Below are 116,487 nucleotides of genomic sequence, written 5' to 3' on the forward strand. Positions count from 1 at the left end.
ATGTAAACGGTCACTAACCATAAGGGATATGCGAGTCATTTTCTGGCAAAAATGACTCAATAATAGGGGACATTTTCTGGCAAAATGACTCGCATATTCCTTATGGTTAGTGACCGTTTACATTTCGAAAATGGTTTGCCAAAACAGATAAACCGTTTTCGACTGACCGTCGCTCTTTTTAGCACAATGCGCAGTCAAATGGTGTCACTTAGTAGGTAGGAGACCAACCGAAAGAAACGCTTTATTTCCCTCTGAGCAGAATTGGGATTAAGGGAAAAACCTCGAAGGTGCCAGCTCTCACTATACACTATCAGACGTGTTCCGTATGCACAACGCTGGACTACCTCACACCGCCACAGGCGTATACTTGCCGTATAGTCTTCTCAAGTAGCAGTGGAGACTTGAACACGACCTTCATCACACTCCCACTTCGCAATCTGATCACTGTTGTGCTGCGTTTGCCTTTACTCCATCGAAACTCAGTTTGAGCTCAGACTTTCTGTTAGGAGATAAAGGCATCACGTTCAAAAAAGCTTTCTAAGCTTCTTGAGCTGCTTAGAGTTGAGAGGTTTCGTTCAGATATCCACCACCATGCCCTCAGACGGGAGTACTCGATCGCAAGCTCTTGACGCTCAACATAGTTACAAATCTTGTGATACTTGAGGTCAACTAACCGAGCGCCGCCGCTACGCGGCAGTAGTTTTTATTAAATCACCCTTTATTTTTTTCCGCCTCCGCCTCCGCTTCGCTCCGGCGGGGTGGGGAGTAGGGGTGGGACAAACAATGATTTCTAAATCAAAAATACCTTTATAATTCGCTCCCAATCCGGTGCCTAATGTTTTACTTTTTAAATTAAATTGTTTTAATGATGTAACGAAGTAAAATGTAAAAAAAGGTGCTTACATGTCAAAAATTTGTCGGAAAACGATATTGCTTGTGTAGACTCCATCTTCCTCCTCCTGTTCCGGATATTCAATGAGGGCTCGAAAATTCGGGCGTGATGTAACCCTTGATAGGGCGACGTACAGCTGGCCATGTGAGAAACACGGTGTAGCAAGATATAGCCCTAGATTCATAAGGGTTTGACCTTGGGCCTGGTTGATAGTCATTGCAAACGCTGGCTGTACAGGGAGCTGCTTTCGACGTAGGCGAAACGGAAACTCTCGAGTATCATCGTCGCTGACAAAAAGAATTAGATCATGCTGACCCCGCCGCTCCCCCGTCATGATTGTTGCGTGAATGATGTGTGGCTTTAGGTCAACGATCCTCAGGCGCGTACCGCTACAAAGCCCCAAATCCGGGTTCAGATTTCTCATCATCATGACGGGAATGCCTTTCTTGAGTATGAGCCTGTGGGGCGGGATTCCGTTAATGTTGACGGAATGAAGAAACTCTTGATCGAAGACACTTCCGTCATCGTCTTCGACGGAGTCAGCAGATAGGTATTCATGCGCGGTCGTTTGAAGTCGACCCGAAACCGCCTCGTTGATGCGGTAAACCAATGCGTTAGTTGTCGTCAAGATTGTACGGTTGGCGAAGCACTCGTCTGTAGCGACATCAGGATCGTTCACATCAGCATACATGACATCAATCATTTTGGCCATTCCTTTTGGAATTGTACCAGGCGCAATGTCAGCATCTTCATCTGGCTCGTCCGGAGGGTTATCCAGTAGCATATCACGGGGTAGTTTCAAAAACCCTCCGCCCAGGACCCGGTCGATTTCGTGTCTCCCTTCTCCGACCCGTAGCAAGAACTCTGAAAATTGAGCAATATCGTCAGCGCTTGTCAGGTTATCCGCTGTTTGGACGCGCATGTTCTCCCAAAGCCGCACTTGTTGGAAATGAGGCCAAAGGTCGGATGACTTGAGACAGGCATCAATTGTTTCCGCAGGCGTGCCTCTCTTTACAGCCGGAAGAATTTGCCGGAAATCTCCAGAAAGAACAAACACCTTAATCCCAAAAGGCTCGCGGAGGTTGCTCAGGATGTCTCGTAGCGTCCGACCCACGGCTTCAAATGCATGCCGATGGGTCATCGGTGCTTCATCCCAGATAACCAAGCTCGCCTTCTCGATCAGTTTTCGCAAATGTGATCGTTTGGAAATAGAGCAAGTCGAGTCCTTGTCTAACTTCAGTGGTATCTTGATGGTGGAATGTGCTGTTCTCTTGCCCATAAGAAGTAGTGACGCGATCCCGCTGGACGCAACTGCTAGAGCAATTTTGCCGTCATGCCGCATCCTTGCCAGTATGTGTCGAAGTAAGGTAGATTTTCCTGTTCCCCCAGGTCCGTCAATGTAGAACAGCTTTTTGCCAACCGCCGGATCGCTTCCTGCGGCAGTGATTTGGCCATAGATTGCTTGTTGCCCAGCATTGAGCTGACTTCCAGCGCGCACAATTTCCTCCAACGTAGCCCGGTCGTATCCTGTTAACTCGCGGCGAATGAGTGAGTTTTCCTGAAGAGACTGGAGTACTAATCTTGGATGATCGCTGAGTTGAGGTAGATCAAAATCTTGAACGGAGTACCCGCTAACTCGCCAAAGGTCGTTAATACTTTTCAGCGTCTCGAACATAACAACGGAACCCCGAACTGGATCGAGCAGGTTGCGGTATCTGTGTAGAAAGTCCTCAGACAAATCCTTGTGGAACGTATTCCACAAACCGCGAACATCGGTTGGCATTGAGTACACCAAAAGCGTAGCAAACAACTGGCGAAGCTGGTAGGGCATTTGATATGCGGCAGCCTCGGTCATACACGCAACCCACTCCTCGTCGTTTTAAAGGTAGCCGGCATGCAGGGCGGCCGTCTCATAGTTCGGGTGAACAACGCCACCTACCGTCCTTAAATCTTCGAATGAAGTTGGACCTCTGCGATGACACAGCATCACGCGAAGAAAAAACCGCTCAGCATCCCGTATCGACACGTGGATCAGTCTTCCGAGCGATGCTTGAAATTTGGTACGACGGGTCCATTGCTTATCCTTCCAACTGAGTTTTTTCGGTACCTCCTGGTAAAGCATTGTTCTTGCGATTTGATTTTCCGGGGCCTCGCTGGCACACAAATTGAAGAAGCGAGTAAGCATCGTGTGCTCGCCATTCGCGAGAACGGTCTCAGGTCGGTCGCTAGTTTGAAAGGCAATCATCTGCCTCTGTTCCAGATGCACTGTGAGCTGCTCGACGGAATGACTTTTTCCTTGAACGGTAAAGTCAAGAAGCCGCATGCAAGCTTCAACAGGAGATATGTACCGTGCATTGAGATACCGCAACACCTCATATGGCTTGTCGCGTGGTCTGCCCATCTGCTCACCATCCCCCCTCACGGATTCAACCGTGAGTACTGCCTTATCGGAACCCTTGTACACATATTTGTATAGATACTTCACAGCCGTGATAGCCGTACAAATCTTCACGTTGATATGACAGTTGTACTTCTGCGAAAAGTACGGATTGTAAGGTACAACCCATTGGTTTGCCGTCGCGTTGTCATACTCCCGACCTCGAAATTTTAACACACCCTCCGACCGACGGCGACGCCTGTAGACCGGATACCCATCAACATTTGCTCGTGTAATCTCCGCCAAAGGTTTTGGAAATCCTTTGGAGCACTTGCCGTCCTTCATACAGGCGCACTGGGGATTTAAGTGTCCACATGGACCATGCATCATGCACGTCATCATTGTCTTATAAAGATCTGGGTTGCTGACTTCGTCGGGAATCTCTGCAGAGACCATTTTGTCGATGATATCTCGTGTCCGTGGTTTGTCTTCGTCCGCCAAAATGATCAAGATATGTAAAAAAAAAAGGTAGTCTCATCCAGATATGCGTCTGCTACGCCGGTGTAAAGCTCCGCCCGTAGTGTCTGTTGGTTATTGGAAATCCACCGCAAAAATTCCTGCTCCACTTTCGCTCGTTGGTCGACACACCACTGCTGAAAGAGCCGACCACCGTGGTGTAAAGCGGCCCCATCGTCCCCTTTCGGAAATAGTCGATACGCAACAAACTCTCGCAGAGACATCTTTGTTTTATCTCGATACCTTTGTCCGTTGGCGTAGGTATCAGTAAGTGTCCAACCGTGCTCTTCCATCGGGAATAGCAAGGGATACTGTAGCGGATCATACATTGGGTTGGTCTCGAAAATACGCAAGAGTCCGTGCGGCTTGGTGTACATCTGTAGATCCCGATACTTGTTAAAGTTTCCATCCTCGACCATTACAACACCAACCTCGCTCACAGTAGGTAGATTGGTAGTCCCCGTTCTGCGCTTGTCAGCATGTAGATGGTACACAACGTTGATGTAGTCGTTTCCCTCTGTCATATCTCTTCGGATTTTCTCTTCGTGGTTGAGGTATTGCTTGGCAAATGGGTTGTACGTGGCCATCATTAGCTCTAGAGTCGTCAGCTTCTCATGGTCGAGCTCCGCGAAAATACCCTTTCGTCGCAACGTTCTTTGCCTTAACTCCTTCAAACCGGGAGCCTGCATATGCAGCTTTTCAAAAATGCTTAACCTGCATGATGCAGGTTAAGCTCAAATATGACTTAAAGTTTGTATAGTTACTTTTTTCCAAATCCTCGGCTATACAAAATCTAAGTAAAAAAGAACCCTACAAGTGCAGGCTCTCTGTACGTGTGGTAGCATAGAAGATACACATAACAAGCGACGAGACAGATAATATTTCTCTAAATTTGAATATAAGATATAAAAGTTTATGTGGTAAACATGAGTTTTACATTATTTTCCACAAATAAATTTTTCGCTCCCTCTCCACCCACTCCTTCGAGAATTCGCGCTGGAAAAGAACGGAGCCAGGCTCTCTGCATGAAATGGTTGCTGTCCGAGGCAAGTACGTGAGCAGTCAAAACATCCCGTTTGGTGTGGCGTGGAAGGAGCTGAAGAACCAGGGATGGACATCTGTAAGACCGCGAGCGAAGGACTTAGATCCGAGATGGAAGTACGTTCGCCCTGGCGGACATGTTAACGGCACAAAAGGCATCGACTTTTTTCTTGGGGAAGAAGAGCTGTTGGAGTACTACAGTGGTGGTAAGCGAGATGGTGGCGATTGCTGGCTACACAGTCTAACCAATTGTTTGTATGATGTTACAGCTTCCAAAAAGCCTTCGTCTACCGGTTCTGGACCATTCCAGACGCCACCAGCACCTCCTGCTGATCCTGCTGTCACAGCAAGATCACCACCCGCTCAAGCGGCCACCACCCAGCCCACGTCTCCACTTCAACCTTCTTCAGGTACTCAGCAGCCTTTGACGCGACAAACGCAAGTGAAGCGCACTCGAAAAGTGCCGAAGCCGCCTGCCACGGACAAGCAGAAACGTCGCCGCTCATGTGAGTACCAGTTGCATATTCATAATATGATATGCAGGATATGCAGGATAACTAACTAGCATTATGCCTTAGCTCATGCAGTACATCCGCCCGAAGAAGCCCGTACGCTATCCTGAATATTTCATCGACCACATGCATATTGATGCCGTCTAACGCTTGTGAATGCACTATAGTTGACGACGCCATATCTGATGAAGAAAAAGCGCCAGTGCCAGTAGCTGAACCCGTTACTCAAGTCGTCGCTCGAACCCCCCATCGTGTTGCCAGGTCCTCATGGAGGTGACGAAGAAAATGTTGAATCGGGGGACGAAGGGTATTCCAGCGCTGAGTCTGTTGAAGAGAGCAACGAAACGGGTATGTCTTACAATGCGATTCAGTGCGTATGCTGCATATTCATGATACCTTATACTGATTATTCATGATAACGATTTCTTATGCTTGTGTTACGAAGATATACTTGCAGAAACAACTGACCGGTTGAATGTGGACGCCCCGGGCGGAAGAGACCCCAACTATGATGCACTTGAATCTGGCGATGAAGCGGCAAGGGACGACGTTGTCACAGATACCCAGTCTGATTGCAGTGGTTGGGTATCAAATGCCAGTGCGGCCGATGGATCGGAGCCGGACCCTGAACGAGACGAGATGGATATTGCGCTGGCAAAAGAATTTCTGGATGGATTTGGAGGCACCGACGCTGTGTTGGCGGGTAACTTGCTGGACAGAACACTGAGAGGGTTTTCGACTATTGGATGGGGCCCAATTCAAGAACCGAATGTGTATGAGGAGTTACAGACGCGTTACGTTCCTGTTGAAGGCGCTAGTAGCTACCCGTGACTTCACCAAGGCTATTCCGGACCCACTCCTGAAGTACTGCATCGTGGGGACTCGCCTATGGCGTTGTTCTTTCACTCCATGCCGGTTGCATTGTGGCAGCACGTTGCTGTCTGTTCAAACAAGTATCAAAGAGATATGCTCCACGCCTGTGTTGACGATGCCTACAAGCGCCACAAGCGACGCTGTCAAGCGAATCCTGCCACGAAGAAGAAGACACGGCGCGATGTGCTACAAGAGCTTCAAGCAGTTCCTCCAATCAAACCACACGAGCTGTGTCGCTTCGTGGGACTACTGATCGCGCGAACAATTTGCCCAAACCGAGAAAAGCTGGCAAACCACTGGAAAACCACCGACGAGGGGGCGATTCCAAGTGGAGCGTTCAGTTCTGTGATGGTACGAGATCGATTCATGGATATCTGCAGAAATCTACACTTCAATGATAACGACGACCCAAGAGCGACCACGGATCGAGCCTGGAAGATCCGCAAGGTTGTTGAAGTGCTGCAGCGGACGTTTCGCGAAGGATACGTGCCACCTGCAGAGCTTTCATTTGATGAAGCCATGCTTCCAAGCCGCAGCAGATTCAACAAGATGCGCGTCTACATGAAAGCAAAACCGCACAAGTGGGGAACGAAGGTCTTTATGTTGTGCAGTGCACACACGGCGTACTGCATCAGATGTTTTTTTTTGTTCTAAAATTTTCTTATCCTGTATTATTCACTTTACTAATGAAAGTATGTTCCTGTTTAAACTGCATTATGCAGGTTTGAAGTATACTGCGGCAAGAAACATCATGCAAGCGACGCTGCCCAACTCGACAAGAAGGAAGGCCCTGCCGCCGTCGTTCGAAACCTCCGCGAAGTGTTCGGTGACGCTCCGTTGCCCGCAAAGAGACTGGTTGTCATCGATCGCTTCTACACCTCGGTTGCTCTCCTGCTTCAGCTACTACTGATGGGGTACTATTGTGTGGGCACTTTAATGACAAATCGCGTTGGGTACTGCCAGGAGATCATTTGTAAGATGAAAACACGGCCACGAGATGTGGATCGGGGGACGTGTAAGATTGTGGAATCTTCTAAAGTACCTGGCCTACGCGCAATTTGCTGGGTGGATTCAAAACCTGTGCACTTCTTAGCTACGGGTGGAAGTGTGGATTTGGATAGCGTCGTTCGGAAAGACAAAGCTGGTGAACACCACGAGGTCGTCGCCCCCCGTGTTATCAAGGACTACCATCAGTTTATGGGGGGTGTCGACGTACATGACCAGCTCCGATTGCAAAGATACTCCCTCCAGCGGGCTGTGACTTTTCGGAAGTATTACAAGAGCCTCGTGCTGGGGCTTATTGATATCGCTATAGTGAACAGCTACATTGTACACAAGGCCTACCACAAGCACAAGACTTCAAAGCCGTTGACGCACGTTAAATTCATGAAGCGCCTCCACTTACAGCTCACCCAGCTCCAAGAAGTGGACATGTTCGACGGAAACACGATTTGTGAGAGGGAGCAGATCGCCGGTACGTCGGGTTCTGGTGTGGCGGGGCACGCTTCTACTCATGTAGCACAGTTGATGGATGAATGGAGGAACCGAGATACGCAGCCGAAGCGGCGTCAGCGTGCGTGTAAAGTTTGCTCTCTGATGCAGGGCGCGAAGCCCCACACGACGGCGTACTACTGCTCCGAGTGCGATGGTAATGCGCCTATCTACCTGTGTATGCGCCCGAGGCATGTGATTCGCGGAGTCTTGACAACCTGCTTTGACGTGTGGCACAAGGAATGGAGTGAAGGAAAGCTGTGACCTTCGAACCAAGATCGCCGCATCCGTATGCGCCCAGCAACTCCAACGAAAGGTGGTGGATCACGCAAAATACTGAGAGATGCTGCTGATTAAGTATCATGCATATGCAGGATACCAAAGGGTGAATATGCATTTTATTATCAGTATTTGTGTCTTTGCGAAGTAATGGCTGCAGTGAAAATTGTCTTTCTATATCTCTTGCAGGTTGAGAATAAAGTGCAGCCGTCGATTCATTTTGCTTACTATGCAGTCCGTGAGGCCAGAGCCGGAAGCTCATGCTCAGATTATATTATAGGCTTCATATTTGTATGAGCCATAAAAACTGAACTTTTGATTGCTCGCCACTTGGATGGGAAAACTTCAATATATGTACGCAATTGGACAGTTTCTAAAATTTGACATTCAAATATCTCTAAAATTGCAATAGTTTCTGCACCCGCCTATCGCTGTACTACAAGACGACCGGAAGTCAGCATCTATGTTACGGAAATGGAATGAATAATGCAGTTTAGAACCTAACCTTGCAGCCGTGTATCCACGTTAATATGCAGTTTGCACCGGTTATTTCAACGTTTGGTTCGTCGACCATCTCTGTAACAAGTAAAAGTATACAAACACCAAGTCAAACTATCTTGCATATGCAATTTAAGGAAAGGAAAAATCAGCCGGTTTGAAGAGGTTAAATCATCATCTACGATGTAGATCTGCGCAAACTTAGCAGGAAAAAACTGACCGGATCTGTGGTCCATGCGAGGTAACAGAGAACCCAAGTAATGGCCCATAGCCCCTTGGACTTTGTAGGTGTACATCCCTCGCTGTCCTTGCACCGAAGTATCTTCTCTAACGCCTTGAACCCCACGGCAATCACTGCGAGTAACCCCGATAGAGGTAAAAACAAAAACTTGATTGTACGCCCGAATATACTTCCTGAACTCGCGATCCCCATAGTACTGTAGAAGCACAGGAGGCACTCGCTTCAAAGCCCGTAGTCGTACTCTGCTTGCGAGGCAACACGACATTTGAGATTCACCTGGTCATTTCCAGGCTCCACACCAACCACACGGATAGATCCCAGGAAGCTGGTGTCGGCCATCTGAAACGTTCTTCCCTGAGACCCGAGATTTATCGAATACGTCGTGGTTACAAAGTGCATGCCCCCTGCGCACACATTTCCGTCGAATTCGTGCCGCCTCCTTCGCCGCCTCTTGCACTTCAATGGCTTGAGCCGAGCGGGTATCAGCGTGACGTTGACGATCGATTTCACGGAGATGACCTGCTTCGTCTTGCGTAATGTGCTCGCGGATTTCCCGACGGAGTTCTGAATTATGTTCCCTTGCCGCTGCTCGAGCTTCATCGGAAAGGCTGGCACGATGCGTGCGCTGCCGCTCGGTATTTGTAACTCTTTGAACAGCGACCGCAGCAAGTGAGCCAGTCTCTCCCTCAGCTTCGTGCGTACGCAGATCCGCCAAGGCCTTGTTGAGTCGAAGTCGCTGTTGGTTCAGTCTCGCCAAACGCCGGCGCTTAGACTCCGAATCTTCCACACCGTTTGGCGCCCTGTTTACATGCTCATTTACGCGCATAGATTCCTCAATCTCAGCCCTTGTTTGACGTCACCTGACCCGTCCGGTACCACCTGCCGGCTGGGGGATGTGTAGAGTTTCAGATGTCCCCACACCTACGGTGGTATTTGCAGCATTGTTGTGCAGCTGAAGTGGCTCGATTGTTAGACGGCCAATTCCAGTATCGAACGGATCAGGAGCCTCGGGGAGGAGAGCTTCCCGGTTCACATTAATGATGTTTAGCCGTTCCCTTCGATGTGCAGCAGCAACGTCGACGCGACGCTCAGCTCGAGAGCGGTTCTGCAAGCGGTGACGCCTGACAGGGCTCTCCTCCGAATTTAGGGGCGAAGCGTACCGGCGACCCAGCACAGCTCGCTCAGCTTGAGTAACAGATACGTCCGTAGCCGAATCAGCGGCAGCTTGAAGCGCACGGGCGACTTGACGGCGATTTAGCCGACTCCGCGCTTGCCTCCTATTGGTGACTCTGCGTACGCGGACCGGACGATCCTCTACGGCCGGCGGCGTAGCGTACCTCGCTTCCAAAGCTCTCCATTCCTCTTGGCTGACCATGGGGTCGAAGGCAAAATTAGAACTGGGAGTCGACACTGAGAACTCAAATGACCATTGTTGCCCCCTAACGTTAAACGTGACACACCGGCGTATGCGCAAGTGTTTCGATAGCTTGAAGAATCCGGCCGCTAAGAAAGGAACCCGCTCGATCCTTTAATAAAATAATAAAGATAAATAAATAATTAATTAATTAATAAAGTAGACAGTAAGATGAGAGCAAAGCTAATTTATTCCATTTAAGAGGAAAAGGGCAAATATTTATTTCATTTAAGAGGAAAAGGGCAAAGATTAGACCGAATTATTCGGTATCAGAAGTTAAATCTATGACACACTCGTCAACGTTTCTTTTGGGTTCGGCATAATCTTCGATGAACCATGGTTCAGGCTCATCGTCGTCGTCGGTATCGCTGTCTTCGTAGTCCTCGCTGTCCGAATCGAACAGCTTGAGAGCGTTAACTCTAGAGCGAAGATACGCAATCGTATGTCGAGCGCGGTCCAGCGTAGCGCGAAGGTCTGCAATTTCTTCGTGATAGCTGTACCGAGGACGTTGGACCGGACGTACGTCGAGGTAGCTGTTGCAGTCGAAATCACGTGTGCGGCGAAGAACCATAAAGGTAATTCAATTATGAGAGTATGAAATTATTAAATCGAGGTCCGACCTTTAATAAAACCTATATGTGTAAGTGCCAGATTTACGTTGACACACGATATGGTGGTCCGTTTGTAATCTCCAGCTGTTGCGTACGTAAAAATGCAAAGCGACGATAATGCTCTCTGTCGGTAATCGTGCTAGTATTAAGCATGGTCGTCCAAGAAACGGCGGACAGACTCGCACTGCTGTCTATTCGAAATGCATTAAACATGTACTCGCAATAATGTGTTTGTGGTGCGGTAAATAAATTGTGGGCTCGCAAAAATAAAATTGTGGTGCTTCTGAGAAAAATCTAGTGGCGAATAAACGAATTCAGATTTATAAAAACCGGCTGTTTCATGGTTGAGCAATCGTCATTAAATCCAGTTTATTTACCAATCATGTATGTTATTTTCCTTAATTTTGTCCGATGATTTGTCCGGAAAAGCGTGACAGGCACGACAATTTAGTGTGACGGACAGACAGGTTGCTGCAGTAGATGTTTAAGATGATTTTCACTTTTTAATTGCAGGTCTTCGTCGAGATAACTGCGATTGCAGCTTGATTGTCATCGTAAAGAATTGTCTTCTTATGGCGCAAACCAAGCTCGCTGCACAGATTGTGAGTTCACATTATCAAATTGGAACACTCCGATGCCGCAGCAAATTCAGAGGAGCACGTGGCAGCAGCTATCAGGTGCTACTTGTGACTCGCAAACGCAATCGTGCGACCTTCCATTTGAAGCACAAATCCAGTCACAGAACGACGGTTGTCTTTCTCGTTCCTTTAATCCGCGTCTGCGTAAGCCACACTCTGTATATCCTTTTTAGACGGTTTCCAAGCATCCACATACGCAGTAAATTGCAAGTCTGGTTAGACCGATGTAACGAGGTACGTAGCCCTAAGTGTACCCTGGTTACATAAAGTGTGACACTTCACACTTCAGGAGTATAACACGTCATACTCCGGGATATTTGGTACAAAGTACCAAGGTCGTTCAAAGCCAACCATTGGTCAACGACATTGAATTTCTATTGGTGACTTATAGTTTGTATTAAACCTAAACTTAATCTTCCTATAACTATACTCAGTTTACAATCTACCTTTCGAATAAAGAGGGGACCTGTGAACTGCCGTTCACTATGAGTTTGTATACCCTCGGAAGATAACTTCCTCTAGCGCAAGGTGCTGTGTGACCCCGTCACACTTGGTAGCACTCGTAGTCAATCCACGCCACCGCGGGTAGACTACCTGAACCTCTCCGAAGTTCGTTGCCATGGATAGGAACGATTTCTCCCATATGAACGACTCTCAGTTCGAGTCGGTTCAGGCATCTTCGGGATGGAGGCCCTGCAGAGCCTGGTGGTGTCAACACCGGCTGAGCAGCTCGAGCGCGTCAATGCGTTCGACGCGTACGAGCAGGGCCTCATCGCGCATGTGCGGGAGAACCTGCAGGCTCCGGCGGCGGAAGCAAATCCGCCTCACCCGAAGCCAATACGGCTGAAGGTTAAGCCGTATGAAGGGAAGGAAGACGAGAACCTTCACTTCTGGGTCCGAGAAGTAGAGCTCGCGATGGACGCGGATCTGATCTCGACCGAGCAACTGCGTGTTGCTTTTGCACTCTCCGACCTTAGCGGCCGTGCTAAGAGTTGGGTGTACACACGGGAAGCAACGTCCCCTGGATGTTTCACATCCTGGGCTCAGCTGTGCGAGCAGCTCCGAGCCGCGTTCCTCCCGGCGAACCACGAGTACCGCCAGCGTTCGCGCTTTCTCTCGTGTAAACAAGGGAGGCGCGAACTGCACGAGTATGTGCAAGAGATATGGAAGCTCACGGCGTCCCTAGTGGGAAACCCACTCAACGAACACATCAAGATGACTGTGTTCATGGACGGCCTTCGAGTGGGCCCCGCGTGCACTCAGCTGTTTCGGGTGCAGTCAAGCACCCTTTAAGAGGCGATTCAAGTGGCTCTTCAAGAAGGGTACAACCATCGCCAGGCGCGTACACCGGCCTCAGCATGGCCTGAGCGTTCCTTGTCGGCTCCCGGTCGAACAAGCCCCAACGGACCAGCTCCCATGCAACTCGGGTCCACCGAACAGCGTGACATCCGCTGCTTCGCTGCGGGAAGATGCGCCACTTTAAGCGCGGCTGTCCCGCGGAAAGACTCCGCAGACGGTCCTTCCCCAAGCCCGTCCTCAAAGGTCGCTGGCAGCTGAAGCCAGGATCCCGGGGACAGGGGAACGCCGGAAACCAGTAGGGGCGGGGCGCCCTACTGGGAAAGAAATAAGTCTTCGTGATGGGTACGCGGGTGGCACGTCCACGGGGACTTAGCCCCGGGGAGTCTTCGCACTCACGAATCGGCGAAGAGCAGCGGCGGGTTGCCCGTACTACACGGTCGTGTACGGGGATACGATCATCCCTTTAGAACCTTGATCGATTCTGGGGCGTCGAAGAACTTCGCACGCCGCCATATAGTTGCTCGTAACAGCAAGAAGTTGTCCGATGCTTTGAGAGAAAGCAAGGGCAACGGGATGATGTCAGTGCGACTGGCCGACGGGAAGGTCGCCACCGTCCCCAATGTTCAAGTGGATCTGGCCGTCAAGTTTGAAGACTTTGACAGCCTCGAACAGCTCACTGTTCTCGATATGGATCCATATGATATGATCCTGGGCATGCCCTGGCTTGAGAAGCACGAGCCCTGGATCGACTGGCGAGGCAAGGCAATCGGTGCCAGCCTCCCTGCGCAGTCCGACAGAGCATTGGTGAGTCATACTCCCACCTCTGTCAGGGCCCGGGGCGCCCGCAAGGGTTGCCAGGGTACGAAAGCGTTCGGCGGGTGCTTGGGAGTCGTCGACGTATATGACGGCTCCAAGGATGCTTTGATGGTGGCAGCGCCCAGAAGAGGCGCTGGCCAAGTGGGTAACTTAGGTCCACAGGCGGGTAGCTTAGTTCCGCAGACAGCTGCAGCTGTCACGAACACTGAGAACAGCGTGTTCAGGGTGGGTAACAGAGTTCCACTCACGGTCGCCCAGACCTTAACGGAAGAGGAAGACGTCAGATACGCTTCCTGTGTGGGTAACGAGTGCCACACGCGGTCGCCAAGACCTTAACTGAAGAGGAAGGCGTCGAACACGCTTCCTGTGTGGGTACCACGGTACCACACGAGGCCACGAGTGCCTCGGATGTCGTAGCGCCGACATCCCTAGGCGTGGGCAGCAAAGCTGGACGTCACGCCGCCGTCAACGACGCCGCCGCGCCTCAAGTCGGATACGAACTTCGTTCCGATTGACGTCGCTTCTAGCGACTCGAAGTCCAGGGCCCGGGCTCCTCCGACAAGGCCGGTGGAAAAGTGCTATCACATCTTCGATGGCGAGACCGGTTTACCCGTCAAGGCAGCGGGTGTTCACTTGGAACCGTTGCCAGAGGTTGCAGAGATACTGAACCTCGAGGAAATGACGGCTGAGTCTTTCCTGACCAACCTCAAGACTGGAGAGATTGCTGAGATGGTACTCATGAGACCTGAGACCACTCGGGAGGAGCTGAAATCTTCCTCTGTCTTGGACGAGAACGTCCTGTAAGACCTGAACAAGCAGTGTCAGCCGCGCTTGGATTCTGAGATCCTTAAGAACCCCAAGGATCCGGTGTATCCTTTGGTGACGGAGTATGCGGACGTGGTGAACAAACACCCACCGACCCAACTTCCACCGGATCGAGGCGTACGGCACGAGATTGATCTCGTGCACGGCACAAAGTATTGTGTCACGAGGCAATGGCCTCTCCCGCGCGAACAGTGCGATTTCATTGATGCCTTCTTCGCCGCGAAAGCGAAGGCAGGCATGGTGCGGGAGTTGAAATTCCTGCACTCGACGCCGACTTTCTGCGTTCGGAAGCCGAACGGAAAGTGGCGTCTGGTTCACGCTTATAACAAGCTGAACAACGCAACGGTGCCGGCCCAAACACCGATCCCACGAAAGGATGTGTTGTTGAACAACATGGCCGGGAGCGTACTGTACAGTGCGCTGGATTTGGTAGACGGATACTACCAAATCCTGATGCGAGAGAGTGACATCCCGCTCACCGCGGTAAGCACTCCAAGCGGCATGCTTTGGGAGTGGCTCGTCATGCCGCAGGGCTTGTCTAACGCCCTGGCGACGTTCAATCGCCTGGTGATGCAATTGTTCCGCCCTTTGCGTACCTTCGTACAGACGTTTTCGACGACATCTCCGTCCATAGTCGTGCCGAGGGGGGCAATACGGCCATGGAGGTGCATCTAGAACACCTCCGTCGAGTGTTGGACGTAATGCGAGCGAACAAGCTCTACGCCAACATCGACAAGTGCGTTTTTGCGTCACCAGAGATTAAAGTTCTCGGTTGCTTCGTAAGCAACGTGGGCGTTCGGGCTGACCCAGACAAGGTCAAGGCCATAGCAGCATGGCCGACGCCCCGATCCCAAAAGGATCTTCGTAAGTGGTTGGGCTTGGCCAACTACCTTCACAAGTACAGCGCAGGGTACGCGGGCTTCGCTAAGCCCTTGTCCGCCTCCTTCAGAAGGACGTCGACTGGCGCTGGGAGCAAGAGCACCAGGATGCTTTTGACAGCATCAAGGCCAGTCTCCAAGAGACCCCTGTCCTGGCCCTGCCGGACGAGACGAAGCCGTTTAGCGTCGTCTGCGATGCCTCCGATTACGCCATCGGATGTGCATTGCTGCAGGCCGACACGGCTGGACATGAACGAGTCGTCTCGTTCCAGTCCAGGCAGCTCAAAGCCGCCGAACGAAATTACCCTGTGCACGACAAGGAGCTCCTGGCAATGAAATATGCCCTTGTAAAGTTTCGTGTTCACCTTCTGGGCTCTAGGCCCTTTGTGATCTACACAGACCACGCGTCCTTGAGGACGGTGACTAACTCGCCTCACCTCTCCCAAAGGATGGCGAGGTGGCTGTTCTTCTTCGCGGAATACAACTTGCGCGTCGAATACAAGACGGGCAAGCTCAACGTGCTTGCGGACGCCCTCTCTCGGCGTCCTGACTATGAGCTGGCCCACATCACGCGGGTGACAACGGATCTATATGATCGAATACGCATGGCGTATCGGGACGATAAGGCTGTCGCGCCTATCGTCAAGTTCCTTATGGCAGGAACGAGTGCGAAGTCCGACTGGCTCTCGTCACGACAGCGCTCACGGCTCCACCGATATGAGTTGAAAGATGGACTTCTCTATTATCGGGTGGAGCTTACTGATCCTCCACGGGTGGTCGTACCCCACGACGAGGATCTGAAGTTCGATATCCTCGCAGAGGCGCACGACGCGCCCTCCAGCGACCACTTGGGCCGCGAGAAGACCTTTCTGTCGGTCCATCAGTCCTTCTGGTGGACCACATGTACAAGTGGGTCGCCTGGTACGTTAAGACATGCGAAACATGTCAGCGGGCCAAACCTGCAGGGCACTCTTCGGCTCCACTACAGAGCCTGTTCGTACCGACTGACTGTTGAAAGTCGATGAGTCTTGACTTCATCTTTGGGCTTCCCGCCGACGGACACGGCAACACCGAAATTTTGGTGCTCGTGTGTCGGCTGAGCAAGATGGTACATCTTGCTCCGGTTCCCGTCACGATTACGGGCGAACAAACCGCAAGGTTGTTTGTCGATGGCGTGTTCCGCTATCACAGTCTCCCGGAGACGATTGTCTCGGACCGAGACCCGCGGTTCACTGCTGCGTTTTAAAAACGCTTTTCCCTTTACTGGGAACTCGTCTGCAGATGTCCACTGCGGACCATCCGCAGACAGACGGCCAGACAGAGCGCGTCAATCGAGTGCTCGAGGACACTCTGCGCAGTGAGTGCGCGGCAGCACCACGTACGTGGTCGACGCAGCTTCCAGTTGCTGCGTTTGCGCTCAATAACGCGATGCACGCGTCCACGGGGTTCACGCCTTTCCACTTGAACAGCTTCCGGCACCCCAGAGTGCCTCTCACTCTTCGGGGAGATACTGACGCCTCTATTCTAAGTGGGGGAGAGGCTCGGAAAGCCCTTTCCTCCCAGGTCTCGGATGTGAGACCAGTTTCGCTGCGGAAACAGGTGGAATCCTTTATGGATACCAAGCTGAACATTGTCAGCAGGGTCCGCGATGCCATGGCAGCGGCCCAAGATAAACAAAAGGAGTACTTGGACAAACAAGGAAGAGGAAACTTAAGTATATTTGAGATTGGTGACTTAGTGTTGCTAGACACGAGGAGCCTACCTCTTGACACTGTCAGCTCTGTCGGCAGCAACAAGCTAAAGCACCGCTTCATCGGACCATTTGCAGTCCTGGTTAGACATGGTGCGTCGTACACCATCGACCTGCCAACGTCAATGACGACGCACCCGACGTTCTATGTTGGACGTCTTAAGCGGTACTTTAACCCGCAGGGGGTTGCTGACTCGCAGACCCCCCTTGACCCAGCTCCTCGAAGCGAGGGCCGGTCACAGACGTCGACGAGGGCGTCAGAGCAGGCACCCAAGCCTCGGTCGGAACGGCAAGGCTGCGGTCAAGTCCGTACGCCGGAGGGGCTCCGTACGAACGGACCCCGGACCCCGGAGCCATACGCCGAGTACGCTGAGTACGCCGGGTACGCACCATACGCGTACGTCTGGCAGTGTGCCGCAGGCGGCTCCGGACGTGGCAACAAAGCCTCGATCCGTCGGATCATGCAAAAGGCCTCGTCCAGATCGGAAGAAGAGGCCCGGCGATCCACCCGCAGATGCAGGCTCGCAACCTCTCGCTCCAACAGGTCCAGGCGGCCCGCAAGACGAGCGAGCTCGCCCTGATTCCCGACCTGGGCGGCAGCATCACCGCCAGTTCCAAGGGCAAGTGCAATCTCAAGCACGTTGACGGAGGCGGTCAACCTCAGGGCCCTGTGTCGGACCCGCACTTGGAGCGCTCGGACGAGAGTGGCTTTCGGAGGCGCCGAGTACTCGTACTTGTACGAGGGCACCTCCGCCCCTGCTTGACCGGAGCGGAGAAGTCCACTTCCACGTGGAGCGGATCCTCCAGGAGCAACGGCGTCGCGGTACGCAACAGCTCCTCGTAAAGTGGAGGGGTTATGCCCACTCCGAGAACTCGTGGGAGCCGATTGAACGGCTCCTGATTGACTGCCCGAAGGCTGTCCCAATCTGGGAACAGAAGCGGCGGTGGCTTCATAAGTAGTCCGGGGATTTTTGCCCGAACGGGGTACGGACGATGAATACATTCCGTACCCGTGTCATCGTGAGCGCTGGAAGCCGCGCGCTTCGGGATGTCCCTTGGCAGTATGCGCTTGCTGATCAAGTGGGTAAACCTCACACGAACATCACGCTGGTTCAGGATGCGGGACAGCAGCTGATCTTCATGGAGTTCCCGTAACTCCGTGGGTGAGTACTTTAGAGACTCCACCCATGCCCAGAGCATGTCCTCACAAAAACCCCACGTGGGACAGTTCTCGGGCATAACCCAGGGGTATTTCCAAAGAGGATAGAGACCACCTCGGGTCTTGGGCTTCTTACGACAAGTCGTGAAGTCCTTAAGAGGGATGCGGTGTGGCGCGAGAAGCACACACCGAGCAGCCTCCAAGTTGTCAACGAACAACTGTTCTTTCTGAACAAGGGCATCGTAGATGCCCCTAGAAGTGGGACCGCCCACAAGGCCACGAGGAGCGACGAGAAGCTCTAAGAAGAGGTCAGCCCCAGAGCTCTCCTCGGGAGACCAATACCCTCTTGAGTTGATGGCAGCTCCCTGGCTGACGGGTGCCACCACCTAACCCCCCACGCACACGCTGGGCAGCTTGGAACGTCTCCTGCTGCTGGTCGAGGTCATTCGAGACCTCTCGGGGCTCAGCGATAGCACCCTCCTCCTCCTCTTCTCCCATTTTCTCCTCCTCTTCATCCGAGGAGTCGAAGATGCTCTGATAGGAGTGTTGAGTCTCCTTCTCCTCGCGGAGTGGAGACTTAGAGGCTGTACGCTTCTTTGAGGGCTTGGCGCCTTCGGCTTTAGAGGCCTTAGCCCGCGCAAGACCCTCGGCAAGCGAGAGACGTTTGCGAGGATTCTCTTCGTCATCGCCACCGGCTTTGGGAGCGCCCTTATCCTTGACGGCCGGACTCTCAGAGCGCACAGACGTCCTGGGGCTGTGATCACCTTGATCACTAGCGAGTGACTGAGCGCTGTCATCCTTGTGCTCACTGGGCACTGGGCTGTGCCCTCCCACAGACCCCGCAGGAGCATCGTGCGTGCTTTCGGACTCGGCTTCGTCCTCACTGCCAGAGCTGAACTCACGTTCCACGAACCGAGGGTTCGGACGATTGTTTGAGGCTGAGAGCGACGGACTGCGGCGCTTGCTTGCTCGCTTGCCCACAGCCGCGTCATCCGAGGAACCGATCGCCTCGGAGGCCACCTGAGTAGCCTCCTTGAGTGCCGAGCCTTTGCCATGAGGCTTAGTGCTCTTGGCTTGCGCCTTACCGGCCGCAGCCTTGGAGCGTGTCTTAGCACCGCCCTTTGCTGTGCCACTAGGCATGGTAACGGTCGAATTGGAGACCTAGACGAAGAGCGCACAGGTTGCTGCTCGAGGCTCTAACTGTGAAGTGAGCCTCCGCCGCGCTCGCGCGGCCAAGTCGATGGTTTTCGATTTTGAGAATGAAAGTTTGTGACGAACACCTCTTCATTCTGATTGGTCGGTAAACCGTACCTAAGTGGGGGGATATAACGGGGTGCGTAGCCCTAAGAGTGCCCTGGTTACATGAAGTGTGACACTTCACACTTCAGGAGTATGACACGTCATACTCCGAGATATTTGGTACAAAGTACCAAGGTCGTTCAAAGCCAACCATTGGTCAACGACATTGCATTTCTATAGGTGACCTATAGTTTGTATTAAACCCAAACTTAATCTACCTATAAATATACTCAGTTTACAATCTACCTTATTTAGGTCACTTCGCTCTCTTTTGAATAGAGAGGGGACCTGTGAACCGCCGTTCACTGAGAGTTTGTATACTCTCGGAAGATAACTTCCTCTAGCGCAAGGTGCTGTGTGACCCCGTCACATACCACTACCCACGAGTACGTCACGGTCCCAGCCGAAGTGTAAGATTAAGTGGGTCGGGCTCGACGAGCCAACGTGGGAGCCACTGCCGAGCTTGTCGTGTGGAGGTCTCCTGTTTGACTATCTACGACAGAAGAAGAGTGAAAAGTGTCCGCAAATGATGTAAGTTGCAGATGAGGATTAACGGTTATCGCACCAAATGTTACACCAGCTTGGCGGACGACACATACGAGCTGAGATGAATTGCTACTGTGTCGAAATTGCATAGATTGAATAACTTACGAAATGGAGTCATGAGCGATACCTACGGTGACGCTTAGTCGAAAATCTACAAAGAAGGCGATCCAGATTCCAAAAAAGGTGAATTCGACGGAGCAATTGTGGGTAATTCGACGGGCTCGACGATTGGGGAAGTTGCGGCGGAATCGGTGCTGACATGGCTCCTTGCGAAACCGATGGAGGAGATGCAACATCTGCAGCCGTAGCGAGGAGTATCATCGCCAAGCTCGTCAAGGCGACTGACGGTGAGGTAGCCGGAGTTGGTACCTGTGCACGAGAACACGGCTCAGCTGACGTAGGGTGACGCAGATCTGCCCCACCTGGAAGAGGGGTGCCGAACAGAGACACACTCGGGGACACGCCGCGGAGGCTGGGAGGACGCAACCCATCGTCCGCCGAGTCGTCATCGGACGCGCCTTCGATCTCCAAACCGAGCTCACCCACGGAAGAGCCCGCGAAGATGTGAATGCCTTGGCGATTTAACCGAGGCGAAGCACCCTGGGAGAAGTGTGGAGGCGCTTGTTCAGCCAAGTCAAAGTCTTCTTCGATAGCATCATCAACAGCCTGGGGGTCCATACCGCGCGGAGCGAAAACCAAGAAGTCCGCATTCCGAGCACGAAAGCACGTATTGAACGGGTGAACAGCTAGATCCATCAGCCACCAAGCTCGCCAGGGCTCGGCTAGATCCACGTCGTGCGCACACTGAAACCAATCACTGCTGACCGGGACCCACGATAGGTTGGTCTCGTGCTGGCGCCATAATCACGGAGAAGTTTTCTGATGGAAGACACACCAGCGTATCCTTAGAATGGATATCGCCTCAATCAATGCAGTAGTCGCACAGGTATCAATGAAGTATACCTCAGCATCCACAAGAGGAGCAGGTTTGCCGCCGAGCTTCTGTGGAACCGCCGAGTAGGGCTGGTCGTAGACAGCGACAACCAATGACCGTGGCGTGTCACTACGGCGCTTGCGCTCGAGTTTGTACACCAGCCAAGGCTCGTACACTTCCGCGCGCTGAGCAGTTGTGGTCGCTGAATTCAAGTCAGGGTGGAGCCCCATCAACACGCTTCACTCGACGATCCAGTGGTGACGCTCGAAGAGGGCAAAGAAGAAACGTGTCCTTTGTTCATCCGTAGTGACAGACTGCCCCGCCGAGCCCACAGGACTGTCGCCACGAAGCTTCACCCACATATCTCCAAGAGCCTGCATCAAGGTACGAGGTCAATTCTGCGAAGCCAGGCACCGCCAATCTTCCTCCAGAACCGACGGAGAAAAGAAGAAGGGGAGCTCGGGAAGCATCCCCCGAAGACGCTAACAAGGATGCTTGGATCGAAGACCGCGATGATAGCTCGTATTTCTTCAAGAGAGCACGGTGTAGGCGGTACACGACTTCGACCACCGACGAGTTCCAACTGCTCAATGTGTCCAGTAGCGTGCATCAACAACGTGTGGAGCAGAAATGCATAAACTGCCCTTCGTGGAGTTGAACCATGTGAAGAGTCAAGCGGGAATCCTTAGGGACCGCTTGCGAAGCCCGGATCCGCAACATCGCCAATGGGAGAGTGAGAGCGCGTGGCAGCATAGCTGGAGCTAGTCGTAGGATGCGAGACACAGTCGAACTCGGCTGAGATGGAGCGGATACTACAAGGGCCGCACTCGGCGAAGAAGCATCCAACGGAGATTGAGCCAGAGCCACGTCGGGTGTTTGCACTGACTGTCGATGCTTGTGGTGTCGGTGCTTCTTGTGCTTCTTGTGATTTGTCTTGGACTTCTTCGACTAGCGACCAGTAGGACTCGATGAGGCACGACGCTTGCGGTGATGGCGTTTCCCCGAAGTTGACGCTGGGGTGGAAGATATCGCTCCGTCATCAGAGCCAATTATGAATGCCGCGTAGTGTGGCGATAACGCGGCGGCGAAGATGCATCACTCATCTCATCGTCGGAGCCAAAGATTTCTGCTAGAAGACTTCTCTTCTTGGCAGAAGGATGAACATCCTCTTCCGCCAACTCAGAACCTGAACGGCTACCCACTGAGTTATCCGACAGAGAATGGAATTCGAGAGTGACCTAGCTACAAGACTCGCCGAGCCGACGGACGGTGCAGAACCATCACCAGGTCCTAAGACCTCGTCGTCAGAAGCGTCAAGGTCTTAGAGCAGCTGGACCGTCACAGTGCGGGCGGTCGCAGCAGACCTTCGAATAGGACCTTCAGAAAGAGACGTCAGCGCGGCCGAGCTTGCAGGAGCATACGTTCTGGGAACACATGCAGCCGAAGTCACAAGGTCAGTCGGTGTGGCAGACACGCTAATACCTCGGGACGGAGCGACCTCAGCCGAAACGTGAGATGGCCGAGAACTAGAGGACAACCAGGTATTCACAGCCGCCGTTGATGCGACGCTGGAAGGAGCGCTCGACTGGAGTAGCTCGGCGGAGTTAGGAGACTTTGAGACATGCGTGCAACCCCTCGCAACCGTGACAGGTCGAACAGCCAATCCACCTAAGGTCGGGCTCGGCACTCGGTCCACCGCGGACTTGGCGGATCCGAAAGAAGATCGACCATTACGGAGTCGCAGTGAAGCCGTGACATTAAAAGAAGCTTTTGACGATGGTTGAGTAGCCGTGACTGACGACGTCAACAGATTACCAGAAGGCGGAGGCCCTGCGAGAGTCAACGAACTGGATGCAGGAACTGTGTTGTGGGAGGCTTAGGCATGTCAAACTCGTACTCAACCTCGATCGAAGCATTATGCTCGCCTTCCGAGCGAGTGGAATCGTCTAGCTGTGTAGGAGAGCTCAACTTAAGATGGCGAACCTTCTTCCGCCGATTTCAGCGTCGAGACTTACCGGAGCGGGGCCCCCCTTTGTTGGACACGGTCACCTGAAGAAAACTTGAGCGCAAGAGAGCACTGACGGCGTCGTGTCCGTATTCCCCTGGAAGTAGACAAGCGTACGGCTGAGACTGAGGCGGCGCCGGCGAACAGTGACGAGGGCCAGCAGCAGTGGGAGACGTTGGGTTCGCATAACGCCGAAGCCGTTGCGTAGGTGTCAAGTCGGCTATCGGAGAACGTCGAAGCTGAGCGAGCGTCGGCGTGAGTTGACTCACAGCCATCGCTGGGCTTGCAAGAACCGCAGCCGAGCTCACCGATGGAGTCATATAAGAAGCCGGAACCTCTAAAGACGCGGAGCTCTGTATTGGTACACTGGGAGCAACGTCCGGTACAGCAGCAGAAACCGGAAGCATTGCTGTGGCGCTCAGACGAGGATGGACTATCATATCTTCCTGTCGAGAGTCGCCATCAGAGATGCTGAGTAACTTGGTGAAGCGAGACTCCATGATACGACACAGCCGAGCGTTCAGACGAAGGTCGGACGTTCCGATTCTAGGAACGCCCAGCCCGGCGCCAGCGGCAGTAGCCATGTGAGGACATCACCAACTGAGCGTGCCGTAATGGTTGATTACCGGTCGAGCTGTACAGTTGCAGTGACTCCTGCAGCTGCTCAAAATGTTTAGAAGCAATGCCCTGAAGAGTCATATACGCTGCGTCCTTCTCGGTGATGGTCTGGAGGAGAGTCGCGATCTCAGCGTCTCGATTCACAGCGCGCTGATGGTGGAGCCGATCCTGACTCAGCGCATCCAACCTTGTCTTGCTTAGCTTTGACAGTCCGAGTGAGGTTTGCTTCACGCAGAGCTACAGCTTTTCGCAGTGAGGTGAGGTGATTCGCCGACTGTGTGGCAGCAGCCTCCAATCGAGACACATGCAGCTGTGCCGACGATAGCTGAGTTGTTGTCTAGAGCGAGGGTGTCCAACCGCCAAGTTAGTGCGCGATTATCGGCTCTGGAGTCCTGAAAGTCAGCTCTGAGGCCCCCGATGACCTCGAAGTAATCACGAGCAGCATAGTGACCACTCAAGATATCCAACAGTTCCTCCGCTGAAATAGTATGCAGGATCGTTCGCCGCTGGGCGGGATCGGAAGGCTCCACGGAGCAAGTGAACCCGTAGGCCATGATCCTCACTAAGAAGGTCAATTCCGCCCGGCGCTCGTATCCCTGCTGAGTAACCATGGTCATGAGGCAGTCAAGGCTCACTGGGGCAGCCGAGCTCGGCTGACTGTTGGCGCCCGAGGTGGTGTCGCCCGGCAAACTTGGTGGATCAGGAGGGCGCGCGAGAGGACTCCGCCGACTCCGCGTCAGACTTATGGGATGCTGTCAGGTCGACCAACCCAGCTTCATGCCGGTCGCTGACACCACGAGTGCCGACGGGTCGAGAAATCGACTTAGCGGACGCGCCTTCATCTCGCCGAGGAGAATGATGGCGCCGTGAATTATGCTGGAGAAACAGACGAGGAGCGTAAGGAGCTGCCAAGTGAGCAACAGCGAAACCAACAAACGTACTTAAGAAGGTGGTGAGGAATCGCGAGACGCCATCAGCCGAGTATGGACAAGCCGTGGCAGAGCCAAATGAAGGATTAAGACACTCACCAGCTCGGCTCGTATCATAACCGGGGCAGTTGTGGTGTAGGGATTCCCAGATTCGGCCATACGTCAGCCTACTTTAGATCAAGAATCGGCTCGGTCTGATAACCCAGAGCTTAGGAACAAAGACCCACGATAAGTACTTAGCGCCAAGCGATTAGGTATGTCCGGGTAGGACAAAAGTCTCGCTACGTGCGAAACAAAGCCCTGCGAACTAAGCGGGCCGGTACGTCGGATAGTCCGGGTGCCGTGACACTTCTAGATGAGCAGCCTCTGCGCTTGGAGACCTGTATAAGCGCTCGCGCGCCGTTGTCCATCTTTTGATGGAGGACACAGGGTTTTGTGAACGAGCTCTGCCGAGTCAAACTCGGCGGAGCCTCGGAAGTCCTCTGACTTGGTTTGTCGGAATTCAGTGGAAGCGAGCCACTCGTCTATCCCGGCTGGGCGTAACCGCGAGGGGTTCCCCTCTGCGCAGGCCATACAAGCGCCGACGTAACTCGGCGATTGGTTGTAGTTTGTGTAAGGAATCCACATCTGACGGTATTTTTGTGCTCCTCTACACCACATCTATCAGTGAGTTGTTTCCACTTTCGACAAAGTGTGTACTGCGCCACCCGAAAAAAGGAAGCCTTAACGACGTTGGGGACACCTGCGGTATGACTTGAATAGAAACTGGTTCTTGATGCGACGGTAGCTGATCGTTGAAAGTAGATACAGGGAAATTTACGGGCGGTAATGGATTAAGACCTGAGACGAACGAGTAAAAGTTTGCATGAACAGTTCAACAATCAGTGAAGATTGAGGATATCTAGTTTCCGACGGGATCTCCATAAACACGACGAACTTTCGCAAGTGCAACAGCGAACTCATTTTGCGTTTTGGCACCTTGAATTTTTCAAATAGCGTTTTTGATAGCTTGTCCATGTAAACTAAAATGTGTTTTATGTTTCGCAGTAAGTGAACTGTACAAAAGCGTAAATTCACCAGAACGCCATGTCGAGCTCGAATTATCTCTACAGCCCCAAACCGTTTGCCTCTATCACAAAAGGCTGGTGTCTGATCCAATCCATTACCACCCATAAGTTTATGTATCTACTCACAGCACTCCTGAATGTATCGTCAAACAAAACGATATTTATGAACCTAAGTACGAATCGCGATTTAAGCACTCTAAACGAAAGCGGGGTGTCGCTTCGATCTTGTGAGCACTTGTAAGGTACTGAATGTTTAAATCTGAAGAAACTGTGGTCGCCCATTATCTCCGGTTATGGGCCATCGAAATGACGATACATTTAGGAGTGCTGTGAGCTCAATGTTTTTTTTTTTTTCAATTTTGAAGATCCAAGATTTTTTTATAAGCCCTTGGTAAACGCAACTGAATAAGGGTAGTTTCACAGCTTCATAGAAACTTAACATAGAATGTCACCGCTCTGGTTAAGTGCGAAAATCAATTGGCCAACTTTGAACTCGATTATCTCAATAACTCTAAATGGTATGTATTTAAAAAAAGTGATATAATCGTAAAACCATTACGTATTGCAACCGGTTTACATACAGGTGTTTCTAACTCTTTGTTTAACATTATTGGTTAAGAAAATCAAAGTAGTTTTGATATCTATTTCTATTTAGCTAAGACGCGCTGGTATTCACTTAACATTGCTGCAATTCACAACATGTTTCTTTAATAATTAAGCAATTTAAAGTTTTTTATTTCAATTTGACGGAGATAAGCACTTAACAGGTACTTCGTAAGATTGTAAAGTATTGTACGCCGATATACCTCGGGTTTTTTTATACGATTCAATAAAAATGCTTACCAACACTATATAAGTACTGAAATTCTACCGGCTTTGTGTGACTTTCGTTTGCCCAACATTTTGAATTTCGGAATAAATATTCTATACCGGTACCATTGATGACCCTATTTACAAGGAGTTGCTATTGATATTAAGCTGCAGGCTTCATAGGACTGGTCTAAAGTTGCTGAATGTCAAAGGTTTTGCGGCACAGCTCTTCGAGCTGCGAATAATCATTGAAGTTTTAGGTCTGTTTTCCAGCACTGTACATGTACATTTGTGCGCCCAATTCAATCTCAAGATTGCCGACCCTTGATCGGCGATCAAAAAGCTGCGTTTTTCGACCACACAGTCGCAAAGCAAAGCAAACTTGCAAGCTCTGCGTCAGTATATACACTTACATCGGGCTCGCCTTTACCCTTATACGGATCCTCAAACCGACTGCGATTTTCTCAAATTTATAGTACTATCGCCAAACTAAGTAATGAAATACCTCCGGTAATTATAAACGTAGCTGAGCTTCTGCAACTGAAGGCATTCATAGTGCGTGGGCCCGAAGTGTACAATGGTGTATAATATGATTTCTGATTTGGTGCCAGCTTTTACACTGGTAATAAATATTTTCTTAGTTTAAATCATGTCCCCACCGCCTTTCCGCGGAGGACTTCTTTAATCAGCTTACAACAAACGTGTTCTTATTTATATAAATATACGGAGTGTTTATATGATAACATTACGCCAGCATTTTTGGCGGCTTGAGAGGTATTAATAACAGTAAACCTGTTGAAATTAGATTAATAAAAAAGTGAACAGACAATATTTAAATCTACCGTAATAGTGTAAACTATTCATGGAGTCAATCATCAGATTTACGCTTGGTCATCGTACAGGAGAGATGAACGGAATGGCAGCCAGAAAAACTGGAAATCTCTTCATATATTTTTTTTTACTCGGCTATGATAGCTAGCTCTTAGCCTTACCATCTCCGTCTCCCTAAAATCGACACATCCAGATTAAATGAGAGTGTATCCAATAGTTAAGGCTGAGAAGGGTATATACATAATATACATAGAATCAATACATAATAACTGAAGGGCACAATATTATAAATGCCTAATCTTTAAATTTGTGTTAGAATTTTTATATAAACCGATTCCACATCTTTTCCGCAATTGATTGAGACCGGATTTACGTCTAAGGGCGGCGTGCTATGCCAAAGATATAATTAATTAGAGGTCTCGACATACATGCATCGTGGCAGTTTTGGGCGGCGTCCATGGTGTGGGCTTTGCATACATACGGTGTATTGATACTATGTAAACTCCGTAAACAAATTGGTTATGATGGGAAATGACGAAAAAGGTGTACATAGGTAATTTCTAAATTGAAAAACTGCATCAGTATGCAGTTCTGTTGTGTTTTGTTTTTTAGTGATACTGTAGCACTGATCAAGTCAGCCAATAATTCAACTTATCTTGATATTTAGAGTAATGTATTAGGGTTTGAACTGATATTATACAATATGTGTATGGGCAGTGTTTGCCGGTCTCGGCTACGACAAATCGGAAAGCATTGACGCAGCGTCGCATTTGTCATTTGGAAACTTTCTCATCGGAGATCACTTGCCATACTTGTCGAGCCGCGAAGCGTTCAAGGACTTTCAGAATGGTATTCAAGCCGAATTCAGGAGTTTAATTCTCAATGGTAAAAGGGCTGGTCATACTCATTCGTTTAGCATGCTTTAACGCGGCCTCCGCGGATTCCTTGGTTAAAGGCAGCTCGCAGCAGCTCGCGGTGACTTTTGAACGGGATGGGCTTTCCTCTCGACGCTTTTTGAGAGCGCCTTTGAGCGAAGAGAGAAAGCTTGTTATAAACTTGGCGGGTTTTGGACAAGCTACAAGTGGTACGAAGTCCTGGGCAGCAAAAATCCTTCAGACGATGCAACACAAATGGTCACAGATGCGAAAGAAATCCGCGAACGATATGTTCATCAAGCTCAAACTCCACAAATCGGGCGACCAGCTGTTCAAGAGCCCAAGCTTTTCCAAGTGGCTCACTTACGTTCTAACAAGCAGTAAAACGAACTCCGACATAACAATCTTTTCCACGTTGGCATACTAACAAGAGGTTCGCTCCAGTTGTGGTATGACCAGTTGACGCATACGACGTGAGACTCAAATTTCTAGTTTTCCTTTCTCAGCTTGAAGTGTTGTTGTGGGCAGCCACACAGCATACATACTTAATATAACTTACTTCTTCTTTTGCCAAATAAGGCTCAGGTCCTCTGCAAGCCACGACCTACAGCTAACACCTTGCTGAGAGCCCCTCTGCGAGCCAAGGGTTGTCACTTTGAGATATCTCAAACCTTGTGGAGGCAAGGAAGGCAAGAAAGTAACAATGAGTGAAGAAGGTGCGGATGTGTCCAGAACAGTAACGTTCCAGGTTACGACACGAAAGAAGACTACGGGTCGCGAGCGTGAGTTTATCAAGATCAGTATTCCGCGTTTTAGTGGAGGCTCGGCTCAAGAGTGGCTGCGGTGGATACAGCAGTTCGAACATCTGAGTATCATGAAGAAGTGGACGTCTGAAAGAAGTCACAGCACTTGCATTTAGTGCTTGACGATGAAGCCTTGGATGCGTGGATTGACACAGCGGAAGATGTGGACATGACGGACAAGGATGCCTTTCAGAAGGCATACGAGTCGTGGGGTCACATGTTTGTACCTAATATGTACCACGAGCGGCTCGAAGAAGAGCTATTTCTATTTGCGAAGCGTCGCAATGAAACGGTCGCTGAATGCCATCAGCGAATGCGTCAGATTATTCGCATGCTTAAGAACCTACCAACCAATGCTCTGGAAATAGACGAGCAGTCAATGATCCGTACATTTAAGCGGGCCATGCCAAACGAGTGGAAGACCGCCTATGAGTTCAGCGGAGTTCACCTCACCACCATGCCAAAAGCCGTACAGTACTTCGAGAGACTCGAGCAGTCCGAGCGACGTCAAGGTAAAGAGCGCCATGCTGGAGGGTGGAAACAGCATGCCAAGCAGAATGGCAGTAAGCAGAATGGCGGTAAGCCGAATGGTGGGAAGGCCAATAGTGGGAAACACTTCGGGAAGAAGAACAAGAAGGAGTTTAACTCGTCCAAGCAGTTCCAGTCACGTGATAAGACCAACAGTGATAAGTGGTGTAGCTTACACAAGACAAGTTCGCATAGTGACAGCGAGTGTTTTACGCAGCAGAAGAATGCGTCGAGAGGTGGTACTAGTCAGTGGTCAGCAGCAAAGAAAACGGAGGAGGCGAAGATGACAAACGTCGAAGAAATGGCCTCGGATTACTCGTTCAGCGATGAAAGTGAGTGTAAGGTCATCAGCAGAATACTGAATGACAAAGAGCCAGGCAGGAAGCCGCCAATGCGTCTCCGTTTCCGACTGTGTAAGACATTGCAGGAGCGCGTGGCGTTAGTTGACACAGGTTGCGGAACAAGTTTCATCAATGCCGATCTATTAGCAGCTAATCAAGAACTTGGGTTCGAAATGACTCCCTTGGATCTGACTTATGAGCAAGTCGATGGGTATGTCAAAGCTTCAGGGTCTACGCCAGTTCAATTCCGGTTTATGGATTTGAATTATGGATCTCGCATTACGCACACATTTTCAGTCATTAACAACACCAGAGACGAGATGGTGATTGGACGGGATCTGTTGAGTGCACTCGGAGTAATTGTCAACTTCCGGGACGGAATGGTGGAGTGGAAAGGCAACACTGTGGCAGTGAACACTGGAGACAAGTCCAGGGTGAGCGATGAAAGAGGAGGCGAAGACGTGCAGGAGGAGGTGAAAGAAATCAACGACACGTCAGTGGAACCGAAGGATCTGGTGGGAACGGCAGATATTGACCAATCCACATACGAGCAGATTCTGGTGCTGTTAACGCAGTTTGAGCAGCTGTATAATGGACACTTAGGACGGATGACATTTCCAGATTATATTCTGCCTATGGCAGAACAGTACACGCCTGTCCAAGCTCGCCCATATTCGATTCCAAGGTCTGAAGAGAATGCAGCACGAAAAGAGATTCATCGACTCATGCAAGTCGACGTGTTGGAACAGATCTTTGGTAGCGAGTGGTCTTCCCCAGCGTTTTTCTTGAAGAAACCAGATGGACGTCTGAGATTGCTAACTGACTTCAGAGCTTTGAATAAGTTCCTGAAGCGTAACCCATATTACGTACCCCTAATTAGGGATGTTTTCGTTCGACTTGGTGGTGCAAAGTTCTTCTCAACACTGGATGCTAACATGGGATATTACGCTAGACAACTGGCTGAGGAGAGCAGGCCGTTTACTGCATTCTGTACTCCGTTTGGTAAATTTCAGTATAAGAGACTGCCGATGGGAATCTCAACGGCGCCAGACGAATACCAAGCGTGTATGTCAAGAATTTTAGGCGATTTGGACTTCGTTATCGTCTATCTAGATGATATTCTCATTTTCTCCAGAACGGCAGAAGACCATTTGGAACATCTACGAGTGGTGCTTTCACGTTTGCAGGAGTTCAACGTGACACTGAATGGTAAGAAATGCCGTATCTTCTGCTCTAGTGTGGAGTACTTGGGCTTTACCATTAATGCAGACGGGATCAAGCCCCAAGAGAAAAAGATTCAAGCCATTCTCCAAATCCAACGGCCAAAGAATAAGAAAGAGCTACGTCGGTTTATCGGTATGATAAACTATTACCGGGAAATGATACCGAGTAAGACAGCGATGTTGAAGCCGCTGACGAGATTAACGTCACCGAAGGTTGTATTTCAATGGACATCGAGCGAAGACGACGCTTTTGAAGGGATCAAGAAAGCTTTAGCAAGGGCCGTACTTCTGACCTTTCCCGATTTCTCGCAACCGTTCGAGATTTATGCAGATGCGAGTGGAAAGCAGTTGGGTGGATTGATCGAGCAACAAGGGAAGCTGATAGCGTCGTACTCTAGAAGCCTCACTACAGCACAACAGAATTATACAACGACGGAATTGGAGTTGTTGTCTGTGGTTGAGATCTTGAAAGAGTACAGATCAATGCTACTTGGATTCCCAATTGTGGTCCATACAGACCATAAGAACCTCATTTATCCAACGGAAAATTCCTTACGGGTCAAGCGCTGGAAATTACTTTTGTCGGAATACCATATCACGTGCAAGCACATTCCAGGGAGAGACAATATCGCTGCAGATGCGTTTTCTCGAATGACGTATGACACGAGTAAGAAGACAGGAAATGCTGAGCTAGAAGCCCTGTTAATCGATCCGGTTGAGTGTGTGCTTGACGGAAATTACATCAAGCAACACCAGGATGCAGACTCGACCACACAAAACATAGTGCAAACATGTATGAACGGCACCAACAATCCCGATTATCAGATCGAAAACATAATGGGTGCACGTCTTCTTAGTTGCCAGCATCGTGTTGTGATTCCAAAGGAATTACGTCAAGAATTGGTGGAATGGTATCACACTCAGTTGGTTCATCCAGGTGCGAAACGCCAATATCACACGATGAAGTCGTTTTACTATTGGTCCGGTATGGAGCGTACAATCGTAGATTTCGTGAAGAAGTGCTTAACATGTAAGCGTGCCAAGCTACACGGTGGGCCACAAGCGTATGGCAAACTACCACCGCGTCAAATGCATAACGTCGATCCATTTGATGTAGTGCATGTGGACACCATGGGACCGTATGGTAGTGACCGATACTACGCCTTAACCGTGATTGATGAAGCCACGAGATGGTTAGAAGTATCGATCCAAGAGAACAACAAAGGAAAAACCACTGCAGAGAACTTCGACGTGACGTGGTTATGTCGTTATCCAAGACCAAAGGAAGTTGTATTCGATCGAGGTAATGAGTTCAACACAACAGAGTTCCGTGAGATGCTTGCGAGCTATGCAGTCAAGCCGAAACCAATATCCTCGAAGAATCCTCAAGCCAATGCAATTTGTGAACGAGTACATTTGGTACTAAACAACTGTATTCGCTGTTATCCGGAGGCAGACTGGCGTCAAGTTATTCAATACGCTGCATTCGCAGTACGTGCAAGTTTTCACACGATTCTGGATACAACACCTGCACATCTGGTCTTTGGGCAGGACTTGATTACACGACAACTTCATGAGACGAATTGGAGTTATCTCACTAAGCGCCGATTTGAAGCCATATTGAGAGACAACGGGCACGAGAACACCAAGCGGCTGGAGCATTTCTATCACCCAGGAGATCAAGTAATGATTCGAGTAGCTGCAAAAGATCGCGGCAACAAACACCGTGAGGTGGCCAAAGGACCATACTCCATCGTGGAAGTGCACGGTAATGGCACCGTGACGCTGGATTATGGAGTGACGCAGGAGCGCGTCAACATTCGACGTCTCTTTCCGTGTTGAGCGGCAACTGGCATGGGGGTGAATAACAAGAGGTTCGCTCCAGTTGTGGTATGACCAGTTGACGCATACGACGTGAGACTCAAATTTCTAGTTTTCCTTTCTCAGCTTGAAGTGTTGTTGTGGGCAGCCACACAGCATACATACTTAATATAACTTACTTCTTCTTTTGCCAAATAAGGCTCAGGTCCTCTGCAAGCCACGACCTACAGCTAACACCTTGCTGAGAGCCCCTCTGCGAGCCAAGGGTTGTCACTTTGAGATATCTCAAACCTTGTGGAGGCAAGGAAGGCAAGAAAGTAACAATGAGTGAAGAAGGTGCGGATGTGTCCAGAACAGTAACGTTCCAGGTTACGACACGAAAGAAGACTACGGGTCGCGAGCGTGAGTTTATCAAGATCAGTATTCCGCGTTTTAGTGGAGGCTCGGCTCAAGAGTGGCTGCGGTGGATACAGCAGTTCGAACATCTGAGTATCATGAAGAAGTGGACGTCTGAAAGAAGTCACAGCACTTGCATTTAGTGCTTGACGATGAAGCCTTGGATGCGTGGATTGACACAGCGGAAGATGTGGACATGACGGACAAGGATGCCTTTCAGAAGGCATACGAGTCGTGGGGTCACATGTTTGTACCTAATATGTACCACGAGCGGCTCGAAGAAGAGCTATTTCTATTTGCGAAGCGTCGCAATGAAACGGTCGCTGAATGCCATCAGCGAATGCGTCAGATTATTCGCATGCTTAAGAACCTACCAACCAATGCTCTGGAAATAGACGAGCAGTCAATGATCCGTACATTTAAGCGGGCCATGCCAAACGAGTGGAAGACCGCCTATGAGTTCAGCGGAGTTCACCTCACCACCATGCCAAAAGCCGTACAGTACTTCGAGAGACTCGAGCAGTCCGAGCGACGTCAAGGTAAAGAGCGCCATGCTGGAGGGTGGAAACAGCATGCCAAGCAGAATGGCAGTAAGCAGAATGGCGGTAAGCCGAATGGTGGGAAGGCCAATAGTGGGAAACACTTCGGGAAGAAGAACAAGAAGGAGTTTAACTTGTCCAAGCAGTTCCAGTCACGTGATAAGACCAACAGTGATAAGTGGTGTAGCTTACACAAGACAAGTTCGCATAGTGACAGCGAGTGTTTTACGCAGCAGAAGAATGCGTCGAGAGGTGGTACTAGTCAGTGGTCAGCAGCAAAGAAAACGGAGGAGGCGAAGATGACAAACGTCGAAGAAATGGCCTCGGATTACTCGTTCAGCGATGAAAGTGAGTGTAAGGTCATCAGCAGAATACTGAATGACAAAGAGCCAGGCAGGAAGCCGCCAATGCGTCTCCGTTTCCGACTGTGTAAGACATTGCAGGAGCGCGTGGCGTTAGTTGACACAGGTTGCGGAACAAGTTTCATCAATGCCGATCTATTAGCAGCTAATCAAGAACTTGGGTTCGAAATGACTCCCTTGGATCTGACTTATGAGTAAGTCGATGGGTATGTCAAAGCTTCAGGGTCTACGCCAGTTCAATTCCGGTTTATGGATTTGAATTATGGATCTCACATTACGCACACATTTTCAGTCATTAACAACACCAGAGACGAGATGGTGATTGGACGGGATCTGTTGAGTGCACTCGGAGTAATTGTCAACTTCCGGGACGGAATGGTGGAGTGGAAAGGCAGCACTGTGGCAGTGAACACTGGAGACAAGTCCAGGGTGAGCGATGAAAGAGGAGGCGAAGACGTGCAGGAGGAGGTGAAAGAAATCAACGACACGTCAGTGGAACCGAAGGATCTGGTGGGAACGGCAGATATTGACCAATCCACATACGAGCAGATTCTGGTGCTGTTAACGCAGTTTGAGCAGCTGTATAATGGACACTTAGGACGGATGACATTTCCAGATTATATTCTGCCTATGGCAGAACAGTACACGCCTGTCCAAGCTCGCCCATATTCGATTCCAAGGTCTGAAGAGAATGCAGCACGAAAAGAGATTCATCGACTCATGCAAGTCGACGTGTTGGAACAGATCTTTGGTAGCGAGTGGTCTTCCCCAGCGTTTTTCTTGAAGAAACCAGATGGACGTCTGAGATTGCTAACTGACTTCAGAGCTTTGAATAAGTTCCTGAAGCGTAACCCATATTACGTACCCCTAATTAGGGATGTTTTCGTTCGACTTGGTGGTGCAAAGTTCTTCTCAACACTGGATGCTAACATGGGATATTACGCTAGACAACTGGCTGAGGAGAGCAGGCCGTTTACTGCATTCTGTACTCCGTTTGGTAAATTTCAGTATAAGAGACTGCCGATGGGAATCTCAACGGCGCCAGACGAATACCAAGCGTGTATGTCAAGAATTTTAGGCGATTTGGACTTCGTTATCGTCTATCTAGATGATATTCTCATTTTCTCCAGAACGGCAGAAGACCATTTGGAACATCTACGAGTGGTGCTTTCACGTTTGCAGGAGTTCAACGTGACACTGAATGGTAAGAAATGCCGTATCTTCTGCTCTAGTGTGGAGTACTTGGGCTTTACCATTAATGCAGACGGGATCAAGCCCCAAGAGAAAAAGATTCAAGCCATTCTCCAAATCCAACGGCCAAAGAATAAGAAAGAGCTACGTCGGTTTATCGGTATGATAAACTATTACCGGGAAATGATACCGAGTAAGACAGCGATGTTGAAGCCGCTGACGAGATTAACGTCACCGAAGGTTGTATTTCAATGGACATCGAGCGAAGACGACGCTTTTGAAGGGATCAAGAAAGCTTTAGCAAGGGCCGTACTTCTGACCTTTCCCGATTTCTCGCAACCGTTCGAGATTTATGCAGATGCGAGTGGAAAGCAGTTGGGTGGATTGATCGAGCAACAAGGGAAGCTGATAGCGTCGTACTCTAGAAGCCTCACTACAGCACAACAGAATTATACAACGACGGAATTGGAGTTGTTGTCTGTGGTTGAGATCTTGAAAGAGTACAGATCAATGCTACTTGGATTCCCAATTGTGGTCCATACAGACCATAAGAACCTCATTTATCCAACGGAAAATTCCTTACGGGTCAAGCGCTGGAAATTACTTTTGTCGGAATACCATATCACGTGCAAGCACATTCCAGGGAGAGACAATATCGCTGCAGATGCGTTTTCTCGAATGACGTATGACACGAGTAAGAAGACAGGAAATGCTGAGCTAGAAGCCCTGTTAATCGATCCGGTTGAGTGTGTGCTTGACGGAAATTACATCAAGCAACACCAGGATGCAGACTCGACCACACAAAACATAGTGCAAACATGTATGAACGGCACCAACAATCCCGATTATCAGATCGAAAACATAATGGGTGCACGTCTTCTTAGTTGCCAGCATCGTGTTGTGATTCCAAAGGAATTACGTCAAGAATTGGTGGAATGGTATCACACTCAGTTGGTTCATCCAGGTGCGAAACGCCAATATCACACGATGAAGTCGTTTTACTATTGGTCCGGTATGGAGCGTACAATCGTAGATTTCGTGAAGAAGTGCTTAACATGTAAGCGTGCCAAGCTACACGGTGGGCCACAAGCGTATGGCAAACTACCACCGCGTCAAATGCATAACGTCGATCCATTTGATGTAGTGCATGTGGACACCATGGGACCGTATGGTAGTGATCGATACTACGCCTTAACCGTGATTGATGAAGCCACGAGATGGTTAGAAGTATCGATCCAAGAGAACAACAAAGGAAAAACCACTGCAGAGAACTTCGACGTGACGTGGTTATGTCGTTATCCAAGACCAAAGGAAGTTGTATTCGATCGAGGTAATGAGTTCAACACAACAGAGTTCCGTGAGATGCTTGCGAGCTATGCAGTCAAGCCGAAACCAATATCCTCGAAGAATCCTCAAGCCAATGCAATTTGTGAACGAGTACATTTGGTACTAAACAACTGTATTCGCTGTTATCCGGAGGCAGACTGGCGTCAAGTTATTCAATACGCTGCATTCGCAGTACGTGCAAGTTTTCACACGATTCTGGATACAACACCTGCACATCTGGTCTTTGGGCAGGACTTGATTACACGACAACTTCATGAGACGAATTGGAGTTATCTCACTAAGCGCCGATTTGAAGCCATATTGAGAGACAACGGGCACGAGAACACCAAGCGGCTGGAGCATTTCTATCACCCAGGAGATCAAGTAATGATTCGAGTAGCTGCAAAAGATCGCGGCAACAAACACCGTGAGGTGGCCAAAGGACCATACTCCATCGTGGAAGTGCACGGTAATGGCACCGTGACGCTGGATTATGGAGTGACGCAGGAGCGCGTCAACATTCGACGTCTCTTTCCGTGTTGAGCGGCAACTGGCATGGGGGTGAATAACAAGAGGTTCGCTCCAGTTGTGGTATGACCAGTTGACGCATACGACGTGAGACTCAAATTTCTAGTTTTCCTTTCTCAGCTTGAAGTGTTGTTGTGGGCAGCCACACAGCATACATACTTAATATAACTTACTTCTTCTTTTGCCAAATAAGGCTCAGGTCCTCTGCAAGCCACGACCTACAGCTAACACCTTGCTGAGAGCCCCTCTGCGAGCCAAGGGTTGTCACTTTGAGATATCTCAAACCTTGTGGAGGCAAGGAAGGCAAGAAAGTAACAATGAGTGAAGAAGGTGCGGATGTGTCCAGAACAGTAACGTTCCAGGTTACGACACGAAAGAAGACTACGGGTCGCGAGCGTGAGTTTATCAAGATCAGTATTCCGCGTTTTAGTGGAGGCTCGGCTCAAGAGTGGCTGCGGTGGATACAGCAGTTCGAACATCTGAGTATCATGAAGAAGTGGACGTCTGAAAGAAGTCACAGCACTTGCATTTAGTGCTTGACGATGAAGCCTTGGATGCGTGGATTGACACAGCGGAAGATGTGGACATGACGGACAAGGATGCCTTTCAGATGGCATACGAGTCGTGGGGTCACATGTTTGTACCTAATATGTACCACGAGCGGCTCGAAGAGGAGCTATTTTCTATTTGCGAAGCGTCGCAATGAAACGGTCGCTGAATGCCATCAGCGAATGCGTCAGATTATTCGCATGTCTTAGAACCTACCCAACCATGCTCTGGAAATAGACAGCAGTCAATGATTCGTACACTTAAGCGGGCCATGCCCAAACAGTGGAAGACGCCTATGAGTTCAGCGGAGTTCACCTCACCACCATGCCAAAAGCCGTACAGTACTTCGAGAGACTCGAGCAGTCCGAGCGACGTCAAGGTAAAGAGCGCCATGCTGGAGGTGTAACAGCATGCCAAGCAAATGGCAGTAAGCAGAATGGCCGGTAAGCCGAATGGTGGGGAAGGCCAATAGTGGGAAACACTTCGGGAAGAAGAACAAGACGGTAGTTTAACTCGTCACGTGATAAGACCAACAGTGATAAGTGGTGTAGCTTACACAAGACAAGTTCGCATAGTGACAGCGAGTGTTTTACGCAGCAGAAGAATGCGTTGAGAGGTGGTACTAGTCAGTGGTCAGCAGCAAAGAAAACGGAGGAGGCGAAGATGACAAACGTCGAAGAAATGGCCTCGGATTACTCGTTCAGCGATGAAAGTGAGTGTAAGGTCATCAGTAGAATACTGAATGACAAAGAGCCAGGCAGGAAGCCGCCAATGCGTCTCCGTTTCCCACTGTGTAAGACATTGCAGGAGCGCGTGGCGTTAGTTGACACAGGTTGCGGAACAAGTTTCATCAATGCCGATCTATTAGCAGCTAATCAAGAGCTTGGGTTCGAAATGACTCCCTTGGATCTGACTTATGAGCAAGTCGATGGGTATGTCAAAGCTTCAGGGTCTACGCCAGTTCAATTTCGGTTTATGGATTTGAATTATGGATCTCGCATTACGCACACATTTTCAGTCATTAACAACACCAGAGACGAGATGGTGATTGGACGGGATCTGTTGAGTGCACTCGGAGTAATTGTCAACTTCCGGGACGGAATGGTGGAGTGGAAAGGCAACACTGTGGCAGTGGACACTGGAGACAAGTCCAGGGTGAGCGATGAAAGAGGAGGCGAAGACGTGCAGGAGGAGGTGAAAGAAATCAACGACACGTCAGTGGAACCGAAGGATCTGGTGGGAACGGCAGATATTGACCAATCCACATACGAGCAGATTCTGGTGCTGTTAACGCAGTTTGAGCAGCTGTATAATGGACACTTAGGGCCGTACTTCTGACCTTTCCAGATTTCTCGCAACCGTTCGAGATTTATGCAGATGCGAGTGGAAAGCAGTTGGGTGGATTGATCGAGCAACAAGGGAAGCTGATAGCGTCGTACTCTAGAAGCCTCACTACAGCACAACAGAATTATACAACGACGGAATTGGAGTTGTTGTCTGTGGTTGAGATCTTGAAAGAGTACAGATCAATGCTACTTGGATTCCCAATTGTGGTCCATACAGACCATAAGAACCTCATTTATCCAACGGAAAATTCCTTACGGGTCAAGCGCTGGAAATTACTTTTGTCGGAATACCATATCACGTGCAAGCACATTCCAGGGAGAGACAATATCGCTGCAGATGCGTTTTCTCGAATGACGTATGACACGAGTAAGAAGACAGGAAATGCTGAGCTAGAAGCCCTGTTAATCGATCCGGTTGAGTGTGTGCTTGACGGAAATTACATCAAGCAACACCAGGATGCAGACTCGACCACACAAAACATAGTGCAAACATGTATGAACGGCACCAACAATCCCGATTATCAGATCGAAAACATAATGGGTGCACGTCTTCTTAGTTGCCAGCATCGTGTTGTGATTCCAAAGGAATTACGTCAAGAATTGGTGGAATGGTATCACACTCAGTTGGTTCATCCAGGTGCGAAACGCCAATATCACACGATGAAGTCGTTTTACTATTGGTCCGGTATGGAGCGTACAATCGTAGATTTCGTGAAGAAGTGCTTAACATGTAAGCGTGCCAAGCTACACGGTGGGCCACAAGCGTATGGCAAACTACCACCGCGTCAAATGCATAACGTCGATCCATTTGATGTAGTGCATGTGGACACCATGGGACCGTATGGTAGTGATCGATACTACGCCTTAACCGTGATTGATGAAGCCACGAGATGGTTAGAAGTATCGATCCAAGAGAACAACAAAGGAAAAACCACTGCAGAGAACTTCGACGTGACGTGGTTATGTCGTTATCCAAGACCAAAGGAAGTTGTATTCGATCGAGGTAATGAGTTCAACACAACAGAGTTCCGTGAGATGCTTGCGAGCTATGCAGTCAAGCCGAAACCAATATCCTCGAAGAATCCTCAAGCCAATGCAATTTGTGAACGAGTACATTTGGTACTAAACAACTGTATTCGCTGTTATCCGGAGGCAGACTGGCGTCAAGTTATTCAATACGCTGCATTCGCAGTACGTGCAAGTTTTCACACGATTCTGGATACAACACCTGCACATCTGGTCTTTGGGCAGGACTTGATTACACGACAACTTCATGAGACGAATTGGAGTTATCTCACTAAGCGCCGATTTGAAGCCATATTGAGAGACAACGGGCACGAGAACACCAAGCGGCTGGAGCATTTCTATCACCCAGGAGATCAAGTAATGATTCGAGTAGCTGCAAAAGATCGCGGCAACAAACACCGTGAGGTGGCCAAAGGACCATACTCCATCGTGGAAGTGCACGGTAATGGCACCGTGACGCTGGATTATGGAGTGACGCAGGAGCGCGTCAACATTCGACGTCTCTTTCCGTGTTGAGCGGCAACTGGCATGGGGGTGAATAACAAGAGGTTCGCTCCAGTTGTGGTATGACCAGTTGACGCATACGACGTGAGACTCAAATTTCTAGTTTTCCTTTCTCAGCTTGAAGTGTTGTTGTGGGCAGCCACACAGCATACATACTTAATATAACTTACTTCTTCTTTTGCCAAATAAGGCTCAGGTCCTCTGCAAGCCACGACCTACAGCTAACACCTTGCTGAGAGCCCCTCTGCGAGCCAAGGGTTGTCAATACCATTACAGCGACGAAGTTTTGGTCAAGATGCTTGATGCGGCTAAGAAAGTCAGCAGTACGAAACATCTTGCTACTAAACTGGAAGGCCTTCAGTTCACGAATTGAGTCCACGCTAGAGAATCTCCCGACTACGTTTTCAAGGTGCTGGCGCTCGATCGGATGGGATCAAACACCTTTACCAGTCCTCAGTTCTCCAAGTGGTTGTCATTTATGAAAAAAGCCGAGACGAGCGACCCGGAGATGGCCGTTTTCAGAGTGTTGGGATCATAACATAACGATGACGTCCTGGTAAAGATGTTCGCTGCTGCAAAACAAGTTGAAAGCACACGAGCCCTTGGCTCAACACTGGAGAAAATTCAATTTAAAAATTGGGCTCGCGGTGGTGAATCTCCTAGCCACGTTTTCAAAGCTCTGGCGCTTGATCAGATGGATACACAAATATTTGCAAGCTCGCAGTTTTCCAAGTGGACTTCATTTGTTTCTAAAGCAAACACGAAGAACCCGGATGTAGCCATGTACACAACACTGGGAACTTTCTACAGCGACGATATTCTGGCGAAGATGTTTGCAGCAGGTAAACAAGTCGACAGCACGAAAGGTCTTGCCACTCGATTAGAAGGAATCCAGTTGACAAACAGGGATAACGCTGGAAAAACCGCTGAGAGCGTCTTTAAAACGCTGAAGCTCGACATGACTGGTAGTCGGCTATTCGACAGCCGGGTCATAAATACGTGGGCCTCTTTCGTGACCAGGACGCACAAGGATCCCGATACAATTATGTTTGCGCTGTTAAAAGAGAGATATGGGGATGAGACTCTCGCGAAGATGATTGCGACGGCCACCAAGACTGAAAGCACGGAGAAGCTAGCTGTGGGCTTACGCTCTGCGCAGTTTAAGACTTGGTTCAGCCAAGGCAAAACCCCCGAGAAGGTCAACACTATGTTTAAGGTATCCGCCAATTCTGACGACCTGATGAAGAAAATAGCGCGAGAATACGATATTTTCTATGGCAAAAGCAAGGTGGCCGAAACAGGAACTATCAACAGACCGGCAAACAGACCTGCGCGGAATGGAATTCATATCGGATAGTCTCTCGTCCAACGTGCGTCACGGAACTATTGTGCGCTCTACTCGATATTGCGTTCTTTGTTTAAACGCGCGCATATCTGTTATTGACTTGCTTTTAGTTTAAGGTCACTTAAGTACGATCTGGGTCGTCACTCATTGAATAAAACCAAAACGGCAAATTTGGTTGGAACTCAATCTCATGAAAAACATTTACCACGGGCCAAACTGGCGGTTTCAGACAAGACGTTATATTACCGCTCGGACAATACAATAAAAAAGTAATGTACCTTTGTGAAATCGGCCTTTTGCAACCATCGTTGTATATTCTTGCTTCTCATTGGCTGGCAAGTGATTTTTCCTGCGGTATCAGCAAGTTGTGGTGTAAGAACTACGGCAAGAAGCATGGTATCGTTTGCTAAATTGTTGCATAGAGCGTTTGTATTATCGCAAGCAAATGCAACCCCGCCAAAACAGAAATGAAATGACGTATTTTCCCTCACGGTTGCTCGCTGAACACAGAGAGATTTGGTGGCCGGCGCCCAATGCAAACATGACACCAAAATGCTACATAGCGATCCTAGTGGAGCTCATGAGCTTAATGATGGCTGGGCCTACACAACGGAGACGGTGTTCAGCAGCGAGGAGCTTCTTGGCATTAAGCCGGAGGATGTCTGCAGGTGGATGAACTTTCGTGCCTTCGGAGAAGCGTATCCAGGAGAAGATGCCAAGCCTGTTTGCGTTAGGTCCTCGACCCTTGCCTACGCAAAGAAAGCATTTTTAAGTTGTATGTCTCGTATTTCTGTTTCGTGGGACCCTATCTGAAAAGAAGGCAGCCCTACGTGCTCAGAGTTGGTAAACAAGGTCTTTAAGACAGTGAAACGCTTCGAGACTCGTCGAGAAGGGGTGCAGTCGGCGGCTCGTCGATAAGGGTGCGGTCGGCAGCTCGTCGTCCTACAGAGTACAAAGAGTTCCTCAACTTAATTGAGCTGGTACACGCTTCACAAGAAAACAACAAGCTAAAGTACGTCGTATGCCGTGTATTAACGCTACAGTGGCGATAACAAGAATCAACGACATAATGCAGCTCAAGTTTGACAGTTTCTCCCACAATGCTCAGCACCCTCGGACACTATTGTGTCAACTGCGGTGGTCGAAGAACATTTAGGAGGAGCGTGACGCTCCAGAGCAAATATTGTTGAGAGGCATGAAATCACGGGTGTGTGTCCTTATTAATCTAGCTATTCACGTCGAGATACTTGCTGATCGTGGCGATTCGCCTTTCCTTTTCGGGAATCCGCAGGATAAAGATCGAGTAGCTCGCCGCTTTCTACAAGAGATGTTTGACAAGGAGAAATTCTACAAGCTAAAGAAAGTGATTTAGGTACTCATAGTTTGCGTAAGGGAGCTGCGACGTATGATACGAGGCGTGGTTTACCAAATTACTTTATCAACCGACGCGGAAGGTGGCGCACGCAGAAAAGTGTTGTCGACGTGTATATCAACAATACACAGTCGTATCCGGGCGCTGCTGCAGCAGGTGTGTTGACGGAGCCCCAGGGACCATGCTTTTACGCCGCCAAGGATGGAATAGAAAGTACCACCGATGACCTACTCGTAAATTAGATTTGCCGTCATATCAAGATGAAAATGGGGAGAGTGATAGCGCGAGAGCTTGGTGTCGTGCTGTTGTGGGCTGCCCTGATCCCTGTTGGTACCTTCGACTACAATCTAGTTCCTGCACCACTTATCAGCGATCCGTCGCTGCTTACGCTAACGCTGGAGGCAACGTGGAAAAAAATCCGGTACAACGTGTACCTATTCAGGCTACTGGCAAAGGTGCCCAACTGCAGTTGATTGAGCTCCATGAAAGTAGCGCCAACATTTCTGTCGGCGAACCTTTTACACAACAGATCAGTCGCAGCGGTATGCCTATGGACAGCACTCGAAAAGTGTTTACAGCTCGTCACTCACAACTATTTAAACGCCAGATCGGCAGCGTGCTGAATGAAGTTCTCCGTCTGAGAACAGATATGCAGTGCGAGTATCCGAGAACACAGGCCGTGCTACGTCGAGTAGCACTGACGCCAGTGGCTCGCACAGTACAAACACCTGGTGCTACAACTCGTTCCTCTTGCGAAGAAATTATGGATTGTATTGTACGTCGCATATCTGCTACATTGCCAAAGTGACCACGAGATCTATTTGAGCGTTGGCACGAGTTTAAAAATGGATTAAATGGAGCAAAACCGGCAAAGGATTATACCAGAGCTGATCGAGGAGCCAATAAATTTGCGTTCTCTCGGCGTAAAGTGTTCTGGGACGTCGTTACGCATCTTATCCGAGCGGGGCTTACAATTGAAGCTGCAATTGATAAATTTACGACGTAGACGGGCACCAGCGTTCAGTAGCTGCAATCCTTGTTGCGCTTCGCTAGGACAAGAAGAAAGGTGGGCATTCATCGCTGTCTCTTTCCATGAAGGCAATCAGCACTGAACAAGCTGTCACGCTTAGCCCACGATCCGTCTCTATGTTTACATTTCAGTGCATGTGTATACGTGTTAGAGCCCTTGCAACATGAGTCGGTCTTCAGAGTACGGCGACAAGCTGGAACAGTCCTACAGCCACCCCGGTGCAACACGAACAAAGCTACTGATAGATTTCTTGCTGAATAGGCCGCTCTTCTCCGAGCTCACTGACATGTTTGAAAGCTTGACTAAGTCGCATTCATGTAGATTGTGTATAATCCCGTATAATCTGCCCCCTCCCAGCACGCACGCTCTTTATAATCTGCGTACAGCAGTCCAGCTAGTATCTCCACGGTGACAGGAGCTATATTTCCGTCTAGATGTGATCCGAAGCACTGGAGATCATGGTCCGAGGTTGTACGGTCCAAATTCGTCTGATCTAGTGTTGTGGTGGCCTCGTGTCCCCTCTTGCTTGCCCCGAGGTTTACTACACGTGTGCAGGATAAGATAGTTGTTTAACCCAATCAAATCACGGTTGCACTGTTGGTTGCACCCTTTGCCAGTATTATTGTAGTTTTGCACAGCAATAGTAAATAAATGAGCGAGGAGAAAGCAATAAAAATGAGCAATACGTATTGTATTGTGTTCCAAAATTGTAGGTGTCTTCATTACTACTTAGTAGTAGCATCTATTAATAATCCGTGCTCGAAAAAACTATATATAATAATAATATGCATTGATATTTTCTACCACATTCATTATTTTTGTAGGGTTGTCAACGGCGGGTTTTCGAATTTGTCCACGGTGTCGTCTGCCCCCCCCCCCAATCCCGGTTACCAAAGTGGGAATTACCGGCCTTGTGAACTTTCATTGCATACCGGTATCTACCGATAATGCTCGCAATGTTCAGCCAAAGATGACCTCCGAAGGCCAGAGTCCGAGGTATCTCGACGACTTCGTCGGCCTAGGCCTGCCAAAGAAAGATAAGCCGGCTCAAAGACAACTAGCTATAAGAACGTCACTGTGCAACAATTTGCTGAGATATATGGCGCGGTAGAAAGACAAACAATCGGAGCATTTCATCCGGGTCGATAAGACGCCTAAAAAGATGCTCTATAAAGTCAAGCGCAATCACTGCGTGGCCGCTGGCGTCGAAGCCAGAGTTATAACAGGAAGGCCTAAGAGCTACGAGAGTCATCTAAAGCTCTGTTCTTTCTTCAAGGCTACGCATATTGGTGCCTATTTACCTCCGACTACGCGTCCTGCTCGCTAGAAATCTTCCGAAGTTGCCAAGTTTGAGAACTTGCTCGTGGTATATCAGCAACTCCATCGCCTCCCCGACTTGTATATTGAGTTTGAGGAGACGACTCGGGACTTGTCTGAGCTCTTGTGTCCTGGTATTTTAGCTCGAATGTCATAACGTAGAAAACTTGGAGGACGAATTCGACGTCAACAAGCTTCATTGTACCGCCTGCAGTCTGACACGAATTTGAAGAAGACAGGTACTGACACTGGAGGAAGGGTGAACCTTGGCGCCGATGTCTGGAAGAATATTTGCAAGCAACATTTGCTGGGTGCACTACTCTCTTTATTTGGATTCGTGGAATTGTTTGCACTATCACATGTGGACGCCGAACATCACGGCACTGCCGTCGCTAAAGACTTGAAGAAGCTGATAGAGAAAGCGCAAGAGAGCGGGTGGACTGTTGGTGCCGTTATATCCGACGATGCTGGTCAGTGCGCGAGAGCACGACGCATTTAAGCGTACGCTGGCCACGGATTTCCTTTGTGCACTGCTTTGCACACGATGTCAACAACTTTGTCAAGCAAGTTTTGAAAGCAATTTTCCGGAGTACAACCTAATAGGCCGGTGCGGTAGTGAATTTACTAAACGCATCATCCGCCACATGGCTAAAGTACCTCTGTGACATTAATTTTCGACAATATGGCCAGCGACGTGCGCTGATTGCACTGTACTCCACCTGTTGGAACTCGATGCAGGGCTGCTTCGCATCGCTACTGCGTTCTAGAACTGCATTGAATATTTTGTGTTGTGAGCAGTCCAACTGTGCGGATTGGCCCTTGTCTCTAAATGTGGTAGCGGACCCTTGGTTTTGAAGCAAGTTCAAGGAAGTAGAGAAAGTTATTCGTCCGCTATCTGTGGCATCGTTTAAGCTACAACGGGATCAGAATACGCTTGCCGACGTTGTTGCGTCATTTAGTGGTATTTATTGTGAGTTCACAGCAAATGAGCGCTATGGTGATGCTCTCGTGGAATGTGTCCAATCCCGATGGAATAATTGCGAACAGCCTCTCGTCATGTTAGCGTATTATCTTCACCCACTCTACTACAAACGCACTATAGCGCTCCCCCGAACAGAGGTTTCTTTGGAAAGTCGAATTGGCCACTTTGCGGTTTACTACTACCGCCGGTTCGTTGACTTTAATATTTCGGGCTTGCGAGGCAGTTTGAGCCTTTGGTTCCAGGACGAGTATAATAGAGTTAGTCCTGAAGAGTACCAGACTCCTGTCCCGGCATTCTGAACAGATATGAAGCGAGAATATCCTTCGTTCAAGCTTTCGGAATTGGCTATTGCGGTGCTTTCTATCGCACCTATCGGCAACGTGCGAAATAATATTGAGTGAGCTGAGCTATATTCACACACCAATTCAAAATCGGATGGATGCCGACTATGCCCGTCGCGTGAGCGGCCTCCACTTACGCTTACGCTACAAGCGGCGATCAGGTAGATAAGATACCCGCCCGATATATTGAGTATTGATGGGTGTTGCTGTCATGTTAAAGCTAAATATGAAACAATTGTGAGGAGAATATTTTTGTCGTTGCCACCCGAGTTTAACATGATCTGCAAGATAAACGCCATCTTACCCTGGAAGGCGCTCTCGTAATTCTCATTTGAGCGCGTCGCGCTCGAGATGACATCATTCTGAGGCGCCTTTTTGCAAAATCAATATCTGCTGTTCAGACGACGGGTCACGGTCATTGGTACTTTAAACGTTAGTACAGCCTTAGTGAAAGTAAATATGTCTACTCAAACACATTGACATCTTCCTCACCACTGGGTGAATCGAGTGATAGGTGCTACTTCGTCTCACCGTGAAGCAGTCGACATCATATCATCGATTACGACGGTTTATTATAGCAAGGTGCTGAGAAGAATTTCCAGTTGTTGTGTTTTCCAGCGACTATTCACGTTTATTGACCGACAATCGTTTCGTCGGATGCACCCAACCGCCTAGCCATAGTAGATTCGGTCTTCGTCTTGAACATGTGAAGATGGGTGTCATCGCAACGTAGCTGTGCAGCTTCATGTGGTTGTAGATTTTTTCGGCCAGCTCCGTGTGCGTGTCGTGTAGGACCGGTATTATTTGGTAATCACAACAAACACCAGCACCGTGATTCAAAGTTTAGTCATTTCGCAGAGTTCTTCATGATATCACTGAAGGATCTGTCTATAGCGAATTCTTGATGATGGTGTCTCAATTAATCACTTCAGCATTGATAAACAACTACGCCTTACAATGCTTGCATGGTAGGCTGCACGTCATTGTCTTAGCTACCGACTTTGTTTCAAAGTTACTGACTTTCGTTGTGGCATTTGATGGTTTGGTATGTATGAAGTACATAAAAGTCACATGTCTGTACTGATTGGAGTGATGGTAAGACACAAATATATTAGTAGTCCATGCACATTTGGCGATATTCACCGTAGCTCGATGTGCTAATTGCACTTATATTGCCTGATAATCCGGATATATCCTTGCGTAATACACCTCTAAATCGTGCCATGAAGCATAGACTCAACGCTTTCGCGATAACTAAACTTATGCATGAGCCACTGTCGCTTTTACACTACTTTTGCATCATCGAGGTAGCCTACTGTGCTTACACCGGTGATGTAGCAGTCTATATGGCCAAGCCCTTTGATAACTGGGCACAGCTCACACCGTCGTACCACTCTGGCCCACTTAAGTATCGACAGTTTGATTTTCAGGCCATACTCTTTTTCAGCGTTTTTTTTTGTTTGGTAGCTGCCATACCTAAAAATAATCCTGCGATTATTCTGTTTCGCGTGATTTAACTGGCTATCAGTAGCAGCTTAAATTGTGTATTATGCAAAGGTTTAATTTTCGTCGACGATTTTGGGTAGCATTAGGTTTTTTACCGCAGCACCTTCAATTTTTAGCTGTAATAAATTTTAAAAAAAAAGGTATCCATATATTCCGAAGACATTTTCCCACACGTTTATATTCGCCATTTACGTCTAGCGTCCTTTGATTCTTAATTAGACTAGTCCAAGTATATAGGGTCGTCGGACTAATTTCGATGCCACGTGGAGAACCCAAAACGTTTGCCCAGTCGAATGATATAGACCAGTGTTTTGTCCAATTAAAGGGTCAAATGTGGACCACATTTAAAGAAGGTTATATTGAACTGTCGATTCTTAAGTGGGTCAGAGTGGTAACGCACAGGTAAGCTGACCAGGCGTTTGTGAGTAGTAGTCAGCGCGATAGCTACGCGCGGGACGGGTATCCATATACTCGACCTCGTTTCTATCTCGAACATTTCGGATAGAGCCCTTAAGTGCAGTATTGCGTAGGATTTCAACGTGCGTACAACTTCATCGACTTGCAGCGCCCAGCTGTATGGTCTGCACTACCGCACACGAACTCGCATCTATGTAGACTTGTAGTAATTCATCACGCGAAATCTGGGATAAGTGCTCGCTCAAACACTGTAGTTTCAATTATCAAGCGCACATTTGTAGAAAAGACGCTATGAGCGTCGACAGTACAGATAGTATAGGTTATATGGAGGTGAAGTGAGCGATTGTATATGCCGCCTATTTTGCGATTTGGACGTATTAGTTGTACGACCCACTCGGATCGGTAGAGGTCAATCATCAAAGCTCTACACTAGTGCTTAGACCGTGGTATGTAGCCGTGTGTCAGTACTGAGTGCAAATATATTAGCAGCGCCACTATTATTTTATAAAACGCGCGCTACACTAACCCTTATGTTATCCGTCGGTATACAAACTTCAAAGGTAGACAGGGTAGTGGAGGTCTATAAGGGTATACGTTTAAAAATACTTGCCCTGATGCGGATTCTGTTGCAGGGTGTACCTAATATTTCGGGTGGTCCACTTGCGAGGGCATCTGCTCTTCTTCTTAGGGGGTCATCGCATTATTAACACTCCTTAGGTTATTGTGCGGACCACCTCCGCCGGATGAGATGGTGCCCCTTTTCCTCCCAGAGCTCAGTCGCTTTTGGCCTGTGTAACGGGGCTACTTGGTGTGGAAAACACAGGGGTACGGAGTACCTGGAGAGCTAATAAACTCTCTGTACATAAGTCGGAGAGCTAACAAGGCCTCCTAGTACGTTGGCTGAAAGCCACACGTCATGCATTTGTTTAGGTTTAACTATGCTATATAGCTAAACAGATACATTTATCCCTACGCGGCTTGGCCGCAATAATAGTAAATAAAACACTTTCGGTCATAAAACATAAGTTACGGTATTAGCTTTGGGCCCTGGTGATGGACTGTAAGTTCCTTTGAATAAGGAACTTAGAATTAGTGACTCTTTGAGTCGAACTTCCTCTGACGCTAAAGCTACGGCAGCCCTTCTGCACTTGGTAGCACTTGCAGTCAGCCGTGTCGTCAGGCGTCGAGCGCTTCTTGCCGCTAGAATGCGGGGATGACAGGTCGGTAGCGGAGCTCAGGCTGTGACCAGTGGCTGTATATCAGCAGGCTAGTAAGAATGAGCGGTACTCGCAGCGTGAGCGGGAGGATGTGATGCCTCGTGGTGATGGGACGGAGCACTTGTAGTCAGCCGTTTCGTCAGGCGTCGAGCGCTTCTTGCCGCTAGAATGCGGGGGTGACAGGTCGGTAGCGGAGCTCAAGCTGTGACCAGTGGCTGTATATCAGCAGGCTAGTAAGAATGAGCGGTACTCGCAGCGTGAGCGGGAGGCTGTGATGCCTCGTGGTGATGGGACGGGGTCCGGAGCGTTAACGGCGTGCTTTCCACTTAGGGAAATCTAAGCGCAAACGCTTCTCAAGACGAATGTCGGTTTTAGAGAAACTTGCTCGAAGGGTATCATAGGAAGGGATCCGTCGAGCTCTCTCCAGGCAGCTTCGGAATTGTGCTTCGTAAGTGCCCCAGGGTCGAGAACAACCAGAATGGTTTGCATGGACGGAACTGGCTGGCGATTGAGCTGCGTATCCAGGCGCGCCTGATACTCCCGAGAAGTTGTGACTTGTGGAGTCAAGTATCGCCCTAGGAGCTGGCGCCGCTGCACATGCCCATCAGCAGTAGAGGCACATATACGTGTTCAGCGACTGCTGCACAGCGAGACGGGCTGCTTCTGAAGGGCTCGGCGTGACGTGAGAAAAAGTGCTCGGACAACAGGACAGAACGACTGTGAGTGTGGTGTAGTTATACACACAAGTACTATCAGACGTGGATTCCGTAATGGGGCTACTTTAAGCCCACTGCTTCGGGCTACACGTTAGCTCACATGTATGAAAAAGCATAAGCTGCGCTTCACTTAACTTAACTAAACTTTTGTCCGAAAGTAAAGATTTACTTAAATAGGAAAGCAAAGCCGATTTCCGGGTGAAAATGAGAACTGTTTTTTTGTTTGTGTGGGTTTTCCTCCTAATCTAATATTCTAAATAAAATGTATTTATCAGCAAATGGCTGACAGAATCCTAGTATTCTAATTGGTTGGAGTTATTGACTTTCAACCAAAGAATGCCCTAAATGCATGAAGACCAACAGTCTGTCAAGTGTAATCATCGGTATATCTCACACCATTGTGGAAACGTAACCAAGTATCTATGTGTAGCCACTTGCGCGTAGCCCCCGTTACACGCTGGGCATAAGGCAACTCTGCAGACGCACCCGCCGAACATGAGACTGGAAGGTGGCGAAGCAGATTTCGAGACACCTGAAGATAACTAAGCCACTCAAGATCGAGATAAGTGGAGCTAACGACGCAAAGGGTCGTAATTGGCATAGAAGCTGGAGTAATGCTGACTTTGCTGCAGAACAAGTCGGATTGCAAATTTGTTTTCGGCGGTGAAGTCATTATGGACGGCGCAGTGATCTTTTGGAATTGCACGAAAAAAAATGATGTTTCACTGAGAACGATGGAAGCTAAGTTTATTTTGGCCTCGCAAGCAGGACGAGAGCTGCTGGGACTGTCTGTATTGGTATACGAGCTGGGCATCATAGTCGATGAGCCGATGTCAATGTGGGTTATTAGACAGGTGATCAAATGAAATCCGAACACAGCTCTTCGAGCGCCATTCGTGGCATCACTTTCAAGTTCATATGTCACTTCACCAGCGTGAGCACGGTAAACCCTCAGTTCGCCGAGGCTCGGGCTATGCTGGTTGATTCACCGATGAAGGCTCTCCCAGCGCCGATGATTACCGTGCTACGTGAGTGGTTCAATTTTAAGAAAGTGAACGTTGCAGGCGAGAGGAGTGTTAGAACAAATTGAACTATTCTTGGCCTATTACGCCCGTGGTTTAATTTTAAGAAAGGTAACGTTGCAGGCGAGAGGAGTGTTAGAACAAATTAAACTATTATTGGGCTATTACGCCTGCAGCTCGCTGCACACGAGACGCTACAGGATCGAGGAGGCTTAAGAATGATTAATAGCTGAAGTTTGATGCTGTGCCGAAACTTATTTCATAATGCTAACTCACTTCCCTTCTTACCAAGTTCGTAGCAAGTGTTTTTATCCAGTCTAACATTAGTCGCATTATTTGGGGTAGTTTGCCGAGCTAGATTCACCTTTTTAACTGCACTAAATACAAGAACTGCAGTTATTTCGGTATTTTGGCAAAAAATCACGCCTCCAAGCTCGGCAAATTGGCCAATAAGCGCAGCTAATCAGGACAAATTTCATGGTGGTTGCCATTCTTAACGAACTGACGAAGCTGCTGAAACACCGCATGGTACAAAGTATAAGAGTTAAGGCGTACATTTGCGTTTTCAATTGGCAAAAGGCGCTCGTTCCTAGCTGTTGGTACGTAATGATCTTTAACACAGCTAGGAGTGTCTACCGATGCAGTTTAGCGCGAATTGGCGCTCTAAAAAGAAGTGTGAGCGCCTCATGTTCCTCATATTAAAGTTGGCTCGGAAACCCGGACTTCATGTAGTTCGCTTCGGAGGCGTAATCTACACACAAAAATTAGTTCTAGGTAAAATGACAAGTATAGTACCTACTGCTTGTAATGTCTGTTGGCAGTGACCTGCGAGTGGCTAAATGCGATGTTGTTTTACGATAGAATGATGTCAAACGGTAGTCAGACTCTAGTGACCGCATACTATCAACGTAGCTGCTTTCAAGTTACCTTAACGTTGTCAGGAAAGCCTTGGAAAGAGAGTCAATGTGCGTTTACGAGCTAACTTCTATATGAAGCGCTCAGGGCGCTCATTCTTCATCTAGTGCACCGAATTACGTTTAGCTGCATCGGTTAGTGCGCCTAGCTTTGAGCAAGACTTCTGCACGAGAACAGCTTGGAACAAACGTCTACAGCCGTTAAAAAACGTAAAATCGTATTTGTTCTTATAGTTAGTGCCATGTCGCGAAACCCGGGGTTTTCTTCCGATGAGGAAAGTTTATTAACGAAAGAAAAGCAAGCAAACAAACTCGCTGACCTGAACTAACTCTCCTTGTGTCTTCATCCAGGCTCAACGATTATGCAGTCGAGGACACGTGCCCGCGCGCACTCGTCATTCATGCAGCGTGCTCCAAGTCCAATGCAGCGCAGTGGCGTAAGCCTCCTCTTCATCGAAAGGCACTATGACGCGTGCCTTACAGCTTTCACTCTCGCCATTGGTTCATGCCAGCACGCTGTCGTGACCATAGCTTGATCAACGGCCGCAATCCGGCTGACAGTGCCTCTCAAAGCTTGGACACGATAGGAACATTTAACTAGTCGAGCTGTCCGCGGATTTCATCATCTTCAGGCGTAGTAGCGACGTAGTTGCGCACTTTAACAGGTACATCCTGAACAAGCGTAACGAGCGGCTTTCACGAGTTTTCAATCGCCTGAAGCCCGACCCAGGCCACCATCAGCTCCCATCGTCCGTATTCGTGATTGAAACGATGATCCACGATTCGTTCGACACCCAGCATCATACCTTGGCTCAAAACGATTTCTATTAGCTCCTCCGTAGTGTTTAGGGCCGAATCAGCATAAAACTTTAGTCTCGAAGCATGCACGTCATAGACACGTCCCGTCACTTAGAGTTTGACTTCGAACGAGCGAGGCAGCGCCTTCACAACCTCGAACGGGCCAACCCATTGGCCTAGAAGCTTGCGATTGGGGAGTCGTTGGTCGATTCTTGACCAAAGCACGAAGTCGCCCACATCAAAGTTCACCGACGTACCTTTGTGAGCGCTCATGTCCTGCAGCCGCTCGCGCTCTTTAGTGTCGTTCACCTCGCGATGTAGGTCATGTAGCGAAACACGTAGACTATCCAGTTTGTCGCTCATATCACCAAGTTCCACGACTCGCTCAACAGAGGTTTCAGTGGCTGGAACAGCCAATACATCCAACGCTGATGAGGCCGGGCAGTCCGGTGAACACTTCGACTGGCGAATGACCTGCAAGTGATCTCACAGGCGTATTATTTAAGTTGGCCTGAATCACCGGCAGTAAGTACGGTCACTCATGGCTATCCAGCGAGTATTCCATCAGGAGTGCTCGTACAACTAGGAGGACATCCTTGTTCAGTCTTTCCACTGCTCCGTTTAACCAGGGGGAGTACACAGGCGTAAAGTACAGCTCCATTTTCAATCGGGTGACCAAGTGCTGCACCATTTCATTACGGAAATGCGTGCCTTGATCTGATAGCAGCGTCTGAGGCAGGCCATACCGGGAATACCACATCAGCAGCGCCTCCGCAGCCACGTATGCCGACGGCGTAGCACACGGAAACAGCTCACAGAAATGCGAAAGTCCGTCCTTGACCACGAGAAGGTAGGTTGAGTCTCCATAGCCATCACCAAGGAAAAGGAAGATCCAGTGGAGCTCGTTTCGCTCCGTAGGTGGAAGTAGCGGTCCATACGGTCGTGGAATAAGTCGAGGTTCTTTAAAATGCTTGCACAGCAGGCACCCCCGGACGAGCTTCGCCACCTTATCCTCTAACTTCGTAATGTAGAATTGAGACTTCAGTACGATATCCATTGCTTCTTGACCACGATGCCCCTGCGCACCACAGAGGACAACCACGAGACTTCTGGCTAATAAATCTTGAGCTTCAGTTGGGATCCATGGACGTTCATCGACAAGCAGTACACCATTCTCTTTCGAGAAATCGACTCGCAGTCGATCTTTCTCTCGTCCATCTACAGACTGCGCAGCCGCGATGTCCGTCCAGGTAGGAAAAACAAAATCAACGTCCATCAGAGGGCGAAGCACCGATAGATCTTCAGGAACGTTCCGTCGATCTCGTGTTTGGACAGTCGCAACCAAAACTTGCTCTTCACCGCGGACGTGCCACCGATACACAATATCGGCCCACACATTAGCATCACCAGAAATGTGCTCAATGCGGTAGTGGAGATCACACAGCCGCATCGCCCACCGCTGCAAACGGTCTCGCACGTGTTTCTTCAAGTCGGCATGCGGAGCAAATATGTAGATCAAATTCGCGTGATCACAAAACAACCGGAAACCTCCCGGTCGCAGCAGTAAGTATTCAAGATCGTTACAGGCCTTCACGATCGGGTACGCCTCCTTTTCCACCACCGTCCAATTAAGTTGTGAGTGCTTGAACGTACCGCCTTTGCAAATGATCAACTGGTGGCTCTAGCGCTCAACTGGGATGCCTGGTTGCCACTGCATGACTTGTGTTACCACGATACCGAACCCGGAAAGCGACGCATCTGTGAAGACGCACAGTTCAGCGTACGGATCATGGTGCGCCATCAGCGCAGAGTCTCTCACCAACGAAAGTACATTCTCATAGGTAGCCTATCCCATGATGAAGCCACTTGTAATGCGTTTCGGTTCCGTCTTCTGATCCGCTTCTTTTCGGCCTCCAACTTGTCATGAAGCGGAGCCACAGTCGTCACTATCCCATGATGTAGCCACTTGTAATGCATTTCGGTTCCGTCTTCCGATCCGCTTCTTTTCGGCCTCCAATTTGCCATGAAGCGGAGCCACAGTGCGTGCGTAGTCCAGAAGTGAGTCATGCAACCAGTTCGTTGCAAATACAAACCGCTGCAGATCTGCCACAGTTGCAGGGAGCGGAAGTTCCACCAAAGCGTCCACGCGCGCATGATCATGGCGAATTCCGTCGCTTGAACATAGTTTGCCACACCACTTGATCTCTAGCTCGAACAGCGACGACTTGAGCATGTTGAGCTTGAAGTTGGCTGCACTGACGATCTCGAAGAACTTTCGAAGCGTCTGTAGGAAGTCATGTATTGTTGGTGCGAATAAAATTACGTCGTCGGCCCACACAAGGGCCGAATGTGGTATTAGCGGGGCTAGTTCGGTCTGGACTTGGCTCTGGAAATGCAAGGCGGAGTCTATCGCTCCTTGGTGGACTCGATCAGGTGTAAATACACCATCGGGCGTAATAAAAGAAAATATCTCTCGACTTTCTTCATGTGGAGGTAATTGCCAGAATCCCTTAGTGAAGTCAAAACGTCCGAAGAACTTCTTACCGTTGAAGGTGTCGGTCGTAGTGGCGACACTAGGCATCGTACCAGTAATGGGGACTGTCATACTGTTGATGACCCTATAGTCAATGGTCACCCGGAACTCGTCCTTGGTCCCCCGCTTGCGCACGGGCACTACAGCACTTGCCCAGCGAGATGGGTTATTCTGCTCTACCAGCCCATTATCAACCAAATATTGCACATAATCACGGATGAACTGGGCTTGCAAAGGCGCATACTTGCGTGGAGGGCTCCTGTAGGGCGTTGCGTCCACCTTCAGCGACACGCGTAGAGGCTCCACATTGGCAGGGGGATCAGGACCAACTGCATCACGCCAGACGTCTGAAAACTCATCCAGCAAGTCACTAACAGTACCGCCATGTTCACTCGGCAGCCCATTGGCCACCGCTCGGTCGAGAAGAGATTCCGGCGAGTCGATTGGTCTATTTAGGCCCGAAAACTCAGCACCTACAGGAAATTCGTCAGGTTGTGCCTCCGGCAGTGGGGATCCAGCCAGTTGAGCGAGCTGTTGCTCCACGTCGATGCCGAGCCCCTTCAGGACATTCCGGCCTAATAGAAACTCATCACCTTCACCAGATAGAACCCAGCACGGTACTGAGCGCAGTGAGACCAACCTGGCCACTGTAGTTAGCTCGAGATCCAATTTCACCTCTTGTTTGAACAATTGGACCCTGCCGTCAGCCATAACAGTTTCAATAGGCGTACTTAGTGAGGTAGTCTCTAGCGTAGATTGCACTGCCAGGAGTAAAGCCATTATTTTCTCCGGAACCACGCTCTTGTCAGCGCCGGTATCGGGTGTATAGGGAACATCTAGGAGCTCGTTGATTCGTACAGAGCCGGCAGGCGTCGCATAGCTGGCGGCCTTTGACCGCACCGGCCCCGAACGCCGCTCTTTAGCCGCGCGAAACTTCTTCACGGCCTCTTCGCGCTGTGCGTCCGTGCCTGTGGGGCAGTCATTAAGCCAGTGTTCTCCCTTGCAGAACAGACAGCCATCACGAGGAGGAGAGCGCGTAGGGCGAGGTCCCGTCGCAGTAGTGGTCGTCGTGGGCGCCGGCGAGAGTGCTGACGTGGGCTTGGTCGGAGCACCACGCTGTGGTTTCTTTTCTGGCTTGATAGTTTTAGAATCCTGCTTTCCCGCATAATCCTGTGAAATTCGATGAAACCGCTGTTGTACCTTTGCATGCTCCAGAATCAGGTCGAAAAGGGCGACATCATCAGATTTGCAGTCACGCCTCTCTAAATCGATACGGCGACCGATCTGAGCCTTGAGGACAGGGGGCTGCAAGTTTTCAACCACTAGTCGGCAACAGGCCTTCATTCTACTCTTGTAGCCTGCGTCCGCTTCATTCTCGTTCCCAATAAGCCCTTGTAGCCCATTGTCCTCCACAATCCCGTTAAAATCTTTATAGTAGCAGAAGATGAGTGCATCGCAGTCATCAATTGTCATGTTCATCCTTAGGCTCGCACGGAACAGCGACGAGACGTCAGGAACGAACTCGTTTTTGAGCTTACGACAGCGTGCTTCGACAACACTCATGATGTCCGCGTCGGTTACCAACGCAATAGGCTTCTTGAGCACGTACTTAGCCAGGTTATTAAGCGTCTGCCGTCTCACCGAGCCCCTGACAGTTGCAACAACATTGTCGTACGTCTCACCCGTGGTGGAGCATCGGTGGCGAATCTTTTCCACGTAACGCTCCCACTCACGATGGCACTCAATCAGAGCAGCGTGCTCCCAGCTGGTCAGCTCTGGAGCCTTAATGACCTCAAAGATCGGTTGAGGGATTGACATCTCTACGTCTCCGTCAGCGTCAACAGGGAAGCCCATCATATTGAAGTTGTTCAAACTTAACACATCAACCGAACTTAAGTCGAGCTTAAGTCAGTCGAAGCCGATCGCACTTGGGCGCGCAATATCCAGTAGCGCGTGGAGGAGATGACGATCTGGACGGTAGACTGCGTCCAGAAAGGTTGATCAACAAACTCACACTTCATAGAGCGCAAAGCTACTTTGTCGCGAGACCCGGGGTTTTCTTCCGATGAGGAAAGTTTATTAACGAAAGAAAAGCAAACAAACAAACTCGCTGACCTGAACTAACTCTCCTTGTGTCTTCATCCAGGCTCAGCGATTATGCAGTCGAGGACACGTGCCCGTGTCCACTCGTCATTCATGCAGCGTGCTCCAAGTCCAATGCAGCGCAGTAGCGTAAGCCTCCTCTTCATCGAAAGGCACTATGACGCGTGCCTTACAGCTTTCACTCTCGCCATTGGTTCATGCCAGCACGCTGTCGTGACCATAGCTTGATCAACGGCCGTAATCCGGCTGACATGCCACCACGCCAGGGCGGTATTTTTCGCCGACGCGTCGATTGGCCAATTTTGATCACATTTGAAGAATTGTGGTGGCCAAAATCTAATAAATGGTATAGTTCCTATACAGTAGCTGGTGCCAGCACTGTATCTAAGAACTTTCAGCGCCGTCGATTTGATACAGCTGTGAGGCTAAAAAAGAAAGTCTAAAAACTTTTGTCGTATTGGTTTGTACACCCACAGTGAGATGGATAAATAATTTCGATCTTAACTAATATCAGGTCAAACTAGTTGTACGACCCAAAACGTTAGCTTCAGAGCACTAGTACATATTATTATTAATGCTTGTAGCAGTAGTACTAACAGGCCTGCGCAAGTAAGAAATGCCCTCAATTTTTAATTAAAACGAGTAAGAGAATGTTGTACTTGCGCAGGCCACTTCTTAATAGCATAAGAAAACTTTCCCAACCAGGCGAAAAGAAGCAGTTTTCGGAGGTCAGACAAATTTAAGCTCGCTTAAAGTCGCTCGTTTCGCTAAGATTTTCTTAAGCGGATAACAGTATGAAAATCTATGCAACGTGGGGGGGTCTGGTACCTTATTATAGGCCTCAGTCGTTGTCGGGGTAGCTAGTCAAATGTTTTCTTGGTTTCAGTTTTTTTCACTGATTAACTTATCGAAATATTTGACCATCCAATGCCAAAAAAGGCTTAATTTACTACGTACCCATATTTCGGTACCATGATTTCTCGTCGTGTAGATTTCCCATGTTAAAGAATTAAGTTCTCAATTAAAACACTTAGTTTGAAACTTTTGGAGTTTATTCTGAAAGAGATTATCCTGCTATATAAATCCCATTCCGTGCAGGTCTGTTCGCCGGTCTATTGAAAGCCACCTTGCTTTTGCTAAAGAATATATCGTATTCTCGTGATATTTTCTTCGTCAGGTCGTCAGAATTAGCTGCTACCTTGAACAGAGTGTTGACATTCTCGGGGGTTTTGCCTTGGCTGAACCACGTCTTAAACTGTGCAGAGCGTAAATCCACAGCTAGCTTCTCCGTCCTTTCAGTCTTGGTGGCCGCCGCAATCATCTTCGCGAGAGTCTCATCACCATATCGATCTTTTAACAGCGCAACCATAATTGCATCTGGATCCTTGTGCGTCCTGGTCACAAAAGAGGCCCACGTATTGATGAACTGACTCTCGAATAGCTGGCTCCCAGGCAAAGTGTCGAGCTTCAGCGTTTTAAAGGCGCTCTCAGCTGATTTACCAGCGTTCTCCCAGTTTGCCAGCTGGATTCCTTCTAGTCTAGTGGCAAGACCTTTCGTGCTGTCGACTTGTTTACCTGCTGCAAACATCTTCGCCAGAATATCGTCGCTGTAGAAGGTTCCCAGTGTTGTGTACATGGCTACATCCGGGTTCTTCGTGTTTGCTTTAGAAACAAATGAAGTCCACTTAGAAAACTGCGGGCTTGCAAAAATTTGTGTATCCATCTGATCAAGCGCCAAAGCTTTGAAAACGTGGCTAGGAGATTCACCACCGCGAGCCCAGTTTTCAAATTGAACTTTTTCCAGTGATGAGGCAAGGGCTCGTGTACTTTCAGCTTGTTTTGCAGCAGCGAACATCTTTACCAGGACGTCATCGCTATGGTATGTTCCCAATACTCTGTAAATGGCCATCTCCGGGTCGCTCGTCTCGGCTTTATTCATATATGACAGCCATTTGGAAAACTGAGGACTGGTAAAGGTGTTTGACCCCATCCGATCGAGTGCCAGAACCTTGAAAACGTATTCAGGGGATTCCCTAGCGTGGACCCAATTTGTGAACTGAAGGCCCTCCAGTTTAGTAGCGAGAACTTTTGTGCTGTCGACCTTCTTGGCTGCATCAAGCAATTTAACTAAAGCTTCGTCGCTGTAATGATATGCCAATGTCGAAAAGATTGCCATGTCGGGGTTTGTCTTACTGTTTGTCCTGACGTAGCTGAGCCACTTGGAAAATCTTGGGCTGCTGAACAGTTGGTCGCCCGTATTGTCAAGTTTCAGCTTCTTGAACATATCATTCGGAGATTTCATTCTCATCTGTGACCACTTTTGTTGGAGTGTCTGAAGCAACGTCGCTGCCCAGGACTGTGTACCACTTACGGCTTGTCCAAGCCATGGAAAGCTTAAAGCAAGTTTTCTCTCTTCGGCAACGGACGTTCGCAAGAAGCGTCGATGAGAAACCTCGGTCAGGTCAGAATTGGCCGCAAAACTCCCTATTCTGACCAGCTTGGACGTCGAAGCTGTGGAGACCACGTTGATGCATGCCAGGATAATTACTGTAGCCAGTATTTTCGTGACGGAGGGCTGGGTCCTCGCAGTTGACATGACAAACTTCCTAGCGTAAAGCTACCGGTAGTCAGTACGTGCAAGAACGCTCGATGGGTGTATGGTGAGGAAATTGATAACTGGGTCGAAGCCATAGCTATGGATATGGCTGGTAACCAGCCATATCCATAACTATGGCTTCTACCAGCCTGGTATTATAGTGCCAAAGCCAGTGACACTGCTGTGAAGCCATGTCTGCTGGGAATACATGTGTTGCAGAAGCATCGTCATCATTGTACTCGTCCCGCAACGTTTTCTGAACACGTACAGTATTCAAAGTACATGCCTGTACCGGCTCATGTATTTTAAGTTTAAAAAAAAACAGTACAGTATAATATACCGTACTGTTTTTTTAGTAGCGTATTCAAAGAACATATTATGTTCTTTGAATACGCTCCTAAATTTACAGAGTTATGACCTTCTTAACTTCACGTTCATGTTTGGTACTACGCGAGTCCATTTAAAACTCTTTTGAGCAGCTCCGTAAACTTTCATAATGTGCTCTAGAGGATCCGCACCAATAGCCATTGCTTGGACTTAGTACTAATTTACATCTTCAATTTTCTTTTTAGCTGTCAAAATGCTAGTTAAGTGTTAAGCTCATAAAAGTTTGTAGCAAATATTGCAGTGGCTCTTCGATGCAGTGTTCTACTGTTGGGTAGCTGACATCTGGACTTCATCAGCACCTCCTACAAGGAAAGGAGCTAGCGCTATCTTCTTCGGCTTTCATTAAAATCTAATAATTTGCTCAGCTGAAAATAGGGTGGAGTTCAAGTTGTCGACCAAGCCTAAGTTCATTGACTCAGCCTTTCAGTGACTGAGACTCTCAGCCTCTCAGTGAGAGGCTGGGTCAGCTTGGACTGAGTCAGTGACTCAGTCTTATATCGTCCTAAAAGCTCAGTCTTATAGGCTCAGCCCGATCCCAGGCCTGTTTAAAATAGATACAGTACATCATGTACTTTAAGCATGTACTGTACAGCCTAATCCGACCAGCAATGTACCTTGAAGAAGTAATGCGTGCCTGCGGCAGCGATTTGTACTGTAAAGAAAGATGCGAGACAAGTGTCGTCTACTTGTAAACGCGCACAATCAGAATACAAGAGTTTAGATAACACAATTCATTTGAATCTACGTGAGACCTGAACGAATTTTTCAACGTCGCAGTCTTTATTGTTTCCACCTTACGAATTCGGCAGAAAAATGTACTGTATATTACAGAGGCTAAGAATCCTGCAAAGGTGCTCAATATCGAAGTAGATTCAAAGAAAATGATAAACATTCAAATCAAGTGCGTTTAAAAGTTAACAAGTTTGTCAAGGATTCCTCCGGTATGAAACAGCCGATCAAACTTCTGTTTCGAACTGTATGAGGAAATCCTTGAAAATGATTACTTGCCAAGCAATCTGCGAAGCCGAAAACATTGCACGATTCTACAAATTGTAGGCTACCGGTACTGTACGGCAGCCCAGCTGCCATGTTTGCGAGAGCCTTCCCCGACCACGTAAACACTTCATGTTCTTAAGTACCGGTACAGTGCTGCACCCCGCTTTCGCGCCCTTGGACCTTTGATAAACGTCTGGATGTGATGATCCTGAATCCAAATGAACGTAACTTTGTAAGCAAAAATCTGATTTATTTGCAAATCCTATATGGTCCACCCCCGCGAAAACGGGGTGCAGTACTGTACTGTGCCTACGATAGGATACCGGTAGGTTACTTACTGTATTGTGCTTTGCAGTCCATCCGTTTAAAACCTATGGTCGGAGCATAAAAAACCACGCGTAAAAATGAGATGGGAAGAGGCAGGCATCGATTTGTTTTATCTGTTACCGAATTACCATTTCAAAACGGCAAAAAGGGCCGATTTACAGGATATCGATGTAGATTTGGAGGTTGGTCCCGAGCGGTCAATAGGGCTCAAAATTACTTACTTGGAATATGACAGAATATTGTTCAATTTCTCAAATTCGTAGCAAATTCGTATTTTAGATTGGTATATCGCTAGATTCAAGGTAGTATTTGGCTTTGATCTGCACTTAGCGAATATGGTAGTCTATCGGAACGAATGCTCCAGTAATTACGCTGACTCGTACTAACTTCACAAATACAACTCCGTATCTTGCTTTTATAGGTGACAATATCACAACTGTGTATCGTCGTCGCTATAGTCTTCTTCAACTCCCATATAAATGGAGCACGAGAGACAAGTCCGCCGACGGTATGCCGTACGAAGCCTTGCCTGTCGATTGGCTTGATAGCGCTTCCGCTTTCGTGTTTGCTTCTCGAGTGTACTTGCTCCAATTTCGCGCAAACGAGTGTCGTACTTGGTGTTGTCATCTCCGTCATCGTTCCGAAGAGGCCTCAATCGAATATTGACATTTGTAAGAGCGACACAAGCCCGAAAGTATAGGTCGTAAGAGGTCTCGTCAAACTTCCACTTGTCGGAACAAATTCCCCACAGAGACTTCAATCTACCGAAGAAATTCTCAACAATGACACGGTCATGCGCGAGCTCGTCGTTAAAGCTGGCGTCCTCGAGCGAGAGCGGCTGCAGACGCCCGCTTTTAATGGGGTGAATTGCTCGGTACTCACGCGCCATACCCTGGTAGCCCTTATCGACTAACACCGCCCATTCTTTCGGATACTTGTCTTGTAGTCTCCCTTCGTCTCGCACATTGGCATCACTAGAGTGTTTGTGAAGAGCTCGCGAATGAAATGCTGCGTTCCTGCGAAAAATCTCAGCGTCATGCGTACTCCCACCGGTGTGCATTGTGCAATTAATCGCGACACCGTTCGGCAGCACCGACACCTCCACTTTGTAGCCATACAAGTGGTGTTTGCCACTGTAATAGCGTAAGCTCTCGCTCATGCTACCACTGGGTTTGTTAGCATGCTGAAAGGTAACGTCCGTAGCATATCGAGCATACGGGAAGTACTTCAACGCATGCCCTGATCGTACAATCTTCCCCAGTGTCCACTGGTCATTCGCATTCTCTACGTACATTTCGTAGAGAATAGAAGACAGTATATCCATAAACTTGCGGATCATTTTCTGAAAGGTGGATGGCGGGATTCTGAAAACTCGAGCAACGGTGTCCCATTTTCCAAGATGTTTGAGCGAACTCAGCGTCATAAAGAAAATGTCGCGCGCAGCGTAGCGGCATTTTTTACCGCGGCCCACGTTCCATTTCCCCTGCAAATGAGGGTACACAGCTGCCCAAACATGGTCGAACTCCTCTGGCGCAAACTTGGTGAGCTTGAGCACCCCATCGGGCCCTTCAGCTTGTAAGCAGAAGTCAAAGGCGGACGGCAAAGCTCCCACGCCGAAGTTGTCCCCTTCGTCATTGTCGTCTCTGCGGCTGTGTACGACGATTTGAGCGACCTTTGCCTTGCGACGTTCCTCCCGCTCAAATAACTCGGCAGTGGAGGCACGAAAGTCGGCCTCGTTGAGCGTCTCAGCGGCGCGGTCTTGGCGGTCTTGGGAGCGTACCATAGTGGCCTAATATTGTAGATAGAAAATTCGAAAATGACCGAGGAGCTGCATTTTACGTCTTGCATTATCTCAGCAAACAGATAGGGCGAATAATGGCTACTATCTCTTCGCATGCAAACTATGAAAATATATAGCGATCAAATCATCAGATGTTTTCTATCCACATGTGTAAACTCCATTCCAAAATTGTACTACAGCGTTCCAGAATTCTAGAATGGTACCGTTACACATACTCTGTATGTACGAATGAGCTCTAATAATTAGTCGATAAATCGACTCGATTTGACTGTCGTATCTCGATTTATCAGCCAGTCTAGCTAGATCGATTTGCATTTTTTTAAAGACCTCGATTTAATAAAACGACCTCTATTTATTAAATATCGAGCATCAGGCGAAGTGAAAAGGATAAAAACATTGAAATGCACAAAACATGTACCGGTTTTTCTCACTTAGGTGCTATTGTACTGACTTTGTGATAACCTCGCGAATTCTTACCCCACTCGAACAGTTGAATGCAGCGTAGAATACAAAAGCTATCCTGGTTGCAGCCACAGAAGCAATAGATTTGTGATCGATGAAGCAGAAACTACTACTGAAGCGGTAAGTTATTCTGTAAAGACGGGCAAAATCATTTTTTTCTTCATGATATCTTTGAGGGTAAGGCGCTGCATTTGCCGGATGAAACTACTTACATGTAGCTTTTCTCCAAATTGTAGAATAATGAGAAAATCGCTTAAAGCAGCTCCATTTTGCGCATATATTCATGATTTTCCGAAGGATAAAATGCAGTTGGTGCAATCAAAAACGTCAATTGTAAAATCAAGTATAAATCCGTGCAATTCCGTCAAGACATACATAATTGGAACGGATTGTCTCACTCTAATAGTTTTTAAAGACACGCAGTTTTTAATTTAATATAGAGATGTCATTTCTTCAAATTACACAGCCAAATTGCTGACTTAAAGAGAGGGCACAGAGCTTTTTGCTGGTGTCTACAACAAAAATGTAATTAAAGTACGACGCTATTGTATCAATTCGTCTCGCCAGTACAATACAAGTACTACTATCCGATTCGCGGCAGTGGCGCATGCATGTTAACTACTGTGGTATGCCTCCGCTCCGTTCCCCACGGGCTCGCTAGGCTACTCGAAGGGCTAGTTGCTACGCTGTGGCTGGGGCGGGTCCTTTGCGACCGCAAGTTGCCGTGATGGGCCACGTCGCTGCGCTCGGCAGCAGATTTTATAGCCAATGAGTGGACCGCCTTCGCAACGCTCGGCAGCATTTTGTCCAGTGAGATCTACGTAATTGTGCTACGGACGGAGTCATCGACAGACAGACATACAGACACGCTAGTAGAGTAGTGTTTTAAACAAACCGAGCGTTGCCGCTTCGTGGCGGTGGGTCAGTGGTGAGTCCCAGCTGTGTACGATGCCCGCCTCCGCTTCGCTCCGGCGGGCTGACGTTTGTGTGTTATATATCATAAAAAAAATTTAAGGAGAAATGTCACTGTAAAAACGTGTTGTATTTAGAGTAAAGGCCATATTTTCACCAAGGAAGGCCGCTGGCCTCCGCTTCGCTCTGGAGGGTCGAGGGTTTTCTTCGTTTCTTATCGAAATTACGTGGAAAACGCTAGAGCAATTGTTCCTGCCTACGCTCAAAGATCTGTCTGTACACTTTGTTTTTAGTGTAAACTCCGTCCTTCTCCTCCAATTCAGGGTATTCGATCAGCGCCTTAAATCTTGACCTTGCTGTGCTCTGGACATCGCGACGTAGAGCTGTCCGTGGAAGAAGCACGGTGTCGCCAAGTACAGCCCCAGATACTGGACAGTCTGTTCTTGGGCCTTGTTGATGGCCATTGCGAAAGCAGGTTGAATCGGAAACTGCTTGCGCCTCATCCGGAAAGGAAAATTGCCAACGTCGTCGTCACAGACGAACACAATTCTAGGAATGAATACATGCTGCCTTTGGCGATCGCCTGTCATGATGGTTGCGTGAATAACGTGGTCCTTCCTTGTCCCATAGGACCAAATTTGCCGTCTGTATCAGCTTTTTGACGTGGGATCGGATCTTGGAATTGCAAGTTGAGCTGGCCGTAAGCTTTAAAGGGATCTTGAACGTCGAATGTGCTGTTCGACCTCTCATAAGTAGCAACAACGCGATCCCGCTGGGGGCGACGGCAATAGCAATCTTTTCGTTCAGTGGGACGCTAGCGAGAATGTTTTTAAGCAGTGTAGACTTTCCGGTTCCTCTCGGGCCCTAAATGAAAACTAGGGTCTTGCCGACCACTGGGTTGTTGGCGGCCGCAATAACTTAGCTGTAAATGCGAAGCTGTCCCTCATCCAGCTGATCTTCCGTGCTCACAATCGTGCGTAGCCATGCCTCGTCGTACCCGGTGAGCTCGCGTCGAATCAAGTTGTTTTGATCTAGCGACTCTTGCAACAGGCCCGGATAATCTGCTAAACGGGGGAGGTCGAAGTTTTCAGCACCAAATCCGTTGATCAGGAATAGGTCGTTGATACTTTTCAAAGTTTTACACGTCACAACGGACGTTGTGACAGGGTCCATCAAGGCACGGTGTCTGCGCACAATATCCTCAGAAAGATGCGAGAAGAAACGGTCCCAAATCCCACGAAAATCCGTAGGAACCGAGTACTCTAAGATGGTAGCAAACAATTGGTGAAGCTGGTACGGCATCTGGAACTCAGCAGCTTCATACAAACACGATATTCATTAGTTGTCGTCCTTCACGTTTCCAGCCGCGCGAGCTGCATCTGGGTACGTACGGTGTTCAACCCCGTGGACAGTTTTCAAATCTGTAAAAGAAGTTAATCCTTTGCGATGACACAGCATCAACCGTAGGTGAAATCGCTCGCGATCACGAGGAGACACGTGGACCATACGCCCGATCACCGCTTGGTTTTTTTCTTCGCCGAGCTCAGTGCGGGGCTTCTCTTTCCAACAAAACTTCTTGGAGACATCCTGGCAAACCATAGTTTTGGCATCTGAGAAATCTATGGTTTGCCAGGATGTTTTCCGGTGCTTCACTCGCACATAGCTCGAAGAACCGTGGCAGCATCGTGTGGCTGGCGCGGTTCAAAATACGACTCACGGCCTCGGTCGCTTGGAAGAAGATCATCTGGTCCTCTTCCAATATGTACCATCAACTGCGTTACCGCGTGAGTCTTCCTTGAATCACACAATCGAGAAACCGTATGCATGCTTCGATGGGGGATATGTACCTGCCACTGACAAAGCGCAAGATCTCGTTGGTTTCTCGACAACTTGAATGTCCATCTTTCGGAGCCGCTTCAACAGTTAGCATCACTTTGTATGGGCCTTTGTGCTCGTTCTTGTAAAGATACTTCACCGCCGAAATGGCAGTACACACTCCACGTTGATATGGCAGTTGTATTTCTGGGGTAAGTATGGGCTGTATGGAACAACCCCCTGGCTGTTTTCGTACACTTTCCTGTCGAACTCTAGACGCCCGCTTGGGCGTCGGCGGCGTCTGTACACAGGATAGCAGCTCTCGTTCGCCCGAGTGACGTCGCAAAAAAGGTTTTGGAAACCCCTTTAAACACGTTTTCTCTTTCATGCAGGCATATGAATGGTTCGTGCTTCCTCACGGTCCATGCAGCATGCAGTTCATAACCGCCTCATATTGCTGGGGATTGACATATTTATCTGGAACCTCAGCATACTCAATCTTATCGATTAGCTCGCGTGAGCGAGGCTTGTCTTCAGCCGATACGATGGCGAGTACGTGCGTCCTCGCTTTTGGAGCTCCTCTACGTAAATACGTGCTTGACCGCGACCTAAAATGCCTTGGTTCAGGCCTTGGAGAAAAGTGTGTAATTTTTGCTGCCAAACTCGAGCAACAATATCTGGACGATCTTGAGCAGTGTATTCTTCTAACGAAACGGCTCCGACGATTTCAGGACTTGTGGGGCTGCACGTCTTCGTAAGGAATAGGTCTGGCTTACCGTATTCTCGAACGATTGCCATGGAGTCTTGGAAAGACTTGTACATCGCTCTAGGCCTGCCCATGTGCGACGACGGAAGAATGACACGCTTCTCCACCTGCTCCAGGAAGTGTCCAGTGTTTGCTGCATCCCTGTCCGGATGAACCATTCTGTTTTCGCTTCTACCGTACTCGGATAATTTGCCTTCCCCTTCACCAAGAGCGATTGTCTCTTCGTTGAGAAGCGCGTTCTGAAACCCTCGGTGCTGATCCCCCTGAATTGTATTTTGGTTGGAAGCTACCCACCGGAGCTGCTCCTGCTTATACTTTGGTCGTTAATCTTGATGCCACTGCTGAAACAGTCGCCCTTCTCGATGGAGAGCAGACTGGTCGTCCGCCTTTTGATACAGCCGATACGCAGCGCGCTCGCGAAGTGACATCCGGGTTTTGTTTTGCAATGAGCAGCTTCCTCGGCGTACGTGTCTGTGTTTGTCCAACCGTACTCTCCATGGGGAAGTAATAGTGGATACTGGAGGGGTCGTACATAGGCTTCGTTTCGAAAATCCTGAACAGTCTGTGGTTCCGGATAAGTAGGAGCATGTCCCGATGTTTGTCCAAGTTTTCGTCTTCACCATAGTTACTGCAACCTCCGAAGCCAGGGGGCGATTGTGCGCTCCAGGACGCCTCGTATCATCATGCAGTCAAAACACAAAATCAATCATTCTATCGGATGAAAGAGCCCTCTTTGTTTCCCCAGCGTTAGAACTTGCTGCGCCAGCGAATTGAACTCTTCCATCATATGTTCAATATCTAGCAACGTCACAGGATCCAAGCCCGCAAATATACTCTGGCAGCGCGCAGCACGAAGTTCCATGACCGGATCCACGATATAAATTTGCGCGAGCTTTGGTTCGGTCGTACGCCCCGTAATCGGATTGACGTAAGGCAGCAGAGAACCTAAGTAGTGCCACATTGCTTTCTGAATCCGAAAGCTGTACACACCCATTTGGCCTGCCACACTTGGGTCCTGTGCCACATCTCGGAATCTGCCGTTGGAATCGGACGCCTCTATGGACGTAAACGCGAATACCTGGTTGTACGCGCGAATGTTCTCGCGGAAGTGGGGATCGTCCTACAGCCGGAGCAGTGCACGTGGAGCCGGATTTAGAAGCGGTAGCTTAGCCTTGTCTTGAAGACAGCAGGCGTTTAACAAGTCCCCCGGCCACTTCCACGCATTACACAAAGGGAAAACTGTTGTCTGAGGCAGCACGTGCCGACCGCTTACAATGTTGGGCCCGGCAACTATCGACACGTCGAGCTATTCATGGTTTGCAAGGGCGTCTCCATGGCGAGCACGGCGACGCCTGGTGCGTAAAACCTCCCGAGTGTCTTGATGCTCTTCTTCACTTCGTTGCGCTCGCGCCTCCGCAAGCTGATGTCTGTCGATCTCGCGTAAGATGTCAAGAGCCTCTTGGGTAAGCCCATCTCTATGCCTTGCATAGTGCTCTCGGTCTGCAGCGTGTGTTGTCTCCCTCTCCTACTCGGTTTGATACAACCGGGCGTCTGCCCGTGCCAAAGCATCTCGTTGGCGGGATCGTTCCTGTTCTGTAGGTGTACGGCAACGCCGACCTTGACCACTCCATGCCTGTTGCGCTCATCGCATATCTGTTCTTCTCAGAGTTGTGATCTGCGAGCTCGTTTCCTTTGGACATCTTTCTGTCTGACACGATTGCGCTGTGAGGAGCTCATCCTTGTACGCCGATCTCTAGCTCTCTGTGTTTCTACTGATCTGGAAGATGATGCAAGAGCCGATGGGTCTCCAAAAGCAGCGCTTTCATGCTGAACAGACACCCTCACTATGGCGTCCGCTATCTCCTTTTCCTCAGCAGGCGCCCTGAGTGCCTCCGCCCCTGATGCACAGGCAACTCCTCTCTCGTTGGGGGTGGGGGGGGGCTCTTGAGGGCTCAGCTGCTCCAGCTCTCGCATCGCTTCAGCAAACCGCCTGCTTGTCGCGCGCCGCCTGTTGACTCGTATTTTCTTGACCGATGGTGACTTATGCTCCTGATGTCTCGCTGACAATCATGGCGCCTTCATGACGCCGTTCCAGCTCATGACGGTGTTCATCCCTTTAAAACAGCATTAGGGATAACGAAGCAGGATCAGATTAGTGTCGCAGACGCACCTGGATCGTTTTGTTCCTACGTCAACTCGAGCCATGTTCAGTGCGTAGGTCTATCCAGGACGTAAACATACAGGACAGGGTATAAGTCATAGTATAAGTGCCACTCTAACGCTACAATGCGCAGATAATGCACGGTATAAAAAAAGGCGACGGGCCCGAAAGCCGGGAGAGGGCGTCTGGCAGCTAACGAACCGCTAAGAATGATTTTTCAACAGCACGCACCGGGATATATTTGGCAAGCACAGGTCCAGTCTAGACGTAAACACAAACAACAGTTTCGAACAGCAGCTGAGCGTTTGATTAGTTCTTTCCGGTCCGTTAACCTTTTTTTTTCGCTTTCGTTTCGTTGTTATTCCCTCAATTCCACTGTTACCGCTATTGAAGCACCCCTGAATTGTTGCTAAACCTCCATTCCTCTGGTGTCAGAGCTTCAGGCTCGTAGTGCTGAAGCGCGAAACGGTACCACTTTTTTTTCTTTTGTTGGTCGCTTCCGTAGGCAACCGTGGTCTACCGCTCGCGCTCAATGCCACTGGGCCATTTTGGTCCAGGCAAATAACCTTTTTGGTTGTGGTGGAGTAATGAGACATGGAATTTTGTGCTCATGCTAACGGTTTGGTCAAAAACATCATAGACGCCGCAGGGGGCTGAACAAACCTCCCTTTGGCTCCCAAAATGTCCTGTACTCTACATCGTCCGCAGACAATCCAAATACGCGCCGTCGTCAAGCTATTCTCTGCTTTTCGCGACAGCGATTCATCAGTCCTCTTTGGATTGAAAAACATGCGGTAAGCGGTTCCCATTTTAGTTGCTAAGGTTGACCGTCGAGACCTCGAAGGTAAGCCATAAGCTCTCGTGTAACTGTCCGCAAGCGCTCCGCCACGGGCTCAGAAGCTCCAGGAGATGTTTCTACCCTAAAGGCCGGTCTCATACACGACAGCTGGTCTGAGACTAGGATAGACGACCCGGCAAGCCGGCATTTTTCGCCGTATGTACCCATTCTAGCACCCCAGGTTGGTATGAGACTTCCCATTATCAAAAATTGGCGCCTCAGTGCCGCGGCTCTAAAGAGCAGGCTGTGGCAGAGCTAGCCCTTAGTACGGCGGCGGGTGCCAGCTGCAGCCTTTCAAATAACAGAATTTGGGTACAAAAGCTACAATACCCAAATTTCAAAGATGACAAAAGTACGGGAAAGGGATCGCGATTTGCAAAATGGGTAATGTTGTAGATTCGGGGCAGACTGCCTGGCGTTTGTGCTCTCGGGGGCTCTCGACTATCGGTCGTGTCGTGACACCCACTACAACCACACCCCGAGCCCCGCAGAGGACCTGTCAGGGTTCCTCCGCAGGCACCAGCTCACCCGTAATTTTGTACCCCAAACCCTCGGCTGCCCTGAAGGTACCAATTATCCCAACGGCGTAACTCCCGAAACCGTAAAGTTTATAAATACATGTATTGGATTCTTACAAGTCGATACCTATGCTGGCTGCAGCTCCCGCTCGGTCCGTTGTCTGTCGCCACTGCTCCACTTTCCGTAATGGGGCGGAACAAAAAGAAGCGCAAATATATTAGCCAACCAGCAAGTGGCAGTAGTATCCATTAGTAATTATCGTAAGATTTGACTCAATATTATCCAGTTACCGGGTCCGCCTTCGCTTCGCTCGGCAGCATTTTGTCCAGTGAGAAGTGCGTATTTGTAATTCTCCAGGACTCGCAGCAACACCTTCACAGTAGAGCAGCGCAGCAGCAGAGCTCACAGCACCGCGATAAAGCCAAACACAGGACCACTCGCATTACCACCAACACAAAGAAACGGCTACAGCACTCACAACAGCAGCGCAGTACAATAACGTCTCCCAGAAAAATGAGCTACTTAAGGAATGCACAGGGCAAATTCAGTGAGCGTAAAATTTAGTAAACGTTACTGTACAGCTTAAGTAAGCAAATGCAGCGAATTCAGTAAAACATAAGGAAGTATTCATGAATGCAGTAGCGCTGAGAAGTTAAATTCGCAATTCAACAGCATACACTAAATTCAGCATTGGCGCTTTTCCTCAATGTAGCCCAAGCATAGGTTCAGGAAACGCAAGCGTAGGTACGGGACCAGCTAGTATAGTCATTTGTGCCACGACATGCCAGTTAGACTGAGCTCAAGAACAATGAGGCATTACAATTGACAGTTGTCGCTGTCATGTTGCAAGCACGACGTATGCTTACTTTAATATTGGTGAAGTTTGTGTCCTTCTGTAGCGGGTCGAGAGGTTTGCAGACCCGATCCCCCACGTCAATAAAGAGCGCGACCCAGTGCGCTCCACCATAGTTTAGAGCCCCAGTCAACTTTCTCTTGGTGGGTGAGAATGCCTTATTAGCATTTGCCACTATTCTCTTTCGGTCGGGCTCCTTCAGCTCGCGAGATGAGAAACTAACCACACCGACGTCAGCGTACTTCTCAGTCATCACTTTCATCGTTGTTACGATGGCTGTCGTGCTGAGCCATTGACTTTGTCTAAAGCAGAGCATACGGTATCCATCGATAGCCTCCTTTCCAGCGGTGAATGAGCGAAGGGGCTACTCTTTGATCTACTGTAGAACGTCATCCTGCGATTCGTACTAGCACAAACGTCAGCATTCTCGTATCCAACGTCGTATAATCTTTTTTAGCAGCAGCTGTATGCAACAAGCCAACGTATCCTTCGCTCCTGTAATGGCCCCCAAAACATGCCAGAAACATCTTCCACAGCGAGTACCGTCCACTTTACATCCTAAATCCATTCTAGTGTTTGTTCAACATCATCGATCTGATTATTTGCGTCTCAATATCGCTGTAGCACCATAAACTGCTCCAGGGTTACGGATCCGTATTCCTCTTAAGTCGCGACGCACTTCTCCACGTTCGCTAACGGCGGGATTGACAACGCGTGGGTAATTATCCGCAGGTAATCGCTGGGTCATATCGTCAATGCTTAACCGCTCTCTGCCTTCGAGAAGACGGATCGTGACATTGGTCTTTACTTAGCATACTGATAAATCCAATATGGCTCGGGAAACTCCGCTATGGAACATATACCAGAGAGTAGAGAGTCGAGCGTTATAGGAGCCACTGCCGGTTTGCGATTTTGGTCCTTGCACAATTTGGCTAAGGTGTGCACCCACGCCGGTGTAGGATAATGCGTCCTAAGACACGTCCTAAAGTGTCCTATTTGTCCTAAATTTTACAGGGAGATTTTGGAGATGTGTCCTAAAAAGCGACTAATCCTTCGCTACAGAATATTATAATTTGTGTCCTCCATATTGTCCTAAAACTCAAATATTAACTTTCTTCTGGACCTTCTACTTAAAATTACATAAGCGTTACTTACTGTCCTAAGGCACACTACCAACCATTTATCAATCTCCACCACGGCACCATGGACCATCGCGGCTACTTCTTCTGCATCAAGCGCTCGTGTCCTGAAACAAGCACGGTTATCTACGTCTGCAAGCGGTTCCGCAAAGGATGCAAGGCTAAGATAACTGTCCGATCAGGTGCAGTTGTAGCAGACGTGGTTCTACATACGTGCGACGAGGCGGTGCCACAAGTCATTAATGTGCGCAGCGAAATGCGCCTAGAGCTACAGCGACGCAGCGTCAGCAACATGGCTACCCCTCCACCAGTTGTCTGGCAAGAGGTGTACGACGGGATCAAGCGCCGCCATGCTGCCGACGACGCCACGCTCACTATCATTCCATGCGCACCTGCCGTCTCTATAGTGAAGCAGACACGCAAGGAGTGTACGGGCGGTGATGTGTACGAGGCCATACTTTCTCAATCAGTACGCTGTGTAAGCGACAAGGACCCCAGGTCCTTTCTACAGTTTAGTGTGGCGTACCCCACACAGACGACCACCGGAATCCATCGCATGATCGGTTTTGGGCACCCTGATTTGGGTCTGATACTGCGGTATCCGAAGATTACCCTTTTCATAGACGGCACCTTTTCGGTGGTACCCAAACCTTTCAACCAATGCTTGATTGTGATGGCGTTTGAGCCTGCCGTCAATCTCTACGTACCCATTTGCTACGTTTTGGCTCTGGAGATTCCTGAAGACTACAAAAGGTTTGAGTAGATGCAGATAGAACCTACTAATACAATATTCCCATGTGTAATTGCTCTTGTGAATTATAGATGAATAATTGAATTATATTGATAAGACAGTAGAAAACTAGTAACGTTGTCCTAATAGGACAGTGCATGTTGGGTTTGATGTTGTCCTAATAGGACAGTAGTCTGAGTTGCTGTGTGTCCTAATAGGACATAATAAGTGTCGAGTTGTTGAGTGTCCTATTAGGACACACGGAGCCTGGCTTGTTTCGTCCTAAAGCACATTGTGGTGTCCTAAATATTGGATCGTTTATGAACCGATTGCTAGTTTTTTATCCCAGGTTTTAGGACAATAGGACACTTTAGGACACCTAGTAGGACGCATTCTCTCCTACCGTGCACGCCAGTCTTTTGCTGAATACGCGTGATTTTTAGTTTGGGCCTTCCTCGACATTTGATTTGTTTTTAACGGCTTGGTGAATGCGTACTTCGGCTTGTCGAGCTTTCCGATCGATTGCTCTGTCGTTTTAGACACGGAACTTGGAGCCGCGAGCTTCTCGTCGACGTCTTCAGCTTTAGAGTTCTCTAACACACTTAGCCTCCCCGGAGCACGCACCATTCTTTTCTGCATGTAACGAATTGAAGCAAGATTTACACCAAAGAAATACTCCAATGTTCCGTTTCGAACGGCGTCCCGGAAAGGTGTAAGCCATTACATCCTCGCACTAAGCGTATGTGTAGGCTGGGGCGCTAGTAGCGTCACGACACCATCAGTCAGCATATTTGCTTTTGAAAACTTGGCGGTATTTTTTAGCGACGTCGACATGGGTTTTGCTTATTGTCGTTGCCCTTAGCCATCACGCTATGATACTCGAATTTGCCCCCTGGACGGGTCCATTCCTAAAGTTTATCGCTAGATGCGATCGCAACCGACGTGGACATTTCAGGGAGAGAGGGTAGATGCTCTCCTGCCGTTTAACTTCCTGTAATACATTGCGTCCTGACACGGGAGAAGAAGTGTTTGGTCAAACAAGCAGTTTCACTTGTAGCTCTACAGTAAGAACAGAACACCAGCGTAGTAGCTCGTACAGTCGTAGCTCGTACTTCAAGAATACATTTTGATATACCGGAATGTGTAAAGATCCCGAAAAATCAAAGAATTATAGCACGTTACCTGCAGGTCGAAGTCATATATTTGACCAGAGCGGCGACTCTGCACTCGGTCTTCAGTATGGGTGAGCACGTAATCAGCATCATCCGACGACGCGTACATGAATTCAGTTTCACGAGATCAAAAACCAAACGAGGTAACAACGATTCCAAGCTGTGAATGGCGAGTTTAATTCAAAAGGCTTAGCGAAGGTGGTTTCGAAATTCTATAGCAAGGTCTAGGTAGACGACAAAAACGCATGGTCGGCGAATTAGATCCAGTCTGGAAAGAAAAAGGAATTTGATCCGAAGGTAGCTCACAAGGGAAAGCGGTGACGCTGAGTGCAGCCACCAAGGGGCTCAAGGATGAGCTCGATCGGCAGCTTCGGGCACTAGCGGATCGAGAACAACGACAATTGCATTCAAATTTAGGGAGGTACAGCTTTGGTTCGGTTTGAAGCATTTAAGCCAAGACCCACGAGAGTCATCTCACCCAGGGAAGGGCAAACGGCAGCCACCGAGTCCCACAGGTACCGCGGCGTTGCTTAAGCAGCTCAATACAATTCAGACATCTTGTATTTCTAAGTAGTTAACAGACTAATATGACTCTCTCTCTCTCTTTTATATGAATTAAGTACTGGCGTTCGTGCTGTTTGGTGTCTTTGTTTCGTGCCTTTAAGTTGTTCAATGTCCCAACATATATTTTAAGGATTCTTGTTTGGTGCATCTATCCTTGACCTTAAAAATTAGAATACTTCGGTCTTGAAAAGAAAAGTTACAGGATAACCTCTCCTACCTGGCGGACGACTCGTCTATCATGTATTGCAGCACAATATGTTATTTAGGTCGAAATGAGCGACGCACAAGTCTTGATGTTTCAAAAAAACGAACGAGCTTTCCGAAAAAAGTAAAGTTTACGGCTTAAGATCGTGCAAACACGGCGTCGCGAGCAGTTTCAAATAGGGAGTAAAGAAGCTTGACGCCGCCAACTTTCTTTTTTTAGCTCGGTGTGCTATAATAATAAAACAAACAGTCTACTTCGTGGCAATTGGGGATAACCATCTTTACTCGACCAGAAAAATTACATCTACGGCAGAATATCAGGTTTTACAGGCTCATTAGGACAGGTTTCCACCAACCACAGCTCCAACATAACTTTCGAGGTTCGATTATGTGCCAACCAAGAGCTTTTCATTACCCACTGCGCACTGTATATTAAATTTAGGATGGATGTCATGTCGCGCAAATCCTGAAAGTCACCAGCAGCGGCGGCAACCTTATCATCAAAGTAGCACTCTGCATGATCAAGGGAGTACCAACACGGCTCTAAGTATAGCTAGTTAGGTCATGCTCAAGCCAACCTCTGAAACGCTTACACTAAAAAGCACCAGCACGGATTTATTCAATTCTGCTTCAGATGAACTGCATCACCGCTCCTTTTATACGGTATAAGGGCTAGGGTATAAATTATATCCTAGTCTTTTTTGGTGCCTTTATCAAGCTCCAAATTCTAAACTTTCAAATATAAAAGAAAACATCATACATGTTACTAGGGTTTAGAGCAGTATATACCGTACTCCCATTTGTGATTATTAAACGCAAAATCTCCAGTCCATGTTTTTCTAAGAATGTTTTTCGTAGGTATTAACTATGATTGGCCATGTTTGCAAAATAAAGTATATTTCGGATTATTAAATGTGGCCACTCAACCTTCTACCGCGCGTCGCGAGAAGCGTGCCGATCCGAACAGCGCACGTACCGGTAGCTACAATGTTGGGGAGAAGGGGGAGAGCGTATTAAAACTGTCGTGGGCAGGTCAGTGAGCTTAGTTGCGTTGAGAGAGCGACATGTCGAAGGGGGAGCTATATCGCATGTAACGTATTACTATCACCCAACTGGCTGATAGTAATGTGAATTTGGAATCGGGAATCCAGGCTGTCTGTGAGCAGCCGACTGCAAGCTATAGTGGGGTCGAGAAGTGTAGTGATGATGGCTCGAGTGGAAGTCGCAAGCGGAGTGTGGTGATGAATTGTACTTTAGCGATAATTTGATCACCGCGTACGGATAAATGGTAGAAGACATCTACATCAACAACACAACCATTTTGTTGCCACCCATGAAAACGCCGGGTCCAAAGGCCCCCAAGAAAGGAATGCGTATTCCACCCACGACACTGAGCTTGATCTCCGCAGCCAGTTCGGAACGAGTTTTCTTGCCGCTGAATATTAACAGAACTCACTGGACCTGCCTCGTGGTGGACGGATCTAGGCAGACTGTGTGCTGTTACGGTAGCATAGACAAGCGCGCTAGCCACAACTTGCTTGCAGAGCTGACAGATGAGATCGTGAAGAAAGACTTTTAGCATCACGGCCGTGCATAGCCCCATCCAGAAAGACGGTAATAACTGCGGGATATGCATCTGTTTGTACTTCTGGCGCCGGTTCTGGAAGAGAGCAGGTGGTAATTACACGGCCAATGGATTGTTACGCCGTCGACAGGATATCCTGCGTACCATCATAGAGCTCAGCGACAAAAGCAACGGCAAAAAAGAAGCTAGCCGAGTAGACACAGTTTCTAAATCCAAAAACATGATTCCTGTACTTTCATAAGTAATATATTGAGTTTCGCGTCAATTCGTAAGCGCTGACCACTTACCTTTTATCAAAAAGAAATATTCTTACTCGTATTTTGACAAAGGCTCACTATACAACGCCTTGCCATCCCGAGTTTCCAACAAATCGTAAGTGGAATCGTCTTACGATTATACGCTGTTCCAATTGGCCAAAACTTGATTTAAAACTACCCAGAAGCCACTGTAAAATGAGTGAAGGAAGCGCGCAACAGACCAGCGAAAGCGCGGCCTGCGGTATGGCTGTAGCTGACGTGGAGGCAATCCGAGATGCCTGCGTTACCAAGGAAACACGAGGGAAGTACAAGAGTAGCTTGAACGGCATTGCAAAGTGGATTCGCAAGGAGCTTGCTAAAGTCGACCACAACACGGATCGATTCTTCGACAGCAATGGTGAACTTAATCTATTGGAGTTCACGCCTCCGTATTTTGAGCAGTTTCTTGTTTACAAAAGCCGTGATGTGAAAGCTGGGACACTAAGTGGTTATCGGAGTGCAATTAAGGACCTGTATAGAGTGAGGCGTCTAGCTTTGCCGCCTGAATATGGAGATGGAATGAAACAGCTTTTCTCGGGAATGAAGCGCATGGAGGCTGATAGTGACCAGATTAGTAACCCGAAGACGTCCGGGAAGCAGCCATTGACCTACTCGCTTTACCAGAAGCTCTGTATAGAAACTTTGGAACTTGGTGATGGAGGTTTTTCTCATCTCTTCCTAATATCCCAATGGAATTTAATGTGCAGATCAATATCTGTTCAAACCGTACAAACTCAGCATTTTGTGGCTAAAGACGATGGCATTGGTGTAATATTTGTCAAGACAAAAACGAATCAGGAAGGCACTGGGCCGCGTGATCCTCGTCACGTTTACGCGAATCCGCTAAGTCCTTCTACGTGCTGGGTAACAGCGCTCGCAATTTACTTGGCGTGCCACCCGAGATTGCAACAGGGGCCACTATTCCCAGGGTCCAACCAGAAGCTTCGATTTAGTAAGACTTTGGGTAGTCTTCTAAAACTCGATGGCTCCGCAAAAACCTATGGTACTCACTCGGTACGAAAAGGTGTCGCGACATTTGCGTGCGGTGGAAGTACTGGGGGTCCTTCAATTGTGAGTGTTTGTTTACGCTGTGGTTGGTCACTTGGTGGAGTTCAGGATCGCTATTTCCGCTACGAAGCAGCAGGAGACCAATTTTTAGGTCGCGTCGTTGCTGGGCTGCCTATAAACGATTCAAAATTTGCTACACTACCGCCACATTTTAACTCCACCGGTGATAGCGCAACAACATCAGTGATAAGAACGGTTTTTCCGAGTCTTGCGGATGAACCTAATTTAAACGGCATTTTACAGTTATGTCTGGCGTCGCTGGTTTTTCACAGGAAATATTTACAGCAGAATTTACCAACAAACCACCCTCTGCTCTCGACAATAGTCTTTACGAATGTGAGCGTTTTTCACAGCCTACAAGAACAACTTCAACTTGGCGATTCGAGCTGGATGCACCCGACAGGTATTCCGCCCTACATTGAGCTCTACAAAAAACTTGATAAGCAGCAGCAGTCTATCGACTTACTTCCTGATAAACTTGAGCAAAGAATGGAAGCGATATTGGAAAAGAAAGGTGTGGCAGCGGGTAATATAACGAGGGACCTTTTGCATGAGGAATTAAGAGCGTTATTAGAAGAGGTTGGGCTTCAAAAAGAGAAATCAGCGGCCTTATCAACTTTATCGACAGCACAAACTCGCTATTATCATACATGGGGTGGGAAATTTCACGTGCTTCCAAAAGACTTCGCCTTTCCAAGTATCGATCCGCTGGGGGCGTGGATACTGTGGTGGTTCGGCAATCCGGAGCTTAACTATCCACCATACAAGGGTATACCATCGGACGATCTGGACACGCCACAAAAGAAAGCAACACTGTCAGAGTGGTCAGTTATGATGCGGCATATCATAAACGGGATTGAAAAAGACCTTGGAAAACCGATGCCGGCCATCCGTGACGAAGTTCATGCCATCGAGCTGTTTAAGATTGGGTACAACACACTGGAGTTAAGGCCAAGCAAACGAAAACGGAGAAATGCCCAAATCAAGCTCACCACAGTACTAAGACTCATCAGGGAAGCCGGCCAGGAGCAGAGAAGTCCGGATGGCATATGTGGGCGGCCACTTAGGCGCCGGAAGCGGCGCACGCGCCACAGCAATAGTACCTGTGCTACAGGGAACTCGTCAGTGCGTGATGAAGAGTAAACTTTCTAGTGCACGACTCAGCGTTAAAATAACTGTTTTCATCCAATCAAAAGTCTCCCCCATAACGTCGGCGATTGCATCTTACGTTTTCTCAACTCAATTGATTTCAGAACTTCATCATGCTTTGAGATGAGTACAGCAAAATCTCTCATTACAAAAGGTAGTTTGGCCATGCAATACAGTAGTTGAGAATGTCCGACAAAGCCAAAGCGCACTCATTCTTCAATTTTCACACCCTACTGCGGATATGGTTGCCCATGTCACGCCATATCACAAGCATATTCAGCCTAAATTTCACGCTCCTCGTAATTTATGTCGTAACGTTAGAATCATGTGATAAAAGTACATGCTTTAGCCACCTAACCTTTTTCGAAAACATGGCTGAATCACAAATAGGAGTACGGTATTAAAAAAAAAAATAGCGTACGCACAAAAGGATACGAAAGATATCTTTCTGAAACGTCACTACCGGATCAGCCACGACGAAGCAATGCGTAAGCGGCCAAACAAGTACAATACTGCAGTCACTGCTGTCAGCCATAACGATGTAGCTCAACCCAACAAAAATACATCGAGTGGCCAGTCGAAGCAGGCAAACAACACATCAAGTATCTCCATCTTCGCCTTCATCCTGATAGTTGGTGCTCTATTGACCCAAACGTCACGGTTCGCCAACTTGAACGCTGTCCCTGATCAATTATCAGAGCAGGAAAAGGTTGCAGCCTTCGTAAATTGGTTTCGCGCGGAAGGTGGCAACGTCAGCGACAAGATCGCGATAAATAAATTCCCCGAAATGGGCAGAGGTATTATGGCTTTGCAGTCTGTAAAGGAGAACGACAACCTGCTTTTCGTGCCAAAGAGCATCATCATGTAAGCAATTTATCATCTTGTTTTTTAGCTACATAAATTAATCGATGTACAGTTGTTACGATACGATAGCCACAGAGTGGAGCTCACACGCCAGCCTGAAAAAAACATTATCGAAGTTAAAAAGTGATCAAGAAGAGTTGTTAACGGCATTTTTAATGCTGGAACAAGCAAAGGGCCACGCGTCTCGATGGGCTCCGTATTTTCAAGTGCTACCGTCATTTATTTCGAAAAATACCGTCCCATCGCCACTTTTCAGCAACGAAGAGGATGTCGATGCCTTACAGGACGAACGTATGATACAAACTGCACGAACTGAGAGGCAGAGAGCCAAGAAAGCGTATGGTCGGTTTAAACGACTTTTTCGCTCTTTTCTGGATGATAAAACTATGAGTTTATCACGATATCTCTGGACTCGTTTTCTAGTTAACTCGAGAGCATTTTCGATCCGAGGTCAGCGTGTGTTAGTGCCATTTGGAGATATTTTCAATGGAGAACCAGACGATGAAGCTCGGCAACAAGACAACGGACAGCGGTTCCTTTTGTTCCATGATCTTCAGCCTCAGGGCATGACTATCCGAGCAGATCGCGACACGTTGAGTGGCCAGCATCTCTTTGAAGATTACGGAGACAACAGCAACTATGTGTATTTCCTGCATCATGGGTTTCTTATGAGCGATAAAGGTTTCGACTGTGCAGTTTTTCGACTTCCAAGACTGGCAGAAGCTTCTCTAGAAGATAGTGGAATCTTAGCGTCGAAGTTGCATATTTTATCACGGATTCGAGTCGACGATGCGCCGCAGGTGTGTATTTCTCGAGCTGGAAATGTGGAAGACTCTGATCTGGTGCGTGTTTACACAGCTCTGTACAATATGAATGCTGAACAAGTCCGAGCTTGTGATAATGCTAGAGCATTTAGTGAATGTTTCCCGTCTGAATTGATGCCAGATCTAGACACTGAACTTGGATATCACGAATTATCGCTGTTGCTGAAGTCTATCAAGCTGCAATTGGAGAAATATGCTACTACTCTTGAAGAGGATCAAACAATACTTCAGCATCTTACGGATGTTACGGTATCTGGTAACAAACACGCTGTAACTTTCCGATTAAGTCGAAAGCAGATTTTACGTGAAGCTCAAAGAAATTTGGCAACACAGTTGAAAAATAGCGAAAGGAAAGCCAAAAATGACGTTAGCGAACCTCAATTATCCCCTTCTAAAGAGCTTGAGCTTGAGGAGGTTGGCAACAAGCTCGAACGATTCCAACAATGGATCGCTCGTCATCATTTCCCAGTGAATTCTTTGGAGTTGCGATACGTCAGTGAAGCCGTCGGGTACGGCACGTTTGCTGTCAAACGTCTAGCTATTGGAGACGTGTACCTGAAAGTACCCGTCCAAGTCGTTATGAATGTCTGGTCAGCTGTGAAGTCTCGTTGGGTAAGTCAAACGATGCAGGAGCTTCAGAAGCAACGTGTGAGTGTTGACAGAGAAGAAATGCTGCTACTTCTTCACCTTTTAGAGGAGAAATTTGGTCCGAATCATCGTCACTCATTCTGGAAACCGTATCTGGAAATGCTACCAGATTTAGAAGACTCCTTAAACTCACCTCTGTTCTATGAAGAAGTAGAGCTAAAGACACTTGAAGGCACCGATCTGTTAACTCTTGTGGTTAACTATCGCAAGCGAGTGGCTCGATCCTATGTTACTATCGCGAGCTACTTGAAGCAATCGGGTCATGATGAAACACTACAATGGCTCACTGAAAGACGCTTCCGATGGGCCAACGCTGTGCTTGACTCTCGTAGTATTTGGTGGAGCGGCCAGCGCCACCTCGTGCCGCTACTTGACATGGTTAACTGCCAAGAACTCAACGTAAATCACAAACCGCATCACACGATTCTCGACTCATCTGGTCGTCACGCGGTCACGAAATCGTCCTGGGAGTTCCAAGCTGGTCAAGAAGTTGTCGAGAACTACGCTCAGACAAACTACATTTACTTACTCTACCACGGCTTCGTCTTGGACTCCAACAGCCACGACTGTGCTCATTTCCATCTCGAGATGCCAGTTGCAGCACGTCACCGTAGATTTTCCGTCCTGCTTCGAAGTCTCGAGATTTTCTCCTGGACTCCCGATTTGTGCGTGTTTCCCTCGGATAGCGAAAGTATCATGAGGTTCTCGAAAATTGCCCTGTTCGTATCAGATCCCGAGAAAGCGTTGCGACTTGCTGGAAATGCAGCAACTGCGCCATCGCAAGCTACTGCGGCAGCGTTGAAGCTTGTGGAAGATCGCTTGACCCGCTTAGAGTCCACAACTGCTGACATGTCGACAACAGATTTTAGAACGCAATCGATTCTAAAATTTCGCCTGCAACAGTTGCACCAGTTGGCAACTCTTCGCAACAAATTGTTGCCAAAAAAAATCAAATGAAAATAAAAAGTTGCAAAAGAATTTTCAAATTCGAAAAACTCCCATCTTTCGACTGCAATTAACCTTCGAGTTGTAAATTCGCTACTTTGGCAAAAGCCGCAACAGTAAATTACCAAGCCCTGAAGCTGTGGCAAGAGCTCAAGCTGCTTAACCACGGAAGGTGCAGGGGCGCGAGGCCTTGAAGACCGAGTTGTGGTGCTTCTCGGCGGCACGCGGCAGGCGGTGCGACAGCGGGAAGGCGATCTTCGAGTCGTGGAACTGCTGCACGTTCGTCTTCTGCGTGTCCTTGGCGGCCACAATGGCAGTGCGCATGATCTGGATTGAGCGCGGGCGAGCACGGTGACGGCCAGCCAGCTCAGCGTACATCTGCTCCACAGCGCTGCAGAGAGTCAAGTCACGGTACTCCTTGTACATGTTGTGGGTGCCGCTGCGCGAGTTGTAGCGGATCCAGATGCCGTAGTTGTTGACGACGCGGCGGTTCTTCTCCGTCAGCTGGAAGTGGCAACATATTACAACATAGAGGTCAGTTTTATAATTTTCGAAAGGATTGTCATGAAGCGAGGAGCTTCCTCGTCCTGCAGTAGTGGGTTGTTCAGAGTCCGGGCTTACAGTCAAGTACCCCTCATTTTGGTCCAATCCAAGAGAGCTAAACAACGGATCACACCGCGATCTCTCTAGCGACAAAGCGGTTTGCAAGCTGGAGTGGAGAGTGGCATGAGGGAAAGCCGACGTTCTCTCCACTCTCGTGGCAGGCAAGCGCTTATAACTAGGTCGCTAGGAGGAATGTACAACACACCAGTCACGGCTGTGCGTACGTGGGACGAGGTTGGCACCTCCACCTCTCAATAGTCATTGGTAATAACTACTGCGAGGATTTTCACTTGACTGGCTGCAGACGCACCTCGTTGATGTCCAGGATCTCGCCCGTGGTCTTCTTCATCTTCTTCATCTGATGCAGGAAGTACCAGAAGCGCGACTGAGCCAGCACCGGGTTGGGGGCGAACAGCTTCATGCGGTAAGCCGGCGGGTTCGGCTCCTTCTCAGTGGGGGCCTTGCGGCCAACGACTTGGAACTGACGGATCTGTTCGTTTTGGCAACAAGAAAGTGGCAAAAGAATCGGTGAGTTACGAGTAACATTTCGCATGTTGCCATGAGTTTGCCACTTTTAGCCACTTTGACATACCGGCATGGTTCTGCTTAAGGGAGTCTTCCGGGGAATGAGCGAGAAAGCGGCGATGAAAAGGCAAACGATTTTACTGGCGGAGGACAGCCCGATAGTTTTAGCCAATAAATATCGAATAGTGCCCACAGCCCGGGTCACGAGGCCCAAACCCGCACTTTAATAGCTTCTGATTGAATGAAATTTTGTTCCTGCGAGAGGCGATAGTGAAAGGTCGCAAAGAAGTAAAGAAGTACAAATTGATAGAATATAATAGTTTTGTTGAATATTGAATAACTCTTCTCAATTGACTACAGGGCGAACAGTCTTCGCGCTGCACTCCCACCACACGGACTGTTCGTTCTGATGGGCCACCCGCAGTCTGATCTCACGACACCATTCGTTGAAACGCCAATCACTCCGTTCAACCTCGAATTCGTATCCATGAAGATTGTCGATGTAGCTCGCGATCAGCCACTGCATTAGTTCCAACGGAAGTCGAATAATAGAATTCCGATGCAGCACAAAGCCCTCTGAGCGATGAGTCTTCAGAAACATGGCCACTTCAAAATGAGCGCCAAGAATCGCTCGGGTCATTGCAGCAACTGTGCAACCTTCTTCACGATTTTCATGTAGGAATTTCACAATAGCCAAGTAGCCATTGGCGGCTGATGTGTTCATGGCGTCGGCGGTGCAACCCTCATCTCGGTTCGCATGTAGCCATTTGACGACCTCGAAGTGTCCGTTCTCAGCTGCCATGTCCATAGCTTTTGTCGTGCAACCCTCACTCCGATTCTCGTGTAGCCACTTCACCACATCAAGATGTCCTTTGCTTGCCGCCGCGTCCATTGCTGCCGGTGTACACCCTTCTTTTCTGTTTTTCTGAAGCCATTGCACGATGTGTAGATGGCCATTCTCCGCCGCTGCATCCATTGCCACATGGGTGCATCCCTCACGTCGATGGCTATGTAGCCACTTTACGACGTCTAAGTGCCCTTTACTAGCAGCGCCATTCATTGCTGCGTTGGAGCAACCTTCACTTCGGTTTTCATGTAGCCATTTCACGACCTCGAGATGACCTTCTGTCGCTGCACCGTCCATCGCTTGCTCCGTGCATCCTTCCTCCCGATTATCATGTAGCCACTTGACGACGTCAAGTTGACCGAACGTCGCGGCACGGTCCATTATCGCAGCGCCACCGTGTTTGTATCCATTGTCGTGCATCCATTTGATCACGTTTAGATGACCGTTGTCTGCAGCATGCCACACTGTGGGTGAAAAGGGGACGCGTAGTTCATCATGGAGCCATTCGACTACCTCGAGGTGTCCATTCAATGCTGCGACTTGCAGCGTGTAGAATCCTGGCCCACCGATTGATCGTGAGCGCAAGTAGTGCAAAAATGATATGGCTCCGTCTTTAGCTGGTAGATCCCAGTCGATCCAGGGTCCGATGATACCGCAGTTGTCAAGAATCCACCTTGCCATCTCCCACTGCTTGTTAGATTGTGCACTCCATAGGGCGTCCTCAGCACTTGCACGGCAGCTTTTAAACAGCCATTCCACGATTTCTACGTTACCAGCTGCTGCTGCGGCTTCCATCACTTTCTTCAGACTATCTTTACGAGGTACTGCGTTCTCACGAAGCCACTCGATCACCTTTGATTGGTTGTTGTGAAGTGCTCCACACATCTCAGTAGCGCCCCAGTAGCCGATTTCGCGATGGTTATCGTATAGCCATTGCAGGATGTCAAGATGTCCATTAGCTGCTGCTGCAGCTACCGCCGTCGTGAGGTATTTGGGTTTGTAGCTCTCTATCAGCCACTTAATGGTCTTTAAATCCCCGTTAACAGCGGCAATCTCTACCGTTCGATTGAACAGATATCGGTTGTAGAACGGGTCTAATTCTTCCTTCAGCTCTCGTGCAGCGACGTACTGCATCAAGCGCAAGCTACCCGTTCGTTCATAGACGTCATGTGCTGTCGTACCAGTCGAGAAATCGTCGAGCAGCGCGTTGATAGTCAGCAGAACGTGGGGCAGCTCGCCATGGAGACAGTGGTGACCCAGCACTCGAACTTTCGTGAGTAGAGGCGATTGGCACGCGGCGTTTGTATAGGAGACCATCGTGTCGATCTTGTTGAGTGTCTAGAAGCTGGAGAATTGCGTTATGACGGAGGCATTGTCCGTCCAGGATAAGCACCCACCTTAAAGTTCAGCGGGACGTTACGCCGTGATGGGACGCTATCATTCATGAAAGATGATTGGTCAATTCACTTCAACGTGTATCTATGTCTCTTTAAAAAAGAGTCTTTATCAACTTCGAGATGATGCAGTTTAACATCATATCCACGATGATGCTGATTAAGACGAGCGATTATCCTCTAAAAGCAATTTTTTTAAACTTTAAAGTTTTTGTGATTGTGACAAAAACGACTTGTCGCCGAGTCTCAGCACCCAGTATTTCACTGTGGAAAACTACCAAATTTTACTTATTCTGCAACGTTCCCGATGCGAAGTGAGGACCCACCACGTAGATGCATCGTTGTCTTGCATGCGCTGCAATTTAACTCTCGCGCACCACTCGTTGAAGCGCCAGTCGGAGTTTGGCACCTCGAATTCCCAGCCATCCACTTCATCCGCGTAGTTAAGCAGAATCCATTCAGTGAGTTCCATACACAAATGACACATGAAATGTGTTGCTAAGAAGGAGAAATCTTCAGACCGAAGAGCATGCAGGAACAGTACTACGTCCACGTGATTTCGCATCAGAGCTCTTGCCAATGCAACAGACGTTGAGCCTTCACAGCGATGGCTTACAAGCCACCGTATAACGTGCAAATGACCGTTACTTGCGGCGTCGCGCATTGCATTGGAGGTGCAACCCTCGGTGCGGTTGACATGTAGCCATTTGACGACATGAAGATGGCCGTTCTTGGCGGCGTTATCCATAGCGGTGTCGAGACAACCCTCGCTTCGATTCTCATGTAGCCACTTGATGACATCAAGATGGCCACCAAACGCAGCCCAATCCATGGCCCATGTAGTGCAGCCTTCTGTTCTGTTGGCATGTAGCCATTTCACAATTTCTAGATTGCCATTATGAGCAGCCCAATCCATCGCGGACGTCGAACAGCCGACATTTCGGTGTTCGTGGAGCCATTTGACCACTTCAAGGTGTCCTTCACGAGCAGCTCCATCCATTGCAGACGTTGTGCTGTTAGCGTTTAATTGTTCATGCAGGTACTGCACTATATCGAGTCTACCGTTAGTTGCTGCGTCGTCGAGTAGAACGTCAAAGCAGCGGTCGCTTTGGTGTTTATGTAGCCACTTAACGACATCCAGATGACCACTTCAAGCTGCGCTGCTTATCGCTGCTGAACACGTCGGATGAATGTTGTGCTTATGTAGCCACTTCACAACGTCAAGATGTCCACTACTAGCAGCGGTGATCAACGTGTTAACGTCACAACCAGTGCATCCTTGCTCATGAAACCATTTCATGGTATCCAGATGGCCATTTTCGGCTGCCTTCTTCATGGCATCACATGTCAACATTGCACCAAGATCAAAATGTAGCCATTTCACAATGTCTAAGTGGCCATTGCTTGCGGCTGCTTGAAGCGTAAAGTAGCCAAGATGGCCGATGGAGTGAGAATGAAGGAGCTTAAGAAACTCAAGTGCACCGTCCTTTGCCGGTTGGTCCCAACTGATCCATGGTAAGACCAGGTGACGTTGTTCCAAGATCCACCGACTCGTTTCCCACTGGCAATTGCTCATAGCGTTCGACAAGGCGCTACAAATGGAAACATTGTGTTCTTCATGGAGCCATTTGACAGTATCAAGGTTGCCAACTACCGCAGCAGCATCCATCACCTTCGACATGCATTCAGGTCTCGGTACTGCATGTGTCTGAAGCCATTTTATCACTTCGACATGGCCATTCGTCAGCGCCCCACACATCTCCGTGTGGTTCCAGTAACCTCTGTCACGGTACTTCTCGTACAACCACCGCAAGAGATTCAAGTGTCCATTTGCAGCTGCTGTTGCCACAACCTTGGGCGAGAATTCGTCGGGGAGGTAGATTTCCATCAACCATTGAAGCGATTCCAAGTCTCCTCTTAGTGCTGCCATCTCCGTTACCGTATTGAACAGCCAGCGACGGTAGAAGGTGTTTATCTCGTCGGGATCTTCACGAGCGGCGAGGTATTTCATCAATCGCACACTACCCGTCCGCTTGTAGGCCTCAGCAATGGTGCAGTCGGCAGAGAAGTCGTCGAGGAGCTCATTGAGGCGATACACAACGTGTGGTAGCTCCCCGTCGGCCAGACAGGATCTCGCCACGACGCGAGCACTCGTAAGCATAGGCAAGTCAGTTCTCATGTTGCGTTCTTCAGAGTAAGATCCTCGAATGATTATTGGCTATCTACTTCAACTGCGTGGCTCTGTTGCATCAATTTTGTTGCTTACATTTTTTTTCTTCATTTTTTACATGTAGTGTATCCGCAACTACGGATGGTGTATCATACTTAAACACAAGTTGTCTAGGCTTGCGCAAGTGGGTTTACCTCGCCTATGAAAGCTTCGCGTTCACTCGTTCCCGCTTCCATTTTGAGCCAATGAAGGATGTAGAATTTGCCAAGTGCGTAAATTCGAAGCCGATCACGACCGAGCTGGTGGCGGTGGTGGGCAAAGAGCCACATGAGAATCTCCAGTTCTCCTGCTGCTGTGGCATTGACGAAAGCCTTTGCTGAACAGCCCTCTACACGTTCGTGATGAAGGAAGTATATAACATCGAAATGGCCACCACTTGCGGCACGATCGATTGCTGCAACAGTGCAACCTTCTTTGCGATTTTCATGTAGCCATTTCACCAAGTCAAGATGGCCATTGGCAGCCGCATTATCCATAGCTGCAGCTGTGCAACCTTCTTTGCAATTTCCATGTAGCCATCGTATAACGTCGAGATGGCCACCAGCGGCTGCGTTATCTATTGCACTAGCGGTACATCCTTCACCTCTGTTTGTGTGGAGCCATTGGACAATGTCCAAATGCCCATCAGCCGCAGCAAGGTCCATAGCGTCGGTAGAGCAACCCTCAGTTCGATGTTCATGTAGCCACTCTACAACTGGCAAGTGTCCATTTTTCGCTGCCAAGTTCATTGCCGCAATCGTGCAACCCTCGTTGCGATTTTCACTCAGCCACAGTAAAGTTTCCAAGTGATTGGATCTTGCTGCTGCGTCCATTGCTGCTGTTGTGCAGCCTTCGTTTCTGTTGCTATGCAGCCATTGTACCATTTCAAGCTGGCCTTTTGCTGCCGCTCCGTCCATCGCACGTTCAGTACACCCCTCTGTCCTATTTGCATGAAGCCAGTGCACAATTGCCAAGTGGCCGTGTTTGGCCGCTCCATCCATAGCGTCAATTGTGCACCCTTCTTCTCGATAAGAGTGTAGCCATTTCACTACATCCAAGTGTCCTGCTGTTGCTGCGAGGTTCATAGCGTCGCTAGTGCATCCTTCTCGTCGATACTCATGTAGCCACTGTACGACGTCGAGATGGCCATTTGCTGCGGCTTTATTCATTGCGCCTTGAGTTGCATAACCCGAGTGGTTCTGTAGCCATTGCAACACGTTCAAATGTCCTCCTGCTGCCGCGTCATCCATCGAAATGGAGGACGAGCTGGAGCTAAACAAGTTTGAGCGTAGCCATCTTAGCACCTCCAAGTGGCCGCCGCTAGCTGCAAGTACAGCTGCATAGGGAGACCATTCTCCTCTCACCTCACACAACCATTGGACCATTTCCAAGTCTCCGTTCCTTGCTGCCTCTTCCAGAGTCACAAAGAACATGTGTGTAGGAGGCGGAGCAGTGCGTTCATGTAGCCATTGAGCTACATGTAGATGGCCGTGTTTGCCCGCGAAAAAGAGCTCTCTCGCCCCCCAGAACACAGTGAGCTCTCGTCTACGGCTTTTGTGCAATAGCCACTCGAGTATTTGCAGTTTTCCGTGCTTAGCTGCTTCTTCAACTGCAACAGTGACTCGACAGTTTGGGAACATGTCAACAAGCCACTTGAATGCCTGTACGTCGCCTCTAGCAGCGGCGGCTGCCGCGGCGCGTGTGAATTCCCATTGTTGATAAAAGCTGTCATGCTGTCGCTTACATACGAGCAAATTGCAGGCAGCCGCAGTGGCACGGTGCGCCGCAATGCGCTCTAGCAGACGCAGTGATACTCCGTCACCGTCAGGCGATGCGGTGCCGTGTGCACAGGCCGACGCGATGCTCCAGCGCGCTGAGTAGTCCAGGAAGCTGCTCACGGCGGCTGTCACGTGCTTGAGCGGAGCGAGACGTGGCTGTGCGCGACACACTACAGTGGCCGATGTGAGCGAAGACACCATTGCCATGCTGGTGTCGAAGTCAGTTGAGTGTCTTTTGATAGTTCGACGGAGCGGAGCCGGGCGAGTTGTCGGCGTCCTGTCTGACGAGTTGGCGAATGGTAAATGTTTGCCTGCGTCGACAGCGTTGGGCTCAGAGTCTTCACCATAACTCTTTGTTCGCTTCAGTGTCCAAGGTACTAGTGGAAACAACTTGGTGGTCGTTTTGCGCCTTACGGTACTTTAACGTTCGAAATAGAACGGCCGCAAAAAAAATACACTGAAAAAAAGCATCACTGTGCTTTTTTGCGATGTGTGAGCGTGCACCTCATCCCCGTATTTTGCGGCTTGATGATCCCGCGCTGCGGTACCGTATGATGAAACAGTGAATGTTGCCAGGAAACAGCCACTCGACATTTGGATTTGCTCTTTGTTGATCGAAAAAAATCAAGCTATTAATAACCACTTCAGTGTACTGTTGCGCACAGTTTGTCAAATGCATATCCTGGCGTGGACTCCATACAGTTTTAACTTTGTGGTTGAGGCGCAACACGGCAGACTTGCATCATCGCCGTCGAACAGGCGCTGCAAGCTGATTTTGGTGAACCACTCATTTAAGCGTGAGTCCGGTATAGAACTCGTTTCGGGAGCGTTTTTGTGTGTGATATATTCGGCTATTTTCTTCGTCGTGTTAATTTGGCTGCTTATTATGGAATTATACACCCATATTTGACAATTCAGCCGATATTTATGGTTTCTGACAATTATTTCAGTTTCAGAAAGTGTTATTTTGTGGATTGGGGTGCAATAAGCCAAAACAAAATCTGGTTTAATACTTTTCATTAAACTTAATTAGTCTAAAGCTAGACTATATCTTGAAAATATCATTTTAAACAATAAATACACCGATTGAACTTGGAGGCGGGTTGCCAAATTGATATCGATGCCCTTGCGACTATGTCGCAAGCTTCCAGCGAAACCCGAGAGCTCCCGATGGGCGAAACATCAAGAGACCAAGAGACCAAGATATCATGGGTTGAGGATCCCAATAACGTGGCCCGGCTGCCTACCCAGCACGAGATTCTGACGAAATCACACGCTCGTACTGTAAGACACATTTTCGTGAGCCGAGACGTCCGAAATCACGTACGTGAAAATGCGATCGGTGCGGAAATTTGAGACCCGTGTCGATAATATCAACGGAAAGTTACCATCCACTTTTTTGAAGAGTCTTGAACAGGCTCCCCAAGCGCCGACTTCTGCTGAGCACGGTGCCCTTTTTTATGGCACCGTTGTCGAGTGGCCAAGTGACATTAAGCGCGATGATAAATGCCCAAAGTCATCTCAGATCCAGTTCGAGGTCGACTGTGTGGACACTTCTTGTTGGTGCTCGAAACCTTGCTCTCCAGGTATTTGTCGAAATTGAAAAGAGGGTGTCGTTTGTGTCACAAGAACGTGTAGCCAGAATTCAACCAGCTGCGGACGACAAATGAAGATTGCTCGAGAACTGGGACTGCGAGTGAAGGATGAGGGTATTTGCCTGTGTATGGCTCGTAGAATTCGTGAGAACTGCGTAGTCTGCCCTTATATTGGGAAACTGCGCGTGACGGATCCTTTAGAGCGGTATACCGTGAAGTTGAAGACGAAGGATAAGCGGAATCGGAACGTGTTCCTGGCTGCCAAAGCTGTCGGAAACATGGGCCGCTTTATTATTCACAGTTATATAGCGAACTGCCGAAATGAAGAACTCAATGGGGGTGATGGGCCAGAAATCGCGATTGTCGCGTCTCATACCATTGATCCAGGTGAAGAGATAAAAGCAAATTACGGGCCGAACCAGAACTTCTACCACACGTTTGGATTCTCTCAATGCGTTGACAAGGATCGTCATGACCCATTGGTGAAGGAAGAGGTGCATTCAAGACTTCGTAGCGGTAAGTGAGCAGAAACAGCAGGACGATATCAAGAGTAGCAATAGCGTAGGTATTTTCATGATAGAGTGCGTTTAGGTAGGTCGTAGGTAGTTCGTAAAATTAGGGTATAGCAGCACTCGTCGTCATTAACTCCAATACAATCATCATTTTCGAAAAATCCATTATTAATTGAATCATCGTCATTTGAGATCAGAATTTTGGGGTCGGTACAAAGTCCCGCCGTACATAGCACACGCACGTTAACCCCAACCGCGGCTGTGCAGGGCGCTCCCTAATGTGTATTGAAGCTGTACGCACTGCGTCAGCACGTTACAATTGCATGCGGACTAAGTGAGGCGGTTGCGAATAGAAATTTCTCCACATCGAACTACTGTCCATAGTAGCCATAGTAGAATTTGGTCGGTACAAAGTCCCATCGTACATAGCACACGCACGTTAACCCCAACCGCGGCTGTGCAAGGCGCTCACTAACATGTAGTGAGGCTGTACACACTGCGTCAGCACGCTACAATAGCATGCCGACTAAGTGGGGACAGGCTGATAATCTTGGGTCTGGTGCTCAGGTGGAAGCAGAACTTGAAAATGGGGACCAATTCTACGAAGGAGCTTATTCAGTTTGCGATCGTGGAATCGATTGGCCATTCGCTTTAAATGTAATCGGGCATAGGCCTTGGCACGGCAAGAAACATACCGGTGGGAAGACTGTATGCTTTGAAAAATCTTGTAATTTCGATTATCCAGAAGGGGTATAGTACTGCGGATCTGATGATGTGAAACACCAAGAGAAGATTGACTTTACCGTAGCTCTGAATACATCGCGGTGTGAAACATACATTGGTCATGTACACCACATTTTCCCATATGATAGACATTTCAGCTAATAATGAAAGAGGATCCAAGAATTCGGGCCACACCTCGAGTGCTATCGTACATGACCGAAATAGGTGTTTCACCGTTTCTGTATGTGGACATCCATGGGGACAATTTGCATCGTTATTCGTGTACCGATACTTCCTTCGGACATTTAGGCCATTGTATTGCACGCGGAACCTTAAGTCACTTAGAATTGGCAGAGCGTATTTATCAAGATATAAATCCTTTTTCCACATTGTATTCCAGTCAGGCAAATCAGTGATCTCAAGAGCAACGTAAGGCCAAGTTGTTATTTCCGGAAGACTGTGAAGTTGTCTATAGAAATCGTCGTTTCTCATTGTCTGGATCGTCCTACCACGGAATACCCAGTTGTGAGTCGTCGCTATAACTGCAGGTCTCAGTCTGGGGCCTAGTGCAATATCATGTCCGAGTAGGTCCCACTTCAGTAAGAGTTTGTAGAATACTGATGTTGATAGAGTTGTAACCGGGGGTAGCCGAATGAAAAGCCGTCTAGTACATCACGAAGCAGTTCCAGGTTTACTTGTTTCCCATTAGTATCTACGAAATCGAAAATACGAATATAGCCTTTATCTCGGAAAAGCTCTACGGACTCAGAGGTTCTTTCAAGCGGTCTCTGAAGCGCTCCCACTAGAAACATGGAATTATTCCAGAGTGGCGCTTTTAGGGCCGTTTTCCATAATAATCGGTCATCTAAGTGGTTGGACCGAAGTCTGTTCCAGTTCTGTAGTGTTGTAAACCAAACGTCACCGAGTACCTTCCATCGTTCAGATACTGGTTTCGTTTTAGGGATATTGGCGTACAGGATATCAAATCCAACACCGCTATTTTCTAAAGCGTAAGTGCAGAGTGCAGCGGCTGGTTCAAACCATCGTGGTGGAACGAAGTTGTTGCTAGCTGAGGATATTGCATCTTTAAGGATACATAATCTCATTGCCGCACAAAGCTCCTTCGTCTCAGGGAGTTCAGTTCCGCCCTTGGTCATCGGCCAATACAGCCATTCTTCAGCGAAATCTCCAGTAATGAGCATATTTACTGAAATCTCTTTCTTAAAAAGAAAAGCTCTACACAAATTCCGATTTGAGATATAAGCCTGATATTGATTGGTGTCACCGCTGCAGTATATCAAAAAGTGGCAGGACTATGGTGCATAGAATAATAGCTCGACCTCTCAGTGCTCGATCACGATATTTCCATAGTAAAAATCTACTAACCATCTTGGGAATGATGGTTTCAAGACGAGAACTCATTGGTAAAATTGGACTTTGAGGTATACCAAGTAGAGTTGTGTGACCATCATCCGGGACGACATAGAAAGAGTTGTCCTCCAGCTGGATCCTGACGTCATGATCCAGCTCCTGAAAAGGGAGTACAATTGTTTTATCTGCATTGAGCGTCAGTCCTGCACTCTCAGCATAGTCGCCGACCACAGTTACAAATTCCCGGGTGTGCCGTAAATTCTTCAGTATTCCCGTACAATCATCAGCAAATGCAATAGTGTGATGCGGTAATTTTGACTTAGGGAGGCAAATTCCTAAGTGGCTAGTTTTGCTTCGTAGATAACAGAGAAGAGGCTCCACGAAAAGTACCGAGACAAAATCTGGTGTCAGCAATGGCGTATATTTCAGAAAACGCTAGCTTGTGGGAGGGCGCGCGAAACGAGAAGTGCCGCCCCGCAGTTTAGGCGGATGGAACCTTCTAGAAGGCTCTACGGCCGCCCTACATCTGCCTTTCTGTATTTCATACTAAATCCGATTTAAACTGAGCCTGCCTCTGATTGGCTACAACTAAACACTTATCATATATGAAACACTCACCCTCCCTCTGGCGTGCGCGTCCCCTCAGTCTTGCCACCCCCGAAATTGCACTGTAGGCCAGAGGTACCGTTCCCCGTCGGATTGGTCTGACACCGAGTTACCCACGCCTGCCTTGTGGGGGCCTGCTTACTTGGGGCTTGGATAGGTCCGTCCGGTAGATAACCGTGCCTCCTGCGTCTGCTGCTGCTGCTGCTAGCCCGTCTTCCGCCGCTCCCTCGCCTCGTTTGCCGACCATACGGCCTGTGATGCTTCCAAGCGACTCTTTGGTGGTACCACCGGCCGGCATGGCTTCGCCCGCTTCGTCCGACCCCCACACGTTGAACGAAAAGCTCCTTGCGAGCTTCCTCGACTGGGGCCCCGACAGCGACTTTGGTTATCATGCTCGTGCTCGTTCTCGCGCTCGTTCGTCGACGCCGCCTGCTCCTGCTGCAGTCCCTGCTTTTCCGGCTGCCGTCGATGCTCCTGCTAGTGCTGTGACTCCGCCGTCACCTGTACGGGCTCCTGTGGCTCCATCGTCCCCTATACGGGCTCCTGTGGCTCCATCCTCAAGCGAAGCGGCTGCTGAAGCTCCTGGATTAAGTCTTGTGCCTCCCCGTTCGGTTACACCTCCTGTTGGTCCCTCCGAGACCGCCTCGGCTACGCCTCCCGATGCCTCTGCGTCGTCGCCGCCCACCGTGCTCCAGCAACTCATCTACGAGGTCACGATCGGAGGGTTGTGTGGAGATGACGTTGGTAGTGGTGTCGCGGACGATGATACTGGCGATGATAGCGTTGCAGCTGAGGATGTTCCTTTTCTAGAGGTGGGAATGTTTAACGACGAAGATGAGGAGGATCGAAGCGCACTCGGCTTCGTCGTGGCGATGAGACGTCGAACTGGGATCCCTTTCCGCTTCCAAAAGCTCCGGAGAGACATCCAACCACGAACCATCGCAACCACTACAATCCGGAAGCTCCTTGCGAACTCGGCTGGAATTACACGCTTGCTTGATGTCGAAGGAGAATCTCCGCACCGCTGCTATCTTGTTCAGTGGAAGGGTCGTCCGCTGCAGATGAGCTGGGTCTGGATGGCGTTGCTGGACAAGGAAATGACGCGGTACATGATGCAAAAGGTCGACGAGTGGAAGGCTTTTGGTTCTGAGGAAGCCTTCATGGGGTGGTACGACGTTCGTGATAGTGCTTCCGAAGCTGGCACGTGTTTCATGGATGAGTTCCGCTGCGCGCTGTACGGCCCAATCTGGTTACCATGGAGATGTGGGATGAGTATGAGAAAACTCGTCCCGAGGAAATTGCGTTTGGCGTGTATCGCAAAGACGTCACGGAGTTCTGGAAGACGCTTCAGCGCCAAAGTGTTCCGTTGGAGTACGGCATCATGCTTCCCAGTATCGTTCATGGATCCATCGGGTGTGTTGCGACTCTGGAACGCTTCTTTGAAGCCTTGGCTCCGGGTACAAACTTGGTGAGCGCGGGCCAGGATGACATCGGTCACTGTTTCGTCGTGGTGAAGACTGGTCCCAATGCTCGACTTGTCGTGCTTGATGGGTACTCGGCTACAACAATTCACCGATGGAAGTGGTTCCTCTCTCGAACTACCAGTGGATTGAGAGTGTGAAGTGGATTAGTCGCGTTTAGCTTCAACTTGGGTACGTGTGCCGCCACGGCAAACGCACTTCGAAGACGGCGCGTAACCGGAAGATCCGCCTGATGCAGCAATACCTTCAACTTGTCGGGGATTTAGTATAATACATGTAGGCCTTTGCCCCCCCCCTTAAGTTGGTTTAGCTTCATCTTCTCTTTCGTTTCTTGCGCCTTGCAGTTTTGAACACTGCGATGAGGTCTGGGACTTGTGACAAGTTTTGAACCGGTTCCCAGGTCTGCTTCTCTTCTCCCACCCACTCCACAAGGAATTAGGTCCGTCGCTTGTGTGCCCTCTTCTTCACCAAGCGCTTGACGATCTGACTGATACTTCCATCAGTCAGTACAACCTCGATGGGCCGCGACAAGCGTGTCGGCTCGTTGTACGGCTTCAGCGAACCCGTATTGAATACTGGGTGAAGCTTGTTGCCAGCTTGAATGTTGAGTTCGTAAGCATGGTTGTGTATCTTCCGCACTACAGAGTATGGCTCAATCCACTTCAGACCAAACTTAGTGGATGCTGGCAGACCAGTGTGCTTGGGATCCAAGTGTTTGGTGCTCAAGTACACACGGTCGCCAAGCTCAAAGACTTGTTCTTGTCGGTTCTTGTCGTAGCCATCACGCATTCGCTCTTGCGTTTGAGCAAGTGTTTTACGGCAGCGAAAAAGAATAGCCGCTTGGCGCTCGTGGAACCCAGCGCCTCGACGACTCTTTGCAACCGTATCGAGTTGCTCCGCTGCAAGCTGTAGCGGATTCAGCGGGATATACCCCAGATCCGCTTCGAATGGTGCGAGCTTGGTACTGGAGTTCACCGTTGCGTTGACGGCAAACTCAGCGTTCGCTAAGTGAATGTCCCAGCCGTCTTGACGTGGACTGACGAGGCATCGAAGATACTCTTCTAGCGTCCGATTATTTCGCCCAGTTTGGCCGTCGCCTTGAGCCCGGTGTTCTACCGTCATGCTGAGTGTCGTGTCGATAGACTTGAAGACGTGTTGCCAAAACGCAGCCACGGATTTTCTATCTCGATCGGATTCAATATTCGTCGGCATACCTTGAAGTTTCCAAATGCTGTCGATGAAGAGACGGACAACGCCTTCGGCTGTTACCTTCTTCGTGTCCGGTACAAAGTGGCATCTCTTGGTCAGACGGTCGACAACGACCCAAATCGAGTCATCTTCACGCTTCGTTCTCGATAAATCCGTGATGAAGTCCATGGAGATTGATCTCCAGCGTTCATCGGGAATACTTAATGGCTCGAGGAAACCAGGAGGCTTTGTCAGCCTTGGCTTGTTTCATCCACATAATTCACAGTCAGCAATAAACTTTTAGATCGACTTGAGCATCTTGGACCAATACTAGCGTCGTGCTAACGTCAAGTACGCTCTCACAGTACCAGGATGTCCTCTGTAGTTGGTGTCATGACTCTCCTTGATTATCTATTGCCTCAACTTCACATTGTTGGGAACAACGATTCGAGGGTGGTCATCCACCGAAGACTCCACGGCAAGCCGTTTGCTTCCGAATAAAATCGGTATAGCTTGTGGTGCTGGTGTTTTGCTTTCGACTTTGAGGTGCTTGTACATGCCCACTATACTGGAATACCACGGCAGACAATAAAATGGTGGCAGGTGTGATGTTGGCGCAGCATCAGACGCGTATGGTCCGAGCACTTGAACCCATATTCGGTCGGAATTAGACGATCGGACTCCATTTTTTGTGGCTGATCTACGTGTTGCTTAAGACGTGATGCATCGCGACCGTCACGACGTCGCTCTGGGAGACTGCGATCTGCAGTCACTGGACTTCATGGGATCCATGATCAATACCGGTACTGAGGTTCCGGGGGAAGCAAATTTGTCGAGTCTACACGAGGACACGACAATCAAGGAGACTATAAGCTATCAATCCGGTGATCTCAAGGCGGCCAAGTGCGCTGGTGATCATTCCGTTACATGTGGTGAGCACTTCGCTGCTGCTGATCAAGCGAATACTGATGATCATTGTGACCTTTCGGGTTACAGGGAGGCAACGCAGCCGGAACCCAGGAAAAGCTCAGTGTTTACGATCTCACAGACGTTAATGAAGTTTTCACTGGCGCTCCTACCAAAGATCACACCGTAGTGGTGCCGAGCATTGCCGTTCCGACTGCAGATGATTCAATTGCGTTGTTGAGCGGCCAGGAAATTGTCAGTGAGAGTGCATCGCAAGAGATGAGATTGCAGTGTAGCACCAAATGTGAGACGGAAACACAGTACTCAAAGAAAGCCTCGGAACAACAAAGTGACCACACTCTCTCTCAAAAGACGACCATGAGCGACAGTAGGGATCAGAAAAATGGCATTCAATTAAATTTTGGAACTATGTCAGTGGTGGCAGCTGGTGGATCCACCGCAGCGTCCGTAGTATCAGATGCTGAGGATCCTACGGATGATGACAGAAAGAGCGAGGAGGATGCCATGGTGGCCGGCGTGTATGGATCTATGGATAGTGAGCAAGTATTATGTGAGGACAAGGGGCTATTAGTAAACTGATCAGTGCCAGTAACTTACCGCTGCCAAAGCAAACCAGGAAGCGTACACACCGTGAGGAAATGCCTTCAGAAGAGATTCGAGTGGAGCGTTATGCTGAATAAAAATAGTTTGAGGCCGAGTACCGAATGAGGCACAGCACTTTATAAATAGGCATAACCGCAACGAGAAAGCACAGCACGAAAATCACAAGCACACACACACACACACAAAGCTACATGTACCTATCTTCCATGATCCTGACAGCAGTGGCACAGAATCAACTGCCCAGAGTGCACTCACTGTCAGTCATAGAACGCCGAGGACATATTAGCGATAAGCCCTGGAAAGCAGCGAGCAGCTAGAATCCAACCAGACTCACGCTAGTCTTGCAACCGACGTGTACTGCCCCAGCAGGCGTAATCTCGATAAACACCGAGGAGGACTTGAGCAGGCTTGCGTGAAGTATACGAGCGTCGACGCCCAAACTATTTGAAAGATTGTACTGCGATTGTGACGCTGCCTACATCGCGTATCCTCGATAACATGGGAATACCCATCAGAGCGAGGAATGTGAGAATTTCAAACAATCACCGCGAGGCGAGGCGATCAAGCTTCGCAGACTTTTGGCGAAAGGCCGAGCTTGAAGAAATGGCTGCACTGAGACAAAAGGGCGCCATTATAGAGATACCTCGTAATGAAGTCCCACAAGACGAAAAACCTATCAGCACCCGATGGGTGTACGCAGTCAAGTCGGATCATCAGGGTTGTGTTATTCGCTTCATGGTCAGGCTTGCCGCCCTCGGAAAGTATCGGCGACCAGGCGCTGACTTTGTGGAGACGTTTTCTCCGGTCGCTCGGATGTCGTCCTTCCACTTAATGATGGCCCTTGCTGCAGCACTGAGCTTATAGCTTTACGGTGCTGACATCAATACAGCACACCTCAACGCACTGTTGGGGATACAGCAGTATTTGCGCTCAATCGAAGGCTTTCCACGTGAAATGGATAGACACAAGTATGGGGTTTTCAAGGCACTCTTCGGACTAAGGCAGTCAGGCAGAGAGTGGTTGAACGACTGGTTGCGCAAGCATAATATCAGCGCTCTCTTATGGAGCCATACCTCTACTACAAGTTTGATGATGACAGTGTCATGCTATTGCTGATTTACGTGGACGACATATTGGCTACAGCGAACGATGAGAATGCAAAAGTGCGAGTTATTCGACGAGTTGTATCAGAACTATGACATTAAAGATCAAGGCCTTTTGACAGAATATTTGGGCATTGGGATTGTGTAAACTGATGAGAGTATCACAATTCGACAGAACAAATATGCACGTAGGATTCTCGAGACGTTTGGTTACGATCGTGCTCACGCTGTCGGATATCGGATGGAGACCAATGCTCGCATGTGTCCAGTGGACACAGAGAAATAGCCAGACACGAGTTTCGCGCATCGGCAAGCAACTGGAATGCTAATGTATTTGGGTATTGGCTCAAGACCAGATTTGGCTTATGCAGTATGTCAGGCCAGTCGATTTGTATCGAAGCCTTTTGTTAAGCACGTGGGAGCTCTGAAACGTGCTCTACGCTATCTGGCAGGATCTATAGCCTATGGAATCTTGTACGACAGAGCCAAACAAACTCCGACAAGCATTGTACTCGATGGATACTGCGATAGTGACTGGACCAACGATCCAGAAACAACAAAAGAGTTCTATCGGATTCGTTTTTACCCTGGCCGGGGGTGCTGTCTTGCGGATGTCACAACGCCAATCAATTGTGGCCCTATCTACTGTTGAAGCTGGAGACGGCGCAGCGTACGAGGACACAATGGAAGCTGTCGCAGAGAGCACATACTGAGTAAAATTCTTTCTCAGCTGCGTGTAAATCTGAAGCTTAGCATCGAAAATAAAGCTGCGAACGTGCTGGCAGCTTATCCAACATATAGCCGACGAACCAGACACATCGAACTGCGATGGCATTTCGTACGTGAGCACATACATAAAGAAGCAGCCCAGCTGTGCAAGATAAAGAGGGACGTTAATCCGGCGGATGCGCTCACGAAACCGCTGGACAAGAAACACTCAAGGCGCTGCTGGGGATAATGGGCATTGAAAATGCTGACTAAGAGGTCGTCCGTATCAGCAGTGCTTCCTAGGGCCCGAAGCATTTGATTTAGTTGAAATGCACCTTGGCGATAAAACGATGATGCAGTTGAAGGTTGATATTGGGACCCGCGTCAATGGTAAGACTAAGTAAGAGAGAGGGAGAGAGACAAGTAAAAGGACGCGTGGCTTTGTATGGGAACCGGGCACAGCTCGGTGAGTGTTTGCAGAAGCTGGAAAGAGCTTAACGGTCTAATCTATTCGTCTTTTTATTCTCTTTTTCTTTGGTGTACAAGGCTGTCAGTGTCCAACAAGAACATAAAAGGGTAGTTCCTGTATTCACTTTCGATACAACAACTTAAATAAACTTGGGGCGCGCTGTAGGACATCTCAAATTCGGTACCCACCTTTGAATTTTGCCCACGGAATGAATGCTAAATAACAGAACAGAGACTGTAACTTAAAAACGAACTTGCTCTTTTGCCTCGCCACTTCAATGTAAAAAAGCAATACATGTAGCCTGGCGTGGACTATGCACTGTTACCGTTTAGTGGTCGAGGCGGAGCACGGCAGACTTGCATAACCACAAAGTGTTTGCGCTGACTGCATGCATGCGCTGCAGCTTGATTTTGGCACACAACTCGTTTAGCGTCCGTTCGAGATCGGCACCCAGAATTTGACGCCATCGATGTTATCGGCTTAGTGGGTTAGCTGCCATTGCGCCAATTCCTAGCACAATAAACCCACGCACCCTTCTGACTGTGGCCCAACCATATGAGGTGGATCCGGCTCAGATCCGAGCACGGATTGGAGATAAATCCCAGGGTGGATCCGGCTCAGATCCAGGTGTACGTCAAGGATCTGACATGGAGTCAATCGGACAAACCAGTGCTAGGGAAGACACACTCAAGTAACGAGAAGTGGATTATGAGGGCTTAAAGGACGAGCTAGACCGATCCAGTTCACAGTCGCTTGAAACAAGACATTGTGCATTCTGTGCTGGTAAACCTTGTGCTCTTCGTGGAGATATTTGATGACATCGAGGTATCCAATTTGGGCAGCCGTATTAATTACTTCTACCTTGCACTCTGCTGTCAATAGTAAATTTATCCGAAGATTCTCGATTACTTCGACATGGCCGTTCGTCAGTGCCCCAGACATCTCCGTTCTGCATCAGTAGCCTCGGTCGTGATGCTTCCCATATATCCACTGCAATACACTTACGTGTCCATTTACAGCCGCTGCTGCCACAGCCTTGACGATAATCCGCCAGGTAAGTAGATTTCCATCAGCTATTGTAGCGATTATTGATCCCCATCACTCGCTGCCACCCCCGTTGCCTTACTGAACAGCCAGTGACGGTAGAGCGTAATCATGTCGTCAGGATCTTCATGAGATGCGACGAGCTGCATCCACCACGCACTACCTGTTCTCTTGTAGGTATCTACAATGGTCCAGTCGAACGAGAAGCCGTCGAGAAAATTGTTTACGCTAGTATTGACCACATGTGCAGGACTGCCGATTATGGCAATGCCCAACAATAAATAATGAAGCACAAGCATAATAACCTCGCGCATACATGTAAGAACATCAAAACATACATAATGGAAACGTATACTTTTACTAGTGTCGTATTAACAAGTACTAAGTTGATATTTAGTAATATTATTTTGTCTCAGAAGAAAATATTCGGTGATATTTTTCATATTAGCTGGTCTTCAGGTGATATTTTCATAAGATTAACTTCGCCAATTCTGGAGTTAACCACGCAACACGTGCTGACAATTCGTGAGCACCAGAAACTTGATTGGCACAAAGGATGTGCCGAAGCAAGAACCTCTCATCAAAAGACGTTTCAACTAAGCGATCGATGGAGATCCTTAAAATTGTTGATTAAGAATAATAAAAAGTGACAAATGGGCTAGATATTCTTACCACGTAAAGTTAAAATACGATACATGTACTGCTGCAGGTGCGTGCTCAAGGCGTCGGAGGGAATCGCTTGATGAGTGCCAGTCGAGCTTGGTCGTCTCAAAGTGGCACCCACTGACCTCGTCAGTGTAGCTCGCGACTAGCCACTGTTGCAGCTCTAATGGGAGACGGATGGTCATGTTAATCGGTAGATCGAACCCCTCGTTGCGGTGCAAGTGTAGAAACATAATTACATCAAAATGTTTGTTGGCAATCGCACGTGTCATCGCAGATCTCGAGCAGCCTTCAGAGCGATGAGTATGAAGCCATTTCACAACATCCAAATGTCCAGCTTCAGCAGCCTTGTTCATCGCGTTGATGGTGCACCCCTCGGTGCGGTGGGCGTGTAGCCATTTGACAACTTTCAAATGCCCATACCGTGCAGCTTTGTCCATAGCTGCTGAAGTGCAACCCTCCGAACGATTGTCTCCAAGCCATTTCACGACATCGAAATGGCCATTTCGAGCCGCCCAATCCATCGCAAGTGGAGTGCAACCTTCACTGCGATTAGCATGTAGCCATTGCACTACGGCAACATGTCCGTTGCAGGCTGCATCGTTCATTGCTACCGTCGAGCAACCTTCGCTGCGGCCATTTTACAATTTCTAAATGACCCGCACCAGCAGCACCATCCATAGCCAGGGTAGTGCAACCTTCGCTTCGGTACTTGTGTAGCCATTTTACAACGTCTAGATGTCCATTCGTTGCAGCCTCGTCCACGGCGTTTACAGAGCATCCTTTGTCGCAATGCTCGTGCAGCCACTGGACTACATCCAGGTGACCACTTCGAGCTGCCCAGTCCATCGCTACAGTGCCGCAACTACCAGACCATCGCGTCTGAAGCCACTGGAGCACGTCTAGATGACCGTATTCCGCGGCGCCAACGAACACAGAGGAGTCACATGTGCTATCATCTGTGTCAAAGAGCCACTGTACTACATGCACATTCCCGTTCTGGGCTGCCTCTCTCATCGCATCACTGGTCAGTACCAAGCCCTGTTCACAGTGTAGCCACTTGATGACATCGAGATGTCCATTTGCGGCGGCAACAAGAAGCATCCCCTCGTGAACAGTTGCCATTTGCCGTGAGGCCAGATATTTTAAAAGTTGCAGGTTGCCAAGTTTCGCGAGGAAATACAACTTGAGATTTCCCCCAGATACGTCAAATCGTTCGATAATCCAGCGAGCAGTTTCCTCATGGCAACTATTAATGGCAAATTGCAACATGTCACTTGCATCCGATGCAAATTCATCGCAAAGCCACTTGGCGATACTCAAGTTCCCCGCCTTGACAGCAGAACGTAGTACCTTGTCCATGCATTCTGTTCGAGGCATTGCGCGCTCTCGCAGACAAGCAACAACATTGTGATGTTTGTTTTCCAGTGCGCCACATATCTCGATGTCTCTAAAGTGAACTCGTTCTTGTTGAATATCATAAAGCCATTGCAATATCTCAAGGTGGCCATTGGCAGCAGCTACAGTAGTCACGTTGTCTACAGGCTCAACTGGCAGGTATCTCTCCATGAGCCAGCGGAGTGTTAGTAGATCTCCGCGACTGGCAGCGAGTTCCGACGTTTGGTTGAGCAGCAACGCTTAAAGAATGGGTCCTGGGTCTCCGATTCCTCACGAGCATCTACGAATTGCACGCAACGGAGACTTTTCGTCCGTTTGTAGGCCATGATAATCGTCCAGTCGGCAGAGAATGTGTCGAGGAATGCGTCAAGCGTGCGTGTTACATGGGAAAGCTCGCCGCAGTCTTCAGGTAGACAGGAACGAATTACCACGCGAGCAGTTTGGAGCAGGAGTTCTCTCATCCTTCCTGTGTCAATTTGTTGTTGAGTGAAGTGTACCGCAAATATGGATCCGCGTACCGGTACTGTACCAATTTGGGCTAAATTATTGCTGCCGGGAAGAATTCAATTGCAATCTATCAGGCGTCACAAAATTTAAATCGCTCGATTCTAGTTTGTTTGCTTGCGACAGCTAACTTTGCTTGCCAACGTATAATTTACATGTACCTCGCGCTTGTCTACACGTGGTGCTGCTTGCCGATTTCTGCGATCAGGTCTCGCACGTACCTCTTAATGTCGTTTTGTGTGGCCTGGACAGTCTCCAGGACTTCATCATGAGAAGCCGCCTCACGCTCTTCGCCTGGGAACAGCGCCTTGTTAGTGATAAGCGACAAACCGATGACTTTCAGTCCGCAGTGGGCTGCCACAATGACCTCGGGCACTGTACTCATGCCGACAGCGTCGCTCCCGACCAATCGGAGGAAGCGACACTCGGTCGGCGTCTCGTATGTAGGTCCAGACACGAAGCAGTAGACTCCTTTTCGGACCTTGTGAGTTAGACCGAGATCTTCGGCAACTTTGACGGCCAGATCCTGCAACTTTTTGTCGTAGCAGTTCGATAGCGGGGTGAAGCGAGCACCGAAGCGAGAGTCGTTTGGGCCGATAAGCGGGTGCTGACCTGATAGCCCTGGCATATTGAGGTGGTCATTCATGATCATTAGATCTCCCACATTAAAGTCCGGGTTTAGGCCACCTGCGGCGTTGGTTACCAGTAGGTATTTGATGCCTAGCAAGTACATAACGCGAATAGGCAGTGCTGTCTCGCGCATGGCGTAGCCCTCGTAGCAATGGAAACGGCCGCGCATGCACACGACACGGATACCGTCCAGGTCTCCAAAGACCAACTCGCCGGCGTGGCCTTCGACAGTGGAGCGAGGGAATTGAGGAATGTCTTCGTATTTGATAACCTCCTGATTCTCCAGACATTTGCTGAGTCCACCAAGACCAGAGCCACACACGACGCCAATGAGCGGGCGAGCAGTGATGCGTTCCTGGAGAAAGTCGTTGATGGTGTCGATACGCTCTTTGGGCAGCGTCTCGTCGGCCATTTGGCCCGTGGAGAGACGACGCACGTGTTGCGTCGGGTTAATTTCCTTGTTGGCAAGTGTGGCCACCGAGCTCACGTTCGTGTTGCTGCGCGGACTCCCGTCCACGCTGTGGCTGTGGCGCTGGCGGGTCGCGCATGTCGGTGCGGGCTGAGGGGACGGCGGGTCAGGCGCCGCAGCTTTGAGCACGGGGCTAGCGGTGGGCGACTCGAAATCGTTCAGCATGGTTTTGAAGGGCTGTTGATAATTTGCACTTGATTCGGCACTGAATGTTGCTGACAGGCGGCGGATTGAGAACTGAGAGCATTCTGCGACTAGCAGCGGCAACTTCGCGTTTGGTCCACGTTTGCCGCGTCATCGTTGAACATGCGGGAACACATGAAACGGCCCGAAATTCGCATTCACCGCTCATTTTCGCAGCATGCATTCAGGCTGTGTAAGCCTTACTCAGTAAGGCGGTGCTCGAAGAATTTTCTTTTGAAGGTATGGCGGCACTGGATTGCCTTGCGCGAGGTGGTTGAAGATGCAGCGAGTGACGGCCTCGACTCGAGGCCGTCGAGGCTCGAGTGAACTGGTATTATAGCGGCAGAAAATGAAGGGGCTAGTAATCAAATCCCCATGGGGGGCTCAATTTTGATAAAACCAGATATGACATTTAGATATGTGATAAAACCGCCCATTTTGAGTATGATTTTGGTGTTAAAACCGGCTAATTCGCAGTAGTTTTGTCGCTACAGGCTCCCCAAAAAGGTGTCTCCAAGGAACTTTAAACGGGGAAACAGTTGCTATAATGCTGATATTCTATTGGTCAAGAGTGTGGAAAGGGCAAAACAGTTGTACAAACAGGCGTTAAAAATAAAACGTTCAAATGAAGCTCATGAGGAAGATGGTGGGTAATCACTCTTTAAATATATACAAATCCTTCTTTTTAAATGTGGATGGTACATTCTACTAGCGAAAGCATAAAATTGTAAGATTTTCATAACAGAGCAGTTTTAACCCTACATGGGCCAAAACGACAAGCGCACCTCGGCGAAATTGGTGTCTGGGTCGAGGTTCCATGCCCAGAGCACCCGAAAAACTGTGCTTTTCCCAAGGCGCGTCGCCTCTTTAGTTCGATCGCGCGAGTCCCACCCTCCACTTCTGCCTGCTTTGGCCTCGGCGACGAAATAACCATATACATTGCAAACTAGGGTTTTCTCGCCCGGACTGAGCTGGTGTCTGCGTTGCACTGCGCTTCCTGAAATGAAAGAGATGAAGAGTCTTAATTTATGGAAGAAGGAACTACGAAACCTCAGCTTTCTATCCGCGCCCTTTGCACTTAATTTAAGGCTATTTTGGTGAAGTTATCGCCGATTATCCAAAGATAATAATTTATTTCGGATTAGCTAGCCCCATCATTTTCTGCCGCTATAATAGCGGCGGAGTTCTTGTCACAGGCGATCGCCTCAGGATGGTGTACTCTCAGTCTCGGCCAGTGTTGAAGTCAAAACTGCAACGCTCGTCTACCGTCGTCGCGTTGACTGGCGCGAAGCAGCCAACGCATACATTTGCAAGTTGCAAAATGTAATCTTATGAGCAATGCGCATGACAGAGGAAGAAGTTGCTAAGCTCGATCTCGGTTTGTAAGTCCTATAGAACTACCTCGAAGTAACATTTTTTATAACAAGTGTATACGCTATTAATAGCAGGGAAGGCGGGCGGAATACATAATTTGAAGTATCAGTAATACCATAATCTATCTGCGCTGTTGTTGACAACTTTCGAGCTCAAATACTTATGACTGATACTAATAATATCGAATTGAATAGTTGCGGTAGGTGCCCATTGGCTTGCATTCGCTTGCCATGCAGCGTGTGCGATGGAGCTGTGAAGCTTGGCTTGTTTAATCTTGCCACGGGATTATTGTGGCTTGATAAATACTTAGTACTTGAAGCTGATACAACATTACCACGAAAAATACCTCCCACCGGCGATGCTATAATAATACCGAGCGGATCCTTCCTTCTTACAGAGCTATCTCGCACTCTCACCTGAGTTTACCTTGCGGCAAGTACGCTGACTGTACTGCCGAAGATCAGGACAAGCAGATAATTTACGAAAGCAAGTGAATGAAAAGGCCAGCATGTCAAAAATGTTCAACTGCAGCTCGTCATCCACAAGGAAAAGCACTAGAAGCGCGGGTGTTGCAGTAGATAAAGTAAACTGTTTGCTGACGAGCTGACAAAATCGTTGAAGATGTTGATCTGGGGTCCAAGCTTGACATCACAATCGAGTTTCTTCAGCATCAGCTTGCTAACGTCGATTGATCGAATGGAATGCCATGAAAGTCAGACGACAGTTGTTCTGGATCCATTCGCTTCGACGGCATCGGACATACTCCACGGACGGCACGCTCAGCCAAGGCCTACCCGCTAAAACTAGCGCAGCAAAGCTTGGCTGCATCACAGTGTGTGATGGTAGACCAGCACTGTAGATGAAGTCGACGACGAGATCGTTCAGCTTCTCTTGGGTCATGATGGAGCTGCTTCCAATATCCCTCCTGACGCGGTTCCTCGTGGGTTGTCGCCCCTGGACAGCAGCCCTTCTGAACGCGTTTCTCCCCACCTCTGTCCAGAGATCACAGGCTCTCAGGATATGACGATCCAGCTTCGCAACCTTTGCGTTGGGGATCAACTCGAAGCATTTTTTGCACTTGACGTCCTTCGTTCCAGCAATTCGGTCAAAGTACTCCCACACAGCATATCGTTGTCCTCCTCCTGCCATGATAGCTTCATCATAAAGACAAATTAGCCTCAGCTCCCCATCTCATGGCTCCCTCCCCTCCCTACCTTCAGTCCTACCTTCAGGACTTGCCTTTCACCTGCGCGTCTCCAGTGCGGAATCAGAGTGAATGTTGTTGAAGTGCAAGAGATTAGAAATTACCTCAATAGCCAGAACAATTACTGTAAACTGTCAAAATAAGCATATCGCAATTGACAATTACACGATCGTGTCAAAATGAGCTCATAGATCTACCTCTACAGCCTTATGTTCCGAAGCACCAGGCAAGAGTCTGCATCGATGCTCGAGCGATCGAAGTCGTGCATGGGCATCTTCGTAATCCGGATTCAGCGCCACCAACTCCCGAATATCCTTCAGCGCCATATGAAAGTCACGTTGCTGTTCGTACGCATCAGCTCGTCGAAGCCTCGCAAATACATTCTTCGGACGACGTTCCAATACATACGTACAGTCAGTAATCACAGCTGAGAACTCGCCTCGTGTCTGGTTAGCGCGAGAGCGGTACAAGTAGCAGTGCATGACCACGTCGTCGTCGTCAGACTGGGACGCATCGATGGCCTTAGTGTAGAACTTGATCGCATCTTCGTACGAACGCAGCTGGAACGCCCTGTACCCTTTCTCCTTAAACCAATTAGTGAGTGGCAGTCCCGCTTCTTTGGCTTCTTCAGCTTCAAGTTGGCTTATAAAGCGCGTAATACCTGCGTGTCGAGGGTCCACTTCTTGTCCGCGATACAGCGTACTCAAGGCCTGGTCATGTTGACCAGCAGCATGTAATGCCAAGGCGAGACGGTAGTATCCTTCTACCTGTCGGTAGTTGATTCGAATACATCTCGACGCATCTTCAATCGCCTTCGTGTGATCTCCACGAGCAGCATGGGCGATACTACGATGTAGATGCACCCAGTCGTTCTTCGGATCCAGTTCCAGAGCTTCCGAGTAGCACTCGATCGCAAGAGTAAAGTCTTTCTTCCTTAATGCATCGTCGCCGTCTTTCTTCTTGAGTTTCGCCGACTCTGCCGCTGTCATACGACGCAATACCGTGCCATCTCCACCTTTAAGTCGGGCTTTGTATAGCTTCTCAGTGTCCGCTAGAGCGTCTTGGATCTTCGTAAACTTGGGATCGACTTTCGTTCCCTTGCGTAGTGATGCCATCGCTTCCTTAAACTTGCCCATGGCCTTAAGAGCCAATCCGTGACGGAGATATCCCGTCACATCGTATGGGTTGTAGCGCATACAGCGATACGCGTCATCTGTTGCCTTCTTAAACATCGACGCTTCCATGTATGCTAGACTGTCACATCATTAAAAAAATATGTAAGAAATAATAAATTTCGGTAAAAAAAACCATCATTCACATACCTTCGGTCTCCATAGTAACCAGCACGTTTACGATCCAGCGCAATCGCTTCGGTGAATTTGTCAATTGCCAAGTGATATTCGCCGTCTTCGAGACTCTTGTAGCCTTCGCTCCGCTTGAATTTCGCCATAGTACTCTTGACTTCTTGGACAAGTCGACGGTCAATGACGAGACTGTCTTCCATCACCGCAACACCTCGACATTTCCACAATTGTCGCTTAGCGTCGTCGTTCTCAGCGATAATTTCAAGGAGGAACGACGCTGCAAAGTCCACTTGTTGAGGAGAAGATCGATGCTTGACGACAGCAAGGAGAATTTTCACGACTTTCGACTCGACGAGGATTGTCACGAAGTCGGAGTTGAGAGTAGAGATCAGCTGTAGCAACTCCAAAGCACAAAGAGTACAAGCGTCCGAGTAGTTTCTCCACACCAGCTCCATCAGAGTCAGTAGTCCTTCTCGTTCCACAAGAGTCCACGCAGTTGAGAGCTCGAGATCCTCCTTCATAGCTGCCAACGACTCTACAAAAAGAGCTTCATCAGGTTCTGTTCGGAGACTTTCCAGAAGACCAATAACTGGGTGTAACATAGGGTCAGTGGCTTCGTCATAGCTACGTGCTGTCTGGAACTCAGCAGGCACGATCATCAATGCATCGTCTTCTACACAGCTCTCGCCCGTTGTCACTCCTTCTACGTCGTCGTCACTTAATAGAACTGCGCTGTCGTCATCGGAGATGGCATCTTTGAAGCTTCCAGTGTCGCTGTCCATTTCTTGCTCCGGTTGGTCATAAGCTGAGTGGTTGCTGTTAGCTTCAGGAGCCGGAGATGCCTCAGCACTATCGTCCGTGCTGGTTGAGCTGCCGTCTTCACCTAGAGCGACATAGAGGGAGCGTACCACTTCACGAGAGCGAGGTACCGTTGCCTTACTCTCTTCTTCATTCATCCAAATACTCGCAACTTTCTCTTCATTCACCGGAGCAGCGTCCCACGCGACAGCACCCGAGTATCGCTGTCTTCGAGCTGACATAGAGTCCTTGACTCGTCGACCAGTCTGCTCTACCGTGGACGCCTCACTGGGAGCTGACAAGTCCGTCGCAGTCACTTCTTCAACCGCTTCCACTCGATCTGACGGTGCACTAATAAATGGTTCAGCAGTAGACGACCCCGTTGGCTCCTTATCAACACTAGAGTTCAGGTCTGAGCCCGATTCTTCAGCTGAGACAGCGTTCGGTTCCTCACTAGACAAACGCGTCAGCTTGGCCAGAGCTTCTTGCGCCATAACCACCAAGTCTTGCGTACTACTGCTGCGTGAATCACTCGCTTTATCTCCCATTCCCAGTCGTTTCAGCTCTTGAGAGGCAATATTCAACAGACTGGACACACACACGAGCTTCTGCGAAGCCTGTTCCTCGATCTCTCCCAAATCTGCTGCACTCCCGTTGCCAGATCGCTCCGATATCTCTTTCAGATCTTGAAAAGCTTCGCTTAACGACGTGGACACGTGCTCCACTGTGGCAGCTGCATCGGCTTCCATCGTCTTCAAGTCCGTAGTACTACTACCTCTTGATCGGCTCTCGTTGCTGAGATGTTGAAGCTTTTGTGATACTTCCTCGAGCACACTTGATACACGATCCACTTTGGACACTGCGTCCGTTTCGAGACCTTCTAGATCCTTGGAGCTACTATTCTGTGATCGATTAAACACTCGGTTGCCGTATCCCAGTCGCTTGAGCTCTTGGGACGCTTCACTCAGTGTAATACGCTGCTTCGGATCAGCTGCACACATCTTCTCAATGAGTGACCAGGCCTGCACAGAGATGTACTTTGGACGAGGTGGGAGGAGACTTAAGTTGCCCTTAAGTGTCCGGATCTTGGCGATATCCAAGCCTGCCCACGGTACTGTACGTGTTAGTGCCTCTAGGATGCACATACCAAAGGCATAGACATCTGTAGCGAACGACGTGGCAGACGCACTTGAACCACTGGACAGAAGCGCTGAGCCAGTCTCAGAGAGAGATCGAAGTGACTCTCGATACGCCACATGCTCTCGTAAACACTCCGGAGCTTGCCACCGGATCAGTTCTTCAGCGTCTGCGTCGAACACGTCCAATTGGAAATATTCCGTGAGTCCCGAGTCCCTAGCGTCACAAGCCAATGTGTACAGCCCAAAGTCAGCGATCACAGCTCGACCTTTCTTGTCAACTAGGATGTTGTTGCAACGTAGACCTCCGTGTACGATACTGTGCTGTTCGTGGAGATACAACAAGCCTCGACTGGCACCGTAGAGTAGTTGCCACGTCAAGGCCTCCATCTTGCCGGTACTCTCCGGTCCGGCACATTGCTTTGCTCGTGTTTCTAGTGCTGCGAGATACGACGTCAGACCGCCGTATGTGGTAAAGTCTCGTACGAGATAGGGCGGTGTTGCAGCGTGTGAAGCTCCACGTACAGTCACGACATTTGGGTGTCGAACACGAGTCCACTTGGCCACTCCACTACGAGCGAATAATTGCTCTACGAATTGATATTGCACATCAGGGAGAGCCCACAGACACTTGACTGCTACGGTGGATGTTGAGCTACTGAGAGCTCCTTCACTATTGTAGTTGTATCTGTATGCTTCACCACGATGAAGTGTGGATCCAAAAGACCCTCTTGAGTGGCCGATCGTGTGTTCAGTTAGAGAAAAATCCACTTCACATCCGGGTAAAAACCACCGCGGGACTCGACGAAGATGTAAATCACACAAATTAGAGATGCGTCGATGGGTCATTTTAAGCGTCTCCACGAGTTGGGTTGAATGACCTCTGGGTGGGTCATTGGATGCGAACTCCGCGACCAATCCCAGTAGCATCAACGCTTGACGACGCTCACTTGGGAACTCTTTATTGACAAAAGTTGGAGTCGACAGTAGCGCCATGAGTGTGTCGTGCAGAGTCTTCTCGTCTTGCAATCGGTTGGAGGCAAATTGCTGTTTCCACTCGAGTAATGAGCTTGTGGCACTAGCCAGCGAGTTGTCTACTAGCACCACGTTCAGCTCATGGTGGACTCTTGCCAGTCCAGACAGGAGTCGACGACTAGCGGCCACTTTTGCCACAAGGTTGGGGAGTTTTAAGTGTTGATCCAACACAGCTTTGAGCTGGTTGAGGAGCACGATAAAGTGTGACAACCGGAAGCCCACAGGCAAAGACCCATGCTTAGCAGCACTCGCAATTCGTAGGAAAGCTTGGTGTAGTCTTGCATGCGCTTGCAGACAGGCCCGAGGACGGTCTCGAACCTGTTGACACAGTCCGAAGATTGAGTGCAGGAAGGCCAACACCTTGTTAGCGTTGGGCAGCGTCCGCATAGCCGCCTGGTCCATCGAGGTGGGCGAGGATGGCGCAGTAGAGGCCTCGGATCGAGTGGCTGTGGCGGCCGAAATAGCGCGACCTTGGCCCTCGAAGAGTAGCGGCGTCATGGCATCATCGTCCATCGCGTTGGTTTCCTAGCGGTGGAAACGGCAAGGTGCCTTGTCAGCGCTTTCTGCGTCTGAAGAGCGCTGTTAAGAAGTGTGTGTCTCCACCTGGCAGCGACATTGAGGCAGAGAGGCCGGGATTGTGCCCAGATGACTCGCACGCAGCCCTACATCGACACTCTTTAGCGCTGATTAGGACACAGGGGTTCAGAGTCTCTGCCGCGTTTGGAATACAGAAATGATTGCAAACAAAATTCTGGTAAAAAAATCTGCAGAATTATAGAAGATGAAAAATGGCTTCATGTAAAGAGATGCAGGACGCACGCCATGGTTTTGAGGGGCTTGTGGTCATGCTGACTGCTTCAATCTACGGACTGAATAGCCGCCATGAAAACGCCGAGAGCTTCAGTTTTCTCCGCAGCTGAGATACATGAACTGTGCTGGTTGCCGAGGCACGTTACTACAGTGCTTGTGCGGTCGAAATGCTTGCAGATTTCAATCCGATAAAATGCGATGGAGCAATAGCTGGAGGGTTCTTGGAACGCCTCTGCGTTTTCGTGAAGAACGACTTCCAATTGAGTGGAATTGTGAGCTTTGTCGAAACTTACAATTTCGTCGAAATTTGCCGTTTCGGTCCAATTCTCAAGCCGTTCAGATAACAGCGGGAGCCTGAAATCTGATTAAAAATAGAGGCGCTTTGCCAGATTTCAGGAGAATTTTGCTCAGGATCCGCATGTAACCGTTTAGGCAAATCGCTCATATTTTGTGCTTGTTTGTTAATACCTACAATAACTTACTGTGACGGGGTCTGTGACGGGGTCACACAGCACCTTGCGCAAGAGGAAGTTATCTTCCGAGAGTATACAAACTCTCAGTGAACGGCAGTTCACAGGTCCCCTCTTTTATTAAAGAGAGCGAAGTGACCCAAATAAGGTAGATTGTAAACTGAGTATATTTATAGGTAGATTAAGTTTGGGTTTAATACAAACTGTTAGTTACCTATAGAAATGCAATGTCATTTAACCAATGGTTGGCTTTGAACGACCTTGGTACCTTGTACCCAATATCTCGGAGTATGACGTGTCATACTCCTGAAGTGTGAAGTGTCACACTTCATGTAACCAGGGTACACTCGGGGCTACGTACCCCGTTACATCCTCCCCCACTTATTACCGACCAATCAGAATGAAGAGGTGTTCATCACAAACTCTCATTCTCAAAGTCGAAAACCATCGACTTGGCCGCGCGAGCGCGGCGGAGGCTCACTTCACAGTTAGAGCCCCGAGCAGCAACCTGTGCGCTCTTCGTCTAGGTCTCCACTTCGACCGTTAACATGCCTCGTGGCACTACTAAGAGCGGTGCTAAGACACGCTCCAAGGCTGCAGCCGGTAAGGCGCAGGCCAAGAGCACTAAGCCTCACGGCAAAGGCTCTGCACTCAAGGAGGCTACTCAGGTGGCCTCCGAGGCGATCGGTTCCTCGGGTGACGCGGCTGCGGACAAGCGCGCATGCAGTCGCCGCAGTCCGTCGCCCTCGTCTTCAGACAACCGTCCGAACCCTCGGTTCGTAGAACGCGAGTTCAACTCGGGCAGTAAAGACGATGCCGAGTCCGAGAGCACTCAGGATGCTCCTGCGGGCTCTGTGGGAGAGCACAGCCCAGTGCCCAGTGAGCACAAAGAAGGCAGCGTGCAGTCGCCCGCTAGTAATCACGGTGATCACAGTCCCAGGACCTCTGTGCGCTCTGAGAGTCCGGCCGTTAAGGCTAAGGGCGCTCCCAAAGCCGGTGGCGATAAGTAAGATAATCCTCGCAAACGTCTCTCGCTTGCCAAGGGTCTTGCGCGCGCTAAGGCCTCTAAAGCCGGAGGCGCC

At 48.9% G+C, this 116,487-nt stretch overlaps 11 protein-coding genes across 11 annotated transcripts; 2 read left to right on the forward strand and 9 right to left on the reverse strand.

Annotated features, from left to right (window-relative positions):
* Positions 1-28,031: 28,031 nt before the first annotated feature.
* Positions 28,032-28,451, forward strand: PITG_16193 (secreted RxLR effector peptide protein, putative; the record flags this gene model as incomplete). The annotated part of the gene is made up of 1 exon (XM_002897558.1): positions 28,032-28,451. One exon carries the CDS (start codon positions 28,032-28,034, stop codon positions 28,449-28,451), a length of 420 nt encoding a protein of 139 aa, XP_002897604.1.
* Positions 28,452-56,592: 28,141 nt separating this feature from the next.
* PITG_16194 (uncharacterized protein) lies at positions 56,593-57,361 on the reverse strand (the record flags this gene model as incomplete). The annotated part of the gene is made up of 5 exons (XM_002897559.1): positions 56,593-56,602; positions 56,658-56,761; positions 56,813-56,860; positions 56,918-57,012; positions 57,130-57,361. 5 exons carry the CDS (start codon positions 57,359-57,361, stop codon positions 56,593-56,595), a joined length of 489 nt encoding a protein of 162 aa, XP_002897605.1.
* A 1,825-nt stretch (positions 57,362-59,186) lies between these two features.
* On the reverse strand, positions 59,187-60,716 carry PITG_16195 (secreted RxLR effector peptide protein, putative; the record flags this gene model as incomplete). The annotated part of the gene is made up of 1 exon (XM_002897560.1): positions 59,187-60,716. One exon carries the CDS (start codon positions 60,714-60,716, stop codon positions 59,187-59,189), a length of 1,530 nt encoding a protein of 509 aa, XP_002897606.1.
* Positions 60,717-81,368: 20,652 nt separating this feature from the next.
* On the forward strand, positions 81,369-83,496 carry PITG_16197 (uncharacterized protein; the record flags this gene model as incomplete). Its single annotated transcript, XM_002897561.1, has 3 exons — positions 81,369-81,400; positions 81,449-83,430; positions 83,489-83,496. The coding sequence occupies 3 exons, from the start codon at positions 81,369-81,371 to the stop codon at positions 83,494-83,496; spliced, it is 2,022 nt and encodes a 673-aa protein (XP_002897607.1).
* On the reverse strand, positions 83,218-84,968 carry PITG_16198 (60S ribosomal protein L18a; the record flags this gene model as incomplete). Its single annotated transcript, XM_002897562.1, has 3 exons — positions 83,218-84,245; positions 84,655-84,834; positions 84,937-84,968. The coding sequence occupies 3 exons, from the start codon at positions 84,940-84,942 to the stop codon at positions 83,901-83,903; spliced, it is 531 nt and encodes a 176-aa protein (XP_002897608.1).
* Positions 84,969-85,215: 247 nt separating this feature from the next.
* On the reverse strand, positions 85,216-87,033 carry PITG_16199 (uncharacterized protein; the record flags this gene model as incomplete). The annotated part of the gene is made up of 1 exon (XM_002897563.1): positions 85,216-87,033. One exon carries the CDS (start codon positions 87,031-87,033, stop codon positions 85,216-85,218), a length of 1,818 nt encoding a protein of 605 aa, XP_002897609.1.
* A 351-nt stretch (positions 87,034-87,384) lies between these two features.
* On the reverse strand, positions 87,385-89,289 carry PITG_16200 (uncharacterized protein; the record flags this gene model as incomplete). The annotated part of the gene is made up of 2 exons (XM_002897564.1): positions 87,385-88,258; positions 88,322-89,289. The coding sequence occupies 2 exons, from the start codon at positions 89,287-89,289 to the stop codon at positions 87,385-87,387; spliced, it is 1,842 nt and encodes a 613-aa protein (XP_002897610.1).
* A 161-nt stretch (positions 89,290-89,450) lies between these two features.
* On the reverse strand, positions 89,451-90,320 carry PITG_16201 (uncharacterized protein; the record flags this gene model as incomplete). Its single annotated transcript, XM_002897565.1, has 2 exons — positions 89,451-89,668; positions 89,714-90,320. The coding sequence occupies 2 exons, from the start codon at positions 90,318-90,320 to the stop codon at positions 89,451-89,453; spliced, it is 825 nt and encodes a 274-aa protein (XP_002897611.1).
* A 13,915-nt stretch (positions 90,321-104,235) lies between these two features.
* On the reverse strand, positions 104,236-104,614 carry PITG_16202 (uncharacterized protein; the record flags this gene model as incomplete). Its single annotated transcript, XM_002897566.1, has 2 exons — positions 104,236-104,251; positions 104,322-104,614. 2 exons carry the CDS (start codon positions 104,612-104,614, stop codon positions 104,236-104,238), a joined length of 309 nt encoding a protein of 102 aa, XP_002897612.1.
* A 1,454-nt stretch (positions 104,615-106,068) lies between these two features.
* On the reverse strand, positions 106,069-107,306 carry PITG_16203 (purine nucleoside phosphorylase 1; the record flags this gene model as incomplete). The annotated part of the gene is made up of 1 exon (XM_002897567.1): positions 106,069-107,306. One exon carries the CDS (start codon positions 107,254-107,256, stop codon positions 106,165-106,167), a length of 1,092 nt encoding a protein of 363 aa, XP_002897613.1.
* Positions 107,307-110,014: 2,708 nt separating this feature from the next.
* On the reverse strand, positions 110,015-114,697 carry PITG_16204 (protein kinase; the record flags this gene model as incomplete). The annotated part of the gene is made up of 2 exons (XM_002897568.1): positions 110,015-111,106; positions 111,175-114,697. The coding sequence occupies 2 exons, from the start codon at positions 114,636-114,638 to the stop codon at positions 110,038-110,040; spliced, it is 4,533 nt and encodes a 1,510-aa protein (XP_002897614.1).
* Positions 114,698-116,487: the final 1,790 nt, after the last annotated feature.

This window comes from Phytophthora infestans, genomic scaffold (assembly GCF_000142945.1).
Source record: "Phytophthora infestans T30-4 supercont1.43 genomic scaffold, whole genome shotgun sequence".
Taxonomy (NCBI): Eukaryota; Oomycota; class Peronosporomycetes; order Peronosporales; family Peronosporaceae; genus Phytophthora; species Phytophthora infestans.